The 143,390-nt window shown below is 42.1% G+C and overlaps 4 protein-coding genes, 2 long non-coding RNA genes and 1 other non-coding gene across 17 annotated transcripts; 4 read left to right on the forward strand and 3 right to left on the reverse strand.

Moving 5' to 3' along the window:
* Positions 1-8,692: 8,692 nt before the first annotated feature.
* Positions 8,693-26,928, reverse strand: ZBTB25 (zinc finger and BTB domain containing 25). Of its 4 annotated transcripts, none has more exons than XM_040477379.1 (3): positions 26,523-26,928; positions 13,396-13,575; positions 8,693-10,022 (listed from the first exon to the last, which is right to left on the reverse strand). In XM_040477379.1, the coding sequence occupies exons 2-3, from the start codon at positions 13,566-13,568 to the stop codon at positions 8,888-8,890; spliced, it is 1,308 nt and encodes a 435-aa protein (XP_040333313.1). In that variant the 5' UTR covers positions 13,569-13,575; positions 26,523-26,928; the 3' UTR covers positions 8,693-8,887. The 4 variants fall into 4 exon arrangements, with proteins under 4 accessions (XP_040333313.1, XP_040333314.1, XP_040333316.1 ...); XM_040477380.1 differs by lacking the exon at positions 26,523-26,928 and adding an exon at positions 26,419-26,515; XM_040477382.1 differs by lacking the exon at positions 13,396-13,575.
* A 767-nt stretch (positions 26,929-27,695) lies between these two features.
* On the forward strand, positions 27,696-55,230 carry ZBTB1 (zinc finger and BTB domain containing 1). Of its 5 annotated transcripts, XR_005790954.1 has the most exons (4): positions 27,696-27,809; positions 46,010-47,925; positions 53,400-53,537; positions 55,051-55,230. XR_005790954.1 is itself a non-coding variant. In XM_040477371.1 (3 exons), exons 2-3 carry the CDS (start codon positions 46,028-46,030, stop codon positions 55,085-55,087), a joined length of 1,935 nt encoding a protein of 644 aa, XP_040333305.1. In that variant the 5' UTR covers positions 27,696-27,809; positions 46,010-46,027; the 3' UTR covers positions 55,088-55,230. The 5 variants fall into 5 exon arrangements, 4 of the variants coding, with proteins under 4 accessions (XP_040333305.1, XP_040333303.1, XP_040333301.1 ...); XM_040477371.1 differs by lacking the exon at positions 53,400-53,537; XM_040477369.1 differs by lacking the exon at positions 55,051-55,230 and having other exon boundaries at positions 53,400-54,016.
* Positions 45,746-56,530, reverse strand: LOC121031898 (uncharacterized). The gene is made up of 3 exons (XR_005790955.1): positions 56,423-56,530; positions 55,302-55,305; positions 45,746-45,756 (listed from the first exon to the last, which is right to left on the reverse strand). It is a non-coding gene; the product is annotated as an uncharacterized LOC121031898 (long non-coding RNA).
* A 1,226-nt stretch (positions 56,531-57,756) lies between these two features.
* LOC121032537 (small nucleolar RNA SNORD2) lies at positions 57,757-57,825 on the reverse strand. Its single transcript, XR_005791356.1, has one exon. It is a non-coding gene; the product is annotated as a small nucleolar RNA SNORD2 (small nucleolar RNA).
* Positions 57,826-62,436: 4,611 nt separating this feature from the next.
* Positions 62,437-65,244, forward strand: HSPA2 (heat shock protein family A (Hsp70) member 2). 3 transcript variants are annotated; one of them, XM_040477373.1, is made up of 2 exons: positions 62,437-62,455; positions 62,799-65,244. In XM_040477373.1, exon 2 carries the CDS (start codon positions 62,839-62,841, stop codon positions 64,756-64,758), a length of 1,920 nt encoding a protein of 639 aa, XP_040333307.1. In that variant the 5' UTR covers positions 62,437-62,455; positions 62,799-62,838; the 3' UTR covers positions 64,759-65,244. The 3 variants fall into 3 exon arrangements, with proteins under 3 accessions (XP_040333307.1, XP_040333306.1, XP_040333308.1); XM_040477372.1 differs by lacking the exon at positions 62,437-62,455 and adding an exon at positions 62,540-62,664; XM_040477374.1 differs by lacking the exon at positions 62,437-62,455 and adding an exon at positions 62,606-62,623.
* Positions 65,245-70,639: 5,395 nt separating this feature from the next.
* On the forward strand, positions 70,640-102,453 carry PPP1R36 (protein phosphatase 1 regulatory subunit 36). 2 transcript variants are annotated; one of them, XM_040477385.1, is made up of 11 exons: positions 70,640-70,848; positions 71,686-71,750; positions 81,606-81,692; positions 82,460-82,557; positions 82,673-82,739; positions 85,460-85,558; positions 90,876-91,010; positions 100,867-100,909; positions 101,220-101,398; positions 101,483-101,674; positions 102,198-102,453. In XM_040477385.1, exons 1-11 carry the CDS (start codon positions 70,774-70,776, stop codon positions 102,382-102,384), a joined length of 1,227 nt encoding a protein of 408 aa, XP_040333319.1. In that variant the 5' UTR covers positions 70,640-70,773; the 3' UTR covers positions 102,385-102,453. The 2 variants fall into 2 exon arrangements, with proteins under 2 accessions (XP_040333319.1, XP_040333320.1); XM_040477386.1 differs by lacking the exon at positions 85,460-85,558.
* A 1,267-nt stretch (positions 102,454-103,720) lies between these two features.
* LOC121031900 (uncharacterized) lies at positions 103,721-107,956 on the forward strand. Its single transcript, XR_005790956.1, has 2 exons — positions 103,721-104,475; positions 107,407-107,956. It is a non-coding gene; the product is annotated as an uncharacterized LOC121031900 (long non-coding RNA).
* Positions 107,957-143,390: the final 35,434 nt, after the last annotated feature.

Here is a 143,390-nt window from a genome sequence, read left to right on the forward strand (position 1 = left end):
TTGTCTCTGTAAATTCCAGCTCATAACAGCAATGGTGGTGGTGTTCAGCAGTTTCTGCACATTAGCAAGACAAGATGCACTTTCCCTGTTGACTCATTTTGTGGCTAAACTCAGATAGGACTTTCAGCCTTGATTTTTTTATTGCAGTGCAATTATGGGGCAAGGATTCAGCTTTTCACAGCTCTACTTGTGGCCGTGAAACCCAGACCTTCCACTTCTGCACTCGGGGAGATGGGGAACACAGGGTGACACGAAAAGCAGATGGTGTCATTTGTATACTTGTACTCGAATCCTTTATTCCCAAATCCCTCCTGTGACATCCATACCTTCAGGGCACAGGAAGTTCTAGTCAGTATGCCTACAAGTGGGTCTCCAGGCCACATCTGTGATGATCAGTCAGTCACTACTGCAGCTACAGCCATGCACGCTCAGATCAATCAGCCTTATACACAAATTACAATGCACAGCTTCCATGTGGAACAGCCATTTATGGCATAAAAACGTAGAATATTGACTATTTAAAGACATCATCTAAAACCGTAGTATTTCCATCCTCCTGATCAGAACTAGTTAGAACTTATCCTTGTACTCTGGGTAAGGCTGAGATGTACAGAATGCCAAAACAATAGGTCACCACGCCATTCCAGTGAAAAAAGTCACTAGGCTAAGCTAGGACGTTCGATGGGTTAGGTGTATTAAATGTATTTTATAATCTTCTATCCAGATATGCCACAAACAGCCTTATCGGCAGTTTCACTGATTTCATAGTGAATTTGCTTAGAATTATCGTTTTAGTTTTATGGGTTTCTTCTATACCCTGAATGTCTGGCTGATGTGTTTTTTCTGATCTGCGGAGGTTTAATAGTGAACAGTAATCATTATATACAGCAAAATCCACTCTGTGCACAGTTCTGCAGATTTTGACAAGCATATAGTTGTGTCACCTAGGGGGTCTTTTTTTCTTATTCTGATTCCATTATTTTTTTATACCACATGTGTATTTTATTTTAATTTCCTGACTGCATAAGTGGAAACTGCTACTTGCTGCAGAAACTCAAAATAAGGGCTTCTTAAACCCTATGTTTAAACCAGGAGGGAAAAGCAAGGCTGTCATGGACGGCTGTGCAAACTGCACAGCTCAACTGCAGTCACGGCAGGGAGTGGCGCCCCCTAGCGTCTATTGTTCATGATCATGGCCATACGTGGTGGCTCTGAATATAGCCACCAGTTTGAGAGATCTGCAAAACTGTGATGGTGTTAACAGTGAAACAGGAGATGTTTAAAATAAAAAAAGGAGGCTTCCATTTATATGCCTTTCCTCCCACATTTTAAAAGATTGTGATGGAAAGAGAAGACGAGAACCACTGAGCTCATAGCACCAGACTTTGCACATATGTGTAAGAAGGGCGATGTTGCAAAATGAGAACTAGTCCGGTTAAAAAAAAAACAAAAAACAAAAAACTTGGGAGACTGCTGGATTCTCTGGTCTGCATTTTAAAACCTTTTCTCTTACCTTTTTAAATGTTATGTCCTTCTTCTAAAGAACCACCATAGATTCTTTGGATGTTTCTCCCTACAAGGCACTTAGAACAACAAAAAAATTTCCTTAATTAGATATTTACCTACATATGGTTTGGACTAAGTACCATATGGCTCCCACTACAGAAAAATGTGGCAAAGCTAAACTCACAAGACCTCATTCTTCCAGGGCCTATTTGGTCCGCAGGAATCTAACATGGACCTTCCAGAAATTCAGACAGACCAAACAAGGAGTAACAGCTACAGCTGACAACGGCATCCTTCTTAGGCCCTCTTCCCACACAAGCCCCTCCCACAGTTCCCAGGAGAGCAAGGACCAGTTCAGGTGTGCAGACAACCCTCCCCAAGGTCCTGCTATTCCTTCAGATTTCTGGCATGAAAGGACACCATAGTTTTCTAATAGTTTAGAGGAAGATACTTTATTATTTTGATACAATATCACCAAGTTGTTTCAATGAAAAAAGTTTCAACACCGTCTAAACGATGAAAGATAGTTTATCTGAGAGGAGGGGGGTTCATTCTCCAAATTGGCTACTCAGCTGTAAAATGAATTTAAGAGAAGCATTTAGTGATGAGATGCAAAGTTCTAGGGTAATAATAACAACACTGCAAGCTGAAATGATGGAGGGAAAAAGAGGGCACACTGAATTCACTCAGCATTGGAAGGCAAAAAGAGTTGAAGGCAAAAGAACTCTATTAAAGAAGGTCTCAGTTTACTCAGAAAATGGAACTGGTTGGAAGGAAGGGAGGGAAGAAAGGTAATAAACACCCGCTTAGGGGTGCCTGGCTGGCTCTGTCGGAAGAGATGTGACTTGATCTGGTGGTCATGAGTTCCAGCCTCACGCTGGGTGTAGAGATTACTTAAAATAAACAAAACAAAAAACCCCACCAACTTAGAAAATCAGTTGTTGAACCATAGTTAAAAAGGAAATTCCAGGGGTGCCTGGGTGGTGGCTCAGGCGGTTGAGCGTCTAACTTTGGCTCAGGTCATGATCTCACAGTTCATGGGTTCCAGCCCCAGGTCAGGCTCTGTGCTGACAGCTCAGACCCTGGAGCCTGCTTCCGATTCTGTGTCTCCCTCTCTCTCTGCCCCTCTCCTGCTCACGCTCTGTCTCTCTCTCCCTCTGTCTCAAAAATAAATAAACATAAAAAAATAAAATAAAAAGGAAACTCCAGAAAATTATAGGCCAATCTCACAGGATGTCAATGTAAGGAAACAGGAGGCAAGAAGCAAAGGAATATTTACTCATATGTCCCTGGATTTATCTCTTGACCAGGCAGGACACCAAAAACTGAGTCTGACGTCTGGTTAGAAAAGCAAATGTTGATGGGGACTAAAATGCCAAGGACTTAATGTTAAAGACTTAGAAGAACCCTCAGATGAGCTCAATGTAACAGTCACAGTGTTATATTTAAAAAACCCATCTGTTGCAATATTTACATGTAAATTGGAAGCTTCTTGATTAAAGAGGGATGTCAAAATACAGAGGTACCCAACATATTATAGAATTCTAGGAAAATTCTTATTAGTCATGACTAAATAAGACCCAGCAGTAGCTAACTAAGTACTAAATAGTGAATTAAACAAATAGTGATGCCAGATTTGAGTGTCATATAAAATGGATTTCTAAAAGATACACGGGTGCCACCTTTTGGCCAGATTAAAAATTTACACAAATTATAACCCACGATCACATGTTAATTTCACAAAGAGACCGTGTTAGACATGGTTGTTTAATTCAAACATTATGTGAATAGATTTCAAACTGCCTTGTTGCTTAATACAGCTGATTTTTAATCACATTTTATTTTTTAAGACCTGGGATAGAAGATAATACAAAGAGAGTTTAATTCTGAACTAACGCAACTCATACTCGGTAAGTATTCCTTTAGTTCTTGACAACCATCACAAAACTTACTTTAAGCTTTTAGACCAGGATTAGTTGACTTCAGCACTGTTGATGTTTTGGGCTAGATAATTCTTTATTTGAGGTGGGGGTGGGGGCTGCCTCCTGCATTGTGAGATGTTTAGCAGCATCCTTGGCCTCTACCCACCAGATGCCAGTAGCAACTATCCCCTCCCCAGCCCAACCCAGTTGTGACAACCAAAAACATCTCTACATTGTGAAACGTCCCCAGGGAAAGGGGGATCACCCTGTGTATGGTTAACTGGCAGTGTCAACTGGCCACAGGTGCACAGATATTTGGGCAAACATTATTCTGAGTGTGTCTGTGAAGGTGTCTTTGGATGAAATAAACATTTGAATCCATAGACTGAGTAAAGCAGACTGCGCTCCCTAAAGTGAGTGGCCCTCATCCAGCTGAAGACTGAATGGAACAAAAAGGCTGACCCTTTGAGAGTAAAGGCAACTTCTCCTGCCTATTAATCTGGGACATTGGTCTTTTTCTGCCTTTGTGGATCTCAAGCCTGCTGGCTTTTGGACTGGAATGATACCATCGGCTTTCCTGGGTCTCCAGCTCGCCAACTGTAGATCTTGGAACATCTCAGCCTCCATATTTGTGAGTCCATTCTTTATAATCAACCAACCTCTCTCTCTCAATCTGTACTACACGCTATTGGTTGTTTCTCTGGAGAACCCTGAGTAATACATGCTGGTTGAGAACCACTGTTGTACATTAGGTTACTAGAGAAAATACAGGAAACAGGGAAGAAAGAAAGAAGCAAAGCAGGGAACTACTGGGCAATGGCTAGACGTTACCTTTCTTTCCAGCGATGGCAGGAAAGCATTTGAGTGGGACACCAATCTTCTATTAACACAGGTTATGGTTGATAAGACCTGGGCTCACTGATGCATTTTTGCATTACACATCCAAGATGGTCCCTGGCACAGAGACTTACTTACCCCAGTGCTAGGATGACAACACTTGGCAGACACTGCTGTAAAATAAGAACAGTCTATAAGCCGCACTTAAAAAAGGTTTTGTTTATGATCAAGTCACGTTAATTTATTGGTCGTGATAAAATACATGAAATCCACTGTTTTCATTCCAAATAGAGGATACAAAACTTTCTAAATTAATGTGTCGGAAGCAAACTCACGGTGCGTAAGGTGGGAAGAGTTTAACCATACAATGTACTATTCTCTGCGGTCTCCTGAATTTGCCATGTGTTACTTGTACGTGGAGGATTTCTTCTGTGGGCCGTTCTTCTTGCACAAGTGTTTGAATTCCAAGTTTCTTTGAAACTATTTTAAGTTCATATTTGATCTACGCTGACTAAATGACTTTATTTGGCACAAAATGGAGGAGCCGATGGCAGTTAACGTCAGATGCGTCGCAGCAGTTGTCTACTAAGCAGTCGAGCGTGGCACAGAAACATGCTGCAGCACAACGGGTTCTTCCAGGTCTTGAAGACAAAAATCGCAGTTGGTGATTCCCTGTATTTAAGACATCCAGGCTTGGGGCCGTATAATCTCACCAGTTTTCAAAAAGTCCAACCATACAAACATAGAAGTACAGCAGAGAACAATCATTTACAGATTTCACTCTTAGGAATTTAAAAATTAATTATAATAAAATCCCTTAGAGCTACATTTAACGTAAAACGTACAAAGACACAGATTACATTATGAAAACTCTTCGTGTGGCTTATTTTACCTCACTTACTACTAAAAAATGACACTTATCAAGGATCTGGGTTACAACACTAAGAATTTGCCTGGGCAGATGATCATTAATGGAATTATACCATTTTCCAGACTTTTCCCATGATTAATAGGTATTTCCTTCAGTTTAAAGTGAGGCCTTTCCAATGTTACTTTAATAGAACATAATGAATAACTATGTTATTAGCCCCACTCTATTTCTTGTCCCCATGTACTTTTTAGATGACCTACAGCAAAGAAACGAAAATGATATTTTCTCCATTGCTTTTGTTCTTTTTTTCCATGTGTAAACAATATGTTTGGGGTAACTTTCCATGAAGCTGAAATTGGCAAGGTTTTATTCCCAATAATGCCAATGAACGAATATCCCCCTTCCTAAAGTCTAAAGAGAAATACTGCTGATTAAACTACAAATAGAAATGGAATTCTGGTAATGTTGCCCCTCCTAGAGCATTTCTAAAAAATAAAAGGAAGAACTGTGTCAAAAAGTTATTGAATATTAAGTAGTATATGACTGCTTCTAAGACATTCTAGAGTTTACAGGTTGGAATACTGAAGTTAATAGGTTTAGCTATAGAATACATGCAGTTTTCTTTATATGCTTGGTTTTTATTAAGAATATTAAGAGAACTTAACACAATTCCTCACAACACCCCTGTGAGGAAGGGATTGTTTATGTCCACTTTACAAGTGAGAAATCAGAAAAACAGAGCAAGAAATAATAATCTCAAGATACAGAAATCAAGAAATTTTGGTTTTCTTATAAGGCAAACTGCACTTATGAGTACCAGAGTTCTGACAATATGCTAATAGGGACAAATACTGAAACAAGTCTGTTTTTCTCCAGAAAACAACTATATGTAGGATGTGGAAAGAAGAGAGAATCCTAAGTTGATCCAAGAAGAAAATGTCTGCTTGGTATTTGCCTCATACATTAATTAAGGTGCATCTAGCATTTCCAGTTTTAAGAGCTTGGTAATCATGCAAACCACATTATATGGTTAAGATTACAGCTCATTTTACAGATGATGAGGTCAAAACTAAAGGGTTTAGCTGAAAGAACCTTTTTTTTTTTTTTTTATATATACAAAGTAGATTCTCTTAGTAAGGAATCAAGTCTTAAAAAAATACACTCAGGGCACAATATTAATTATACGTGTAACAGTTATTTTTAAAATATGCCTGTTGAATGAATGAAAAAAATTAAACTGGGGTCAGTTCCCACACCACTATTCACTGATTCTCTGCAACCCACCTTTTGGGACTTTTTTCCTATAAAATGGAGTTAACATTTTCCCACTCCCTAAAATAGAATATTATGAAGACTAAAAGAAAGAACATTTGCTCTGAATTTCTAACATTAAAAGGAACTAAATGAATGAGAACAAAAATACAATTAACCATTATGTTCTTAACATCTAATAAGTATAAATACATTTCAGCTTTAAATTAATGTCTACCGTGGCCAATCAGCCACAAGCAAACACAATTTCTCCAGACTCTGCCCTGAACTGCTACCCTACACCTCAACTCATATGCACCCACAATCCCATCCTTCAGCTACGCACTTCTTGTGTCAAGGACTAATGACTGAGCAAGAAGAAAACAGAGAAGGAAGAAATCAGAAAAACTGTCATCCTAGTGCGAAAAATAAAATTTTACTTGAAGAAGGCCAGGGAGTATATCACGAATAGCCTAAAATACAGGAAATCGATGTTAAGATGTGTGTTCACCCTATGAGATGAAATCTTTGAGGGCAGAAAAGTTTGAATCATTGTTTAAGTGACTTAAGTTTAAGATTCGATGAAGTTCTCACCCCCAAGAGCAACACATTTGTTTTTAGCCACTCCCAATGTAACTGCTACTATAAAAACAGCTAGTTAGATTTTATTCTCAACACATAACAATCTTGACCCCAGGAAGTTTTAGTCATTTGTCTGAGGGAGAAACGCTACTGCCTTAGACAATGCCCAGTAGTTTCTTCATTCAGCCTTCAAGAATAACTTACCACTTCATAAGTCACCTAAACTCAGTGTTTACCCAGAGACAACCTTTGTGCCCTTAGAATGGGCTGGATTACTCTTTCAGCTCCCTTCTGACTCCACTCTGATGCTGTCAGGAGATGTCTTCAGAAGGATGCAGTCAATAAAGGAGCTCAGAGTTTCTGTATACAGTTAAATTGTAAGCCTCACAAGCCAGATTTATTAAAATGTCTGTGAGGCTTTGAATTTAACAGGGCAGCACACACAAAAAAGATGAGGCTGTTTTAAAGCCTCTCTGCTTTGTTATTCTTGACTGATCTTTGAAATTTAAACATTTCAGAAACAATTTAGATCTATCCTTTGTGGTGAAGTTTGACCAGCTATTCCCCAGCTACATAAAGCAGGATAATCTATCATTTAGCCCATCAGTTTTCATTTTTCTGGTGTTTTAGCTTTGTAAGTTTCACTGTTATAAAAGGGAGCTAAGGTTATTCACAAAGGGAAAGCTATCATGGACTTTAGACATAGTTCTAGGACACTGTGTGTACTGTTAGTTTTATGGACCAGAAAAAAATGAAAACTGTGTCACTGAAAAACTACTTCTGCAAGTGATAGAAAATTAACATCAACTTAGGCAGCCTAGAAAATCCTCGGGCGCTGAGGGTAGAAAGACAATTTATATTTTATCAGTTTCCTCTCTAAGCTGATGTAGATCTCTGGTCATAAAAAAAATCTCAAATTGCTCTTAAGATCCCTAAGAAAACGTTCTAGATTAAGGTAACAACATTGGTGTTAGTCAAGGCAGTTCTGTCTGAAGCTCTGTTTATCTAGGTGTATGAACATTTCTGTTTCTCTGCTTAGGATTTTGTTTTACTGTTTGAATCTCCTCCATTTCTCTCTTTTCACTAAAATATTTTTCATTAACAATGAGGTATGCTCAATGTGAAAAAATAAATACAAGCCATGCAAGATGCTGCAGAGCTAATAAGTAAAAAGTGATTTTAAAACTACTCATGATTTATTATAGCTATGCCTTAAAACAAAATTTTTATACATTATATAGTTATGCATTAGAAATAACTTTAACTCCCTATGTGGCAGAAAATATTATTATTGTTTTTTATTATTTTTAAATCTTTAATGTTTATTTATTATTGAGAGACAGAGCGTGAGTGGGGGAGGAGCAGAGAGAGGGAGACAAAGAATCTGAAGCAGGCTCCAGGCTCCGAGCTGTCAGCGCACAGCCCATGTGGGGCTCGAACTCAGAATGGCAAGATCATGACCTGAGCCGAAGTTGGATACTCAACCAACTGAGCCCCCCCAGCGCCCCAGAAAATATTTTTAAATAGTCTTTACGGTGGCTTATTCATGTGAAAAATTAGCCAAAACTGATAGTCTAGAGTATTCTTTAAAAAATTTCATTTACTTCATTTTCAATTTGGTTCTGATTCTACTTAGAAATTCTATAAATATTTACTCTAAAGTTCCATAATTCTTACACTGATTTCTGATTTCGTAATTGTGATTTATGAACGGTTCACGCTCTACTTGAAGGTTACATTTTAATAGCCATGTGTATAACATACCTTACAATAAGACCTAATATATACCACCTTAAAACTATGGATAAATGGCAAAGAAAAAAGTGAACAGACGTTGAGGAGGAAGAGAGTTTATGAATAAAAAAATGCATGTGGATTTTTTTTCAGAATTGATATAAAAATTATGGAGGAGAAACTGCTACTCCACAAGGATAGTGTCCACACTTTCTTGTGTGAGCTCTGACTCTAAGGCACAGGATGAATCTAACTGTTCTTGCGACAAGCAAGAACTTCTCAGGGGGACATCAGACCAGCTGTCACAGTACGGCTGAAATCTCTGGGCTACCGCATTACTGAACCTTTGGCATCGGTTGTATCTCGAAGATTTACCTTTGTGTATATACATGTGTTCCAGCAGTTGGCTTTTTCGGAGAAATTTATGACCACAGATGGAACAGCTGATTTTTCTTTTCCTTGAAAAAGAAAAATTACAGTTTAATTCTACTGGCTCTGAGTCTTTGGAGATCAGAGACACTTGGCTGATCTGCAGAGGCTCAGTGGTACCCTGGTTTGAGTGGTCAGGCTGCTGCTCATTCTCCTTGACAATGAAGGAGCTGACCCTGCGGCATTCAAGAGCCTCACTGTTTTCATTAAGTGGATGCACTTCACCAAGGTCGTTGCTTTCCAGAATGGAAGCAGGGACACCAAACGGGAGGGATCCGGACACGTGGGTATGGAGATGTTGTCTTAGGTTACTACGGGAATCAAAACGTTCCCCACAGTAATGGCATAAGTGTATTTTGATACCGCTTTCGGTGAAAGTGGGGCCTGTCACCTCCGCTGAGGGTGAGGGATGGCTCTGGGAGATCACAGACTCTGGGTCACATCTCTCCTGCTTGATGGACACTGGGGGCTTCTGGTGTTCCTCCAAGGCCTGGGCAGCAGGACGGGCCCTCTGCTGATCGGCAGTGCCATCATCCAGCCCAATAGCGAGAGAGAGCTGCAGCTGGGGGTGGTCGCCCTGCGCAGCAGCCCTGTTGCCACTGTTACTGGAAGGAGCTTCTTTGACCTCCAGCCCCGGTTTGACAGCTGTTTTTTGGGTTGTTGAGATCTGAATGCCATACAGATTGGAGGACTGCACAGTCTCTGGCGAGAACACCTGATTCATTTCAGTCGCAATGTGAGAAAGGTAGTCGGCGTGAAGAAATCGAATCCCTTCCTCCAGACGACTATGATCCACAATCTGTTTTGGCCCTTTCCCCGTATACATAATGTGCAGCAAATAGCTGAATATGTCAGGTTGGATATCAGTTGGTTGTATTTTTATGCATTCACTGTTAAAAACAAAAAACAGAACCGCACAAAATGAAATGACCAGCTGGCCTTTTGGGTAGCAGCATACAGTCTAAGGCTAACGTGATTTCTTCCCAAGAAGTTCAAACTTAGCAATCTGCCTTGATGAAACATATCAACGGAAAATTAAACTTTCACTATACACCAGCTCTGTGGCCCAGCAACAAGTCTTCATGTCTTCAACCTACCGCCTAAAGTTAAGAAACACACACAGATGTTCTGATGAGTTCAACATTTAGGGACTCCTGAGTGATATGCCCTATACGAGCTTCCAGGGAGTAGAAACGTGATGAATAAAACAGGTCCCTTGCTGTTAAGGAACTTACCAGTCTTTTGAATATATAATCAAAAGAACTGAGAATGGGGACCCAAAGGACACCTGCACGCCAGTCTTCACTGCAGCATTATTCACACTAGCCAAAAGGTGGAAGCAATGCGAGTGTCCAGCAACAGGTGCCTGGATAAACAAAATGTGGCCCGTCCGTACAGCAGACTATTACTCAGCCAGAGACAGGAATGAAGCTCTGACACCTGCTACAACATGGATGAACCTGGAAAACGTCTGGTAGGTGAACTAAGCCAGACACAGAAGGACACATTTTGTAGGATGCCACTTATAAAAAATATCTAGAGCAGGCAAATTCATGGAGACGGTAAGTAGATTAGAGGTTACCAGCAGTGTGGGCCGGGAGAGATGGGGAGCTATTGCTTAATGGGCACAGAGTTGCTGTTTTGGGTGATGAAAAGTTTTGAAAATGACAGCGGTGATGGTTGCACAACGCTGCGAATGTACTTAATGCCAGTAATTATATGCTGAAAATGGTTCAAATGGCAAACTGTATGTTATATATATTTTACCAAAATAAAAAATATTAAAAATTTTAAAAGGATCTATTGAAATTGGCAATATTTAGAATTTCAATTACACTAATCCCAGGGGCACCTGGGGGGCTCAGTCGGTTGAGCATCCGACTTCGGCTCAGGTCATGATGTTGTGGCTCGTGGGTTCGAGCCCTGCATCAGGCTCCATGCTGACAGCTCACAGCCTGGAGGCTGCTTAGTTCCTGTGTCTCACTCTCTCTCTGCCCTCCCCTGCTCGCACTCTGTCTCTCTGTCTCTGTCTCTGTCTCTGTCTCTCTCTCATAAATAAATAAATAAATAAATAAATAAATAAATAAATAGCACTAATCTTATTTTGGCTTCCTAACTATATTAACACATCTAGTCTTTACATCACAAATGAATACAGGCATAACTTTGAAAAACTTCAAAATAACCCCAAGCCCAATTTTTAGATATGAATCTAGAATTCAGATAATAGGTGGAAATAATGAGTGAACAAGAAATTGGGAAACACCCTGCAAGATGAGGATAAACAGAACCTGAGGGAAGTGCTGGATGTCAAGGAACAACAGAATCAGTCAACGGACTTACCTTCCCTGAAGCAAAACTTTGTGAATGCTTCACCATGCACTGGGTGTCAGTAAGTATAGCGACAATCCATTTCTTTAGTCCCCGTATCTCGGGATTGCCTCCTGGGTTTCACTCTTAGCTCTCACCCACCCACTTCCAGGGTCTGTGGCAGGGCTTTTTTATATCGGTACAGAGCTCTGTTAACTGAGGATTTTTAGTTGCTCAACAGAGATACCAGACAGCAGGGCTGACACCTTTGCATCTCTTGGATTTAGTTCAGCGTGCATGGTGCCTGGCACACAACAGGCGCTTTGGGAGCTGAACCAACTCACAGCTCTTAGAGGAGACTGATGTGAACGTACTGTTTCTAATCCAGTTTCGACACTGACCCTAACTATGACATGTCCTCCCCTCCAACCTCCTCCCTCCTTGTGCCATGCATTCCAGTCATTCTGACGTACTCTGTTTCCTCAATGTACTAGCCTGGTTCATACCTGCCTATGTTTCCGTGCACTTTTCCCTCTGCCTGCAACGCACCTTCCTGCATTCCTCTACAACATCCAGAAAACTCCTCCTGATCCTTCAAGATACAGGGCCTCAATAAAGCCTATTCCAACCTCCTCAAAATAGAGCTGCTGACACTCCACTCTACCTTCTACAACACTTCTATTATAGACGTATCACGTTAATTATTGATAGCAGTAGCTGACAGTGCAAAGCTCCGTTCCAAGCATTTTAATATTATTAATCCATTTAAATCTCAACACAATGGGGTGAGTTACACATACAATGCCAGTGTCTTACATAGAAGGAAACTGAGGCACAGACAGATCAATTACACTGCGATTGTTTTCTTTACGTGCACTATCTATGAGACTATTAACCCCTTGAGGGCAGGGAGCATAATTAGCCTGTTACTGGGGTCTAGCACAGTGCTGACATTAAGTACCTGATAAATACTTGAATGAATGAATGGGTAAATAAAAATGTGTAATTGAGGCTAGACGCCTAGTATTTCATGCACGGTCCTTTAAAAAAACATAGAGAATTCTATCCCTTTCAATCGAGAATGGATTAAAGCTATTCTTTAAGAGCTCAGAATCTGAATACCACTTTCCTGCCCTCGTCCTACATACCTATCATGTTGGGATAGCCTAAATTCAAAACATCAAAGCACTTTTTGAAAACAGTATTTGAAACAAATGACTTTTGAACTATAGTATGGAATATAAGATGGGTAGAACTATGACATTAAGGCCTTGCTATGAAAGTGCTACAGAACAGGTATCAAAAACTTAGTGGGTTAGAACACAGATCTTTAAAAACACGTATCTGCATTTGAGTGTAACTTATTGGGGGGCTATAATCCTGGATGGACCAATTATTTACTTCAACCTCAGTCTCCTTTTCTCTAAAATAGTGTGGATAAGAGGCACCTGGCTGGCTCAGTCGATTAAGCATCTGCCTCTTGATTTTGGCTCAGGTCATGATCTCACAGTTCATGAGTTCGAGTCCCACATTGGGATCTGTGCTAATGGTCTGGAATCTACTTGGGATTCTGTCTCCCTTGCTCTCTGCCTGCAATCCCCACCCCCACCCCCACACTGTGTTCTGTTTCTTTCTCTCTCAAGAAAAAATAAACAAATAAACTAAAATAAAATAGTGTGCATAACAGTAGAATGTACATTAGGTAAATACTTAGTGCTTGGGTATGGGATAAGCCTCCAATAACTTTTAGCTATTACTGTTTTCATTTTTACCTTCCACCATGGATCCTACACACAGAAATGAATTACTGGATGTGTAAAAAAAAAAATACATAACTTTTTTTTATTTCTTAAGGTGACCCCATGACAAAGAATACCCCAAATGATGTTACAATAAGGTTTAGCTATATCACAGTATTTAAAATTCTTCTGATTTACAAAAGCACATCCTTACCTTGTTTGGTGAATAAATATCATCTTGAAATAGTTAGAAAAAGCAGCAAGCACTGCTCTGTGGGCTTTGAAGTAAACGTCTCCAATAGCAACTGTGCAATCACACAGAAAACCAAATTCTCGCTGCATGTTCAGCTGCTGCAGGAGGACAAGGCTATGGCTACCTGTGTCCATTGTGGCTCTGAGAAAAAGCACAATTTTTGTTTGTTTTTTTTTTTACAAAATTAGCTACAGTTCACACACATCTAGAGTACAAGGACACCTAAATTTAAACGAGATTATTCAATAGTTTTTAATACTGTTAATTTCACCCCAAACCTAGCTAACATGAAATCCCTTCCTTATGAAAATACCAATTCTTCGAAAAAGGTAAAATATGGTCTTTTTTCATTTGGTAAGAAGGTGGCTTGGTATGAGTGACACAGAAGCAAAAGGAAGGCTGTCCTTTTTTAATCCATCTGACCTCAACGTTACCAGTCCTGTTTCCTCACTGGAAAATGGGATTGAGATGCTGACCCATTCCTCAGAGCTAAATGAGTGAGGTTATGTGACAACCACCTCGTGATGGAAACTGCTATTCAAATGTTAACCATAACTGTTAATAACTTAACAGTGTCCTGGCTGGGCTAGAGGTGTTACTGCTCCTTAGGAATCCTCTATGTGGTCAGGGGACACTGGCCTCCTGACTATCATACAATGTTTGGGAAATGTGTCAGTCACAGTACATTCAGGAGCCCTTAAAATAGATACTAAGCCACATCCCCTGATTTACATGGGGCCTGGAACCCTATGGGAAAGAGCGTATACCCTGATATTAACTGGATTCAGACATGCATACAAGTATGGAGGCTCCTGAAGAAACAATACAGAATGGGACCACTGGTCCTGGGAAAAATCACGCATGAGAAAGAACACGCAGAAGAATTCTGCCAGCAAGGGAGAGCAGTGTGAGCAGCAAGGGTACCGAGTGCTGTCGTTACACGTAGGTGGGAGGCCCCGCTTCACCACCTCCTCCCCAACCGTGTAGACAGCTACCAGTGTTTTAAGGAGAAGGCAGCCGGGTACGAAGGTCATCACTGGCAAGCTGGGAAAACCTTCTCTAAAAGAGCAATTTCTGCAAAAGAGAATGAAGTTTCCTCACTAGCCAGAGACCAAAGTCAAAGAGGTCAGCGTTGAAAGTGTGGGGTTAGCTGTCTGGAGATTGGCCGCAGCTTGGGCAGCAAACAGCTGAGTGATCAATTATATAATAGAACCAGCTAACACTTAACGGTGTTTCCTTTCCCTTAGGAACTTTCTACTCATTTAATTCTCAATACAACTCTACAAGAAAAGGGAGTAAGCAATGCACCTTACAGATGAAGAAACTGAATCATTGCAAAATAAACAGACTCAAGTCATATTGCTAGTAAGTGGGAGAGTGGGGATTCAAACCCAGATACTGGGCTCCCGAGCCCAAATGTCCTCCCTTTCCACCTTTCAGAGGGAACATGACCCACAAACTGGAGATGCTTAGGGAATGGTCAGGTTATACATCAAGACACACAGGGAAGCCTTGGGGCGCCTGGGTGGCTCAGTCAGTTAAGCTTCTGACTCTTGGTTTCGGCTCAGGTCATGATCTCACGGTTTGTAAGTTTGAGCCCCGCATCGGGCTGTGCACTGACAGTGTGGAGCCTGCTCAGGATTCTCTCTCTCTCTCTCTCTCTCTCTCTCTCTCTCTCTCTCTCTCCCTCCCTCCCTCCCTCTCTCAAAATAAACTTTAAAAGAAAAAATTATGAAGTATTTCAGATGGACAAATAGGTACAGAGAGCAATGGGACAAACACGCAGCCACCCACCCCTGAGCACATAAGGTAAACGTTACAAACATGGCAGAGACCCCCTGCCATCGCTCCCTCATTTGCACTACCTCCTACCTTGCCTCTGAAGGCCGTCATCATCCTGACTTTGGTGTTTATGACTGTCTTGTAACAGCATTATGTTCTTGCTGCATCTGTACATATCCCTTAAGAAGGGAGAGTACTATTTTGCATGTTTTAAAAGTGTATGTAAATAATAGCGTACTTTAGGAATCCTGCAATTTGCTGCTTTTAGTTCTACATTCATAAATTGCTTTTTAAAATTCTACTTACTCACACATAAGTTTCTCCTAAGCCTCCCCCAATTAAAAAATAAATGAAAACAAAACTCTTACTCCTTGCCATCTCATTTTAAAAGCCTGTAAGCAGTAATGAAATAAGGAAAATAACAGAACCTACAGAGACCCGAGCCTCAATAAAAATCCAAATTGTAAGTATTGTTCCAAAAGGCCATTTGACTAGAAGTCACTACTTATTGTATTTGCTACATTACCCAGATTCCTAAACTCCACCAATTTAGAGAGAGATTTAAACACCAAAATAAAACTGGGTATCCTGAAGATTTCACCATGTGAAAAACATGTGTCTTAGATTCAATGAATGGTTCAAAGCGAAGTAGCTTAAACTAGCCTTACAAATTGTTTAAAGCAAAACAAAACCTCAGATCATAAACATTTTCACCAGATCTATATCTATCTGTCTATATATAGTGCAGTAGTATAATGAGCTATTGAACCACATGGAAATGAGAAAGGGCACACTAAAAAGCCACATATACAAAAATGTTGTGGTTAATCGTCTATGAGTAACAGTTAAATTCTTCACTTACTGAACACATTTTTTTTTGAAGAGAAACTTAACAAAGAAAAAATTATTTGAAAGCACGCATTACACAAGGCCTAGGGATAGAAAAAAAATTACACAGATACTGCAATCAACAAGACTGCAGGCTAATAGGGGAGACAAAACATAAAACATAATAATTATGATATAAAGTAAAAGTGATAAATGTCATTAAGAGCAGTTCAGAGAACATGTTATGGGGGGGCAGGGATCAACAGCAGGTGACTCAATGGAAAATAAGCCATTATTTAGATGGACAGGCAGAGGATGAACATAGCATTCCAGGCAGAAAAAAAATAGGATGAATAGAATTACAGGGAAGAGTATGAATATACAGGTAACTGAAGAATTCAGTCGGGCATAGAAAAAACAAAAGTAAGTGACTAACGAGATGTGGTTAGCTCACACAGGGTACCAATTGTAAAACTGAAAGGTACTCCAGTTGTGTTTGAGATGAACTGTTAAGATGTTTTTGCTGGAGGGAGAACACATAGTAGTTAAAGCTCAGACCCTGGAATTAGACAGCTTGGATTAAAATTTCAATTCTGTCATTTAGCTGTATGATCTTGAGAAGACACTTAACTTTCTGGTCTTTGGTTTTACTTGTAAACTATGGATGGATAATTACAGTATCTATCTATCTCATAGGTTGTTATATAGATTTAATACGATAATGCATATAAGCACTTAAAAGTAGTGGGGCCCATAATACCAAGTATCATCATCATCATCAGGCCTGTTAGTCAAACTGCTCTAGTAACAATACATAAAAAAGATTAGCAAGGGAAAGGTATGGAGAAATAAAGACCAGCAAGGAGTCTGCTGTAATATCCAAATAATGGCAGTGGGAATGAAGGAATAAAAAAAGACGCACCAGACGCAGAACTGACATGACCTGGCAGCAGATTGGAAGTGATAAGCCACAGAGAATATCAAGTCAAAGGGGAGTCTCAGAATTCCAGCTTGGGTCACTGGAAGAATTCGTTCATCCCTTCAGGTCGTATTTGCAGAATAACTGTCAGGTGTCAATACAAAGGCAGGGTCCCAGAATGCTGGGGAAGAGGCATAGAAGCTGTCTTAATAAAAGAGAAGTTTCATTTTGGACATAGTTCAAGGTGTTCACGCTAGGACATCTGAGTAGAACGCTTGGTGATCAATGAGACAACATGAGGACTGGGGCTCTGGAGATCAGGGCTAGACACAGAGAGAAGGGCCTCAGTAATTACACAACCGAAGCCACCAGGAGTGGATGGGACTACTGAGTGAAATAAGAGGGAAAAAAAGCTAAGAATGAATTCTTGAACAACACAGAAAAGACACAAGAAGAAGAAAAGGAGAAATAAGAAAATATATTTTCTTATATAAGGGAATGGTGAAGGAAAGGCAAGAGCCTTGGCTGGGGGAGCCCAACAGCCTCCATTTTCCATGGTGGAAAATGCTGCAGACAAACGTGAGGATGAGGCCTATTACAAATGCCCCAAGCGTGGGGACCAAGAGGTTTCTGGTGACCTTTGACAATGGGAAAGCAGCAAGAGCAAAATATCTCACTGCAAGAGGATGTTAGAAAGCACACGTCATAAAGGGTAGGTACAGATAGGATAGGGCACTGAGAATAGGCAGCTTCAGCTTGGAGAAGACTTCCAGCCTGAAGAGGGGTGGAGTCTCTAGAAGCCAGAAGGAACACTAGCAGAAGTCTTAAGTGTAGTAGTCAGCCACAGAGAAGAGAGGGATTTCTTTCTGATGGTGGCAAGGAGATGATGAGGTGAGGGGAGAATGTGAGAGTAGTCTGTAGATGGCTTTGATTTACATACTATGGAGTTAGTCCATATGCAAAGGGAAGAGCTGAATTTAGGCCTTGAAAGAAACCTAGAGTAATAATCCCTGATGCTAACATATAGTGATGAAGTTTATACAGAACTTTCACATAAAACAATCTCTTTTTCTCTTTTAGGTGTGATACTTTCTATTAACCTGTCTTCAAATTCATGGACTCTTGTCATTTCTGTTAAACTCATTCAGAGAATTTTTAATTTCAGATATATTTCCAGGTCTAAAATTTTCATCTCATTCCTTTTTAGTGTCTGGTTCTCTGCTGAGATTTCCTATTTCTTTGCCCATTACCGCTTTACTTTATGTTCTTGAGCATAGTTATAATAGCTACTTTAAATCTTTTCTGCCAGGGGTGCCTGGGTGGCTCGGTCAGTTAAGTGTTTGGCTCAGGTCATGATCTCACAGTTTGTGAGTTTGAGCCCCGCGTCAGGCTCTGTGCTATTGGTTCAGAGCCTCTGTGCTATTGGTTCAGAGCCTGGAGCCTGCTTCGGATTCCGTGTCTCCCTCTCTCTGCCCCTCCCCTCCCCTGCTTGTGCTCTGTGTCTCTCTCTCAAAAATAAACATTACATCTTCTCTGCCAAATCCAACCTCTGGGTCATCTTGAAATCAATCTTCATTAATTAGGGTGATAGTTTTGTTTCATTTTGGACAATATCCTAGACATTGCGATTACTGCAGTAAACACTCTAGATTCTGTAATATTCTTCCAAAACACATTGATGTTTTTGCTTTGTTGTTATAATTAACTTGGTTGGACTTAAACTCCAAATTCTGCCTGCCCTCTGGTTCAGGTTTTTCAGCAGTAGGTGTGCCGAATGGGGGTTGCTCCACATATATCTAAGTTTAGGGATTGGCAAGAGATTCAAGCTGAGTAATATACAGTATTTGGGGTCCTCCCAGCATCCTTTCTGGAATTTTCCTTTTCTTCCCAGCTGTGTGATCACCCTGAACTCTGTCCTCTTTTCTTCAAGCAAGATTACAGGTTATTAACCTAATTTTAGCCATCTCCTCATGTCACCAACAGGAGTCTTCTCTCAGGATAAAAGCCATAGAAATGGAAATGTGCCCACTGCTGTTCCCTTTGCCCAAGTATAGACCTTATTCCAGTTTCTGCCTGATTTTTGTCACTTTCAAATGCCATCTGGTAGTTTCTAAAGCTTTTTTTCAAGTTCATACAGTTGACCCTTGAACATTGGTTTGAGCTGCACAGGTCCACTTATATGTGGATTTTCTTCCATAAACACAGTACAGTACTGTACATGTATTTTCTCTGACCTATGATTTTTTTTTTTTTTAAGTAAGCTCTAGGCCCAACATGGGGCTTCAACTCAGAACCCCGAGATCAAGAGTCGAACGCTCTACTGACTGAGCTAGCCAAGCGCCCCTTCCTTATGATTTTAATAAGTTTTCTTTTCTCTACCTTATTTAGTATATAATACATATAAAAAATGTTCACTGTTTATGCTATCAGTAAAGCTTCCAGTCAACAATAGGCTCTTAGCAGTTAAGCTGAGGGTAGGGAGTCAAGTTATATGCAGATTTTCAACTGCAGAGGGGTTGGTACCCCTAATCCCCACTCAGTGCAAGGGTCAAATGTAGTTTTTATTTCAGAATTGTCCCAACAAGAACTACTCAGCCATTATCACCCTTCATCAGTTCTAAATAGTCCTGGACTCAAGATCCACTTACACTCTTAAACACTATTAAGGACTGCAAAAGGCTGTTGTTTATGTGGATTATATTTATCAATATTTGCCATATAAAAAATTAAAAGTGAGACTTTTTTTTTGAGAGACATAATGTGCTAGCATGTGAGCGAGGGAGGGACAGAGGGGGGAGGGGGACAGAGGGGAAGTGGGGGGAGAGAGAGAGAGAGAGAGAGAGAGAGAGAGAGAGAGAGAATCCCAAGCAGGCTCCATGCTCAGTGCAGAGTCCAACGCGGGGCTCAATCCTATGACCCTGGGATCATGACCTAAGCCAACATCAAGAGTCAGATGCTCAAGTGATTGAGCCACACAGGTGCCCCAAAAGGGAGACATTTCAAAAATTTTAATTCATTTAAAATAACAGTAAGCCCATTATATATTAACATAAAATATACTTTTTCTAAAAAAAAAAACTACATATATTTTTTAAGTGGAAGGGTAACATTGTTTTATAGTTAACAGTCTTCTGATGCCTGGCTCTAAAAAATACAGCTGGGTTCATTGCTTCTCTGTTCACATAATCTGTTGCCACATTAAAAAAAAATGTTTATTTATTGGGACGCCTGTGTGGCTCAGTTGGTTGATTGTCCGACTTTGGCTCAGGTCATAATCTCAGGATTTGTTGAGTTCAAGCCCTGTGTTGGGCTCTGTGCTGACAGCTCAGAGGCTGGAGCCTGCTTCAGATTCTGTGTTTCTCTCTCTCTCTCTGACCCTCCCCTACTTGCGCCCTGTGTCTTTCAAAAATAAATAAACGTTTAAAAAAAAAGTTTATTTATTTTGAGAGAGAGAGAATCCCAAGCAGGCCGTGTGCTCTGAGGTCAGAGCCCTACTCAGGGCTCAATCTCCTAAACTGTCAGATCATGACCTGAGAAGAAATCGAGTCGGTTGCTTAACCAACTGAGCCACCCAGGTGCCTCTGCCACATGTTGTTTTGATTCAAGCATAGTAAGATATTTCAGCCTTGCAAAAGCAAGATCCTTGTAGATCCTGAAAAGGTTTCCGGAACCTCCGGGGGTCCTTGCACCATAATTTGAGAATCTCTGCCCTATGCTATCTTTTTTTGATCCTATGAGGTAGTAGAGCAGGTACTATATTGGTTCCATTTTATGGTTGAGGAAGCACAGGCTTAGGGAAGGCAGGAAAGGTACCCGACGTCAGGCAATTAGCCATTAACTGACAGTACTTCAGGTCTGACTTTATTTTTATTTTTTTGTTAAAGTTAATTAGTTACTCAAGGACAATTCCTTTTTTTTTTTTAATGTTTATTATTTATTTTTGAGAGCAAGAGAGACAAAGCATGAGCGGGGGAGGGGCAGAGAAAGAGGAAGACACAGAATCTGAAGCAGGCTCCAGCCATGAGCGGTCAGCAGAGCCCAATATAGGGCTCAAACCCATGAACTGGGGGATTATGCCCTGAGCTGAAGTCAGATGCTCAACCAACTGAGCCACACAGGCACCCTTCAAGTCTGACTTTAAACTCATGCCCTTTCTTTACAACCCCCATGTAAAAGTTTTAACATACATACTGATGCAAATTTTACAAATATATTGAATTGAATAAGGGGGAAATTTTTCCAAGTGTATACAATGAAAAAAACTCAGATCTGTTAAAAAAAAACAACAAAAACCACAACTTACATATATAATAGGCTCATTCAAACTTGTTTGCATAATAATAGACCTTTGATGTTTCAAGGCAACACAACCAGATTTTATCTCATGTCAGTATAGCCAATCCACCACAGAGTTATTAAAAACATTTACTAATGCAACCTACTTTGCAAATTATTAGCTAAGCTTTTCATATAGCCTTTGCTCATTATTTCTTTGACCATCAATTCTATTTTCTCTACTATGGGGAACAGCCAAAGCTTTCTATGCATGCAGAAAGATCTTAGAAGTTACATTTAAGAATTTCCGGTGGAGGGACAGCTGGGTGGCTCAGTTGGTTGTGTCCAACTCTTGACTTCGGCTCAAGCCCTGCACAGGGCTCTGTGCTGGGCATGGAGACTGCTTGAGATTCTCTCTCTCCCTCCCTCAATCTGGGAGGGAAAAAAAAAGTTAGGAAAAAACGAATCTGGGGTGGCAATTTTAAGATGTGAGAGAGGTTGCAGAAAAATAATTTTATACATTTTATTAAATTGACAAATACCATAGTCAAAATGAAAGAGTACTTCATCTTAAGATGCTTTATCTATTATCAAAGTGGTATTTATACTGTAATAATAAAATCCGTATTGATATTTAAGAAAAACTACAAAATCTTATTTACTAACTCAATTGCAGTAACTCTGGATTAGCTCAAACTAAGTAAACTAGAACAGCTTTATACCAGTATCTATTTTTGTTTAATAAAAAGCTGACATTTAACATCTTTTAGTTTTTACTTATTTTATATTATTTATTCTCATTTATTTAAAAAATACTTATTGTATTAGACTGGACTCTCAGATCTATGGTAGCCAGACGATAGGCGATATCCTTGAATACACAGCTTTTCATTCTCTCAGGCTGTATGAATCTTTAATAAAAAAGAGACATAGGTATAAGACATCTGTTGCCGTAGAAAATAAACAGTCTTAGATATTTTCTCTGTGGTTCCTACCATTGTGACTTTATTATTAATTATAATTGATAGACAAAGAGAAAAGTTGGCAGAGGAATGTGTACAGCTTTTTTGAGATACTTACTCATGGCTATAAATACAAAGATAAAAGCAGATATATTCAAAGTGCCAAGTGATAACAGACTTTATACAATGGTTTTAATTTTTTAATGGTACTTTCACATGACTGTGGAGGTGTAACAGTTTATAATCTAGAGAAGGAATGTTTGCAGAGATCATTTTATCATGGAACAGCTCTTATCACTGACTGTACTGTAAAACTTAAAATGCAGGGGCTGTACTGATGCCTGCGTTCTACTCCACGCTAACCCAAAGAGAATTGCTGTGAGGCTCAGATCCTTTTTTAAAAAGCTCTTCAGGTAGTTCTAATATGATGCCTCAGTTAAGAACCACTGTATTAGAAGGGAACCAAGCAACCCGAAGAGAATATTTCACTCTATAATTTCAGAGAAAAAGAAGCAATTTTACAAGAAGTTCTCAAAATGTGGGAATTATACCAATTACGTTAAATGAAAAATCAACTATTGTACTTCCAATGTTAAACAAAAAAATTAGCCAGATCCTAAGAAACAAAAGTGCTCCCAAACTAGTAGAATGGGCACTGGGGGCAGAGGAGGAACACATCATTTCCAGACTTCTTCTAAAGAAGTATTTAGGAAAAAGAGGTATGTCCTCTCAGACACCATTATGCCTATTTTCATAATATCTGAAAATGATACGGAAATCACAAATCTGAAAATACTGAGATAAAACGTACAGTAATTCTAGGATCTGCTTATGAAAATCACTAAAACTCTTAGAAAAGAGGGTAAGAAGCAGACGTGGTAGAAGACACAGGAAGAGCAGTTATGCTCTAGAAACTTTTAACGGAACAGGGAAACGTTAGTTTGGGGCCTCCTGCCTGTTGCCAGACCCAGCCAGCCTACTACATCTCTAACCCCCATCTAACCAACATGTGGGATGCCTGATAAAGCCGCAGCACCAGGCAAACATGAATGCTAATACTGGTGAATGCAAACAGCTAGTGGACCTTAAAAAAATCAGAACCCTGTGAAGGAAAATAAACGGTCTTCTTAGTCCACTAAAAAAATAATGACTGCATTTCTGAAAGAAAAAAAAAAGCTACTCAAAGGACAGCAGAAAGCTGGAAAACGACAATGCTAGTACAGATCTAGAATACAGTATAAATAAGAATAATTATTACTTCTGAATATAGGTGAACCAGTACTTCCTTTGCTACAGAACATTCCACAAACATGTTATCCACATGGGTTAATTTTACTTAAAGTGCCTAGAGTTTTTCACAAGGAACCAAAAGTCATTATATGACTGATAAGTACAGGGAAGAAATGAATTAGAAAAATTTCAAAAATAACTAACAATACTATAAACATTTTTTTCTTCAATTAAGATTTAAAAAGGGGTGTGTGGGTGGCTCAGTTGGTCAAGCGTCCAACTTCAGCCCAGGTCATGATCTCACGGGTTCGGGTCGTGAGTTCAAGCCACGCATGGGGCTCTGTGCTGACAGCTGGGAGCCTGGAGCCTGCTTCGAATTGTGTGTGCCACTCTCTTTTACCCTCCCCCACAAGTAAACATGAAAAAAAATTTTTTTTTAAAGATTAAAAAAAAATTCCTGCTGGCAAAGGGAAAGCAGATGTGTGAATAAATTACTAATCCTAAAACTGATGTTTGTTTCAAATACTTTCCTCTTACTCCACTCACCCTAAACAAGTTCAAGTAGCAATATCTTTAGTATCCTAGAAAAAATAATACTGTTCTAGTTAAAGTAGCTACTATTATAATGAGTAAATACTATATGCAAGGCCTTGTGCTAAGTGCTCTATGTACATTCTCCCTTTTAGTCCTCACCTTGACTATGCGTTATTTTTATTTCCGTTTTACAGATGAGGAAAAACCTAGACTTAGTACCCACAACTAGCAGATAGTATAAAGTGGGGATCAAGAGCTAGGTCTGATTCCATAACCTGCGCTGATAACTATCAACTGGAATAGTACTTTTCTTAGCATTCTTCTCTCAAAAGACTGACGTTCGCATGCAATTTGGAATAAATAAGCAAAAACGGAGCACAGGAAGTGGTGTACAAGTACTTTATAATTTATCAAGATAAGAGCACCTGCACTGCTTTTTTAAGACGAGGGGAAAAAAAAAAAAAACCCTGCAATAATCTAAAACCCCAACTCTGTTCTGGCCCTATTATGACCAAAAAAAAAAAAGACAAGTTTTTCTGTAACAAGATGGTCAAGCACCACCTATGGGCCATAGTAAATAAATCACTTTGGTTCAGTGGTGGGGAGGGCATTATGCAACACTTCCCAGCACTGCCTTTGCCAGGATATTTTACGGCCAAGACTCTTGGGCCCCTCCTCCCCAGCTAGACAGCCTGGCTCCTGCCCATTCCCCTCAGGAGATAGGGTGGAAGCACACAGCTCCATTTTCTAAGGCAAAGGGGGCAGCTGAAAGTCCTGCTCAGCCTCTCTGGGCAACCACAGGCGCCAATAAATCAGCCACAGGCGATTCTCTCATCCTTTTCCTGGCTTGAAGTTGTAGCAAGATACAATGCACAAGAGCACTGACTGGACTTGTGAGATAAGTGATCTGGCCTTGAATTCTGCTGTAAATGACAGTATCACAGAAGACAGGTAAATCCTCTAAGTCTGTTTCCTCGCTTGTAACATAGAAACACTACTACCTCCTTTTTTATTAAGTGCTCAAAATTCATCTTTGAAAGTGGCTAGCCACTGCTGGTGCTCAATAAACAGCGAACAACCTGAGGAGAATCCATTTCCACTGCTTCCAAATAAGACATTCAGGGAAGGGCTGGGCAAAAAGGTATAGCAAGTCATGTGAGGCCCCTCCCTGCTTTGTCGCTAACCATCCTTGTGACCTTCCACGGTTTCCCATAACCTCCCAGCTATCAGAACTAATCTATTCCAAACAAACAAACAAACAAAACCAAAATGAATCTATTACACGTGCTATCCCAGTATTCTACGCCCTATTAAGGGACTGTTTTCTGATCATGGATAGTTTACCCTTAACCAAAACACATCCAGACTGCTTGCTAAACAGATCTTTGATGCCTTAACCTAAGGAAGCAACCAATGCTGCAAACATTGGTTATTCTTGCAGATAATACGGCTGAATTTTGGAGACAGGCTTTGAGCCCCAAAGTACATCATAGGGAGTCTATTTCACCTAGAGATAATGCCAACCCCATTCCTTAAAATAACAGAGCCATCACACCATGGCCAAGCCTGGTTTCTCAACAATCTGAATCAAGACAAGTATATCACCTCTGGCAGACAGTCTCTACAGTGAGTGGGTTAAACCGGCACTGTGATCCTGGCGTGGTGGAGAGCCCAATAATCAAGGCCTAGAGCCCTACGGTCCAGTTACTCAAAAGATGTAGAGCTTCGACCAAGCTACACGTTCTTTAGGCCGGGTGTCTTTGATTGTAAAATGAGAGGGATGAACTGGATTTCCGCTAAGGCCCCTTGCAGCTTTAAAATGTCATTCCAATGTATACCTTACACGCTTGACAAAATCCTGTGAGAATCAACAGTTTTGCCAAAAGACCTGAGTCTCAAGAGAACGAATACCAAATATAATTCCCCGGGGGAACCGGGCGTTACTTTAGGAAACACATCAGCTACTATCAAGTTCCAAGTACAGCTCTAGGTGCTGCCTAAGCAGCTTGATTTTTCCAAATAACAAGTGTAGGTAAGCAGTGAATGATGGGGCAAACTTTTAAAAGAAAAACTGGATTTACTCAGAATGAAATCAATATAATCCGAAAAAAGGAAGAAATGAATTATGAAGGGGGGAGGAACTTCCTGCCCTAGAAACGGGGTAATCACAAACAGGGGTGGGGGAGGGAAAGGACAGTGGCCGAAGCGTCTCGCAGTTTGCACCACGAGACCCGCCCACTTGCGAGAAGGGTCCGCGCGGCCGCCCGGGGAACGCCGCAGGCCTGCTGGCGGGGGTTCCCACGCGGGGTCAGGCCCCGACAGCCGCCTTCTGCGGGCAGCGAAAGGTGGTTCTGGGCATCCTCGGCCCAGCGCTCCCTCGCGGTTGCCATTTTCCTCCTGTGCCCTGATTGACATGTCAAACGGACCAGAACACCCCTCTCCCCAGCTACTTGCATCTGTCCCACGACCGGCGCAGCTGCAGGCCGCCGCCCCGGGCGGCTCGCGGCGGGAGGGACTGAGCCCGGAGCAGCCCACAGGGGCCGGGCCGCGTCGCTTACCCAGACGCCGCCGCGGCGGCCAGCCGGCTCCACCGTGCGGGAGGGGCGGCTCCCGCGCCGCGCACGTCACGCGGCGGCGCCGGCTCACGCACCCCACGGTCCGCTCTCGCGCGGCTTCCCGCGCCGGCCGCCCCGCGATGGGCCCACGTGACCGCGCGCCTGGTAGCCGGGGAACGAGGAGAGCGGGGGCAGAAGAGTGCGTGCGTACGTGCGCGCCCGCCCGCCTACTCAAGAGGCTAGGCGGGGGTCGGCCCGCGCTCTGGGCACCTCCGCCACGGTCCTCAGTCGTGACTCTGTAGGCGGAAGCGTGGAGATGAGCTTGAGCGTCACAGGCTCCCCACACACAACCGCGTGACCCGGGGACTTTCCCCAGGGTGTGCAGAAGCACAGCACTACCTCAGTTCGGGGGTGGGGGTGGGGAAGGATGCGCCCGCGTGTTCGCGGGAAGAGGGGTGGGGGCGCGGGGCCAAGGAGGCCGAGCCGCTGGAGCCTGAGGGGGGGTGCGGGGGGAGGCGGGCTGGGCGGGGTGGGGCATGGCGGGGGAAGTGACTCAAGGCCAGAGGCGGACAGGCCCATGGCAGGCGGAGTGGGGGGAGCGCGGGGAATGGGTGACCCCGGACCGACTGGCGGCGCACGGGACAGGGCGAGGGTGCCGGCGCCCCCAGAACGCCGGGGACGAACCGCGAGGGGAGGCCCAGCTGCTGAGCCCTCCGGGGCAGGGGTCTGACATCTGGACGGAGTGGGAAAACAGCATCCTGCCCTTGGGGAGTCGGGAGGAGCCCAGTCCCATCCAGCTGTGCAAACAGGAGGAGGAGGAGGTCCCAAGCCTACCCTTGGGAGAGGGGCTAGAGGGGTGGTAAAGCCGCCGCCGCCGCGCCGGCCCCCGCGGTGCGGGTTGCGCCAGCCTCCCCGGAGCCCGACGCAGAAACTTGTTGCAAACAAACAGGCGACCGCGGGTGCCCCTAGCAGCCAGCGGCGGAGTGGGTGGGCGGGCGAGAGGGAGGGGAAGGCTGGCGGACGCCGCAGCGAACTGGTGGGCAGACCCGGAGTCGCCGCGTAAGCGGGGCCGGCTCAGTGCGGTGCGGCAGGCGCGGCTGTGCGGCAGCGGAAGTCCTTTGTTGCAGCACAGTCCCTGGCAGAGCCAGAGCCTCTCCGCGCAGCCCAGCCCGAACGCCGCGCGCCGCCGCCACTGCAGCTCGCGGCCCCTTCGCCTCCGCCCGCCTTTCCCGTGGCTGATTTGCCTTAAACTCCCTAAAACCTCCGCAGCCCCGGTTCCTGCTGCGGCCGGTGAGTATCTGCCAGTTGTGGGGCTATTTGCGCAACTTTGGCCAGGGCGGGAGGACGCGGGCCGCCGGCCTGGCGGAGTGCGGTGCCGGAGCGGTGCCGACCCGTGCGGGGATCCCGAGCGCGGAGGACGCGCCGCGAGGACCCGGCGACTGGCGGCTGCCGGGCCGCCTGCTCGATCCCGCCGTTCGCCCGCGCGCCTCGTCCGGGACCTGCGGCCTCCCTGGGTCGGAGGCGAAGCCCCGGCGAAGACTAGTTCCCAAATTAGTTACCTTCTTTTCCCTTTCTTTCTCTGCCTTTATTTTTTCTTGGGGGGGGGGGGGAGGGGAGGGGAGGGGAGGTGTAGACGGGAGGCGGGAGGACCCGGTTGATTGACGTGCCCAGAGCCCGCTTCTCTCAACTTACAGCTGCGGCTCCTCGGCGGGTGGGAGGGGAAGTGTCCCGGAGCCCGAGGCCGCAGACTTGGGCGCGCTCCGAGGGAGGAGGCGTAAGAGCCGTGCAAATTCTTGCCACGCTCTTTTCCACCCCCTCTTGCCGGCACACACGCTTTTTGTTCACTAAAAAAGTAGTGGGTCTCGGGTTTGGGAATTTTCAATGGAAAAGCTGTGTTTCCTGGGAAGAAAGTGCTTTCGATTCCAGTGGTGGGCGCTTGCTAGAAGTTCTGTTAGTGTTCGGTAAATGTGTTGGGTGTAGATCGGGAGTCGTTACCACTAAAATATGTAGGCTTGGGTCTGAGCTCAGCCACACTCTCAGCCTCCCTTTTTTTACCTAAGCAACGTGTCCGTATGATCTGGAAGGTTGACATGACCTTTTCCAAATTGGGAGCGTCGGGGAGATGTTGATGAAAGTCCTTGATGTTTTCTGGGGACAGTAGGGCATTTGTATGTGTGTAATAATACTCCTAAATCGAGCTTCAGCATGGTAGGTACGCGCAGATTCTCCATTGGCCTAAGTATATTTCCATACAGCATGTCTCAAGGCAGGAAAACTATTACAGGAACAATTTTCTCCAACCCAAGGACTGGTTCCAGGCTTTTTGAGGCGACTTAGAATCAGTTTCCGAGTTGAAGTTCAAGTCACTTTGGAGCAGAATTGGTGAAGGATGCAGGTCTCATGTTAGCTTCAAAGCAATCACCACCTTCTTAGAAACGAAGAAATTAGATTCTATGAAATTTTATCAGTGCAAGTGGATATGATGGGAGAATTGGGATACAAAAACATGAAGGTTGAATGATAGCTGGCCGTTCCAACCTCAAAACTTTTACTTTTGATTAACTTGCTGGATATCTGATAAAGTCTCAGTAATAACTGAATGGCTTTGGGAGCTAGATAGGGGCTTCCTCATCTCAGAAAACTGAAGCATAGTGGATGTGAAACTATTTTCAAAGATTAATAAAGACAGTCTCATGTAGAGCCTTTACTTAACATCTTATATTCATTTTAGGAGATTTCTCCATTATGACCAAGTTATCACAGTATAGAATAACTCAAGTTGAGTAGCCTTTTCTGAAGCCTTTCTATTCTTCCCACTCCAATGTGATGGCCTATTTTGGGGAAGTAGTGGGGGAGCCCTGGTGCCTCACTGTCAGAGAAAAAGAAACCATATTTAACCAGGACCTCAGCAGGGCATGAACACAGTCTCAGCCACTTGCTCTTGACCTTGTGTTTTGATTTCACATTAACGGCTAGATTTCTGTACTGTTTCCTTATTCTCTTCTTTTGCCAGGCTCTGGGGATGATAAGTTCATGGAGCTTTTTCAGAGTGTCTCTGTGTTCCTTGCAGCAGCATTTCATATCCTAATGTGCAAGAGAAAAGAAGTGCCTGTTTCAGGCCTCTCCTTCTCCAGCCAGGAAAGTGCTAAGACTTTCCTATTAACCTTCTAGGCCAAGGGGGAGGAAACCCTGTGAGATACAAATGTAGAAAAGTGTCCATAGATTTTTATTTTTAAGCTGTAATCTGTTGTCTTCTAAAACAACTGAGGTATGTTTGAAAAACATCTGTTTGAGAGGGCTCTTTGGTCTGTATAGGATGTTTTCTCCTGTTGTTTTTTCTTGTGCTAATGTATTTTGCCCTGAAATATTGGCATTGTTATTCTTTTTTTTTTTTTAATTTTTTTTCAACGTTTTTATTTATTTATGGGACAGACAGAGACAGAGCATGAACGGGGGAGGGGCAGAGAGAGAGGGAGACACAGAATCGGAAACAGGCTCCAGGCTCCGAGCCATCAGCCCAGAGCCCGACGCGGGGCTCGAACTCACGGAGCGCGAGATCGTGACCTGGCTGAAGTCGGACGCTTAACCGACTGCGCCACCCAGGCGCCCGGCATTGTTATTCTTATGTACTTTCATGTGAACCAAATTAAAAGTGATTCGTACCTATTTTTTCCTCAAAATGGAAATACTTATTATAAAATCCATGCTGTTTGTAAAAATTCAGCCAATACTAAAGTACATAAAATACAAAAACAAAAATCATTTTGATTCCCACTCCCCAGAGATAATCACTGTTAACAGTCAATTCCTTGTTTAAAACAAGAGAAGGCAACATTTGATCGTGCTGTTGTGTGTGCTTCAGAACCCTGCCTAAGGATGGCCTGTGATGATTCATGGCCTTATGTTCTCTGTTCACTACTCAGGTTGGTGAGAATTGGCTAGGTGGAGAAAAAGGGAATGTTTCGCTTTGGACTGGTTTAAAATTCTATGATCAAGTAACAGACGTGAGCGTTTAAATATAACAGGGCTGCTATTTTAGGTTTGTCCTTACGAAGTACTTACTGTACTGTGGTAAGCTAGTTCTCACACTTTTTTCATGCTGATGTTGATGTCCAGCTTCTGATGGGTTGATTTCTACTGGCCAAACTCATTAAAAAAATAAAACAAAACCAAAAGCCTCATATTTGTAGAGAGTTTCATAACTTTGTAGTTGGGAAGGAGTGGCTGAATTTGCCATGAAGACCACTGCCAAGATGTTCCTGTGCTGATATGGCGAGAGGGGTTCCTCTTGAATAGTACCTAGAGGCAGCATGCCAAACATCAAGGAAAGAGAATTAGAACAAAGAAGGAGATTCATGACTACAGTTTTTAGATGTGGCATGGAAGGAGATGGTACATATTTAATATAGATTCTAACTTCTGTTTGTGGCTTGTATGGTAACTACAGGAGCTCTTAGTCAAAGCCCAGAGTCATTTATGACTTAGCCTGGCATATTCAAGAAGAATGCATGTGAAGTAGCTGATGATGCTCTGAAAACAAAGCCCCAAAGTAGTACATAAAAGTTTAATCACACCATTGGTTATTTGATAGTGTTGGGGACACTGGTCTTTTTACACCACTTTGAGTGTAAAATCATTTGCAGGGGCACCTGGGTGGCTCAGTTGGTTAAGCATCAGATTCTTGATTTTGGCTCAGGTCATGATTTCACAGTTCATGAGATTGAGCCTTGCCTCAGGCTCTGTGCTAACAGCACAAGCCAACGTGGGATTCTCTCCCTCCCGCTCTCTCTGCCCCTCCCCGACTCCCACTCATGTGTGCACACTTGCGCTCTCAAAATAAATAAATACACATTAAAAAATCGTTTTCCAAGTAAAATTGGGAAATTGAAGCATTAAAGCCCCAACCAGATTTTCCATTTGTTGTCTATGTGAGATACACATAATCCTTTTTATTTTTTTTATTTTATTTATTTTTTTTTTAATTTTTTTTTCAACGTTTATTTATTTTTGGGACAGACAGAGACAGAGCATGAACGGGGGAGGGGCAGAGAGAGAGGGAGACACAGAATCGGAAACAGGCTCCAGGCTCTGAGCCATCAGTCCAGAGCCCGATGCGGGGCTCGAACTCACGGACCGTGAGATCGTGACTTGGCTGAAGTCGGACGCTTAACCGACTGCGCCACCCAGGCGCCCCCACATAATCCTTTTTAGAGCTAACTAAAGAGCTCCATCCCCACTGTATGTCTTTAGTATTGGGGGGGGGGGCTTGCTCTGATGGACGGTGGGAGTCAGCAGATGGAAGAGGAGATGCGGAAGGGGCAGGGCGTTCTGCCTGCAATGTGGGGCTGTGTGAGAGTGGGTGACTGGGAGGCTTAGCATGTTCCAAAGGGGCACTTCAGTTAATAGTCATTGCCATGGAGAGAGTGTTGTCTGGTTTATTTATTTAAAAAAAATTTTTTTTAACGTTTATTTATTATTGAGAGACAGACACAGAATGTGAGCAGGGGAAGGGTAGAGAGAGGGGGAGACATAGAATCTGAAGTAGGCTCCAGGCCCTGAGCTGTCAGCACAGAGCCCAACGCGGGGCTCAAACTCACAAACTGCAAGATCATGAACGGAGCTGAAGTCGGTCGCTCAACCAACAGAGCCACCCAGGCGCCCCGAGTGTGTTGTCTGGTTTATAAAAGCTGAAACTTAGGGCCCTGAAGCAAGACTTCAGAGTTTGAGTCCCACATCCTACTTACAAGGTGAGCACCTGAATATCAACCATTTACATTCAGAAAATGAGGATAATAACAATACCTATCTCAGGATTGTTGTGAGAATCAGTTGTATGATGTATGGGAAATTGCTTTGTAAATTTTTGACCACTATATAAAAGCTGCCATGATTGAAATAATACAAAAAATTGGACACCTGGCTGGTTCAGTTCATGGAGCATGTGACTCTTGATCTCCAGGTCATGAGTTTAAGCCCCATGATTGTAGAAATCACTAACAACAACAACATTGAAGAAATTACTAACAACAACAACCACAAATTGATAGGCAAAATAAAATTTACCTTCTTCAACATATTCAATCAAGACTGATCGAATATTAACTAAATGCCAGGCAATCCTTAGGGCTCGGGATACAGTGATGACGAAGACAATGCCTTGATCTCGAGCTTACAGCAAAACAAAATTATATAATTATAATTGTAATCTCTGCCAAGAGAGTGTGGTGGACACAGCATCCTATAGTTGTAGATAGGGGCTGTTTTAGAACAGAGGGCATCTGCATTTTGCATTACCCTAGGATCAGGAAAAGAATTCCCAAAAGAGTGACTGGACATCAAAAAGGTTCTAAGCAAAGGGAATCACATATATGAAAGCACGAAGGCCTTTGCTGTGGTAGGTCCTTTGGGATGAAGGGGAATCTTAAAGCTTAAATAGATTTAATGCTTAAAAAGGGAGTTAAGCTTCTTAGAATGAACATAGTTTTTATGATACTTTTTTTATTGGTTTCATTTCATGGACTTTTAATTATATAAGAGTGAACTTTTCAGGGTTTTGGTTGGACTTAAACAAGAAAAATGGGGTTATAAGTGGAGAAATTGGAGACAATACAGTTTGAAAAGTCGGGTAGATCTGCGGGGGGCGGGGGGGGGGGAGCCTGGCCAGTACTTCCCATTGTTCTAGAACTGCCTCTCTTGCTGCTCATTCAGCAAGCTAACGGCCTTGTCTTCAGGTTGCTCCTCCTAATCTAGTGGGGAGACCTTCCGACAGACGCACAGATAACTGCGGTAGCCAGTTCTTATTTAGCATTTACTCTGTGACAGCCACTACCTTGTGATAACTCTAAACACTAGGAAGGATTATCATCCCTTCTCAGATGAGAGAATTGAGGTACAGATTGCTTACGGACATGTTCAAGGTCACACACCTAATAAGTGGCAGAGCCGGAATTTGGACCCAGGCGATCTGGTTAGTCTGTGCTTTTTAACACCTACTTTACGTTGCTGTTCTGATGATTAAAACATAGCGTAATAAGTGCAAAATAAGGAGATGATACAGAGTAATATCAAAACCTAAAATAGTGGGAGAGGGAGGTGTTACAGAAGGCTTTCTGGAGGAGGTGATACACTGTTAGATATGTGGGAGGTTCAGGCAGAAGAACCAATCAATCAGCATGAGTAAAAATGGAGGTAAGAAATACATTCAAGAGGAGTGGGGGGACAAGCAGTTTTGTGCTGCTTGAGAATGGAGTTTGAAGCAAGAGGTATCCAAACATAAGACTAGATGGGTGGGCATGGACGGCTCAGTATGCTTTGCTAAGGAGTTTTTACTTTTTAGCCTGAGGATATGTGAAGGGAGGCATAGATGGCACGATTTGTGTTCTTTATGAATCGTTTGTTGTAATAACTCAGGAGTGATGATAGAGACCTCAGGAGGGCAGGGAAGGTAGGGATGGAATAGAGGAGTAGATTTGAGAAACAGAAAATTGGTGAGACTCGACAGTTGACTGTTAAGGGTGGGAGAAGTCCCAGGTGACTGGCAAGTAGCCTGGGTGATTGGTGCATGGCAGTGCCTGCTGAGACAGAGAATACAAGGGGGAGGGGCAGATTTAGGTGGGTCCCCAAAGTCACAGAGGTACAGATATAACTTCTAAAAAATGAACCCTAAAATTACCAAGAATACCAATGCCACGTGCAAAAAAAGTGACTTCCTGGTAAAAGCTGCCTTTTGCTGAGAAGCCTGCTGTTCACACAGTGCCCTCTAGTGGTCGGAAGATGCCATGTTGCCTCTTTAAGATGAACAGATCAAAATGTAGGGATGGCCTAGAGTAAATACTTTTCCTCTTCTACTTCTGGAGGGAGAGAGAAGTATTCCAGAAGCCACTATGTTCCCTTTGCTTTCTGTGTGGACAAATTTATTTCCTAGACCTAGGAACAACTCACTTACTCAGAAGTTAGTTGGTTGGCTACCTCACTATCCAGTGCCCTGGCCAGAATCAAGAGTAATGGCAGTTTGTTGCCTATGAGCGATCAAAATAGATGAAACATCAGGTCATGATCTCACGGTTCATGAGTTCAAACCCCACGTCGGGCTCTGTGCTGACCGCTCAGAGCCTGGAGCCTGCTTCGGATTCTGTGTCTCCCTCTCTCTGCCCCTCACCCACTTGCACTCTATTTCTCTCAAAAATAAATAAAAACATTAAAAAATAAAATAGATGAAACAAAGTGCAGGAACTAAACCCTTATCTTACAGAACATTTCCCTTAGGTCCTCTCAGAAAATTAAATTATGTAGATTCAGTTTCAATGAGTTTTTGTCTAATTTCTTAACCCCTAACGGGTTGCAATGGTGGGCAGCAGGAGATCAGCACCCGTTTTAGAAGTGATAGCTGTTGGCTTGACAAGCAAGACAGAATACTAACCAGCCAGCAAACCACAGCCTCCAAAAGCACAACAGTTTGAGGCCATTTTGTGTAGGTGCAAACAACCCTTGCCAGTTTGAACAGCTGTGTTTTAGCAAAACACAACTGATGCAGAGCATAGGGCAGAGAGGTAGTTGGTGTTGCACTCGGGGTTGCAGAACAGGAGGAAGAGCCCTGGACCAGGATTGAGGAGATGGGGACCTTTGCTGTCAGCCACTACAACTGGAGGTGATCTTGAGTATGTCTCTTAACCTCTTAGGGCCTCACTTTGCTTTCTCATGTGTAAAGCATCAGGTTGAACTTGATCGCTTTGTAAAATTCTATGAAGTATGTTCACAATGATGACATTAATATTTAAGAAAAATTGTATTGTGCTTGACTGAAAAGACAAGAAGAAATTGTCATCTCTGATTTATTTAAAACAAATTTTTTTTAAGTTTATTTTTGAGAGAGGCAGAGCATGAATGGGGGAAGGGCAGAGAGAGAGAGGGAGACACAGAATCTGAAGCAGGCCCCAGCCCCCGAGCTGTCAGCACAGAGCCCAGTGTGGGGCTCGAACTCACGGACCATCAGATCATGACATGAGCCGAAGTCGGTCACTTCACTTGATCGACTGAAGCCATGCAGGCGCCCCTGGTCTCTAATTTGTATGAGAATCCCGTAAGGAGTATGAGTATCCCTGTTCTGTAGATGAGAAAAGCAGGTTTAGAGAGGTAAAGATGTTTCCTCATAGCTAAATAAGTGGTAGAGTTCGTATCCAAACCTATTGGTGCCTGCTTCCTGGGCTCTTACTTAATACTTTCATTTGCCAAGCATGCATTAAGTACCAACTATGTGGGGGACGTGTGTGCTGGGCACAGGGAGCATGAGAGCCTTGAAGTCTCATCCTTAGCCTTTCGGGTTCAGTGTAGTATGCATTGCTGTATGATACCTCTGTTAGTGTAAATGATAAAAGGCATGCTCTGGCACTGTTGGGACTAATGTAAAGCGCCATTAGGGTTTTAAAAGACTTTAGCGTGTGAGCATAGAACTGACTCACCATTTATAGCATTGTTTCTATGGGAATATGTGTTTCAAGTTCCAAAGAACTAACTTAAAAATAAAGTTTTGGAACATAACCCAATTATAATTTCAGAACTTCCTGTGCTAAGTACTGAATTTACAGTCTAATAGCTAGCCAGAATGCCTGTTCTAAAAAGTGAATAAAATTGTCTAAACTTGATCGTGTCTGTCATGTAAGTGCCTTGAAGTGAAACTTTTTACCTTTGCGAGCATCTACAAAACTGGTTCTGCCTGGAAATTTCAAGAAAACCTAAAGAACTTCATTAAGTTTAAATTTAGAGATTGGACTCTATACCCTGGAAAATGGTATTCCAAGAAAGGATTTCACCAGGGTGACCTTATTTTTTACAGGTGGCAAAATCATCGAGGCCAAGAGTCACATTGCCTGTGTTCTCATCTCACCAGGTCCTCTGTGGCCTTACAGAAGTTATATAACGTTGCACGCGCGCACACACACACACACACACTCTCTTAGACTAGAGCCTGACCACCGATAGGAGCGCTTAGCAAGTGTTGGCTATTCCTATCGTTGTTGTGTTACACTTGTCATTCACTCTACCTTCAAAACCTCCATTTACCAGTTTGGTGAAGTGTACCTGTCTTCCATCCCATTACATCTTCATGCTTTCGTGTGTGCTGCTCTGTATCCCTCTCCAATTATTTACATCCACCCTTGTGCAGATGCCTGCAATGCCTCTAATCTTATTCTCTATTTTTCTCTGTTCTACTCACTCATCAGGTCCTCACTCAAAGCTTCCGCCTTTCCTAACGCCCGCTCTTGTAGTACAATCATGCTTTTATTCCCCCCTCCAGCTCTTGCTGAACTTTATTCAGTTTGATTTAGTAATTATTCTCAAATTGTTTCTTGGTTTAAAATTTAACCCCTCATTTGTAATTAGTTCTATGTTGACCCTCCTTTTCACCCTCTACTTCGATGCTTTATGCAATGTTAGGAATGTTGTAGATGTTCAATACACTCTTGATACTCTGCTTTATTAACATGAGAGAGCCCTTTCATTTCATTTCAGGATTTTTAAAAGGATAGTCTATAACCCTCAAAGTAAATCCCTATACATATATCCAATCATAGAAGACACGGAAATAGGTATGAGGAAATGAATGTATATACCTAAATGACCTTTGAGATCCAGAGGTAATTGTTAGTAGTTGAGAGATGGGGGCACTGAATCGAGAGTCTGATGCTAGACTCTGCTGCAGATTCTCACTGAGGCAATGCACACTGTCCCCGGGGAGGCCTCCGTGGCCTATGGCACACATTACAAAAAGATGATTTGCTTTACAGAAGGAGTCACTCCAAAATTACTGTAAGTGACTTTTTCAATCACTTTATTTTAATTAGTTAATTTTGGGGGGAGGCGGAGAGAGAGCAGGAGCAAGCAAGAGTGAGGGAGAGGCAGAGGGAGAGAGAGAATCTTACACAGTCTCCATGCCCAGTGCGGAGCTCAATGTGGGACTCAGTCTCACAAGATTGAGATCATGACCTGAGCCGAAACCAAGAGTTGGACTCTTAACTGACTGAGCCACCCAGGTGCCCCTTCATTCAGTTTATATGCTTATTTATAGGTTCTTCAGTTATCACATGACTAAGGTGGAAGCAAAAGAAACTTTCGGCAAAACTTTTTTCCCAGTTTAAGAGATTTAGTGATGAAGGAAAAGTATTTCTGATACCTTCCTATGTCAGTGAGAAATTTACTGAAATAGCTTGCACAGTATAATTTAGGGGACACGTCTACTGGGTAAGACCAGATGCACGTATACAGATAAAAGAGCATTACAGTTCAGATGTGGGTAGTCACTTGTGCAAGAGTGCCTGGCCAGTAAATCCTGTATGAGGGACTCATGCCCAGTCCTTGCTGAGTGTTCTTTGCAGAAGGGCACTCAGTGCCCTTTACAAGGGGTTCGTACCCCTTTGAGTGGTTGTATGTCCTTGTTCTGTAATCCTAATCCTAGTACCTACTTTACCACGGTTAACTGTCCCCTTGATACACTGTTTAACAGTCAGATCTTTGCTGTTCTATGAAATAAGAATGTTGGATCAGATTAGAAGTCTCTAAACTCTAAAAATCTGTGAATATCTAAATTCATATGCTTACTGTGCTTGGCGGCTGTTTTTGAATTTGAGATGAAACTTTCAAACTAAAAATTTTAAAATCCAGCGTAAAATGTGTCCCATCACCTAACTTCTTTCTTTTCCTGGAGAACTGCATGCACACAGATATCCATCTGGCCTTAGAACTCTTGACTTTGGATCACACTTGAAGTTGTGCTCTCAGTCCCAGCCCTTGACTTCTAGCTGTAATAAATTTGTTTCACTAGTGATATAGCTAGTATATAATATAAGCAATCACAGATTCAGTTATAAAGACAAGAAGAGCTAAACGCTCTTGCACTGTTGATGGGAATGCAAATTGGTGCAGCCACTGTGGAAAACAGATGGAGGTTCCTCAAAATGTTAAAAACTGAACTACCCTATAATCCAGTAATCACATCACTGGATATTTACACACACAAAATAAAAACACTAATTCAAAATGATTAAAGAACCCCCAAGTTTATAGTAGCATTATTGACAATAGCCAAGATATGGGGGCAGCCCAAGTATCCATTGATTGATGAAAGGATGAAGGCGATGTGGTATATATACACAAAGGAATAGTATTCAGCCATAAAGAATGAAATCTTGCCATTTGCAATGATGTGGATGGAGCTAGAGAGTATAATGCTAAGCAAAATAAGTCAGAGAAAGACAAATACCATTTGATTTTACTTATATGTGGCATTTAAGAAACAAAACAAGTGGGAAAAGGGCAGGGGGGGAAAGACACACACAAACCAAGAAACAGACTGTCAATTATAGAGAACAAACGTTACCAGAAGGGAGGTGGATGGGGGGGATGAGTGATAGGTGATGGGGATTAAGGAGTGCACTTGTGATGAGCACTGGGTGATGTATGGAATATTGAGTCACTACATTGTACACCTGAAACTAATATTACACTGTAGGCTAACTATACTGGAATTAAAATTAAAACTTACAAAAATAAAATAAATAAAAATAAGAACAGCTAAGATATAAGCAATCCTTTTATTTAAAACGTTTGCAAGCTTTACTATAATGTAAAGTTAACTAAGTTTTAGTAGCATTATTAATATCAAAAAAACTGAAAGGAGAAAACTTATTTTGGAATTTGAATAAAATTGTTTTTAATTAATTAAATTTACTGTAAATGAATGTAAAAAAATATTTTCAAAAAGGGGGCGCCTGGGTGGCTCATTCAATTGAGGGTCTGACTCTTGGTTTTGGCTCAGGTCATGATCCCAGGGTCATGGGATTGAGTCTCGTGTTGGGCTCCATGCTGAGCATGGAGCCTGCTTGAGATTCTCTCTCTCTCTCTCTCTCTCTCTCTCTCTCTCTCTGCCCCTCTCCCCTGCTCACTTTCTCTCTCTCTCTAAAAAAAAAAAAATCAGGGCACTTGGGTGGCTCAGTTGGTTAAGCATCCAGCTTTGGCTCAGGTCATGATTTGCGGTTTGTGAGTTCAAGCCCCACATGAGGCTCTCTGCTGTCAGCATGGAGCCTGCTTCAGGTCCTCTGTCTCCCTCTCTCTTTGTCCCTCCCCCGCTCTCTCTCCCTCTCTCTCAAAAATGAATAAACATAAGAAAAGATTAAAAGAATAAGTCCATGAGGTTTAAAATTTTTAATGCAAAAAAGTATTCTTAAGAGATAGATCACAAGCTAAAAGTCTCACAAGAATTTAGATCCTTCACCCCAGATTCCATGCCCCACCTCTCTTCTTTTTTTGTTTTTTGGGGTTGTTTTGTTGGTGTTATTAAGCCTTCTCAAAGTTTTTCTGTGTAATAAGTGAGGTGTAATAAGAACAAAATTATTGGTACTAATATGTGAAGGATTGTTATTAAAAGTTACTCTACTGGGGTGCCTGGGTAGCTCAGTTGGTTGAGTGTTCGACTTTGGCTCAGGTCATGATCTCACAGTTCGTGGGTTCGAGCCCCCCGTTGGGCTCTGTGCTGACTGCTCAGAGCCTGGAGCCTGCTTCGGATTCTGGGTCTCCTTCTGTCTCTGCCCCTCCCCCGCTCACGCTTTGTCTCACTCTTTCTCAAAAATAAATAAATGTAAAAAAAAATTAAAAAAAAAAAGTTACTCTACTTTTGGGGTGCCTGGGTGGCTCAGTTGGTTAAGCATCCGACTCTTCGTTTCGGCTCAGGTCATGATCTCATGGTTCGTGGGTTTGAGCCCTCCATCAGGCTCTGTGCTGACAGGGCAGAGCCTGCTCGGGATTCTCTCTCTCTCTCTCTCTCTCTCCCCCTCTCTCTCTACCCCTCACCCCACTCATGCTGTCTCTGTCTCTGTCTCTCTCAAAATAAATAAATAAACTTAAAAATTTTTTTTAAAGTTACTCTACTTTTTAAAGTTAGTTTTACTCAGAATGTGGATATTTGCATAATAATATTGATGAAACTACAATTCTAGGTCAGCCTAGAAACTGTAGTCTTAGCATGAATTTTGTTTGGCCTTGAGCTCTCTGAGGGGAAGGTAGGAATGCAGAGACCTGTGAAGACAGTGGGGTTCATACCCATGCCTTTCTGACCCAGAGTCCTGTGTTCTCTCCACAAGAGCATGATGCTCTCTTCCATAGAGAAGGTACTTTACTGAATAAGTGTTGAAGTCACTAGTGTAGAAAAAGCCAAAATTCTCAACAATGTATCCCTGAGATTGCAGAATACCTGTGCTATTGCCGATTCTCAGTACTTTATATAGTGCCTGGTGCCCCAGAGCACTCAAGGAATATTCGTTGCATTGACAAATGTGTGTTCAAATTCTGTTGGTGCTCTTGTTCTAGTGTAGTGTTTATATTAACACGGATGCATTTTTACTAACTTCACTGAATCTGATTTTCTCTAGAGAGGTGCCTATCATATTGGTCTTGGATGTACTTGCAACAGTTTTGGTTGCTGGCCATAAAACTGCTTTCCATTTAGGGGTGCCTGGGTGGCTCAGTCGGTTGAGCGTCCGACTTTGGCTCAGGTCATGATCTCACTGTTCTTGGGTTCGAGCCCCACATCGGGCTCTGTGCTGCCAGCTCAGAGCCTGGAGCCTGCTTCGGATTCCATGTCTCCCTCTCTGACCCTCACCTGCTCATGGTCTGTCTCTCTCTCTCAAAAATAAATAAACATTTAAAAAAATTTTTAAAAAAAAACCCTGCTTTCCATTTAGATTAGGTCTTGGAACTTTTCAGCTCTTTTTTTTTTTTTTAAGTTTATTTATTTATTTATTTATTTATTTAGAGAAAAAGAGAGCACAAGCAGGGAAGGGGCGGCGGGGGGGGGGCAGGGGGTGCAGAGAGAGAATCCTAAGTAGGCTCCTCGCTCTCAGGGCAGAGCCCAACGCCGAGCTCAACCCCACGAACCATCAGATCCTGACCTGGGCCGAAATCAAGAGTTGGACGCTTAACCGACAGAGCCACCCAGGTGCCCCTAATGTCTTTATGTCATTGTATTAAGCACAGGATATGAAAAACCTGCACATCTTCGCAGATTAACTGCTGGCGTTCCTCCTGCTAGACTACTGTTTGGAAGGAAACCTTTTTATTTTTTATTTGATTTATTTATTTTTTTAACGTTTATTTATTTTTGAGACAGAGAGAGACAGAGCATGAACAGGGGAGGGGCAGAGAGAGAGGGAGACACAGAATCTGAAACAGGCTCCAGGCTCCGAGCTGTCAGCACAGAGCCCGACGCGGGGCTCGAACTCACGGACCGTGAGATCATGACCTGAGCCGAAGTCGGACGCTTAACCGACCGAGCCACCCATGCTCCCCTAATGTCTTTATGTCATTATATTAAGCACAGGATATGAAAAACCTGCACGTCTTCACAGATTAACTGCTGGTGTTCCTCCTACTAGACTGCTGTTTGGAAGGAAACCTTAAGGTTAGCTGACTAGTCAAACTTAGCTCCTGCTGCTTAGAATATGCATGACCACCACCACCACTGCCGTGTTATATGAATCCTTGTATGTGATATGTTATTTGACGTATTATCCCCACTTTGAAAGTTCGGGAAATTTGGGACCAGTGAGGGTAAATAAGTTACCAAAGGCGGCGAAGCTAGATTGGAACTCCGCTCTCTCTGACGCAGAGCCTGTGTTCTTTTCCTTCTATCCTCCCATCCCGTCCTCATCGACATTTCATCCCTCTTCCGTGCAGGGCATTCGTTATCATCCGGAAGAGTTTGTTTCATTTTTTAACAACTCTTATTAGGAGATTTGTTTTGAGATAACATCTATCCTTCTGCCCCTTTCTCTTTATTATTCATTAAAGTTCTCTGTGAATCCTACAAAATGACTATAGACCTAGAAATCTCATCCTATGGTGCTGCCACTCTGGAAAACAGTATGGACTTTCCTCAAAAAAATTAAAAATAGAACTACCCTATGACCCAGCAATTGCACCACTAGGTATTTATCCAAAGGATACAGGAGTGCTGATTCGAAGGGGCACATGCACCCCAATGTTTAGAGCAGCACTATTGACAATAGCCAAAGTATGGAAAGAGCCCAAATGTCCATGGACTGATGAATGGATAAAGAAGATGTGGCATATATATATAATAAATATATAATAAATGTATACATATAGGGTGTGTACACACACACACACACACACAATGGAATATAACTTGGCAATCAAAAAGAATGAAATCTTGTCATTTGCAACAATGCGGATGGAATTAGACTGTATTATACTAAGTGGAATAAGTTAGAGAAGAGAATTATATGATTTCATTCATATGTGGAATTTAAGAAACACAATAGATGAACATGGGGAACACAGGGAAGCAAAAATAAGATAAAAACATAGAGGGAGACAAGCCATAAAAGACCCTTAAATACACAGAACAAACTGAGGGTTGATGGGGGTGTGGAATATGGGTGATGGGCATTGAGGAGGGCACTTGTTGGGATGAGCACTGGGCGTTATATGTAGGTGATGAATCACTAAATTCTCTTCCTGAAATCATTGTTACACTATATGTAACTAACTTGGATTTAAATAAAAAAATAGAGAACAAACTGAAGGTTGGTGGAGGTGTGGTGGGTAGGGGGATGGGCTAAATGGGCAATGAGCATTAAGGAGGGCACTTGTTGGGATGAGCACTGGGTGTTAAGTGTAAATAATGAATCACTAAATTCTACTCCTGAAACCAGTACTACGCTATATGTTAACTAGCTTGACTTTAAATTAAAAAATAATGGGCGCCTGAGTGGCGCAGTTGGTTAAGCGTCGGACTTCAGCACGATCTCGCGGTCTGTGAGTTCGAGCCCCGCGTCAGGCTCTGGGCTGATGGCTCAGAGCCTGGAGCCTGTTTCTGATTCTGTGTCTCCCTCTCTCTCTGCCCCTCCCCCGTTCATGCTCTGTCTCTCTGTCCCAAAAATAAATAAACGTTGAAAAAAAAATTTTTTTTAATAAAAATAAATAAATAAGTCTAAGAAGCTGTGAATTCAATAAAGTTAAAGCTTCTTTACAAAAAAAACTCATCCTACAAAAAATGGGCTTGGGATCAACGTGTGTGTGTGTGTATTTCTCACCCTTTGAAGAAGAGATTGTTGTTTGGATTTGTTTTATATAATTGTTATTGTTACATAATTTCATATCCTTTGTTTATTTACTTGACTTTCCATCCTGGAAACTTACTCATTTTCTTCTGCAGTCTTCGTTCATTAATTTAATTTTTAAAGGCCACACGACAGTGAATTTTAATTTTAGGTAGTAGATTTACCTGGGTTCACTTGCAACTCCCTTATTACCAGACATTTCAAATTATAAATAACATGTTGATGGATATCTTTGTGCATATATTGCTTTTTGTATTTAGGTACATACTAAGCATGCTTCCTCATTGGTTATAGATACCTGACTTATAGAAGGTTGAAATATTGTGCCTATTGACATGCTTGATTTGGCTTACAAAAAGGTACAATGGTTGCAATTTTAAGAAGGCGCTAGTCCTCATGATAAGCCACCGTCTTTTTACTAGACTCACTAGATGCATATCCCTGACTAAGCAACTCTGTGTCATTAGGCAGGAAGAACAGGAAGAAGGAGGAGGGATGGGTCTTTAGGTAGTGGGGAAAAAGGGTGTGTGATCCAGATATGATCTGTGAAGAACAGATAAAAAGCAAGTGGAAATAAACTGTAGATACCTCTTAATTACCATTGCAAGGATTGAAGGGTTTGGGGACTGAAGAGTGAACATTTAATGTCTCTGAACAGCTTGTTAAATGTTCTTTTTGTGCTCAGGTTGTATAGGAACTTGTTTTTAAGTAGAAGATAGTGAAGTTTATGTATACAGATTAAAAACTGAGGCTATGGATTGAGCGTCCGACTCTTGATTTCGGCCCAGGTCATGATCTCACGGTCATGGGATTGAGCCCTCCTGTCAGGCTCTACACTGAGCTTGGAGCCTTCTTAAGTTTCTCTTTCTCTCCCTCTGCCCCGCTCCCCTGCTTGTGTGCACTCTCCCCCTACCCCCAACTCCCCGCCCCCATGAAAAAAAATTGAGGCTAAAATTGGATCCTATTTTAGTTTTATAATATAATGGATAGGGCTTCTAGTGCTTTTAATGTTTTTCTCTCCTTTACCCAAGGTCAACTCACTACATTAATAGTATTTTTAGTGGGGGGTGCCTGGGTGGCTCAGTCAGTTGAGCATCCAACTTCGGCTCAGGTCATGATCTCACTGTCCATGAGTTCAGGCCCCGCGTCAAGCTCTGTGCTGACAGCTCAGAGCCTGGAGCCTGCCTCAGATTCTGTGTCTCCCTCTCTCTCTGACCCTCCCCCATTCATGCTCTGTCTCTGTCTCTCAATAATAAATAAATATTAAAAAAATTTTTTTTTAACCTACAAAAATAAATGGCCAATAAATGGCCAATTTTGTATCACCTATAGCCCCCGCACCCACCTCACTGGATTTTTTTCACGTGTAGTTTAGGGTATATCACGTCATCTATAAATATGTTAGCGTGTTTATCTAAAAGATAGGGACTCTTTTAACACAACCAAAATACATTCAACACACTTAAATATGAGCAGTGATTCCTTAATACCCGTTACCTAAGTTTTTAATACTCTGTAGTTTAGTTTATGAACTTTCAGTTTAAGTTGTTATTTTATTTACTTTCATTGTTTGTATCCGTCAGGTACTTTTAAACTGTTTCCTTTCAAATCTAGTAAATGTTATTCCCAACATAGTTTGAGGAAACCAAAGTGATGGTTTTTGTTTTTGATACCTTAGCTTGGGTTTCTTTTTTTTTTTTTTTAATTTTTTTTTTTCAACATTTATTTATTTTTGGGACAGAGAGAGACAGAGCATGAACGGGGGAGGGGCAGAGAGAGAGGGAGACACAGAATCGGAGCCTGACGATTCTGTCAGCCCAGAGCCTGACGCGGGGCTCGAACTCACGGACCGCGAGATCGTGACCTGGCTGAAGTCGGACGCTTAACCGACGGCGCCACCCAGGCACCCCTTGGGTTTCTTTTTTTAACAAAATATTTATTTTGAGAGAGACAGAGCACGAGCATGTGAGTGGGGAAGGGCCAGAGAGAGAGAGAGAGAGAGAGAGAGAGAGAGAATCCCAAGCAGGCTCCGCGCTGAGGGCTTTGATCCCACGAACCATGAGATAATGACCTGAGCCAAAATCAAGAGTCAGATGCTCATCCGACTGAGCCACCCAGGTGCCCCCATTGTGCTTCTTAAAATCAAAGTGGGAAGCTTGACTAAATGGCTGTCTTCATCTTCAAATTTAAAAAAGCATTCAGGTATATATTATTGAGTTTTACTACACTGGAATGGAAAACTACGTATACCTTTGTTCTAATAGCAAAGTCACACAAGTCACAAAGTGTGATCAAAATTACTCTTCAGGTGCTTTCTGAAGATATCTCGTCTGACTTTACTATTTTTGTTTTACATAGGTCTCTAATTAATAGAAGATGGCAAAGCCCAGCCACAGCAGCTACGTCCTTCAGCAGCTAAACAACCAAAGGGAATGGGGTTTTCTCTGTGACTGTTGTATTGCGATCGATGACATTTACTTCCAAGCACACAAAGCAGTTCTGGCTGCCTGTAGCTCCTATTTTAGAATGTTTTTCATGAACCATCAGCACAGTACTGCGCAACTGAATCTCAGCAACATGAAAATTAGTGCCGAGTGTTTTGATCTCATTCTGCAGTTTATGTATTTAGGAAAAATCATGACTGCTCCCTCTAGCTTTGAGCAGTTTAAAGTGGCAATGAACTATCTACAGCTGTACAATGTTCCTGACTGCTTAGAAGACATACAGGATGCAGATTGTTCCAGTTCCAAGTGTTCATCTTCTGCTTCTAGCAAACAGAACAGCAAAATGATCTTTGGGGTAAGAATGTATGAAGACACAGTGGCTAGAAATGGCAGTGAGGCCAATAGGTGGTGTGCAGAACCCAGTTCAACCGTAAATACACCACATAACAGAGAGCCCGATGAAGAGTCTTTACAACTAGGTAATTTTCCGGAACCACTGTTTGATGTCTGTAAAAAAAGTTCGGTGTCCAAATTATCTACTCCAAAAGAACGCGTGTCACGACGCTTTGGACGGAGTTTTACCTGTGACAGCTGTGGATTTGGCTTTAGCTGTGAAAAGTTATTAGATGAGCATGTGCTAACCTGTACTAACAGACATTCGTACCAAAACACAAGATCCTACCACAGAATAGTGGATCTTAGAGATGGAAAAGACAGTAATATCAAAGCTGAGTTTGGTGAAAAGGATTCTTCTAAAACATTTTCTACGCAGACGGACAAATACAGAGGAGACCCGAGCCAGGCGGCCGAGGATTCGACTTCAACCCCTGGAAGCAGAAAAAGTAGCACCGTGGAGTCTGAGCTAGCCGGCGAAGAAAAAAGCAGAGCTGCCGAAAGGAAAAGAATCATTATCAAGATGGAGCCAGAAGATATTCCTACAGACGAACTGAAAGACTTTAACATCATTAAAGTTACTGATAAAGACTGTAACGAATCCACTGACAACGACGAATTAGAAGATGAACCTGAAGAGCCATTTTATAGATACTATGTTGAAGAAGAGATCGGTATTAAAAAAAGTGGTAGGAAAACTCTAAAACCTCGGATGTCAATAAGTGCTGAAGAAAGAGGAGGTTTAGAAAGTATGAGGCCCCCTAACAACAGCAGTCCGGTTCAAGAGGATACCGAAAATGCGTCTTGTGAGCTGTGCGGACTCACAATCACCGAGGAGGACCTGTCATCCCATTACTTAGCCAAACACATTGAAAATATCTGTGCGTGTGGTAAATGCGGACAGATCCTTGTTAAGGGCAGACAGCTTCAGGAACATGCGCAGAGATGTGGAGAACCCCAAGATCTGACAATGAATGGCTTAGGAAATGCCGAGGAGAAAATGGACATGGAAGAGAATCCTGATGAGCAGTCAGAAATAAGAGATATGTTTGTTGAAATGTTGGATGATTTCAGGGACAATCATTTCCAGATAAACAGTATCCAAAAAAAGCAGTTATTTAAACATTCTGCCTGTCCTTTCCGATGTCCGAATTGTGGCCAGCGTTTTGAAACTGAGAACCTGGTGGTTGAACATATGTCTAGCTGCCTAGACCAAGATGTGTTTAAGAGTGCCATCATGGAAGAAAACGAGAGAGATCACAGACGAAAGCATTTTTGTAATCTGTGTGGAAAAGGATTTTATCAGCGGTGCCACTTGAGAGAACACTACACTGTTCACACCAAGGAGAAACAGTTTGTCTGTCAGACATGTGGAAAGCAGTTTTTAAGAGAGCGTCAGTTGCGACTGCACAATGATATGCACAAAGGCATGGCCAGGTATGTCTGTTCCATTTGTGATCAAGGCAACTTCAGAAAACATGACCATGTACGGCATATGATTTCTCATTTATCTGCTGGTGAGACTATATGCCAGGTCTGCTTTCAGATTTTCCCAAATAATGAACAGTTGGAACAGCACATGGATGTTCATCTGTATACATGTGGAATATGTGGAGCCAAATTTAATTTGAGGAAAGATATGAGATCACATTATAATGCCAAGCATTTGAAAAGAACATAAGTGATTTTCTACTGTACTCACGTTTAGTTGATAGCAGACAAAACACCAAAGCAAAGGATATGAGCTATTTAGAAATTGATTTTATAAGATGAATTGTTGGAGAAAGATCTCAAGGCCCTTTTACCTTTAATATTTTTGTTTAGGATCTTAAGTATCTACATTTTAGATGTTATTAAATGTTTATCATTTTTGTTATTTCTTCATAGAATTCTTTGATTTTAGTTTGTTTTAGCTATGATTAAAATTACTTTTCAATGTAGACTACAAGTGGTTGTTACCCCTTCAATGACTATTAAACTTTAGTTTTTTTATCATAAGGTGATGACTTTACTATTTCTATGTGGGTTTTTTTTTTTTTTTTTTTTTTGTAAGGTTATCCTGTGAAATTTTAAATCCAACATCATTGGCCATTTGTGTTTATTTAAAAAAACTTTTTAAAGTAATTCTTGGAAACTATCTCATTTGCTATTAGCTTTTTTTTTTTTTTTGGTAAGTTGAACAGTGATTTAGCTACTGTTTATTCCCCCCCCCCTTTTTTTTTTATCAATGAAATCCATATTCTTTAATTGACATGCTTGTTAGGCAGGCTAGGTGCATTGACTCTAAACTTGAAGGTTGACATGGGCTCAAACTTGGCCTAAAAAGATTGATGGACCTAAGGAAATTCCTATAAATGAATATTTCCTATAATTGATAAAATATTATCATTTAATAATCACATTTAAAACTTATATTAAGTGTAAAATCCAATGACTTTACCCCACTGGAGAAATTAGTGGGGACATGTCATTTTGTTTTGTGATATTAAATTTAACTATGATAGTTAATTAAAAAGACATATCTTGTATTCATTTAAAATAATTTAAAATATTCTGATTTCTAAAGTGTATTAGTTTATCAATTATTTTTGTTTATAAATAGACTTTAATAGCTCTCTAGGAATATGACATCTAAAGGAAAATGATTTTTCATCTTTAAAATTACATACTTTTGGAACTTAACTTTGAGATTTGAGAAAGCTGCCATGTATATTGATAAATCAAATAAAATAAAGAAATCAATTACAAACCTGGTTGTTCTATAAAAGTAGAGTGTGCAAAAAAATGTCTTGTGTTTTATACTAAGATTTGGAGGAAACGTGTTGTGGCAAATTGCAGTTTATCGCCATGCTTTATTACTATTTTTTTCTGTAAAGGACTACAAAATTTGAGGACTATAAAATAATCACAGAGCATATAAGTAGAAATAGCTTATCATTTTTAGTTAAAGGAGTATCATTGTTAGTTGTTGCTGGCACAGGGTCTACCTTGAATTACATGTGAATTAAAACACTGGCACAGCCGACACACCAATAAACACATCTACCGAATAGAATGCCTTTTAATGTGAATTACTTGCATTGTCATACCCTTCTCATAACGCAAGGGGTTTTAAGTGACGTCTGTATTTAAACATACAATTCTGTAATTATGCACAGTAACTTAACAGCATTGCTCTTTTTGCTTACGTCAGATTTTTAAGGTATGCAAGTCCTATTTTCCTATACAATTTGCATACAAGGAAAAATTGCCAAGAGAATTGAGACACTGACGAACACAGATCTAGCTGAAAGAGAAGGAAGTACTGGAGCACAGTGTGAGCTCGGAGATTTGTGGGGATACAAGTAAGAATAGGATTAAGTAAGAAGAGGGACAGTGCAGGTGGCATGTGGTATTAAGATAATGGGAAATAGAGACGGGGGAAATACACTAATAGATAAACAAGAAGTTAGGAATTTTTTTTTTTTTTTAAGCCACCTAGCAGAAAAAGCAGGAAAAGTGATTCAGCTAAGTCTTGGACACAGTAGTTTATCAAGGAATTAAATCTGGAGTGCCACTTGAAATATGGTGTATATATTACTGATAAGAACCTGGTAAAAGCTCTGTAACAAACCCAGAGACCGTCAGAGGGTTGCGTAACGAGATAAGATAAACTCAACGAATTTCCAAACTATTGATAGAATTATCTCACTGAACATAATTTTTAGGGGGAATCACTTTTTTCCATGATCTTCACCAATATCGATTGCAGTGGCTTCCCACCATTAAAGAATAGGGTGGTTTCTAAATACTACCGTGCTGTAAAAAAGGATTGTCTATTCCATTAGGAAAAGGGAGGGTTAATTTAATGTTTTGACATGGACTGACAGCCAACAATTAGCAAGCAAATATATAAACATTGAACATAATGTCTAACTTTACATAACTGAGAAGTTTATGGTTTCGCGAAGCCCCACCTCACCATGTGTCCTTCCAGTTCCATATTACTCAGAACAACTTTTGTTTTGTTTTGGAACCAGCTATAGGGCAGCACAGTCTCCTGTGGGTATAATGTACAAATTTTCCTCATTAAGGCAGAGAGTACATTTAAAAGCTACTTGCCTCTTACAGTTAAGGGGAATGAAAAATGTCTGACACCTCTCTCCAACCCAGTTTCCTCTGACTTCCTTACTTTCCTGGGGTTACAGAGCTGTACCTCCTTGCTATTGCTTCTTGCCCTCCGTGCTGTGAAGGCAATGAATCGAGGTTGTGGAAGCTACCTTCTCCTCCTGCCTTTTACAACTTATGTAATTAGGCTCCGAATCCAAAAATGAAGGGAAAATCTAGACAGATATCTTGGAATCTTGTGTCTCACAAACAGAGTCTTGCTTAAAGGGCCTTTGTTCTTCAGCAAGAAATCTTAGAGAAATGGAGTCCGTGCCTATCAAAGCTTGTCACCGGTTACGGTGCAACGTGGATGTTTATAATTCTGTAATAAGCACCACTAAGAATCTCAGATTAACGAAGCACAACAGGGTGGCAGTGCAGTAGGACTCAGAAATCTGTCTTAATCTCACCCATATTTTTAAAGTAAAACTATTGAGGCAAATGACTCTCATGCGTGAAATGGTACAAGGCTAGTTTAATGTATGAAGTTCGAATATGGACAAAACTTAGAAGAAAGAACAGGGATTCTAGGGGCTAGTTATAGAACTAAAAGAATTAAGGACAAACTTTGCTAGGGCAGTCAGAGCACCAATCAAAAGGAAAAATAATAGACTGACGTGAAAAATCGTATTTAAGTGCTGTAGTTGAAAACAAAAACACGAACGAGATGTAGGAGTTGAATAAAATATAAACATTTGGGATTGTTTTAGGTGAGAGTAGAGATTGAAGTGCTTTGGTAGGTTAAAATAATACTGATACATTAAAATAATTACAGCTATAAAATGCCTGGTGAAACAATTGCTGTGAACATGCCAAGGATATGCCTAAATGCTTGAGATAATATACTAACTTTTCTATTCTAAAAAAGTAGGAAGAGAGGCTAGTGATGGTTGGCAACTTTCTCCCTGGTTAAACAATACTTGTTCCTCTATACCACAAGTTAAGGAACTTCCATATATAATAGATCTCTGGAAAAATCCCCCCTCATAATCAGTTTAACAGTTAAAGTAAACCTAAAACTTGTCATTGTTAACAACAAGGTGAATTAGTACCAACCAAAAGAAAACCCAAATGTGTATCAGTACACGTTGTTGGGAGTAAAGAAGTGTGGCGTGTTTCTTGATTTTTAATGGGTTTTGTGAGTTAAAATTAATTTGCTTTCCATGAATCTACTTGATCAGTTCCTCATCTTTCCTCACCGGGCCCCGCCTCCTTTGTAACAAATGTTTGTCTGTGATAAATGCCAGCGTTCCTCAGGCAGCATAGCAATACAATGCCTAGGCCACCAGGGTGCCAAAAAGCTGTGTGGGGACATATCCTTGGGGAATGCCCCCCATCTCCTTGATACTTGAGGTGTAGGGAACGGGATGACAGGATGCATGCCAGCCAAGTGAAGCCAGTAGGGTGCTGTTGGGTGTTTAAGAGCACGAAGATGCCGCCCAGATTAGGAAGCCCTTGATCCATGCATCCTAGAGCTCTCCCTTAGTAATCCTGGCGTCCATTTACTTAGCGCTCTTTATGCTCCGCCAAGTGCTTTACACGCACAATTTTAATTAAGCCTCACAGCCTTATGAGGTAAGTATTCTTTCGATTTTCCAGATGGGGCACTGAGGTTCACAGAGACTTGAGTATTTTTCCTAAGATCACACAGAAATTAACCACAAGAGCTAGAATTGAGCCTAGACCTATTTGATTTCTACATGCCTGTACTTAACCACTCAGCCACATACCTCACCTACCAAGAAGTACAAAGGAGGCCCTTTTGAGCCTAGGAACACGTGTGATAAAGCTCCTATGAAACTCTGTGCTCCATGTTGCATCTGTGATCTGCTGTGCCTGGTAAGGTACTTAATGAACGCATTGAATAATGTGGAAACATATCAGTTGGACTCAAAACTTTGTATTTGAATGGGTCACATTCAGAGTGATGTTTTAGAAATAAATCCTGACTATTGACGTGTTTTAATTTTCCTTTATTTAAACTTAAACCTTTAGTGGTATAATCAGCCATTTGGGAAGACCCATTGTAAGTGCCCAATTAAAATTTAATTTGAATTCCACTGCTGTACTTTTACTGTGACTTTTTCCCCTTCTATTTTCCCTATTCCTGGCCTTTATGTTTTCATCTCCAAGCAATCACCATTTTATTGGTTATGAGACTGATGAGTTGAATAATTCCAGCCGTTTGAAAGTATTCCCAAGAAAAGCCAGGACCCCAGAATAACTAGTTTCCTCTTTTTGCCTTAACAGATGATGTGGATAAGAAAATTTTCATGTCTTTGGCTAAAAAACAAAACAAAATTCTTAATTGGCATATTGTGATTGGTTTGATTATAGAGTAATGTAAGTTGGTCTAAAATCAAAAGTTGGTTATTCTCTTTATAGTTCAATTTACCAAAAATATTAGTGTAAACTTATAAACACAGTCTTACTCATAAAAGAAATGAAAGACAGTTTCAGGAAACGACAGCCGTTTATGCACGCTAACCTAGCGGCAAACTTAAAAAAAAAAAAAAGAACAGTTAATGGTTTAAGTGAAACAATCCCCCTCCCAATCTAATCTGATTTTAACTTGATACGTCTATTGCCCGATTTCTAAAAGCTATACAGTAGGTTTTACTACTACGGTATTAAATCTACTACTTTAATGGTCTTTCTACCATCTGCCAAATGTTATTTTTTGAGTGAAAAGAGAATAAGATGGTGAAGACTCATGGATGATGCCTTTATAATTACTCAGGTGGCCCACTTTCATTGCCTTCTAGCAAACTCAAGGACATACTACGTGGTAACATATCAGAAGAGTCTTATACTAAAACCAGATGAAATGTAGCTACTTATAAATTTATATGCTGGCAAGAAGCAAAGATGCAAGGATTTAAAATGCAAGGACTTTTATGTCTGTGAGTATTGGTAAATACAAACTAAATGACAATAGCTTGTAAACATGCTAATTTTGAACCCGTTTATTACCACTTACATATTTATATTCAGGTGCTTAGTTGACTTTATCATTAAGAAGCTTAAATCGTTTCCTTATATCCAGGAGAACCAAATCATTGAGGTCCATTGGTAGTGACAGAATTGTTCATCCTTTCTATCAAAATCGACCACAGATCACTAGGGGGCAGGAAGCCATTAGAATTTCTCATTATCTTACTCATTTGTTGACAAAAAAAGATGGTGTAAACATTGTAGTGCAGTACTTGGCTCTGAATCGAATGTATCCATACACTCATCATCATTGTGACCAAGTAAGACGTCACAGGAAACTCTCAGGCCGGGGGATGACAAATATGTAAAAGACATTTCCTTTCAGAATCAGGAATATTAACAATTTTATGTGAGAAAAATTGCATGACTCTCTATACTTACCTATGTGAGAAAGGAATAGTTTAAAGAGGACAGCCTAGGAAGCCCCCACTTAAGCTTTGTTTCAGAAGTTACTATGTTGTTTTTATTGTACTTAATACCAGTCAGACTCAGCAAAGCTCATTTTTGGATGACAGAAATAGAATTCCATCCAGATTATGAAGGCCGTCTTTTCTTTCAAATGCTTATGCATTCCCTGATGTGGGAGAAAATATTTTAAGAGACAATCTCTTTAAAAAAAAAAAAAAATAGGGTAAAGCATTGTTGCAAAAAATACAATTCTACCCAGAATCACTGAGGCAGTTTAGGAGAGTTGTGAACTGAGGAATTTGAAGGAAAGCTCCTTCTCAGCGTTCATGTGTGTACTTTATTTTTGTTTGCAGAGTGTGCAACATTTAATATTTGAAGAAAACAATGTTAGTGTGATGGCTGAAGGCACTCACTAAAAAGAACATGAACTTTTAAATTTGTTAGATAGATCTTCCAATCAGAGATTTGCCATTAACAAGTTAAAATGCATCGTGTGGCACCTGGCTGGCTCAGTCAGTACAGCATGTGGTGCTTGATGTCGGAGTCGTGAGTTCGAATCCCACCTTGGGTGTAGAGATTACTTACATAAATAAACTTTTAAAAAAAGGTTAAAGCACATTGTAAAATTATTTGATTTGAATGAAGAAAGACCTCTTAACTGCTTCCTTTCTCCCTACTTTCCTCTACCTGGCTGACCTCTTACTCTTCATGTTGTGTGTGTCCTACCCATTCTAGCTTAAATCACAAGAAAAAAGGTGCCCCTAAAGTTGAAGAATTGTATTAGTAGTAAGAACACCTTGTATTTGAAGGGTTCAATGAGTTACATTAAGGAAGAAATTAAATAAATTTAATTCCCAGGAACTATGCTTTTGCTTCCATTCTTTGTTCTAGTAATATTATGCTGGCCTAGTACCCCAAACCATGAAATTCTGACCTAAGAATTATGTTGTATCTTGTAGAGCAGTCAACTTGTAATATTATTTTTCTTGAGTTTTGTCTTTTTCTGTGTGGCAGTGGTGAAATAGGGCCTTCTAAACCTCTGGAGAAGTGAGATCTGAATTTGGAGAGGACATGGGGAAGAATCAATCTTCAACAGATAATCTTTAAGTCCAGACCCAGGAATATCAGATCTGAAGTGACACCATCTTTTCTGTCTTCCTGACAAACCTCATCAATCCCAAAGGTTCCAGTTTCAAGGATCCAAGAAAACTCAGTAAAGATCACTTTGGAATCACTTTGCTGTGACAAAATTGATTCACGGTGACTCTCCTAGTATTTGTGGAAAATCTGCTAAAGAAAAGTAACAGAATATTCATATGGCATCAGTGGTTAAAGCTACACTAAAATGAGACTTTATATGCTAATTATCTTCCATGGTCCCTTCTAAAATAAAAGGGGTTGCTAGGCTACCATAAATATATTATAAAGAGATAATAACGTATCTGTGTAAACACATATAATCCTAAAATTGAAATAATCTCAATCACAGTTTACATATTATGAAATGTAGTTAGACAATTAAAAAAATTACACTCCAAAATCTACAGTTTAGAGTATAAATAAAGAGATGTGGGTACAGAGAAAAAAACAATGAGACCAATTTTTTAACAAGAAAAGATAATCTACTTATTACTCGTTGTAATGTAACATTTGCCCTTCCTCCTTTTTCACTGTATATACTCATCACAAACTTGATTATTAATATTAATGAAGCTCCCTTTAAGCCTGTTAACTCAAATGAAAACCAAAGTGGTTATTACTTCAATAGTAGATTTTCATAAATCACAGACAACAAAAAGAATGTATCTTAAGACACATTATTTTCTTCTGAATTTAGCAATATAACCTAATAAGGTAGAATGAGTTTCTGTTAAATATTTATTAGTATTTATTAGTATTAACATATAATACCATATTTCTCAGCTTTCAAATTTCAAGATAAAATTTAACTAAGTATTGAGTGAAACAATGATTGATGTGTTTAAAAAAAAACCAAACAAAACACCTTTCACCGGGAAATGAAATGTTTGAGGAGATTTTAACCTGGCTTCAAATACTTTGTTTTATATATATATATATATATATATATGCTCATACACACGTTTCTTAACCATATGAATCTTACAGCCATACTATTTCCTTATTGTGAGATACTCATAGTTTTACTTTTGTTTAACTGTCTATCCAATTCATTATTTATTATTATTGTTTCTTATGCAATATCCTGATGTTATATATTTCCAGAAATGCTTATTTTGTTTTTATGCCTATTTCTTCAAATGTTTTAGTAAAGAATTACACAGAGAAATCTAACTTACAGTATATATAATAGTATGTGCAAAAGTTAAGTCATTTAAAATCTCTAGCTATAAAGTGGGATGATAACTTGAATATTCCTTCTAATAATTAGACTAACAAAAACTTAGATAAAGTTAATTAGAATGAAAGTTAATTAGAATGTGGTAGTGGGTATAGGGGCCTGAAGGGATAGGAGAAGTAAAGACTTTGAGTTCATACGAATTCAACTGCTTTAAGAGAAATAAGTTTAGAAAAGTGTTAGATTCTAAAAAACAAAAAATAAAAAAACTATAGCTAATCTCTTGGGAAGCATATGAACCTGCAGACTTATAACAAGTAGGAAACAGACAAGATAAAAGATTACCTGTAATTAAAGGTGCCAGATCAATACAGTAGAGACTCACATAATGACTGTAGAAGTAGATTTAGAAAAGAAATATGGCTTAAATTTTGACTGTACTAAACTATAACTGTAATGAATTACAATAATTATAAGTGATATAAATGCATTCTATAATGTGATTATTTTCTGTATGTTAGTATGAAATGGAGTTACTGAGTTACATGGAAAATTTTTGTTACATATTTTAATCCGTTGCTTTTACCTAATAAAATTTCCTCCTCTATGTTCAGAAGTTAAACTGTCTGTATATTACTTTTATTTATACAGTATTTCTTCAACCTGGCTCTTTTACAGAATTACTTGTCTGAAAAATTATCAACCCCATCCATTCCCTAATACAAAAATAATAAAATATCGGAGACAGCTAATAATTGTGTTCCTGAGCAGCTTAAGAAGTGCACAAAGCAGGGACACTGGGCTGGCTCAGTCTGTAGAGCATGTGACTCTTGAGCTCAAGGTTGTGAGTTAGAGCCCCAGGTTGCAGGTAGAGATTACTTAAAATCTTAAAAAAAAAAAAAAAAGCATGCAAAGCAAAACTACACAAAGTTCTTATTGCCAAATCCTGGATTGTTTTATATAGAATGATTAGAAAAGTACTATCTTATGGCAAACACAGATGGCAAAAAATCAATTAGGTTTCCTCATAATATAAAAAGGAATAATAGGGGCGCCAGGGTGGCTTGGTCGGTTGAGCGTCCAACTCTTGATTTCGGCCCAGGTCATGATCCCATGGTCATGGGATGGAGCTCCATAATATTGGACTCCTCACTGAGCATGGAGCCTGCTTAAAATTCTCTCTTTCTCCCTCTGCCCTTCTCCCCGCTCGTGCTCTCTCTCTCTCTCTAAAATAAAATAAAAAGGAAATAATCATTTATAAAAAAATGCACTGACATAGTATTTAGTTCTTTCAGAGGGTTAATTTTCAAAATGACAATGTATTCAGAGAAATAACTTCCTTACCAATATAATTCATTTTGTCTATGTTCAGCTTAAGAGATGAAAGTTGTACCCATCCCCCAAAGTGATCAGCAAAGTGTATTCTCTTCATTTCAGTCCAGTTCCCAAAGATGATTGCCATAATTGCACAGAATCTAGTTAAGTATTAACAATTACGACAATATTGGGTCAGTCAGACTATTCCACAAGATTCTATCCTCGAAGCTAGCACTGTACAGAACTGAGGTAAGGCCCAGTTAGTGTTGTTGTCACAGATTCACTTCTTTTCTGGAAAAGACTCTCTTCCAGATGCAGGTCTTAGCTTTCCATACCAGAAAGTGTCCTCCTCCAGACCACAGTGTATCTGCAGTTTAATTGTAACTTTTAAAGACTCAGGTTTTTAAGACTAAAAGAGCAAATGGTGAAATTTTTCCTATAGTGACAGGTGATTGGATAAAAATTTGGGGACAGGGTACTTCCAATGAAGTATAAAATGGAAGTATTTATAGAGATTTTGTTTTGTTTTTTAAAGTTTATTTATTCTTGAGAGAGGGAGAGAGACATAGGGCAAGCAGGGGAGGGGCAGAGAGAGAGAGAGACAGAGACAGAGACAGAGAGAGAGAGACAGAATCTGAAGCAGACTCCAGGCTCCAAGCTGTCAGCTCAAACTCACAAACCATGAGGTCATGACGTGAGCTGAAGTCAGACTGAGCCACCCAGGCGCCCCTATAGAGATCTTAAATAACCAGTTCAGCTCCACTTTGCTCGTAGGCCCTCAAATTACAGGCTGCTACTTACTCCACTTTCTCTTCAGGCCAACATTAACTCCTCAAAACAATCCACAACCTTTATGAAAGTTGTGTCTGGGTAGGGATTGAGAGGATTCCAGAAAATCCATAAGTTCCCCCCCGGTAATTCTGGAAAAATTTCTACTTATTCAGTCTCCTTAGGGCAGGCCTGACTACCCAGGTACATAGCTCTAGACTTAATCTTACTCATCTTTGTATCTCTAGTACAAGTATTTTCAGATGTGAATTTGTTTCAATTTTTGGTCCTGGTAGTCTTATTTAGTACAGAAATGTAAGAGAGAGGCAGAGTATCTTCTTCTTATATGGGAAAAAAAATGAAGTTATTATTTCCCAGTTTTTGGTTAAATAATGTGCCTCAGGCCGCTCTTCATAAACACTGAGCTAGTGAATCACTACTGTGTTCCAGGTATTCTTCTGGGTGGTGGGGATTATTAATTAGAGGGTTTGACATATGTTGAAGCTCTTGTTTTTTCCAGACTGTGTAGAATTTCAGCTTTTGGATTTTAAAAATATTTGAAACACCCCAGTATTTATAATCTGCCAAAGAGATTTTTCCCTTGTTGAAAATCAGTAATAATTTCTATGTAAATAGTAAACTACCAAACTTTGTTTCAATTGAATGTTAATAGGCAAGCTTTAAAAATCCTTGTAAAATTACAGGAAAATTTAGAAAAATTATTGACAATCCTACCATCTAGAGGTAATCAATTTTGATTCATTTTCAATATATGTAAGATTATCCTACATACAGAATAGGATACAAAAGTCTTATATCTTATTTTCCCATTTAACTATACCAGGAACATTTTCCTATGTCATTAAAAATTCTTGTACACAATTTTATCGTTACATAATAATTCATCATAGGAATGTATTACGCTTCATGTAATCATTTTCTTATTGTCAGATATTTAAGCCATGTCCTTTTTATTATTGTTGTTATTACAAATAATATACCTGTACGTTCTATTATTTCCTTAAGATTAGCCCTACAAAGAGTAATGCTAAATGAAGGGTATGATCATATTTAAGGTAAAGAAAAAAATCTTGTCACATTGCCCTCCAGAAAGAGTGTACTAATTTATATTCCCACCAGCAGCATTTACCTGTTTGGCTGCACCATTGCTGGCATTGATGAATATTATTTGATTATAAATTTGCAAATTTGATCATTTTTAATGGGCTACATTTTAAGTGAATTATGAGCCACAATCATCAAAGAGAAAAGAACAAATAAAAAAAAATCAATACAAATAAGGAACAATATAAAAATTCCGAGAACAGTCAATATATGACAATGTTCTAGGACTGCAAATGTTTATTTCATATAAAATCAAAATGCAAATACTATGTCTATTTGGGAAAAACTCAGATGCCATTTAAAGTATAAAACATAGGGACATCCAGCTGGTTCAGCTGGTAGAGCATGTGATTTGATCACAGGGACCTGAGTTCAAGCCCCATGTTGGGAGTAGAATTTACTTGAAAAAAAGTATAAAACATCGATATACTAGGTAAGAAGAGCAGAAAAAGTATATATAAATACTGAAAATACAGATAGAATTGCTATTGTAGTTTTGGAAAGCAGTGTTAAAGATGAATATGGAGTTAGACTGCAGGATTTATTTATAATAACTATGCATATAGTACATAGTTACTATACAAAAGAACCTCTCTCTTCCTGAAGCTGCAATTTTAGTGCTTGTAAGAACTAGCATGTTTATTTTTTGCAGCCTTGCTTTGCTTGAAGGAAGTGTATGAGGGCTGTCTGAACACGAGAGATCTGATGAGTTTGTTTCTCACTGTTCTGCTTTCACAGTTGTAGCTGAGATCCTGTCTCTCAATCACACTGTATCATCAGTTCTACAAAGAATTTGTATTGCTTTCCAGCCCCCTAATTCCCCTCTCCCCTTTTAATTACATAAAAGGCAAAAATTTCCAAGAATAAAATCAAGAGGTCTGTACTCACAATTCAAGACAACTTTAATAGAAACTTTTTGGTTTTATTTTGTTTCCCTAATATTTTCTTTAAAAGGTTTCCTAGTCCCAAATCAACTTCTTTCATAGAAAAAGAGATGGGAATTGTGGTTAAAACCAGTGTCCTCTGTAACCCATGAGACTAACAAATAGCAGATGTATTTTTTAAAATTGGAAATGACATACACAAGTAGATAAAAGAAAGGAATATTCATTGACTGATTTTATAGGGTTCTGTCAGCATTGCTTTTTGGTCACAGATAGCTATGTGTGTTTTGTTTTGTTCTGTTTTGGTTTTTTGGCAAAAACTCCTCTCCAGCATTGTCTCACCCAAATCTGAAAGGGGCTATATACTCCCAGCCTCCTTCAAAACCTGGATCCCCCTTCCCATGGCCTCAGGAAAAAAATCATGACAGGTAAAGCTCCTAAATGTATCCTGTCCACCCGAAGAGACTATTTGGTGCTTGTGTTCCTCTCCTTATAGTGACACTAATCTTCTGTCCAGAACTTGTATTTGCCTCAGCATACGCTGCTCATAACTCCGCCCATGCCACAACGCATGGAAAGAAGGCCCTCCCTCCTTTCTTTGCTGGCAAACTTGAGTGCCTGGCTCAGCGGTGCCATCGCTTCCAGGAAGCCCTCACCAACACACCCTGCGCTGTTCGGATGTTCCCCTACTTTGTGTTCCCATAGCACTTCTCTCAAATTACGTTTATCTTTTTATTAGAGCCTTAACTTCATAAAAACAGCCCATTTCGTCTTTTTACTCTCACATAATAGGTATCTGTTAAAGCTCGTTGAATGTCTCCAGCTTTCCCCCCTAATGTGAAGTGTTAACCGCTGTTTTCGTGACAGCAATTTGGTTACTGTCTTCCTTCGAGAGTCCAAATATAGGGGTCTGCTTCTACCTCCTATCAGCTGGTGCCAGATAGTACTTCCAGACCCATTCTCAAATTCCTCTTAAACATAATAGAATGAATTGCATTCCTTTTTCACCTACCTACTCTGAGGGTTTAGGTCTCTAATTGTAACGTCAGCATAGCTAAAGAAAACAATTTCAGTTGAGCTGGGTCATAAACAAAACTCGGTCATAAACACCAGCGCAAGCTCATGCTGGTGATGAGAGAACCTTGGGGGGCGTCAGCCTAAGTTACTTAGTGGTGCTTCAACGTGCAGGTTTTGATTAATTTATAGATTTTTCCGGTGAACTCAAATTGGGGAATAAAGCACTTGAAACGGAAAATAAGGAAAGCAGTGGAGAGAACCCGGAGACGAAATCAGGGAGCTCTAAGAGGCAGGACAAGCAGGAAAAATGGAGAGCGAGGTGGAGAAAGTTTAAACCCTGGGAGGACGACTCGCAGCCGCTTCCCGATCTCCAATTGTGCAGGCCGCCCGCGCGCGGGCAGAAAAACCGTCGGCCTCTCAGGTCGCACCGGCCGGCTACTGCTGTCCCGCCCGCCAGGCGGTTTTTATCGAGCGCTCACACCCACAGAGACGCTGCGAAGCACGCGAAGTAAAATTCCAGGAGGCCGACGTCCCGTCTCAGGAACTTCAAAGTCATTTCTTTTTGTCCCCGCCGGAGGAAGCCGCCCTCACGCCCAGGCCACGCCAACTCCCAGTCCCTTCCGTTTGAAGGGCGCAGGAGGAAAAAAAAAAACAAACCCGGCTCTGGACCTAGTTTCTTAGAGCAACCAACTCCGAAGGAACTGCCCCCACCCCAGCGTGTTAGATCGGTTGGGATACTCGGCTTTGAGACGCATTTACGGTGTTAGGAACTGAGCGAAGCGCTCAGGTGGCTCCGCTCTCCCGACTCCGCTTCCGCGTCTCCTCCTTGCGCCACGCCCCAGCTTTCCCTTCCCCACCCACTTGGGAGTCCGAGCTGCTTATTGGTTACATGCCCTGCCAATCCAGCTGACGTTGACGAATCCCGCCTTAGGAAAGGCAAAGAACGAACTAAAGCGCCTACACCTGGCCGGGGGGCGCGAGCCTAACGCTCGTAAGCTGGTGGCTGCCCGCGTGGAAGGGCGGCTGGAGGCCGCTGGGGAGACACGGTGGGGGGGCTTCATTTGCATAACGGCCGCCCCCGCCTCTGAGCGCCGGCCGGGGTCCCGCCCCTCACCCAACTAGAAATCTGTTGGGCTACGGACGGGTCACTCCGACCCAGGCAAGCCTGTGGCGGGCGGTCCTGGGAGCGGATTGGCTCCGGTAGTTTCCAGAAGGCGGCAGGGAGGCGGCTATAAGAGCAGGGAGCCGAGCAGGGGGAGTGGGAGACGGTGTCTGCGCTCGCGGTTTCTAGTGCGAGGCAACCGTTAGTTGACGCCGCAGGTTTTCTGTCCTAGGTGTTGCCGCCTAACGTCGCTTGCCTATCTTTCAGTCAGGATGTCTGCCCGCGGCCCGGCTATCGGCATCGACCTGGGCACCACCTACTCGTGCGTGGGGGTCTTCCAACATGGCAAGGTGGAGATCATCGCCAACGACCAGGGCAACCGCACCACCCCCAGCTACGTGGCCTTCACCGACACCGAGCGCCTCATCGGCGACGCCGCCAAGAACCAGGTGGCCATGAATCCCACCAACACCATCTTCGACGCCAAGAGGCTGATCGGACGGAAGTTCGAGGACTCCACGGTGCAGTCGGACATGAAACATTGGCCGTTCAGGGTGGTGAGCGAGGGAGGAAAGCCCAAAGTGCAGGTGGAGTACAAGGGAGAGATCAAGACCTTCTTCCCGGAGGAGATCTCCTCCATGGTCCTCACTAAGATGAAGGAGATCGCCGAAGCCTACCTGGGAGGCAAGGTGCAGAGCGCGGTCATCACGGTCCCGGCCTATTTCAATGACTCGCAGCGCCAGGCCACCAAGGACGCGGGCACCATCACGGGCCTCAACGTGCTGCGCATCATTAACGAGCCCACCGCGGCGGCCATTGCCTACGGCCTCGACAAGAAGGGCTGCGCCGGCGGCGAGAAGAACGTGCTCATCTTTGACCTGGGCGGCGGCACCTTCGACGTGTCCATCCTGACCATCGAGGACGGCATCTTCGAAGTGAAGTCCACGGCCGGCGACACCCACCTGGGCGGCGAGGACTTCGACAACCGCATGGTGAGCCACCTGGCGGAGGAGTTCAAGCGCAAGCACAAGAAGGACATTGGGCCCAACAAGCGCGCTGTGCGGCGACTGCGTACCGCCTGCGAGCGCGCCAAGCGCACCTTGAGCTCGTCTACGCAGGCGAGCATTGAGATCGACTCGCTGTACGAGGGCGTGGACTTCTACACGTCCATCACCCGCGCCCGCTTCGAGGAGCTCAACGCTGACCTGTTCCGCGGAACCCTGGAGCCGGTGGAGAAGGCGCTGCGTGACGCCAAGCTAGACAAAGGCCAGATCCAGGAGATCGTGCTGGTGGGCGGCTCCACCCGCATCCCCAAGATCCAGAAGCTGCTGCAGGATTTCTTCAACGGCAAGGAGCTGAACAAGAGCATCAACCCCGACGAGGCGGTGGCCTACGGGGCCGCGGTGCAAGCGGCCATTCTCATCGGGGATAAGTCAGAGAACGTGCAGGACCTCCTGCTGCTCGACGTGACCCCGTTGTCGCTGGGCATTGAGACGGCTGGCGGCGTCATGACCCCGCTCATCAAGAGAAACACCACGATCCCTACCAAGCAGACGCAGACCTTCACCACCTACTCTGACAACCAGAGCAGCGTGCTGGTGCAGGTGTACGAGGGCGAACGGGCCATGACCAAGGACAATAACCTGCTGGGCAAGTTCGACCTGACCGGGATTCCCCCGGCGCCCCGCGGGGTCCCCCAGATCGAGGTAACCTTCGACATCGACGCCAACGGCATCCTCAACGTCACCGCCGCTGATAAGAGCACCGGTAAAGAAAACAAAATCACCATTACCAACGACAAGGGTCGTCTGAGCAAGGACGACATTGACCGGATGGTGCAGGAAGCGGAGCGGTACAAGTCGGAAGATGAGGCCAATCGTGACCGGGTCGCCGCCAAAAATGCGGTAGAGTCCTATACCTACAACATCAAGCAGACGGTGGAAGACGAGAAACTGAGGGGCAAGATTAGCGAGCAGGACAAAAACAAGATCCTCGACAAGTGCCAGGAGGTGATCAACTGGCTCGACCGAAACCAGATGGCGGAGAAAGATGAGTATGAACACAAGCAGAAAGAGCTCGAAAGAGTGTGCAACCCCATCATCAGCAAACTTTACCAAGGCGGTCCTGGCGGCGGCGGCAGCGGCGGCGGTTCTGGAGCCTCCGGGGGACCGACCATCGAGGAAGTGGACTAAGCTTGCACTCGAGTCAGCGTAAACCTCTTTTCCTTTCTCTTTTTTTTTTTCTTCTGTTTTTTCCCCCCCTTTGAAATGCCTTTGTGCCAAGTCTGAGGTCTGTTGCTGGAAGTCTTTAGCCCGTGTATGCATATAAAAGGAAGGGTGCAACAACTTAGTTTAATTATAAAAGGTTAGTTCTACAGTTTGATTTTTAAAACCATTATTTGAGGTTTCTCTTTAACGCATTTTGGGTGTTTGCTGACTTGAGCATTTTTGAGTAGCTTAGTTTGTGCATGGAGATTTATTTGAAATGAGAAACCTGAAGTTTGCACACAAGTTCTGTGGAAGCTTGGTAACAATAAAACATATAGAAGCTTGAATTGTTTATTTTTATGTACTACTTTAAGATTAAAATGAACGTTTAGTAACGTTAAGGACAGGCATACTTTTTGCAAACAAATGCATAAATACAAATTTAAAGTAAAGCTGAAATTGATGTCAAAATTACTGTCTTGGAGTTTTTACTTTTCCCTTCTTACAGTTTTAAACATGTTGGTCTTTAGGAGATTAGTATGAGGTGAAGTGTGTCTAAGTCAGTCTTGTCTAATTCTGAGATGAGATTCCTGCTTTGAATTACCAATAATTTAAGAGGAGAAGATCTGGGTAAACTTTCTCCCTCCTTTTAATAAAGAAACCAGACAGGTCTGGTGTACCCAGTGTACCCAGACTCCTTAGGCTTGGCTTAAGTGTTCAAGTAAAAATCCACCGGACTATTCCAGCAGAATACAAACTATATTCTGGGGTTAAGTATAAAGTAAACACTGGGGCAGGACTTGTCCTCGGACAATAGCCTTAGTATGGAACAAGTTGCTTTTTGTGCATGCAGGTGCCTGAAACAAGAGCCAGCAGAGCAAACTTCAAAGCCACTTAATATTAGAGTCCAATGTAGTCAAACTTGTTTTTAACTTTAATTTTCTAGTGAAACAGCTTAACGTGTGAGCTAATAAGGCTGTGTCTTCAATAGTTACCATTACCTGGGGGATAGAGGGAGATAAAGATTTTTTTTTTTTTTTCTGATTTGAGAATCCTAATGCTTTTGCAATACCTGCCTTAACTCACTAGAATAGAGTTCTTTTCTAAAAGAGAAAAGTGCAAGGTAGTCCTGTGTTTTGTTAATACACAACATACCCATTTTCTCATATATTTGATTTGAGATTGTTACAGATAAGAATATTGTAACCCTTTGGGATCCACTATCCTGGGCTTAAGCTTTAAAATCCACATCCATAGGAGAAGGGGATTCATGTTTGTATTTTTTAGCGGAATGACACTTCTGCTTTGTTCTGATTTATTCTCTTTAAGGGGAACTTGGGAAACATTCAGTAAATCTGATTGGAAAACAGTTAACCTAATGTGTTCATCACATATAGACACTTCGATATCTCTTTTCAAGTGATGTAGATTTGCTCCATGTTGTTCATAAGATAACAGTGAATTATAGAAGCTACGTTTTTAGTAGTGGACCCTTCTGTATCATGTAGAGAGATTAATATTTTAAATAATATAAAAACTAGAGAACAAATTAGCCTAAAAATGTTGAGCTTTATAATAAGCCTGACCTACAAGAGCTGACTCGTATGTACATTGTTTTATTTTTTAATTTTTTAAGCAAAGTCATTTGAGTGGATGGGAGTGAAATAAAAAGGCAATATTGAAATTGTCTCAAAATAAACTTAAAAAATATTTAAGGAAATTGCTCTTTACACTGAAAAGCTGGTAACACAGGTATTTTAATGCTAATGCCACATTGGTGGAAAGTTTTCAGCAAGGAGGCATTAAGAGTGTTTAATTAACTACAGATAGCATCACATAAATATTTGACAAATTACCTTAGTACTAACAGAATCAGGTGAATACTAGCATTAGAGTGATGTTTAACATGAATTTTTTCCAACATAATGCTCATTCTATTAACCTTTTCTTAGTCCTTTATTTGTTGAAAGCACTTATCCCTTGCTCTAACTTCAAAATATAATGGAATCTTTCTGTAAGTGCAAAAGGGCAATTTGGTAATAGTATGTTTCATTTTAGACCTTTCTTTAGAAATTAGTTTCTAAAGTACCAGAAAAAATGACCAATGGTAGTCTCTTTGACTATCCTATGGCGTGGCCTCTGGTAACTTGCCATAACACAAATATTAGTATGCAGATACTGCATTTTCTGTTATTCTGAAAAGTAATATGCAAAACACCCAGCTTTCTTGAGTGTTTTTAATTTTGTCTTCTCGAATTTATCTAGATCTGAATATTACAAAGATAAAGGCACCAAACTAGCCATTCAGTGTTTCCATGGGTCATTTGAAACCGGTAACTGGATAACTCCTGGGAACTCCTTAGCAGATGTTAGATCAGCCATAGTCAAATGACAATGGAAAAAGTACTTGATGTTGAATGAGGCTAAATTACAGTTTAAGGAATAATTAGCATCACTTGAACTTGAAAGTAGTGTTACACTAGGGACTAGTCATGTCTAAGGCTAATGCAGTACATACAGAATGCTAAGGGATTAAAAACATTTCTCAGATGGGCACTTAAATCCTTACCTGAATGTCTGACTAATATAGTTCCTGTTTTGAGGCAGTAAGTCTAAACACCTGTTAAGATAAGACCTAGCAGGTTGTTTACAGGATTTGAGACCCAGAAATTTCAAAACAAGCTTACTCTAAATTTTTTATTGCATTAGTTTGATGTGTATAGTGGTAATTAATGGTTGTTCATGAGGAGATTTTTTTTTTAAGTTTTATTTTTGAGGAGGGGTGGAGGGGCAGAGAGAGAGAATTCCAAGTAGGCTCCATGCTCAGCACAAAGCTTGAGGAGAGGCTGGATCCCACGACCGACCACGAAATCAAAACCCTGAGATCACAACCTGAGCTGAAATCAAGAGTTGGATGCTTAACCAACTGAGCCACCCAGGCACCCTCATGAGGAGGTATTAATGCTGCTCACATCTTTAAACTTAGCATGCATAATAGGATATTTAATGTATCACCTGTATGATCTATCAGGGAGACTTAATGAGAATTTCTTTATCCTATGAATTTAATGTAGTTTATAATGTGCTGTGAGGCATGTTCCCCTTGCTTTTGAACACTGGAATTAAAGTTTTAAAGAATCTCAAGTCCATACATCACAAGACAATTGCTAAGGCAATATGTATGTTTAGGTTAAGGAACAACAACCTAAACAACCTAGTTTAGGTTAGGTTAAGGAATATTCAGTTGCTTCTGTATAATGTCTAAATAGAAATGAGAAAATGGTTTTGAAGGGTTATCCTTAAGCATTAAAATTAGATACAGAAAAGTTGATACATTCCTTAAAAATTATGGATCTTAGAAAAAGAGCCCAATATTTATTCTTGAGATAGCTCTCGGAATACTTCAGGGTATATGCATTTCTGAGATTTAATAGGGTGATGTTTAGTGTTGAAATGTCTTTCCCTTAGAACAAATTAAGAAGCCATAGGTTCTTTTCCTTTTTCAGTTTAGGTTGTTTGTGAATTGAAGATTGAGGAAATAAGCAACCAAAAATGGAGTTGATCTTCAAATACTGGAATTGCTATTTTCTTACATGTTAGTTTTTATTTAATGTTTATTTTTGAGAGCGAGCATGCGAGCACAAGTGGAAGAGGGGCAGAAAGAGAGAGACAGAATCTGAAGCAGTCTCCAGGCTCTGAGCTGTCAGTGCAGAGCCCAAGGCGGAGCTCAAACAAACTGTGAGATCATGACCTCAGCTGAAGCTGGATGCTTAACCAACTGAGCCACCCAGGTGTCCCAAAAATCTTTTTTTTTTTTTTTTTTTTTAGAGGAAGGGAGAGGGGCAGAAGAAGAGAGGGAGAATCCTAAGCAGGCTCCATACTCAGTGCAGAGCCCAAATTGGGGCTTGATCCCATGACCCTAGGATCAAGACCTGAGCTGAAATCAAGAGTCTGTTGTTCAACTGACTGAGCCATCCAGGCACCCCTCACATGTTAGTTTTTAAAGGTAGAATTATAATACTTTGAAAATCTCTCCATTATGACTTTTTCATACATAAGCATACATTATATTCAGTCTTTGGCCTACAATCTGCAATCAGCAATTTAGTTCTATCTTACATGCTCTTAGTTACATGACCTTGGGAAGTTTCTCTTCACTAGGCAAACAAAACAAAACAAAACAAAACAATTTCCCTCACAGGACACTTGAAACTTAAATATTTAGAATACTACCTTTATCCCTACTTTATAACATCATGAATTTTTTTTTAAAGGGAAAACTTTTTGTCATGTTACTTTTATGTAGATCATTGGAGTTCTCAACTCTTATTTTTTACCTTAATTTTGTACATTAGCTTGAAGTTAATCTATAGTGAAGTATAAAAGGTCTTTGGTTTTCCGTTTGCATTTCTTCATTCACTGGGATAAACTGAAGAGGTTGACTGAAGTGTGGTCTTCCTGATAATGGTTGTGAGGTGAATGGATTCTACCAAGAGTCCTTGGTGTTTCTCAGACCTCTGTGGAGCTTCAGCTCATTTCTCCCTGTCCTCCCCACCCCAAGTGATATACATTGTTAGATGAAAAACTCTTGGTGACTCGGATTTTCTTACTCCTATTTCAAGTGAGCCATTCACCATGTATAATAGGCCAGTCCTGAGGCCACAGCCTCAAAGCCCCACTGCCAGTGGATAGGTGGGTTTCCATATAATCTGAACAGCAGTGGACTGGAGTAGAACATGAATCTAGCTGATTACAGTTTTATGCCACCGGAACCAGTGATTATGTGTTATCAAGTAGACTGGGAGAGCGAGGTAAGGGGAAGCAGTGGGATGGCTACTGCCATATGTTTTAAATTTATGGGAGTAAAGTTACCAACTATTTACTGAGGAGCTCTTAACCGTATTAGGCTACGGGGATAAAACAAAGGCAGAATATATTAGGCATTCTCAATAATGTAGTGATATCTAGCATTGCTTACATCAGTGTTGGAAGGGAAAAAAAAATACCAACGTCTGCGTATCTACTCGGTTGCAAGAAGGAATTAGAAGACACATGATTTGAAAAGTGAAAAGCAGACACGTAAAAATGTTATTGAATACTCATGGACACGAAGCAAGTTTTCTTAGAGCAACACTAATTTTGAGTTCGGAAGGGCGGTGCCTTATACACATTCCTCCTTAAAAATCCTAATTTCGGGGCGCCTGGGTGGCGCAGTCGGTTAAGCGTCCGACTTAAGCCAGGTCACGATCTCGCGGTCCGTGAGTTCGAGCCCCGCGTCAGGCTCTGGTCTGATGGCTCAGAGCCTGGAGCCTGCTTCTGATTCTGTGTCTCCCTCTCTCTGCCCCTCCCCCGTTCATGCTCTGTCTCTCTCTCTCTGTCTCAGAAATAAATAAATGTTAAAAAAAAAAAATTAAAAAAAAATCCTAATTCCTGATTCGGGTATCTTCGGACAGAGGTTCAGAGTTGCCTTGCCCTGGGTCAACACATCTAGTTATGCAGTAGAACCAAGTTAAGAAACCTGATTTCCACGCATCCTTCCCTGAACCTCCCCCACACCCCCATCGACTTAATCCCAACCTGGATTTGAAATTTAGTGCTAGTAAATAGGGACAAAGGGATCTTCCCTATGAAACTGGATCTTGGTATTCCAATTACGAACGAAGACAATTCAGTGCTTTGCCTCACAGCTGGAAGGCCAGGTAGAATCGACCCCTGCAGAAATAACCCCTGGGCAGCTACACCACGGATACGCCAAAAAGGCGCCACGGCAAAGGTAGAAAGTAGACGGAGCCCCGCGAGGGCCGGACCGGGCGGAGGCGCCTCCCGCACCGCGTGCGCAGCCTCGCAGCGCCGCGGCCCCTCTGCCCGCCCGCTGCGTCCGCTGAGCCCGCGGCGGAAGCAGGGTCCCCGCCCCCCTCCGCCCTCCGCCCTGCGGCCACGGTTGCCCAGCGCGAGCGCGCAGTTGCCTGGGCGACAGTGAGGGGCTGGCTGGGAGAGGCCATGCATCAGGCGACGGTGCCGGAGCTTTATTCCCGGAGGAAGCGGACAGAGGGACAGGGGGCTTCCTCGCCGGAGGTAAGCGCAGCCTTCCTTGGTCGCCCCCACTCCCGAGGCAGGGGCAGGCCGGCCCTGCCGCCTCCTCCCGGCCCGCAGCTCTCGGGGCGCCCTCCACCCCGACACAGCTCCGGCCGAGCGGCACTCAGAGATGTGGGCAGCTGTGCCTACGAAACCCAAACTATGGAGGTGTACTCGGCCAAAGGGCAGAATTGAATCCTGGCTCCTCACCGGGATATTTAGATGTTTATGAAAGTTCCACCTCACCACCTCTAATTTGTTGGTTGCAAAAGAAATAGCCTTCCTGCGCAGGAAGCTGTCCTGCTCGGTGGGGGGGGCGGGGGGAGGGGGGGGGTGGCGGGGTGTGCGATCCGCGGGAAGAAAAGGCTGGTGGGTTGGAAGCTACCACTACTGAAAAAGTAAGCTGGTTCTTTGCCTACTTCCTCTGGGCGGGGTCGGTTCGAGCAGGCTCCCCTGCCTGTTATGAGTGTCTTAACTCCTCTGTTGAGGCTGCCCTGGGCATCAGTTTATTGTGGTCTGAGTCGCAGTTCATCGGTCAGTTGCTATGATGAGCCTTGAGACAGTAGTGCAGGCTAAGTGAAGTTTCCTTTCTTCCCTTCCTTTTCCTCCTCTTTCCCTTATTTCTCTCTTCCTTCTTTTCTACCGAAACTACATCTGAAAACAAGATGGGTAAAATCCTGGCTTCAAGATAAAAACAAACCAACCCCACAACACTTGAAGATACTACATCTTTATTGAATAAAGAGCGGCTAGTGGGAATTGTTAAAAGCTCATTATGCCATGTGTATTGTAAATTGAGTTTTTAATTATATTTGCTGCAATCATTTCATTTTACAGCAATTGGGATTACGATTAGGAATGTGGTACTGGAAAGATGAAACCAGAACTCTTGAATTCAGAAGGTAAATTTTATTGAAACTTTATTGTAGCTTTTATAAAAATTGCATGTGCCCAGAGTAAAAAAAAAAAAAAAAAATTCAAGCAATACAGAAGAATATAATGAGCAAAATAAATACCTGCTGAAATCCAACCATCTAGAGAAAACCATTTTGGTGAGCAGCCGTCCAGATATCATTTTCTGATAACATTTATCAGCTGCTTCCTATGGACCAGACACTGTGCTAATCAGTTTGCCAACCGTTTCAAAAAGCTGCATGTTCATCCAGTTTTACAGATGAAGAAACTGAAGCCAAAGGGTTAAGCAATTGGAGGAAAACTAAGTGACTTGGCCAAATCACACAGCTCACAGGTGACTAAGATGATTGAAATCTAGGTCTGTTTGGCTCAGGGTACATACTCTTAACTGCTTTATAAAATTGCCTCTTTGAGTTATAGAAATGTAATTGTACATTAATGGGACCGTATTATACTTGCTGCGCAATAGACTGCCAATTCTACAAGGTAAAATTATTAAATTAGAAAAAACTGGTTTTAATCTCCATTGAGAAAATACTGACTCTATTAAGTGCATCACTAAACTAATAATACTAGCCACTGTCTGCCGTGCTGTGTGCCTATTATGTGCCCGACATTTGCATGTTTTCTGATTCTTAAACAGCCATGGAAAGTGAGCATTATTATTATCTCCATTTTAGAGGTGAAGAAATAAGGCTCAGGAGACTGAGCAATTGAACCAAAGTCCTACAGCCAGTAAGTAGCAAAACTGACATTTTGAACCACAGTTTGTCTGATGCCAGAGCCCTTCCCGCCATAGACAGTGTCTCCCTCCTTTAGACTGTAAGCCCCTCAGTGGCAGGAACTGTCTTACTCATCTTTGTGTCCCTTGAAGGAGCTGTCTGTAGAACTTCACAGAGTAGGCCCTCACCAGATGTTTATTGAATATTTCAATACACCAACTAGATTCAAGTAGAGGAAGGCTAGAGGCAGGGGACCAGTTTAAAAGCTAGCTGTGGGAGGTTTACAGATAGCTGCCCAGGTACGAAACCATGAGTTGGCACGAAGTCCACGTTAGGAGGAATAGAGAGAAGGGTACGGGACTAAGAAATACTTAAGAGGTGGAACTGACAGGATTTCGGATAGAATGGATAAGATGTGAAGGGAGAGGGAGAGGAGGTGCTTAGGCTGACTCCCAGTGTCTCTCTCTTGGGTGATGGGGTGGCTGCGATTGCCCTTCTCCTGTATGCAGAATAACAGACAAAACTGTGATGTGCCTGAGGTTACTATGACACGTTCACATGCACATGTCTCTTAGGCTGTTGGACAAATAGGGCTGGAGGTCAGGAGAGGCTAAGCAGATGTAGTTCATAGTTACATCATAGGTAAAATGGCATTTGATGACAATTAAATAATAATTTAAAAAATCAAATTTTACATTTTATAGAATGTTTGTTTCGGTATTGCTGAGTAGTTTGTCATTTCCAAAGTGGTGATCTCAGTTTTTTGTCTGCAATAGTGTCACAAAATTCTGTTGTCTAGCTCCCGAAATATCACACTCAGTGAGTGTAAGATAGACAGTGAGAAGGACAGAAAGAGCTTTGGGATTAGCCCGCCACGATAATGGAGTCAAAATACAAGTTAAATACATGTTACAACACCAGATAATGTGGGTAGAAATTTTAAGTGCCAAAATGTTCTTTTCTCAATCTTCATGTATATTTAAAGGCCAACTCAGTCCTCTCTTTTTTGATGAAGGTGGACCGTACTTTTTACTTACTGACATTCTTTGTAGATGAAATTAATTTGCAGTATATTTCAAACTGATTTTCAGTGTGATTGGTAACTCCGATAACTAAAATCCTTGCAAGTCTGATTTTGCTAGTTTTTTTTTTCTTACAGCGTTATTAAAATTTTTTTAGGTAAGTGTAACATTTGAAACTTTTTGTATGGGAAGAGAGGTGCCTGGGTGGCTCAGTTGGTTAAGCATCTGACTGTTGATTTTGGCTCGGGTTGTCATCTCGTGGTTCATGGGCTTGAGCCCCATGTCACGCTCTGCTCTGACAGTATGGAGACTGCTTGGGATCCTCTCTCTCCCTCTCTCTCTGCCCCTTCCCTGCTTGCTCTCTTTGTCTCTCTCTCAAAATACCTAAATAAACACTAAATTTTTTTTAACTTTTTTTAAATGTTTATTTTTGAAAGAGAGTAGGACAGAGCATGAGTGGGGGCAGGGGGCAGAGAGAGATGGAGACACATGACCCAAGCAGGCTCCAGGCTCTGAGCTGTCAGCACAAAGCACAACGTGGGGCTCAAACTCCAGAGGTGCGAGGTCATGACCTGAGCTGAAGTCCCACGCTCATCCGACTGAGCCACCCAGGTGCCCCCAAAAAACTTTTTGTAATGGAAGATTTCAAGGATATACAAAAGTGGGAGAAGGGTATAATAAACTCCAACATGCCCATGATGCAGCATGAACAGTCACCAAATTAAGATCCACTTCATATCATCCACACCCATCTACTCCACCTCTTGATTATTTATTTAAAAAAAAATTTTTTTTTTTAACGTTTATTTATTTTTGAGACAGAGAGAGACAGAGCATGAATGGGGGAGGGTCACAGAGAGACGGAGACACAGAATCTGAAACAGGCTCCAGGCTGTGAGTGGTCAGCACAGAGCCTGACGCAGGGCTCGAACCCACGGACCGTGAGATCGTGACCTGAGCCGAAGTCGGATGCTTAACCGACCGAGCCACCCAGGCGCCCCACCTCTTGATTATTTTTAAGCAAATTGCAGACATCGTATCATTTCATCTATAAATATCTCAGTCTTTATCTCAAAAAATAAGCACTCTCTTAAAAAATAAACCTTACTATTTATGCATTTACAAATGGAAATGGTAATTTGTTTATATCATCATATATTCAATTTGCATTCAGGTATCTACTCTTCTCAACCTTTCAGTTCCTGGCTTCTTTCCTGAATGAGTGGCACTGGAAATCTTTTTTTTTTTTTAATTAATTAATTAATTTTTAAATTTACATCCAAGTTAGTTAGCATGTAGTACAACAAGGATTTCAGGAGTAGATTCCAGTGATTCATCCCCTAGGTATAGCAGCCAGTGCTCATCCCAACAAGTGTCTTCCTTAATGCTCCTTACCCATTTAGCCTATCCCCCCTCCTACAACCCCTCCAGCAACCCTCTGTTCTCTATATTTAAGAGTCTCTTTTGCCTTGTCCCCCTCTCTGTTTTCATTTTATTTTTGCTTCCCTTCCCTTATGTTCATCTGTTTTGTATCTTAAAGTCCTCATATAGTGAAATCATGTGATATTTGTCTTTGACTGATTTCACGTAGCATAATACCCTCTAGTTCCATCCACATGGTTGCAAATGTCAAGAGTTCATTCTTTTTGATTGCTGAGTAATACTCCATCTCACACACACACACACACACACACACACACACACACACACACACACACCACATCTTCTTTATCCATTCATATACCAATGGACATTTGGGCTCTTTCCATACTTTGGCTATTGTTGATAGTGCTGCCATAAACGTTGGGGTGCATATGTCCCTTCAAAACAGCACACCCGTATCCCTTGGATAAATACCTAGTAGTGCAATTGCTGGGTCGTAAGGTAGTTCTATTTTTAATTTTTTGAGGAACCACCATACTGTTTTCTAGAGTGGCTGCACCAGCTTGCATTCCCACCAGCTGTGCAAAAGAGATCCTCTTTCTCCGTATCCTCACCAACATCTGTTGTTGCCTGAGTTGTTAATGTTAGCCATTCTGACAGGTGTGAAGTGGTATCTCATTGTGGTTTTGATTTGTATTTCCCTGATGATGAGTGATGTTGAGCATTTTTTCATATGTTGGTTGGCCATCTGGATGTCTTTGGAGAAGTGTCTATTCATGTCTTTTGTCCATTTCTTCACTAGATTATTTGTTTTTTGGGTGTTGAGTTTGATAAGTTCTCTATAGATTTTGGATCCTTACCCTTTTTCTGATACGTCCTTTGCAAATATCTTCTCCAATTCCATTGGTTGCCTTTTACTTTTGCTGATTGTTTCCTTCTCTGTGCGGAAGCTTATTTTGATGAGGTCCCAATAGTTCATTTTTCCTTTGGTTTCTCTAGCAACATGGAGATGTGTTGAGTAAGAAGTTGCTGCAGCTGAGGTCAAAGAGGTTTTGCCTGCTTTCTCCTCTAGGATTTTGATGGCTTCCTATCTTACGTTTAGGTCTTTCATCCATTTTGAGTTTATTTTTGTGTATGGTGTAAGAAAGTGGTCCAGGTTCATTTTTCTGCATGTTGCTGTCCAGTTTTCCCAGCATCATTTGGGGAAGAGACTGTCTTTATTCCATTGGATATTCTTTCCTGCTTTGTCAAAGGTTAGTCGGCCATACGTTTGTGGGTCCATTTCTGGGTTCTCTGTTTTGTTCCATTGATCTGAGTGTCTGTTTTTGTGCAAGTACCATCCTGTCTTGAGGATTACAGCTTTGTAATACAGCTTGAAGTCCGGGATTGTGATGCCTCCAGCTTTCGTTTTCTTTTTCAGGATTGCTTTAGCTATTCAGGGTCTTTTGTGGTTCCATACAAATTTAGGATTGTTTGTTCTAGCTCTGTGAAGAATGCTGGTGTTATTTTGATAGGGATTGCATTGAATATGTAGATTGCTTTGGGTAGTATTGACATTTTAACAATATTTGTTCTTCCAATCCAGGAGCATGGAATATTTTTTCTTTCTTTCTTTTTTTTTTTTTTTTTTTTTTGTTTTGTTTTTAATTTTTTAATAAACTTTCCATTGTGGTTTTTTTTTTTTTTTTTTTTGTCCATAGTTTTCAATGTATAGATTTTTCACCTCTTTGGGTAAGTTTGTTCCTAGGTATTTTGTGGTTTTTGGTGCAATTATAAATGGGATTAATTCCTTGATTTCTCTTTCTGTTGCTTCATTATTGGTGTATAGGAATGCAACTGATTTCTGTGTATTGATTTTATATCCTGGGACTTTGCTGAATTCATGGATCAGTTCTAATAGTTTTTGGTGGAATCTTTTGGGTTTTTCCATATAGAGTATCATGTCATCTGTGAAGAGTGAAAGTTTGACTTCCTCCTGTGGCATTGGAAATCTTACCCTTCAGAGAAGACCTTGCTCTCTCTGTCACTGGCAATACCCCGAGAGGGATAACTGTATCAGAATAAAACAGGATATCCATAACCTCCACACAAGAAATGGACGCACAGTAATGGGTAGGGAAAGGATGGTCATTATTTCTTTTTTCTTTTTTTTTTTTTTTTTGAGAGAGAGAGCGCGCAAATGCATGCGTAGGGGTGGGGGTGGTAGAGGGAGAGAGAAGGAAATCTTAAGCAGGACTTGATCCCACAGCTCTGGAATCATGACTTGAGCTGAAATCAAGAGAGGGATGCTCAACTGACTGAGCCACCCAGGTGCCCTAGGCATTATTTCTTAATAGGCAGTTAAGGAAGAGACCTCAAAGAGTGGTTTGCAGGAAGACTTGGGTTCAAATCCTAGCTCTCCCAGTTTCTAGGTGATTATTATTTGTCAGGTTACTTAGCCTCGCTAATTATCGGTTCCGTTGTCTATAAAATGAAATCATAATGCCTTGTGAGGAGTAAATGAGGGTATTGCATAACTCATCAGCATGCATGTCCATTGCTTATTTCTTTTTTTAATTTTTTTTTAATGTTTATTTATTTTTGAGACAGAGAGAGACAGAGCATGAACAGGGGAGGGTCAGAGAGAGGGAGACACAGAATCTGAAACAGGCTCCAGGCTCCGAGCTGTCAGCACAGAGCCCGACGCGGGGCTCGAACTCACGGACTGCAAGATCGTGACCTGAGCCGAAGTCGGCCACTCAACCGACTGAGCCACCCAGGCGCCCCCCTTTGCTTATTTCTTAAAGAGGGAATAACTTTCTTCACAGGCCACCTCTGGGTTGTCCCATGAGGCAGGCTTCTCCCTGACATAGTGTCAGCAGTCCTACCCCTTCTACTCACAGCTGGGAGAGAACCAGCAGCTTGCTTGCATGAGTCTTTGCCAAGGTCATTGACGCCCCTGAGGACATACAGCTGAGGAAACTGTACCTCCAGAAGCCCTGAACTTCTCTCATCTTTCATAATGGCCTGAGAGAAGAGTCTAATAACCAACTGAGGAGCTCTAATTTGTGTGGAAGCCAAGAGTGGTCCAACCCTCTGCATTTTAGTGGTGGGTTCTAGGGGAAAATAAGATTTTTTTTTCCTCACTTATTTCAGGGCAAAGGGAAATGACATGATTATGTTGTAATATTAGAAATGTAACAAAATGTGGTCTGAGAAAGGCGCAGATTCTAACTGGGTTGCCAGGTGGAGACCGCGGGAGGGCACAGAACGAGCTCAGACTGCTGTTTGACAGCCAATCAGAGGTACAATTCAAAGGACAGCTTTTAGTTACTACTAGTGACACTTCCTAGTGATTTCAAATGCACTGTGAGCGTAGGCTGCCTGTAGAGCTACAGCAGGGCCCTCAACAGAGAGAAATCCTTCCCACTAGCTGAGGTAGAGAATGACTTCAGTCAAGGGAAATGCCACTCAGACAAGTGTGAAGTAGGGAAGGCATGTCCGAAGGTCAGAGAATAAGGACTAGAGGTTTAGCAGTACGTGTCAGACTGTTGGCTAAGGACAGGCACTCAGTGTCTTATTTTAAGGTGCTCTCATCTCAAATCATCTCAGGCAAATAGGGCAGGATGCTTTGAATTATAGGGATAAGACTGAGAAAAGGGCAGGAGACAGCAGTTTTATTGGGTATATCTATCTTCTCTTCTAGAGAAGAGAAACCCTGGGAGGGCTGGTGACCTGTGACTTCCTTAGCGTGGCGTAGGAAAGTTAACAGCCAATGGCTTGTAAGTGGCTAAAACCATGTGATGATCCAAGGAAAAATGTGAAAAAACTTTGTGTCCTTGTTTAGGATGGTTATATGAAAGAAGGAGGTACTAATCTGCACAAGGCATCTAGCAAGGAGAAACGGCTTCAAGGAGCCATTAGAAAATGTCAGGATATTTGGGGGATTTGATTATTTTGTTAAAGACTATCTAAATGGTCTGTCAATATAACATATCAACCATATAGTGTTTCTTTATATGTGCCTCTATCAACTTTTTCTTAGTTATGCAGGTAATAAGTCAATATGTTCTTGTTTAAAAACTTAATATGGAAGTATACAGATTGGAAGGTAGATCTCTTCATTACCATTTCACCTCTCTGCCCCATTCTGATCCCCTGTCTCTTTTTGGCAGTAGCCACCATCAACATTTGCTATTCTTCCATTTCTTTTTACCCACCCACGCCCTCAGTAGTTCAGCATACCTTCCCAGCATACCCAATCCTTGGAGACGAGGAGCACCAGAAATAATGAAAACCTTAGAAATCGTCCACTGACCAACTCAGTACCAATTGTCTTTTTTTTTTTTAAGTTTGTTTGTTTATTTATTTACTTATTTATTTTGAGAGAGTCACAGTGTAAGTGGGGGAGGAGCAGAGACGGAGGGAGAGAGAGAATCACAAGCAGACTCCATGCTGCCCGCACAGAGCCTGACATGGGGCTTGAACTCACGAACCTGTGAAATCATGACCTGAGCCAAAACCTAGAGTCTGACGCTTAACCAACTGTGCCACCCAGGTGCCCCTGGTGCCAATTATCTTTAACAAAAAAAAAAAAAGTTGAAAAATGCAAAGAATCATTCCCTTGCAGGGACACGATGTATATGCTTTTAGGAACTAACCTCTTCTACAACCTGAACACTGCTAGGAGGTTGGCAGAAACTCTGGGAAGAAGACAGAGTCAAACAGATTAACTTTATTATTCCCATGGAGAGGTATTTCTGTAAAATAATTACTTTGTGAGTAACATCAATCCCAGAAAATTTTCAGATGAAGTTGTTTTATAACTGTTGCGTCAAAAAACAAAACAAAAACACCCAACTGTTAAAAAACACACACAAAACTGTTGTGTCGACAGGGAGATAAAGAAAATATATATGATTGATATCCATCTTTAGAGAATGAGTAAAGTCTGGGGGAATGTGCTTCCATTACTACACCTACACGTAAGCAGAAAGACAAGAAACTGTGGGCAGAGATTAGGCTTCTGGGTTGTGTTATTGTAGCATTGTTTCAGGCGGAAAAATAAAAATCGTAATGCACGGTGGGTTTCCAAACCAGTGTATTTGGTAGACCCCACAATTCTCTGAGAAAATGCGCGCTCTATAAGGCAGGAACCACATTCTGCTGGTCTACAAAACGTTTTTTCTGGGTGGGGAGGGGGGTGGCACCTGGGTAGCTCAGCCAGTTGAGCATCCGACTTTGGCTCAGGTCATGATCTCGGAGTTTGTGAGTTCGAGCCCGAATTGGGCTCTGTGCTGATAGTTGGGAGCCTGGAGCCTGCTTCGGATTCTGTGTCTGCCTCTCTCTGTGCCCCTCCCCTACTCATGCTCTGTCTCCCTCTCTAATTGAGGGAGCTAATGCTCTGTCTCTAATGCTCTGTCTCCCTCCCTCCTCTGTCTAATTTTTATTTAAAAAAATTTAAATAGGGGTGCCTGGGTGGCGCAGTCGGTTAAGCATCCGACTTCAGCCAGGTCACGATCTTGCGGTCCGTGAGTTCGAGCCCCGCGTTGGGCTCTGGGCTGATGGCTCAGAGCCTGGAGCCTGTTTCCAATTCTGTGTCTCCCTCTCTCTCTGCCCCTCCCCCGTTCATGCTCTGTCTCTCTCTGTCCCAAAAATAAATAAATGTTAAAAAAAAAAAAATTAAGAAAAAAAAATTTAAATAAATTTTTTAAAAAAACATTTATTTTAAAAATACATTTTTAAAAAATGTTTATTTTTGACACAGAGAGCATGAGCAGGCAAGGGGCAGAGAGAGAGGGAGGCACAGAATCTGAAGCAGGCTCCAGGCTCCGAGCTGTCAGCACAGAGCCTGACGCGAGGCTCGAACTCACAGACCACGAGATCATGACCGGAGCTGAAGTCAGACGCTCAACTGACTGAGCCACCCAGGCGCCCCACCATTTTCTTTTCAATGTCAGAGCAATGTGTGACGGAGTGTGGCCTCATAGTATATGTTTGTTGCTCCGTCGTGGTCCCTTGTTAGCCCCATTACTGCTTAGTAAATGTTTGTACAACTATAGAGTTTAAGACACCCTGAGTTAAGTAAACGGTCCCGATACCTCCCAAGAGATAGTCAAGGCCCTTACAAGAGTCCACAGCAGTGACAACTGAGATGCTGCTCGGGAGGCCAGATTGCCTTGTAGGTAAGCACATGGCTCTGAGGCTAGAGATCCTGGGCCCCAATCCAGGCTCTGACACATGCTAAGTGATCTTGGTCAAGCTACTTATCTCTTTCTGAGCTTCAGTTTTTCTCATGTGTAAAAATGGCTGTACGAGTAACATTAGAGTAATCATACTAGTAATCATAGAGTTGCTGTGAGGACTGAGTAAGATTGTGCCTAAAAGCACTTGGTGCACAAGTGCTCAATAAATAAAAACATCTCTCCAAACTTACTGTGAGCTTTCTGTTTCTTGTGAAGTTACTACAATATCTTCAGAATGAAATGTTTCGTGTATGGTGGTATTCTGGAGGCTGCTGATACGTAGAGGCTGAATATAAAGTCTGAAATGTTCATCTTTTTTTCTAGATGGTTGTTCCATATGTAAATACACGAATTGAGGACCTCTGTGCCCGAGATTCTCCTCACACTCCACTCATGACATATGCTAGTCCTGAGATGCCATGAGTTACTGTTGTGATAGCATCAGTCTTCATGGGAAGGTTCGGTTCCTAATTTTCTCATTTCTATTACAGTTTTACACCTGCAGTAGAAGTCAAGGAAAAAGGAAAGAAAGGCAAAGCAATACACTTTGCTGAAATTGATGGTCCGGCTTCAGACAGGTACCTTCACTTCCCAACTGTGGCAGTGCTGCTGATAGCACCTCTTAGCAGAATGACTCAAGTGTTTACAAACTCTAAGAAAATGTCACTCCCATTATCTGAGGTTGAAATGCAGATACCCGTTAAGGAAAGAACATGCGCTATTTGACAATTGTGGGAGGAGTTATACCAGCCCCTGTAAATGTATCCCGGTGATAATTTGGCTCTTAGCAAATTTTCAACATTTTATACTTAAACAAATTTTTTTTTTTTGCTTTATTTTAGAGAAAGAGTGTGCATAGGAGTGAGCAGGGGAGAGGCAGAGGGAGAGAAGGAGAGAATTTCAAACAGGCGTCACGCCCAGTGTGGAGCCCAACACGGGGCTCAGTCCCATGACCCTGGGATCATGACTTGGGCCCCCACCAATAGTCGGACACTCAACTGACTGAGCCACACAGGCGCCCCTATACTTTTTTTTTTTACTCTGAATATGGTAGCTACACCATAAATACATGATCTTAATAGATGATCTAAATGATCTGTTTTGGATGGAATTGGCATTTACATTTTCTATCAGGTAGTGTGCATTTCTCCTAACCTTAGCATGGTAAATATAATGTTTAATAAAATGCATTCCAAAATTCTCCTACATGAAACCAAACCCATTTTTGGGTTTTGACGTTCAGGCTCTCCTTACTTGATAGTAAAAGCCTCATGCATCTCAGGATCAATTACATACAGTTGAAATCTTTCAAGTCACTGCTAGAGGCTGTTCCATTCCAAAACAGGTTGACGGATAAAAAGCTTGCTTCAAGAGACGATAAGTCACTTAAAGCCTTAGAGAAGCGAGGTCAGCAGGGCAACGTGACGCTCCATGATGCTAAATGTGAGTAGCTGGTTCATCATCCACACGTATCGTATGGGGGGTGAACCTCTGAGGCAGCCGTCTGTCCCTGTGTCCCTCTGTCCCTCTTTCAATTGTCCATCTTTGCTCCTTTCAGTTGTTGCTTTGTTTTTACTACAAGATAATGAGATGCAGCGGATCTGTTCCTTTACAACATTTATGAGGTATGTAGTGCTCATGAGATGTTTTATATCTTTTATCCTTAGTTCAAAGTAATTCCGCCTGATAAATGATGAACAAATCTGGTTTTTGGAGAAAGGGCGTGGGACTGGCTCTGTGCAAGCCATCACCTCAGACTGAGACCAAAGCGATAAGGCCGAAGTCACAGCAGCCCAAAATAAAGCGCTAGGGCAAGGAGAATGGATAGCATGTTGTCAAGAGTCCCATAGAGACTACATTATGTTTATATAATAGTAAGAGGGTATACTCGTTTACTAAAGACCCACTTTCTCCGTTTTTGGAACCCCAGCAAGTACTAGGTGTGTGACTCTGGGTGAAGCTTCTTGACCTTTCTAAGCCTGTTTCCTCAGATATGAAATCGGAAGTCGTTGTGTCTCCCTATGCCTGTGGGTGGAGGATGCTTCTCAGGGTGCCGCACTTGAGCGTGCTCAGTGAGAAGTTCCCAACGATTGGCAGCCCTCCCAGGTTCCCTTACGTTTAGTGAAGGCTGTTTGTGGCAAACACCTTAGGCTTTATTCCACAGCAGGGGCACACTCCTCCCGACAATGATGATGACGACAGGGCAAGCTGGGAGCACTAGGGAGTCAGTGTCCCTTCGGTCAGTGCTGTGCGAGGAGGGAGTGTTGGTAGAAAAAGATCCTAACTTTCATCCGTCAAGATAACTCTGAGAAGTTTTCCCCGCTGGAACTGAACTACATTTGTCCACGGGGATAACCAACTTGTTAACCACCCCCTTTGTGGGCTTCCTACCCTTTCCTGTCTCACTTCCCTACCCCACAACTGATGTTTCCTGTGCGCACATCCCACGTCTTTGTCTCAGAGTCTGTTTCTGGGAGAACCCACCCTAGGACAGGGACATATTAATGTGGTGGAAAAAAAATCTGCAGTGCTCACGTTCATCCTGTTGTCAAGGTATAGTTGAAGAAAGAATGTCAGTAAGAATTTCCACTTGCTAGAAAGAAAGTAGCAAAAATCTTGGAAGAGTATTTAGAAAGAAGACAAAGGCTTCTAATTTTTCCTTGTAGGACTGCCTTTGCTGCATGCATCCCACAGTAGTTTTTAAACAAATTAGATTGTGAATCGATGCAACCTTTTGCTCGAGCAAAACCATGAAACTTTAATATGCTCTACACTATGCCCTAGCAGTTTCACTCCGAGGAAGTTACTCAGAAATGTGGCCATCAGGATAATTACTGCAGCAGTATTGATAACATTTCTAAAAGACCTACATATCCATCAATAGAGGACTATTTAAATAAATTGTGAGTTATAGAATATTTTACCCAGCTGTTTAAGAGAATGAGGAAAATCGATCCATAGTATCAAGGAAAGAGGTCCATGCTAAGCAGGTAAGTGACAAAAGCAAGTTGCAAAGACTTGTGTGTACAGCATTATCTTCTTTGTTACCAAAGAAAAATTTAAGGCATATATTCATGCGTATGTATGTATGTATGTATGTATGTATGTAGGTAGGTGTGTTGGTGGGGGAAGACCTATACAATTGTCTCTGCTTTGGAAAGTTTAGAAAGGATTCAAGCCACTCTTAGCAGCGGCTGCCACTTGGAAGTAGGATAGTAGCAAGGGAGGAGAGGACTTTTTACTTTATACATTTGTGTAAAATTTTTAAAGAATGGGAAAATATTATTTGTATAATAAAAACTTATTAAAAATGAAAAGTAATTAATAAACAAAACTATAGTTTAGTGTGTGACCTCCCAAAAAGTTTTGGTTACAAAAATCCAATTTCTTACATCTTCAGTAGTATAGTAGACAGAATTTTTAAGTTTTTTTTTTTGTTTGTTTGTTTTGAGAGAGAAAGAGTGTACTGTGCAACTAGGGGAGGGACAGAGAGAAAGAGGGAGAGAGAGAATCCTAAGCAGGCTCCTTGCTGATCAGATTGGGATCCGATCTCAGGAACCATGAGACCATGACCTGAGCTGAAATCAAGAGTTGGACCCAGGTGCCTCAGTAGATAGAATTTTATTTTATTTATTTATTTATTTATTAAAAAAAAATTTTTTTAATATTTATTTATTTTTGGGGCGCCTGGGTGGCGCAGTTGGTTAAGCGTCCGACTTCAGCCAGGTCACGATCTCGCGGTCCGTGAGTTCGAGCCCCGCGTCGGGCTCTGGGCTGATGGCTCAGAGCCTGGATCCTGTTTCCGATTCTGTGTCTCCCTCTCTCTCTGCCCCTCCCCCGTTCATGCTCTGTCTCTCTCTGTCCCAAAAATAAATAAACGTTGAAAAAAAAAAGTTTAAAAAAAAAAAAGAAAAGAAAAAAATATTTATTTATTTTTGAGACAGAGAGAGACAGAGCATGAATGGGGGAGGGTCAGAGAGAGAGGGAGACACAGAATCCAAAGCAGCCTCCAGGCTCCGAGCTGTCAGCACAGAGCCCGACACGGGGCTCAAACTCCTGGACCATGAGATCGTGACCTGAGCCAAAGTCAGATGCTCAACCGACTGAGCCATCCAGGCGCCCCAGTAGATAGAATTTTAAATGGTAAATTAGTTGTGTAATAGGCATGATAACATGTACTTCTATTTATTCTTATGTCATGTGCCCATGTATTTTTATGAGAAGTTTTATATTTGAAATATGTCAACATTCATTTTTCTTCTTTCTTTCTTTCTCTCTCTCTCTCTCTCTTTCTTTCTTTCTTTCTTTCTTTCTTTCTTTCTTTCCTTTCTTTCTCTCCCCACAGGAATAAGAATCTTGACAATTTCCTCATGGCATTATTGTACTATTTATCTCATTACTTGGAAAAAATAGCCCTGGAAAAGAAACCCAAAAGCTGCATGGTGTAAGTAGGACTTTGCAGTGTGCTGTAAAGTTTTATCATTGCCAGTAATAAAACTGACTTTTTTCTTTCAAGCTTTTATTTAAATTCAAGTTAGTTAACATACAGTGTAGTATTGGTTTCAGGAGCAGAATGTAGTGATTCATTACTTACGTATAACACCCAGTGCTCATCACAGGTGCCCTCCTTAATGCCTATTATCCGTTTGGCCCATCCCCTCACCCACCTCCCTTCCAGCAACCCTCAGATTGTTCTCTTTAGTTAAGAGTCTCTTATGGTTTGCCTCCCTCTCTGTTTTTCTCTTATTTTATTTTTCCTTTCCTCCCCCGTATGTTCATCTGTTTTGTTTCTTAAATTCCACATATGAGTGAAATCTTACAGTATTTGTCTTTGTCTTCTTTCGCTTAGCATAATACACTCTGGCTCCATCCACATCATTGCAAAAGGCAAGATTTCATTCTTTTTGATGGCTGAGTAATAGAGATGATGGAAATTTTTTAATTTTTGGAGTATGCTAAAATATTTACATGGGAGGAGTTCATTAGTTTTTAAAGCTCACTGAATAATTCAAATAGTTATTCTAACAACAAAATATTCCAGATAGTATAGACCAGCACTGCCCAGTAGAAATATAAAGAGAGCCACATATGTAATTTAAAATTTTTTCAGTAGCTAGATTTAAGAAACATAAAAGATAAAGGCGGGGGTGCCTGGCTGGTTCAGTCAGTAGAGCATACAACTCTTGATCTCAGTGTCATGAGTTTGAATCCCATGTTGGACTTAGAGAGTACTTACAAATAAAAAAAATCTTAAAAAAGATAAAGGTGAGATTAAGTTTAATAATGTATTTTATTGGGGCGCCTGGGTGGCGCAGTCGGTTAAGCGTCCGACTTCAGCCAGGTCACGATCTCGCGGTCCGTGAGTTCGAGCCCCGCGTTGGGCTCTGGGCTGATGGCTCAGAGCCTGGAGCCCGTTTCCGATTCTGTGTCTCCCTCTCTCTCTGCCCCTCCCCCATTCATGCTCTGTCTCTCTCTGTCCCAAAAATAAATAAACGTTGAAAAAAAAATTAAAAAAGAAAAAAATAATAATGTATTTTATTTAATGCAGTGACTCAAAAATATCATTGAGACACGTAGTCAGTGTTATTGTATGTTATTGTAATGTATGTTATTGATGACATACTTTGCTTTTTTTTTTTTTTTTGTAGTAAATCTTTGAAATCTGACACTTATTTCCTCAGTTCAGATTAACCACAGTTAGTGCTTAGTAGCCACACGTGGCTCATGGCTACCATGTTGGACAGTGCAGATACAGATATTTGGTTTTATGCTTTTTATGCTTAAAACCTGCTTTATGCTTAAAAGCCCTGCTAGGGCTTTTGTAAGCATCCAATGAAAAAAACTAAGAATTAAGAAAATTAATAGATATGACCAAAATTATATTCCATATTACAGAAGAAAACAAGATTTCTTAGGCTACGTAGGAAGAATTTCACTGCTTTAGGCAGAGGTGGCTCAGAGCTGTATGGGGCAAGAATCTGGGAACTCAGAGTCCAGAGCAGAACAATGCCTCTCAGGCTTGGTGACCTTTTGCAAACCGTGGAACTTTCCAAGTGCCCAGGCTGCCCTCCCCAGTATGTGTGGAATCAACCCAATGATTTAGCTGTTAGAAATGCTGTTAGAGTCATCAATTTGTTGCTGTGGAATGTTTTTAAAATGCAAAATCCTTGTGTACAACCAAGCAGTTTGAAAACCATTTTATGGATAGATAAATATATCTGGATAGCAGTTTTGTAAAAAACCAAATAAATAATTCAGACACTGCTGGTCCAGTAAAGCCATCAAAATATACCACATCCGTGTTATTTCAAGGCTGCTTTCACTGCAGAGTGGCCAGAGCTCACGAAGGGTTTCTGTGGTGGCAAGCAAAAGGGCTTAGCTAGCTGTAGGCTCAGAAGGTTTGAGGGGTCTTATCGTCCCCCCAAAAGAACTTATTAGACTGTGGCAGCACATTCACTTATATTTTATATGGTGTTTTCTAATTCTGAGAGTTATTGCTGCTCTGGCAGAGACCTGTGTTTCATTTCTTCATTTTAGAAATAGATTAACAGAGAAGTAAGGTCTCCTGGGGTTTTTTTAAAATACACTAAAACATATTAGAGTACAGTGGTATAAGGTAGACTTTTTTAGAAGGAATCGGTTACAGAATGACAGAAAAATCCAAGTCTTAAAATGATTGGTTCCATGGGGCGCCTGGGTGGCTCAGTCAGTTAAGTGTCTGACTTCACCTCAGGTCATGATCTCACAGATCTTGAGTTTGAGCCTCGCATCAGGCTCTGTGCTGACGGCTCAGTCTGGAACCTGCTTTGGATTCTGTGTCTTCTCTCTCTGCCTTTCCCCTGCTCTCTCTCTCTCCCTCAAAAATAAATGAACATTAAAAAAAAAAAAAAGATTGCTTCTATGGTGTGATTATGAAATAATTAGAATAACTTTTCACTTTCAGGCCTCCAGTAATTAGTTTACTTACTATAGTAGAAATATGGATTGTATTGAAATATCTGGACTTAAATAACTTTAAGAAAAAAATTGATTTTGGTCAAACTAGTGAGGTATAACAGGGATAATGGTAGTATCCACTTTACAGAGTTATCATCCAGATTACATGAGATATTATCATCCAGATTACATGAGATAATGCATATTATTTTAAACCAGAGGCTGCCACGTGGGGGGAAAGCCTTCAGCCTGTGAGGGGAGAGCTGAAAGGGCTACAGAGACATCCTTTGGAGGGTTTAGACGACTCAAAGTCCCGATTCCAGAGGAAGGAGCCTTTTCCCCATTTTACAGATGAAGAAGCCAAGGCTCAGAGAGGTTAAGCGGCTGGCTGGAGACGACATGCCTCGTTGGTAGTGGAGCTGAGATGGGAGCCCAGATCTAACTCCCAGGCCTGTGCCTAAGCCACTGTGCGGTGTGTCCACACCCCCTACCAGTCAGCTAAGCTCTCTTATGCAGAGTTTATCCATTTACACTTAGGATTTGTGACTTCTGAGCAAAGGCAAAATTATGTTATTTTTGTTTTTCATTTTTTTAAAGTTTATTTATTTGAGAGAGAGCAAGCAGGGGGGAAGGGGCAGAGAGAGAGAGGCAGACAGACAGAGAGAGAGAGAGAGAGAGAGAGAGAGAGAGAGAATCCCAAGTAGGCTCTGCGCTGTTAGCAGGGCTCAAACTCACGAACTGCGAGATCATGACCTGAGCCAAAATCAAGAGTCGGACAATTAACTGACGGAAGCACCCAGGTGCCCCCAAATTACATAGTTTTTAGAACATTGTAAGTATTTTTCAAGTTACTACAATCTTCATAATTATAATTTTTAATGGTGGCATAACTTTCCATCAAGCTAATGTGTGTTATTGACTGATTGACTTACGAGGCAGTATAGCACATATACTGGTTAAAGGTATGGACTTTGGTGCTGCATAAATCCTAGGGGACTCATATGTTAAGTTAATAAATGTCAAGTCCTTAAGTGGCACCTGGCTGTATTACTACAGTCTGCATTATTACTACTTTTTCCCTTCCATTTTATAGATTTTTGGGAGTTGCCAGTTTTCCTAATAGACAAATAGATAATAATTGAATGATTATTGAATATCTTCATGCATTAGATTTCCCCCTTAATTTTGGATATTTTTTAAAGCTTATTTATTTATTTTGAGAGAGAAAGAGCGTGCGTGTGGGAAGGGCAGAGAGAGGGAGAGAGAGAATTCCAAGCAGCCTCTGCACTGCCAGCACAGAGCCTGATGCAGGGTCCGAACTCACAAACCATGAGGTCATGACCTGAGCCAAGATCAAGATTCAGATACTCAACTGACTGAGCCACCCAGGCACCCCTGGATAATTTTTCTAAGAAGGATAAATTTCCCAGAGAGATCATTGGACCCAAGGTTATGATCAATTGTATGGTGTATGAAATTATTATCAATTTTTTCCCGAAGGATTGCACCTGGGCGTGTTTTAAATGCCAGGCTCTACGCAGACCTGCTAAGTCAGGATCTTGGAGAGGGCGTGGCATTAGGAATCCGCACTTTCAGCGAGTATCCCAGGCAATTCTTACATATATTTCAGCTTTGGAACCATTGGCCTAAAAGTTTTCAAGGCATTTTTTTGTTGTTGTTGTTTTGTTTTCAACAGCAAAAGAGGCATGTTAGCTACTGGCAGCTCTGGAAAAGTCGGGGGGTGGGGGGGAAAGGGTTGGGCTGGGAGGCTGCTGAAGGAAGCAGGGAGGTGGGCATAGTCATGGCCATTGAGGTGCAAGCGGGTGTGGGTGTAGGTGTTTGGATTATTTGAAATTGGGGCATTTCAAGTTGGAACTCACTTTATTCCAGAAACTCATTTTATTCCAGTGACTCAAGCCTTCTCATCACATGTGATAACATGTTGTGCTTTGAAATATCTCTATTATCTTTAAACCCCTTCCTCCACAGCATATCCTCATGTGGTCAGTCAGGCTCGTAGTTAACATCAGAAGGGGCAATAATTCGTCCCTGTTGTTTAGGGTGCATTTCATTGGGTTTAAATCTTTCTGAAAATGAAAAGGCAGATAAAAATCCAGTGACACTGCACTTTTCAATAGCAATCGTTGGAATGTGTTGTGAGTAATGTTGTTTCGTACTATACTGTACTGCACAAACTTCTAAAATTAGGCTCCAGACATGCTGTAACAGGTTGTCTTTTGGAATGTTCATTTGCAATTCAATTGGAACTGGGGCAGTGTTTTCACAGGGAAGCGAGGCTGTTATAATTGATGCCAAAGCTCCCAGATTAGTGGTCCACACATGCTTCCTCAGCAAACGCAGAACTCAGAGTAGGGAAGCGTTGAGTGGTTCAAACACTGAGCCTTCACACTTCCTTGTAACATCAGGAACCCAGGGGAAGCTGCCCTGGGAGAGTCTCCAGTAGCTCTTTCAGCAAAACAGCAGGAAAATGTGCTGCCAGCTGCCTCAGAAACCAGTATAGGTAATTTGTTAGTTGGGCTGCTGGGCTATTTGGTATAAATTAGGACTGCCTGTATGTAACGTTAGAAATACATAGCATAAAGAATCTATAAAAAAGTGAAAATTCACCATGAACCTGAGATGCTAATTACAATGGTAACTGTCAAAGCCCTCCCTCTGCCATAGCTCAAATCAGCTAAATGAAAAGGTAAGTGACCTGTGTTGACTCACTTGTTATTTCTTTCAAAACAGTTCACACTTCTGACTGTTCGCTGATTACTGTTGGCATTTGCCAACATTAATCCAAATGACTGTTTTCTTTTTAGGGGCCTTGTGGAGAAGAAGGAGATGGAATTGGTTATAAGGAAGTTAGAAGCAGCGCAGAATTACCTGGCACAGAAGTACTGCGTCCTTCTCCTGGGCTTGGCAATGCCTGATAAGCATCACATGTGCTGCGGGAAGTAAGTGCACACTTAGGATTTCATGAGATCTCCACGTGTGTGCATATCCATATCCTTAAGATCCTTACATTTGACTTCTGGAGCCCTTGCAAAAGTTTCCTTCCCTGTTGTACAGAATAATTGGGCTCAGGTGAGACTCTGCCCCAAACACACGTGATGTCTCGTTTGAGAAAGCCAAGTGAGTATGCGAAGAACCTCAGAATCGACATTGCTTAGGTTTAAAAGACTTTTCTCTCAGCATATACTGGCTCAGTAGAATCTTGCTCTCAACCTGGAAGGCTTCCTGTGGCTGGCCAGGGTCCCCACGGTGATGAGCCAGTGTCCCAGGGGGCCCTGGGTGTGTCCCCTTCCGCTGCTCATTTTGTAGCAATAGTAGTGGGTGCAAGCTAGTAAGGTGGGGGTTATAAGATGATGCTTTTTGTGGGGAGTTGATCTTTGCCTTAGAAGGACAGTTTATATATTACTGTAATTAAAATTTATCTTTTAAAGTTTATATTGAGAGTGTGTGTGTGTGTGTGTGTGTGTGTGTGTGTGTGTGTGTGCATGTGCACATGCACAGGCAGGGGAGGGGCAGAGAGAGAATTCCAAGCAGGCTCCACACTGTCAATGCGGAGCCTGGCTTGGGGCTCCATCTCATGAACCATGTGATAATGACCTGAGCAAATTCAAGAGTCAGAAGCTTAACTGACTGAGACACCCAAGCACCCCTCTGTAATTAAAATTTAAAAGCGTCTTATCACAGGAGAGTTGGGAGGCATTGGAGGGAAAACTCTGATCCTTAAATACCGACCCCCTCCCCCCAAATCTCCTCCTCTGAGCAGTTTCACAACAGGCTCAAGGGCCATACCACGGCCGTGGCCCGAACTCTTATTTTTAACTTCATAGGCAAAGAACACAATTCATGGTTTCTCTCCGCATTCCCCACATTGTCAAGATACAGATATTTCTATATGCTTTGTTCATATTCTGTATTTTCTATGTCCCTTATTCTCTTATTCTGCTTACATAATTTCACCTACATAATTTGTTTTTTTTTTTTTTAATTTTTTTTTGGGGGCGCCTGCGTGGCTCAGTCGGTTGAGCATCCGACTTCGGCTCAGGTCATGATCTCACGGTCCGTGAGTTCGAGCCCCACGTCGGGCTCTGCGCTGACAGCTCAGAGCCTGGGGCCTGCTTCGGAGTCTGTGTTTCCCTCTCTCTCTGCCTCTCTCCTGCTCATGCTCTGTCTGTCTCTGTCTCAAAAATAAATACAAACATTAAAAAAAAAAAAAAAATTTTTTTTAACGTTTATTTTTGAGACAGAGAGAGACAGAGCATGAGGAGGGGCAGAGAGAGAGGGAGACACAGAATCTGAAACAGGCTCCAGGCTCTGAGCTGTCAGCACAGAGCCCGACGCGGGGCTCGAACTCACGGACCGTGAGATCATGACCTGAGCCGAAGTCGGATGCTTAACCGACCGAGCCACCCAGGCACCCCCCACCTACATAATTTGAATAGCCACTATAGTTACTCTACCGTGTAATAAATGCACCAGTTTGTTTCACCATTCCTTCTGTGCATGCTTATTATGTGGTTTCAGTTTTTCTGCTTTGTGATATTTCTGCATTGGATATCTTTACATAAACTACTTTGTCCATTTGGGCTATTTATTTATGGCTTATTGCCCAGAATGTATTTACCTAGAAGGCATGGACAGGTTCTTAGCTCTTGTAACATATTGCCAGATGTTCTCCAAAAAGGGTAAACCATTTTGTATCACCATCAGCAGCAAGCGTACCTAGCTCTATTAGTTTGATTTTTTTGATAGCTTGCAGTTGTATAAAAAGCTTACAGCTATTTGACTTTTGAATATCTTTCATGAGTTTGGAGTCTGTGCTCTTTTTCTGTATAAAATAACTTATTGCCTGATTATTATATTTGTTATTAAAATTAATTATTGCCTCATCTAGTGTTAACCATTTATCAAGTAGAAACTGGGTATTTGTATAATTTATGTTTCATGTAGCAAGGATTTCCTATTTGTTTTTCTAGTTTGTTGCTTTCCTTTTGATGTTTATGTGTTTTGACATTATGAAAATGTTAAGAATTTTTGTTTATTTGAACATTTATACCTTGTTTCTTTTTTTAAATTTCTTTTTAAAAAATTTATTTTTTTAATCTACATCCAAGTTTGTTAGCATATACTGCAACAATGATTTCAGGAGTAGATTCCTTAATGCCCTTAACCCATTTAGCCCATCCCCCCTCCCACAACCCCTTCAGTAACCCTCTGTTTGTTCTCCATATTTAAGAATATCTTATATTTTGTCCCCCTCCCTGTTTTTATATTATTTTTGCTTCCCTTCCCTTGTGTTCATCTGTTCTGTATTTTAAAGTCCTCATATGAGTGAGGCCATGTGATATTTGTCTTTCTCTGACTAGTTTTGCTTAGCATATAATACCCTCCAGTTCCATCCACATAGTTGCAGATGGCAAGATTTCATTCTTTTTGATTGCCGAGTAATACTCCATTGTGTGTGTGTGTGTGTGTGTATATATATATATATATTTGTGTGTGTGTGTGTGTATATATATATATATTTGTGTGTGTGTGTGTATATATATATATATAATATATATATAAATATATCACATCTTCTCTATCCATTCATAAACCAGTGGACGTTTGGGCTCTTTCCATACTTTGACTACTGTTGATAGTGCTGCTGTAAATATTGGGGTGCATGTGCCCCTTTGAAACAGCACACCTGTATCCCTTGGGTAAATACCTAGTAGTGCAATTGCTGGGTCGTAGGGTAGTTCTATTTTTAATTTTTTGAGGAACCTCCAGACTGTTTTCCAGAGTGGCTGCACCAGCTTGCATTTCTAGCAGCAGTGCAAAAGAGATCCTCTTTCTCTGCATCCTCCCCAACATCTGTTGTTGCCTGAGTTGTCAATGTTAGCCATTCTGACAGGTATGAGGTGGTATCTTGTTGTGGTTTTGATTTGTATTTCCCTGATGATCAGTGACGTTGAGCATTTTTTCATGTGTGGGTTAGCCATCTGGATGTCTTTGGAGAAGTGTCTATTCATGTCTTTTTCCATTTCTTCACTGGATTATTTGTTTTTTGGGTGTTGAGTTTGATAAGTTCTCTATAGATTTTGGATACTAACCCTTTATCTGATATGTCCTTTGCAAATATCTTTTCCCTTTCTGTCGGTTGCCTTTTAGTTTTGCTGATTGTTTCCTTCTCTGTGCAGAAGCTTTTTATTTTGATGAGGTCCCAGTAGTTCATTTTTGCTTTTGTTTCCCTTGCCTCTGGAGACGTGTTGAGTAAGAAGTTGCTGTGGCCAAGGTCAAAGAGGTTTTTGCCTGCTTTCTCCTCTAGGATTTTGATGGCTTCCTGTCTTACATTTAGGTCTTTCATCCATTTTGAGTTTATTTTTGTGTGTGGTGTAAGAAAGTGGTCCAGGTTCATTCTTCTGCATGTCGCTGTCCAGTTTTCCCAGCACCATTTGCTGAAGAAACTGTCTTTATTCCATTGGATATTCTTTCCTGCTTTGTCAAAGACTAGTTGGCCATACGTTTGTGGATCCATTTCTGGGTTCTCTATATTGTTCCATTGATCTGATTGTCTGTTTTTGTGATATTTTTTTTTAACAAATGTTTTAAATGTTTATTTTTGAGAGAGAGACAGAGAGAGCAGGGAAGGGGCAGAGAGAGAGGGGGACAGAGGATCTGAAGCGGGCTCTGTGCTGACAGCAGGGAGCCTGATGTGGGGCTTGAACACACAAACCTGAGCTGAAGTCAGACACGTGACCAACTGAGATACCCAGATGCCCTTGTTTCTGATGCTATTCAAAAGTCATATAAGTTCATCATCAGCTTTCCAATTACCTTTTCAATCACTTGTAAAATTTCTTTTTCTCATCATTACTCTAATTTCTTCTGTCTGCAAATTGTCACTTCAAATTGAGAAAACTAGAATTTGTGGTTTGTATTAGTCAGCTCGGCTGCCATAACAAATTACCACAGACTGAATGCCTTAAACATCAGAAATTTTATTTTCTCATAGTTCTGAAGCTTGGAAGTCTGAGATCAGGAGGCCAGCCTTGTCGAGTTCTGGTGAGGGCCCCCTTCTTGGCTTGCAGACAGCTGCCTTCTCACTGGGCCCTTGTTGGTGGAAAGAGAAAGCCCTGGTCTCTCCTTCTTTCCTTTTTTAAATGTTTATTTACTTTTGAGAGAGAGAGCAGGGGAGGGGCAGAGAGAGGGAGATAGGATTGGAAACCAGAAATGGGCCCTATGCTGATAGCAGAGAGCCCAGAGAACCCCATATAGGGCTTGATCTCACAAGGCCTGAGGTGAAGTCAGACACTTAACCAACTGAGTCACCAGGTGCCTCCTTTTTTCTTGACACTAATCCCATCATGGGGATTCTACCCTCATGATGTCATCTGAACCTAATTACTAAGACCCTACCTCTAAATGCTATCACAATGGGGGTTGTTAAGGCTTCAACATATGAATTTGGGGGTGGGGCTGGGAGACACAAACCTTCAGTCCACAACAAAGTTAAAAAAACACCTACTCTAAAAAAATAATTGAATTGCCAATATTTAATGTTTACTCTTTAAAAGCACATGTGCATGCAGTACAGACTAATTTTGAGATTAAAAAACCCAAACTATAAATAATTATATCATAATTAGAGATTTTATCATATCTTTTAGTTCTGTGGATATAGAACCTACACTTCAGTTATTTTTTTTAAGATAAATTCTCTCTTTTTTTTAATGTTTAATTTTGAGAGAGAGAGAGCGAGCAGGGGAGGGGCAGAGAGAGGTGGAGACACGGAATCTGAAGCAGGATCCAGGTTCTGAGCTGTCAGCACAGAGCCCAGTGTGGGGCTCAAAATCACAAACTGCGAGATCATGACCTGAGCCGAAGTCAGATGGTTAACTGACTGAACCATCCAGGCATCCCAAGTTATTATACTTGGAATGGTACATTTTTTTTTTATTTATATATGAAATTTATTGTCAAATTGGTTTCCATACAACACCCAGTGCTCATCCCAAAAGGTGCCCTCCTCAATACCCATCACCCACCCTCTCCTCCCTCCCACCCCCCATCAACCCTCAGTTTGCTCTCAGTTCTCAACAGTCTCTTATGCTTTGGCTCTCTCCCACTCTAACCTCTTTTTTATTTTTTTTCTTCCCCTCCCCCATGGGTTCCTGTTTAGTTTCTTAGGATCCACATAAGAGTGAAAACATATGGTATCTGTCTTTCTCTGTATGGCTTATTTCACTTAGCATCACACTCTCCAGTTCCATCCAAGTTGCTACAAAAGGCCATATTTCATTTTTTCTCATTGCCACGTAGTATTCCATAGTGTATATAAACCACAATTTCTTTATCCATTCATCAGTTGATGGACATTTAGGCTCTTTCCATAATTTGGCTATTGTTGAGAGTGCTGCTATGAACATTGGGGTACAAGTGCCCCTATGCATCAGTACTCCTGTGTCCCTTGGATAATGGAATGGTACATTTTTATTACAATCTAATTTTTATACAAACTTTAAAAGAACTCATTCTGTTTGAAAGATAGTGATTGCCTTAGTTTACTACGAGTTAATCACCAGGAGGTGCTGGTCTTTTTGCAACATCACCTGCTTTTCTCCTGCCTGCCAGATAGCAGTTTGGAGAAGAATCCATTTAGAGCTTACCACCCACCATTCACATAACAGATTCCATGCAGGTCAAAGAGGCAAACAAAGGATATTGAGGAAAACAGATTATAGCATGTTTTTGCCAGTAAAAGTTGTTAATTGGCCATGGGTGTTGATTATATCCTCCAGTGGAGTTTTTATTGTTCTTTGGCTATTTTTTTATTTTTTATTTTTTTAATGTTTATTTATTATTGAGAAACAGAGAGACAGAGCATGAGCAGGGGAGGGGCCGAGAGAGGAGGAGACACAGAATCGGAAGCAGGCTCCAGGCTCTGAGCTCTTAGCGCAGAGCCTGATGCAGGGCTTGAATTCACAAACTGGACATCGTGACCTGAGCCAAAGACGGGCTTAACTGACTGAGCCACCCAGGCGCCCCTTTGGCTGTTTTTATGTAGAAGATGAGGACAGTTTTTGCCAGTTAAGAGTGATTACCTGATTTTAACATATCTTTATTTCACTTCCAATGTGAATAGGTTCATATTCTCATGAGAACATCCTCATGTGTATTTTCTGACTTTTTTTGTCTAATATATGCACACTTAATACTGGACTAGGACATCTTACACTATTTGTCTCGAGTTAAATTAAAGACTTCAGAGGAACCAGCAATTTGGGGGCTGTTAATTTTGTGCTTTCATGTTTCTTGAGAAGTAGGAGGACATGCCTTTCTACTCTAAATACATCTGTAAAATCCTGATATCGAGCAGGCTTTGGCACGATTTTGATGAACATATTCAGTAAAAGATCTCTGTTTTCCAGGATAGATAAGAAAACCTCTCTCTATGTGGCTCCCGCCATAGAATTAGACGTATTCTTTGGTTATGGCCAATTTGGGCTCCACCCCCATCTGTACCCTAGGATTTCCACCTCCCTCCTTTGCAGCTGGCACCTCATGGCTGACCAGAGAGGCTGGTGTGCAGATGAGCATAAGGAGAAAGGGGTTCATTAAGGCTCAGTCTATAAATCATCCTTAAGCCCCATTCCCTATTCCCACCCCTCCCCCCAGTCACATGCAGTAAGGCCTCTTTCCCCTCCCCCCAAATACATTCCTTTTATATTTCTCTTCCTTTGTGCAGACTAACCCTTGACCCTCATTTAAACCCAGTTTCACCCAAAGCAGCACGGGGAATGGGAACATAACATGACATAAGTGGGAATCATAACTTTTCTTCCCTTGGAACTGGAACCCTTTAGGTTTGGCCCTAGGCTTTTTTTTCCAGGAATGACTAAAAATATGATGTATTTCCTTCATTTTGGCTTAGTGCTAAGAGTCTAATGTAGCAAGAAGGATAAGAAAGCATGATAATAGGCCACTGAAAATCTGTGGATTTATCGCCAAGCTGGCTTTCCCCTCTTTCCTTTGGAGCCTGCCCTTGCCGGTGAAATGTGCAGCATTTTTGCTGACTAGCTTGGTAGCAACTAGTCAACTAGCTAGCTAGTTGGTAGCTCAACTAGCAAGGGCTGTTGAGCCCTTGGAATGTAGCTGGTCCATATTTAAAGGTGCCATAAATGTAAAACATACACTGTACAGAAAAGTCTAAAAATGGATGAAATACCTCATTCTAAAATATTGATTACATATTAAAATAATATTTGAGGGTTTGGATACAATAAATGTATTGTTAAAATTAATTACACATGTTTCTTTTTACTGTGGCTACCAGAAATTTTAAAATTACATTTGTGGGCGCACCTGGGTGGCTCAGTCAGTTGAGTGTCTCTTTTTTTTTTTTAATTTTTTTTTTCTCTTAACGTTTATTTATTTTTGAGACAGAGAGAGACAGAGCATGAATGCGGGAGGGTCAGAGAGAGAGGGAGACACAGAATCTGAAACAGGCTCCAGGCTCTGAGCTGTCAACACAGAGCACGACGCGGGGCTCGAACTCACGGACGTGAGATCACGACCTGGGCCGAAGTCGGACGCCCAACCAACTGAGCCACCCAGGCGCCCCGAGTGTCTGACTCTTGATTTCGGCTCAGGTCATGATCCAGGGTCGTGGGATTGAGCCCCGTATTGGGCTTCATGTTGAGTGTGGAGCCTGCTTAAGATTCTCTTTCTCTCTCTCTCTCTCTCTCTCTCTCTCTCTCTCTCTCTCAAAAATAAACATTAAAAAAAATTTTTTTAGACCCTATTTCAATTTGAGGATTTGAAGTGTTTAAATTTGTTATTTATACTCAGTAAAATTTGAAATTTATAATCAATTTATAATTATTATGTACCTAACATAAAAATTATGAAATAAAATTGAAAAGAAAAACGACTCAAAATGCACTAAGAGATGAATTTGCAGATCAAACTAGGAGGTTCCCAAATGTGCTCATTTTCTGCCTCCATTTCCTGGACTCATTTCAGGTTTATATGCGGAGCTAAATCAGAATGCTAAGAAGAAGCCCGTTACATTTTGTACTTGATTTCCACAGTGTAGGCTACATTAGTTTGCTTTAGGCTTTAAGGGAGAAGAAGTCCCAGTTTTATGGCAACTTGAGGGGAAGGAGAAGAGGTTCATGGTACCTTCTCTTCTAACGTTTAAAAAGAGAAGAAGAGAAAGTGTGTTTCCTGTGCAATCTCGGTGTCATTTCAAAATCTCACTAAGATGGTGCTGGTTTGAGTTGTACAAACGCAAGTGCTGCTCTCAGTCTTCTCCCAGAAGGCAAGCTGACTTGGTATTCCAGAAACTGAGTTTGGTTGGTTTGTCTGCAGGGTGTCTGGTTTCAGCTGGCAGAGGCCGTGGAAGGGGGGAAATGCCACATGAGCACTCCTGTCCGATGGGGGCCTCAGGTGGCACAGAAGGACCCTGAGGCTTGTCCCGAAAGCTTGTGCTGGGCTCTGTAGTTTAACGTTTTTATTCTGCAAAATATTCTAAAGGAAAAGCTTTTTTTCTCTAGCATTCTGGTTACAGGGACAGTTGTGGAGCTGTGACAGGCCCAAGTTCTAGTACAGACTCTGTCCCTAATTAAATATGTCTTTGGACTTCAGTCTCCTCAGCTGTAAAGTGAGAATGATAATGCTGACTACACCATAGGGATCTTATGAGGACTAAATATGATCATTTAAATGGTTTAGCATAATGCTTGCCACATAGTCCGTACTTCATACACGCTCACTGTGTTTATTGCCTTAGCTCCTTGTTGAAGACTTGCACGTGAGGAAACCAGTGTGTGAATGAAGATGTTGCAGGAGGGGAGGGGTCCACCCCGGTAAAAGCTGAACCACTTCTTCAGTGTTTCCTTCAAATAGAGGGCTAACGTAGGCTCACACGGATCATGTAGTCCCTGTGAGAAGGCTGGAGGTCCTGAGGGGTTTGGGTCTTCTGCCCCAGACCACCAGAGTTCAGGACGGTTTTTGAAAGTCTGATAACAAGGGCCAATCCTTGGAGTCTCTGGCTCTGAAAGCAAGAAGCAGAAGCGAGACCAGAATCTGCCTTGGAGTGCCTGGGTCTAGCGTCGGCCCCCTTGAGGGATCAAGTGATTGAAGGTGCACGGCCCTTCTCCATCAGTTCACCAGTCCTCCGCCGGCCATGCCTGCTCTCCTCAGGCTGGGAATCAGAACTAGAATGGCCCATCTTAGGGAGGGGGCCAAGCTCAGTAAGCGTGCCCATGTCAGTACAGTATCCTTAACATTGAATTTGTGTTACAAGGACTCCTGAGCAGATGCCTGCCTTTAGGAGACAAGGCTCAGCGTGCATACTGCATCTAGAAGGAAGAGCACACTGCTGTCCCAGTCGACTAGACATTTTTGAAAATATTTTTTATCATTTTCTTTTTGTTTAAGATTTGATTCTTTGTCTTTTTCTCCATTTTAGATTTACCCTCTAGTTCTTTATTTCCCTACCTAGTAACACCCCATGTTACCTCGTTACCACCTTCCCTCTCTCCTTACTCCCCGACGCTCACATCACCAAAAAAAAAACGTTCATTTCCTGCTGTCTTGTTTATCCTGAATTTGCATTGGGTGTTGATCTGGATAACCTAAGAAGTTGAAGAAAAAGATAACTGGGATTCATCAATGCCTTCTGATAGCATTTATGCGGCTAAATAGCCTTGGGGCCATGGGTATTGATCCTTTTGAAGATAGGGGCTTGCCCAGATCACTGAAAGATTGAACTTACCTCTCCACGTATAGTTGTGATTTTTTGCATTGCAGGGAGAAAAGATCAGATACACAGAAAGACTGGAAATTCTTTGAGGTGAGTCAGTTACCTTTTGGGGCTTTTCTCTTTTATATGAAACATGAAGTAGACCAAGAACCAATAGCCATGTGTCAGGCACTTATTTTTAGTGAATATCTTTTCTTCAAAGGATGCTAACAAGCTGTATGCCATCTCTTAAATTTTCCTCCTGCAAAGGTGAGTACATGTGTAATTTGCCACCACTTTTCAGGAATGTGCAGAAATTGGGTTATCTGGGTTCGTGTCTGCTTAGCAATGTTCTATAGACAGGTAAGAGTTCCTACCACCATAGCTGTGCACTGTGATTCTCGTCTGTTTTCTGTTGTAGTCCTTTTACACTTTCTGTACATATGTAGCTTGGATTGTGTTCCGACGTCAACACTTCACAGAGATTGAGGAAGAAATAGGAAGGCTCTTTCGTACCAATATGTTCAACATTCCTCGGAGGAAGCGTGAGGAGGAGGAATCAGGAGGGGAAAAGAAACGCATGACTTTTGTACAATTCAGGTATGACATTTTGACTTTCCAAAGCTCGAGAACATTTCTAGAAAACTGGATGATGTAACCTAAATGTTACCTCTTCCCACCCAGGAGAATGATGGCGAAACGCCCAGCAATTAAAAAAGCCATTAACATGCGCTCTCCAGTCATGTCTACTCTGCTGCCATCTCTCAGAGAAAAAGCTCAGAATATCTTTGAGAAAAAGTATCATCAAGGAGTCGTCAAACTCCCGGCCCCGATGCAAGAGCACATGGAAAGTCTGGACTCTGTGTTCATGCCAAAGTAAGTGGTCCAAGGAGAGAGAAAGGAGAGAGCCCTGGGTTGTGTGCTAGGTTGGGCTGGGAGGGGCAGGAGTTTAGACGCCGTGCCAAGGCCAGAAAGTTGAACGAAGATGAAAGCACCACCTTCCTACTCACCCCCTCCCCTCTGTACCTGCTTCCTTTCCCAGGCAGCTCTTGGTACACCCATCTAGACTAGAAAACATTGCTAGAAAGTTATGCTAGCCTTCAGATGGTTCTCATTTGGAGGAGGGAGTAGCAAACTCCATAAGCTGAGGGTTTTCCATTAGAAGACATATCTCTGGTAAGTGTGAGGAGAACCATTACAAAATCTTACTGTGGGCTGCTTTTGGACCCCTATTTAAAATCACAGTGGTAGTTCATGGAAACGGAAAACTTCTATGTGTGTGTGTAATATGTGCATGTGTGTACGTATGTGTGTAGCTTACACACAAGCACACAACCACAGCTATACACCTCATTCTTTGGCCACACTGCTTCAGCTATACCAATAATTCTTTTCACAGAGTTGGCATCTTGGGGGAGCCTCGATGTCAGTTCAACCCCCATACCCTCCTCCCCCTTGAACCAGAAGAAAACAAAAGAATGTCTGGGATACATTCTTCCCTGGTAGAAAGAAAGAACATGAGGATCCAGGATACACTGGACTTAGTCACGAGAACATTGTCCTCTCAAACAACATTCCCTAAATAACCTGGTACATTCCAGTTCTGTAATTAAGTCCCTGCATTTGAAGTAAACTACTTCAACTTAACCACTTTATATAGGACTAATATTTATTATTATTACGCTTTTTAAATTGTTCAAATTATTTTGTTAAAAGTTCAACAGTGGACTATTAAAAGAAATTTCAGAAAGCTCTTGAAAAGCTCATTTTCCTATATTTACTAGTTTGCTTTGTTATTTAGTTACTTCCTTGGCTTCTATGTGACTATTTAGAGTAACGTATTAGAACGTTTAACCAGTGTTCTAGCAGACTAGTGAAGAGACAGTCTGTTTAGGGGGCGCCTGGGTGGCTCAGTTGGTTGAGCATCTGACTTCAACTCGTGTCGCGATCTTGCAGTTCGTGAGTTCAAGCCCAACGCTGGGCTTGCTGCTGTCAGCGCAGAGCCTGTTTCGGCTCCTCTGTCTCCCTTTCTCTCTGCCACTCCCCTGCTTGTGCTCTCTCAAAAATAAATAAAACACCTAAAAAAATAAAAGAAACATTCTGTTTGTTTGTTTCTAAGTTCATTTTTACTTTATGAGAGTATCTTTGGTACATTTGAAAATGAAATTTTATAAGGGAGATAAAATGTTTTTAAAATTAAATCTCGGGGCGCCTGGGTGGCGCAGTCGGTTAAGCGTCCGACTTCAGCCAGGTCACGATCTCGCGGTCCGTGAGTTCGAGCCCCGCGTCAGGCTCTGGGCTGATGGCTCGGAGCCTGGAGCCTGTTTCCGATTCTGTGTCTCCCTCTCTCTCTGCCCCTCCCCCGTTCATGCTCTGTCTCTCTCTGTCCCAAAAATAAATAATTAAAAAAAAATAAATCAAAATCTATTTGTGGATGCCCCATATCAGTCCATACTTCTTAGAAATGCTTTGTAATGACATCAGCCCTCCTCCCCCTAATGTACACAAGTAAACCTTGTTTGGTGTAAAACAAAAACCCTTAGAAAACACAAAGAAACACAAAACCTTACTAAAGCACAGAGAGGAGGAAAAAAAACGTTATCGCCAATGTTTTGTGAATCCGCTTCCAGTCATCCGTGTGCACATACGCACAGACAAAAACCGGGTCGTGTCGTGTGCTGTTGTCCGCACCCCGCCTTCTTCCCGTGGTAATGCATGGTGCACATTCTCCTACAGCAGCCAATACTCAGCTGAAATATTTTTTTTAAATGTTTATTTCGAGACAGCATGAGCAGGGTAGGGGCAGAGAGAGGGAGAGAAAGAATCCCAAGAAGGCTGCGTGCTCAGTGCAGAGCCTGATGCAGAGTTCAACCCCATGACCATGAGATCATGACCTGAGCGGAAATCAAGAGTTGGACGCTTGACTGACTGAGCCAGCCAGGTGCCCCTGAAATATGATTTTCATTGCCCTGTAGTATTCTGTGGTATGAATCTGTCATTGTATCCTTGCCCAATCCCTTATGTTATTTTATACGTACTTTATCACTCAAACTGATGGTGGTTTTCTCAGGATAAAGCCCAGCAATGATATTGCTGCATCAAAGAGCACACTCATCCTCCAGACCTTATTATTACCCAATCTCCTCCGGGAAGGCTGGTCCCAAAGCACACGACCTCCATCTCTGTGTGAGAATCCTCACTGGGGCATTATCATTTCTTTGAATCATTGCGAATTCTATGGCAGTGAAAGATAGATTTGTATGTTCATTCTAGTTTATACTTCCAAATAAGAGTAGGGGTGAATACCTCTTCACATCGCATCTCCTTTCCTGATTTATCACAGGAATCATAATATAAGAAATGCCTGTTTCTTGGAGTAAATGCATTTCCCAGCCCAAGGTACTATATTAAGGTATTACAGATAATAAAAGTAACAGCGCCTTGTTATAAATTCTGGGTGAAGGCCAATGGTCTCTCGGTGTTTCTTCTTAATTGATAAAATTCAGTTGTCCGTCTTTTAGCTCAGAATCTTAAAATGCTTTCCAGATCCCAGGTAAACTTGTTAAAACACTTTTTAGGTACTTGTTTGTAGGAGTTCTAATCTGCCTCAGCAACTCCTGACCCTCCAGCCTCACCTCCAGTCTGGGAGTGATGAGAGCAAACCAGTCTGAACTCAGGTACCTGGTTATTTACCTAACTCATACACTTTGCTTATTTTTTTATTACTGGACTCTATTTTGATCTTTGTATTATTGAGTTGTCATTCTTTGAAGAAATTGCAAATGGCCCTATGAAGAAACCAGGTTACAGAAAAGCTGAATATAGTGAGATCCCATGTGTCTAAAACACACATATATTTATAGAAAGTCTGGAAGGAAATAACTAAATTATTAACAATTCTGCCTGAGAAGTAGGATTGTGAATGATTTTTCCTTTTTTTTTTTTTTTTAAGTTTATTTATTTATTTTGAGAGAGACAGAGTGCCAGTGAGGGAGGAGAAGAGAGAGAGGGAGGCAGAGAATCCCAGGCAGGGCTCCACACTGTCAGCATGGAGCCCAATGCAGGGCCCGAACCCGTGAAACCATCGAGATCATGACTTGAGCTGAAACCAAGAGTCGGACGCTTAACTGACTGAGCCACCCAGGCACCCCATGAATGATTTTTCTTTAAACATTTTTGCTTACGTGTACTTTCTATTTTTTTACAATAGATTAAAAAATAGCATCCCCAATTTCTTGCATAGTGGTGACATCTAACACCCACCCCCATCGGGCAGCACACAGAGACATCAAAAGACGTCAAAAGATGAGCAAACGATGTGAGTAGGTGATTAGCCACAGAAGGAGAAGCACAAATGGCCAATATGAAGAGGTATTCGTTCTCACTACTCGTTGGATGTCTAGATTAGAACATATGATTCCATTTTCACCTATAGAATTAGCAAAGATTTCAAGAAATGACAATGTCTAATGTTGGCAGGAGGCTGGAGAAGTAGGCATTCTCACACACTGACGGGGAATATACTCTGGAAATCAATTTGGCAGGAGCATATTACTTTTTGAACATGTCTGTGTACTTGTATATGCATTTAGGGCTGATTCAAATGCCAGGTTCCTTCATGTCAATCTGTGGTGATTTGAGACTTAATGAGGGGTGGAGCTATATCATTTCATCCAGCCCTGTGACCAGAGAGATACTTCAGAAGTGCTTTGGAGGGTGATTATGATATTGATAAATAGTTTAGCACCCTGAATGTACAAGCAGTCGTCAGTCATGGACAGAAAGCCTACTCAGCAGTCAGTGCCTTGCTAGATCTATGAGGGATTCAAGAAGAATAAGGTGGGGTTCCTGTTCTCACATCTGAACTCCAGAGTCAGGACAAAGCTCAGTCCAAAATGGGGAAGTGTGCAGGTAAGCTCGATTGTGAAGTAGAAACTTAAGGGCTCAGCAATCCGCCAGCTCATAATCATCCTTGCAGAAATAGCGAGGACCCTGGGGAGGAGGAGCTCCTGTCTCATTTTCCCTGCTCACTCCATCTTCCTCCCGCACTGATGCTTTGGTGAACACTTACCATGCAGCACGGCGGGTGCATCTGAGTTTGCCTTGTTTCCCTGGCAGGCAGTGAACTCTTTCAAGTGTAGCCCAGGGCAACCCAGATAGTTGATGAGGGAAAGTTTCTGTGTTGAAATATTCCAGGTGATAAATGTAGAAGGAATGATAGCGTTAGAATCTTACTATCTTGCAAAACGTCCGTGGAATAGTGGGTCTAGGCACTGATTGCTGGTGGTGGTTAACATTGTGAGGGACATCTAGTCATCAAGGGCCGCCAATGGGAATATGAAACACTACCTATGAAATGTTCTTGCATGGGTGCCTGGGTGGCTCAGTTGGTTAAGCGTCCCACTTCAGCTCAGGTCATGATCTCATGGTTCATGTGTTCGAGCCCCGTATCAGGCTCTGCACTGACAGCACAGAGCCTGGAGCCTGCTTCGGATTCTGTGTCTCCCTCTATCTCTCTCTCTGCCCCACCCCTGATTGTGCTCTCTCTCTCAAAAATAAATGTAAAGAAAGAAAGAAAGAAAGAAAGAAAGAAAGAAAGAAAGAAAGAAAGAAAAATATTCCTGCCAAACCGCTCTCCCCAAACCCCCCCAAAAAAACAAAACCCAAATCAGATTGAGCCTCTAAATCTAACATTTGATTTATGGGAAATTCAGGGGAGGAGCAACATGTTAAATAATACTAGAGGAATTCAATCAGAAGAATCCAAAATGGGGGAACTCTATGGAAAAATGTCCCTTATTCTTCAACAAGTAACAAGGAGGAAGAAAGGAGGGAAGAGGAAACTTTAGGTTAAAACTTTAGGCATATCAGTCAAATGCAGTATGTGGACCTTGCTTGGATCCTGATTTAAACAAACCAATTATTGGGGCGCCTGGGTGGCGCAGTCGGTTGAGCTTCCGACTTCAGCCAGGTCACGATCTCGCGGTCCATGAGTTCGAGCCCCGCGTCAGGCTCTGGGCTGATGGCTCGGAGCCTGGAGCCTGTTTCCGATTCTGTGTCTCCCTCTCTCTCTGCCCCTCCCCCGTTCATGCTCTGTCTCTCTCTGTCCCAAAAAAAATAAATAAATGTTGAAAAAAAAAATTAAAAAAAAAATAAACAAACCAATTATTAAAAATATATATATAATTATTAAATTAAATATTAAATTAAATTAATTATAAATATAATTAATTAATTATAAATTAATATTTATAAATTATAAATAAATTTATTTTAAATTTATAAAAAATAAATTATAAATTATATTAAATTAAATATATTAAATTATTAAATTAAATTAAATATATTAAATTAAATTATTAAATATATATATATATAATCATGGCAATTTACTACTAAGGGGGCTATCTGATATTAAGGAATTAGTGGTGAATCTGTCAGACATAACAATGTTGCTGTGGTTTTGTAAGCCCTCCACCACCCCGCTTTTTAGAGGCATAAACTTAAATATTTACAGATGGAAAAAAGAAGAAAGGCTGGCGATGGAAAGGGAGATGAGAATAAATGAGTAGGTATTAATTCTCCTGAACTACCGGATGTGATTGCAGGTTGACTGGGGAGTGTGACACCCTCTTCCCCGATCCTTTCCCTTTGCCACAAGCTCTGACTAAAGCATGCCTGAGACTGTCAACTGAACAAAATGTGCCCTCGAGAAAAAGAACACACTAGCAAAATGCAGTACTTCCATCACGTGCAGAAAACTGGAATCCGCTTCAGACCGTGCCCGCGGCGGCGGCGGTCAGGCCTCCCGCGGATCCGGCTGATAGCACACTTCCTGCTTCAGGGACTGTGTTCTTTTGTGTGGCTTCTCTGAGCCCACCGCCTGGATAAATCTGCTGCTTTCTACCCAGATGCTGTTGCTTCACTTGGAAACAATTATCTCCTTCTCCACATGCACCCTGTTCCCTTCACCCACATCCCTTATCATGCCATGATAATCACACACTGAAGCAGATGTAAAAGGCACAAATGGAGCATTTGCTTGCCAACTCGAGAGCCTTGTGTCATTGCACACAGAGAAGAAAGTGAGGAGGAGCCCTATCTGCCATCGCAGGACTCACACTGGAACATGTACCCATTAAAGAACAATTGAGTGGATTTTTTAGAGCTAGAATTTTTTTCCCCCATTAGTTCTCGCAGCAAACCAGGAAGAGTGGTAGTTATAGTTGCTGGCTTTTTAAGCCAGGACCCTAAGATACAGAGCTGTTGTTACCAGTCTAGAATTATGTTTGTCTTGTGAAATCGTTTGCGAATCCACAAATAATTACTGCGCACCTGCTGGGCCAGGTTCTGAGAATATTACTCCCATTACGAGGTAGACACGGTCTGTGTTCCACATGGCTGGAGCTTCTCTGGGCAGAGGGTGGAACGAGAGGGAGTTAGCAGGGACTGACTAGACGGTTTGAGCTTTGTAGGTTGCAGGGATTTTGTCTAATTGGATGGGAATCCGGTGGAGGGTTGTAGGCAAAGGAGTGACACGATCCCATTTATGTTTGAAAAGATTATTCTGGCTCCTGTGTGGAAGATGGGCTGAGGTTAGGGTTGGAGGGGTGGAGAATAGAGGCTGGAGGTCAATTAGAGATTACAGAGGTGGCCCAGGAGAGGGAAGGTGGTAAGCTGGACCAGGGATGGATTCTAGATAAGGCAGAGTTGGCAGGATTTGCTGATGGATTGGCTGTTGGGGAAGAGAAGAAAGAGAGCAAGGAAGTCTCTAAAGTTTTTGGCCTGAGCAATTGGGTGTTTGGTATTTCCATAGGGCAGAATGGATGAAAAACAGGTTGAGGGAGAAATCTTCACTTCTGTTTTTGGACTGTTAACTTTGAGACATCAATCAGTCATCCCTGTGGAGTTGAGTTGGCGTTTGGATAGAGAGATCTGGAGTTCTGGGGAGAGACCTGAGGTGGAAATACAGATTTGGGAGTCAATGGCTCTCGGATTGGTTAAGATTACCTAAGGAGAGTGAAGATAGAGAAGACAAAGGACACTCTACATGTAAGGGGGCAGAGGAGGAGCAAACAAAACGCAGCAAATCCCTTACGTGCTCCAGCAGCTCACCCCGCCTTCAGAATGTGCCACAAGCCAGTGAGGTACGAAGAAACACATGATGGAGAGAGTCATGGTAGACAAGAGAAAAGAGCCTGCCATGAAGTAGGGGTGGCAGCTGGGCAGAAATGCTGCAGGACGAACTGGTACGATAATAACAGAAGTGACTGCCAGGGTTGGGAACATAGAGGTCCACTGTGCAGGCTCCAAGTGTGGCGCCCCCTTGATGAGGGCTGAGTAGTGAAAGGCTGGCGAGAAAGTGGAGACCAAGCCTCTGGCCAGTGCAGAGTTTGCCGTGAAGGGAAAGGAAGAAATGGCTCAGGAGCTAGGGGAAGATGTGCTGTCAAGGAGGTGAAGCTTTAGTGTTGGATTGTTTGGATCTTTGGCTTTTAGAGATCCGAGGTTAAAGAACGAGTCTGTGCTGACACAGGGCAAACTGATGATTCAGGAGAGAGAGAAGGGATACTTGTAGGAGGTGAGAACCAAAGGTTGGGAAGCATAGGTTGGGGGTTGCCCTTAGAGAGAAGAGACATCTGTCATCACAGCAGGGAAAGCAGAAGGTGTGACATTCTTTCTCCAAGTCTCTTTGACGCTCAGAGGCCCCTGGTGTGTGCACCACTTGAGCAAGGCCCGCTCTCTGAATTGTCAGTAGAGGAAACCAGAGACCAAAAATTCTCAGCCCAGAGGAGTGCCTATAGCTAATGATGGACTTTCAGACACCACACTGGAAAGACATAGCTGGGCTGTGAAGAGTGTCTTGTTGGTTTCCCTGAAGCCACACTTTTTGGGTGATCATCTATGCCATTTAGGTATAAGACTGGCCATGGAAGTTGCATCATTTTTTCCCATAGGATCCCTTAACCAAGTCATGAGTCCTCAAGCATTAAAAGGAATAGCACCTGAGCCCTGAGCTGGCTTCACCTCTGTAGATCTTCTTATTTTTTTATTAAAAAAAATTTTTTTTATTAGTTTTCTTCATTTTTGAGAGGCAGAGACAGACAGAGCGCATGTGGGGGAGTGGCAGAGAGAGAGGGAGACACAGAATCTGAAGCGGGCTCCAGGCTCTGAGCTGTCAGCACAGAGCCTGATGCGGGGCCCGAACTCACGAACTATGAGATCATGACCTGAGCCGAAGTCGGATGCTCAGCCGACGAAGCCACCCAGGCGCCCCACCTGTAGAATTTATTTTGTGCCCTGGGGTTGTATTTTAAGACTAAGTTCATTGCCCTTTTAGAATTGACTCCCAGGGGAAAGATTGTGTCTCCCCAAAATTTACCATAATTACTTTCATGAGGAAACAAGAATATCTGACCAATCATGGTTTCCTTTTTCTTTTGCTATAAGAACTCTCAGAAATAAATGTAATGCTTGATCACAAGAACTTAGAGTTTTGACCTCTTAGGTTTTTATTTTCTATTTTTATATCTTTTCTTTTGTTTCATTTTTTATTATTTTTTTTACTTTGAAATAATAGCAGATTCACGTGCAGTTTTAAGAAATAATACCAAGGGATCCTGTGGACTCTTTGCCTGGTTTCTCCCAATGGTGACATCTTACAAAACTATAGTACAGTTTCACAACCAGATATTGATACTGATTCAGTCAAGATGCAGAACATTCCATCTCTCCAAGAATGCATGATGCTGCCCTTTTATAGCTACTCTCTTCTGTCCCCACCGTCTCCTTAACCTTTGGTAATTGCTAACTTGTTCTCCATTTCTATAGTTTCGTCATTTCAAGAATGTTATATACATTATGTAACTTTGGGGGATTGGCTTTTTTTCACTCAACATAGTTTTCTGGAAATTCATTCAAGTTGTTGCATGTGTCAGTGATTTGCTGCTTTGTGGATGAGTAGTACTCTGTGACGTGGATGTAACACAGTTTATTTAATTCATCCTTTGAAGGGCATCTGGGTCATTTCCAGTTTGGAGACTATCACCAATAAGGCTGCTACAAACATTCATGTACAGATTTTGGTGTGAATGTGAGTTTTCACTTTTCTGAGCTTCTATCTTTTCTAGTGAATTGTATTAGGTCTTTTTCTGTGAATGAATAGTATATAATCATCAATAAACAAAGGCCATCTACTTTCTTCTTCGTGATTGCTATTAGCATGCTATTACCCTCTATCTTCACAGCTTCCCAGTCTCTGACTCCTCTCATGGGCTGGAAAAAAGCAGATGAAAGTTGGAAGAGTTACGTAGCATGTTTGTGGGTCAAGTGGAGCCTGGGTTCTGGTATATGGTCTCAACTCCTGGCTTTTATATGAAAGCTGCTGCAGTTCTTAAGATACAGTTTATTTTTATTCTTCTCTCCAGGATTCTGGACTCTAGCAACCATGTTGGTTTCAAGTGGCTTGTGTAGAACAGGCTCAGAGATGTGGTTGGGCATTCTTTCATGTATGTAGGCAATCAAAAGTCCTAAAGGAGATGGAAGCACAGTTGACCCCCTAGCCCCACTTCAGGCTGGGTGTAAGATTTGAAATTAAGATAATCACTTCATGGAACCATGGTTTATACCATCTCTGCTGAAAAGAATGCTGGATTCAAAGAAAGAGACAGAATGAATCCACCATGAAACCCAACCCAATATTTTTGTTGAAGCCACATCGGATAGACCATCGATGGAGGAATGAAGGATGGGAAAACACGTGCACCAGTTCATTTTCTAGAACGGTCCAAAGTGACGCATACAGGGGTGCCTGGGTGGCTCAGTCAGTTATGGGTCTGACTCTTGATCTCAGTTCCGGTCTTGATCTTGGGGTCATGAGTTCAAGCCCTGTGTTGCACTCTGCGCTGGGTGCGAAGCCTACTTAATAAATAATAGGTAAATAAATAATAAAGTGACACATACAGCTAGATATGGCCCTCACTCTGCTCTACTAGCATAATATCTAGAAGCCAAATTTTATTTGCCCATTTATTTCACTCAATGCTCTGCTCACTGGGTGCCCGGTTCGGGTGGGGGCTGGAAACTGAGGAATTAAGATGTTCTTCCTAAGTTCAAGGAGCTCACGGTCCAGTGGGAGAGGCAGATAAATGTGTAGATAGTCATGACATGATGCACCAAGTGCTATTCTAAAGTTTGCAAGTAGCAGTGGTGACAGCAGCAGCCTCCAGTGATGAGGGGGTGGCGTCAGCATTGGGTGCAGGAATGTGGCCTTGCCTGTGGTTGTGACTAATCGTCTGCCCTCCCTTTATTCTTGTCTGTTTTCTAAGCTTTCCTGATAATTCTACCCAGTATCTTCCCAGTAAATTATCTGTCTACTTAAATCAACCAGACAGTGTTGATGGAGAGATAGGCCACTGGTCTCAGGTTCTTAGGAAAACTTCCAGAATTGTTTTTTTGTTTTGTTTTTGTTTTTGTTTTTTTTTGCGTGTAAATGCAGGACGAAGACTTACATGGTATAAAATGTTGAAATACTTCCATGTCAGTTGGTAAATAGACACTGGCTCTACCCCCATGGGACCCCAAACTCCCTGGTCCCTCCCTTCATTCCCTGTCCCCTATGATCTGTCATCTCAAGGGGTTACACCAGGCAGAGGTGCTCTGGTGGCATTCTTCCTGATTGACAGGTGCTTCTGGTGAAGCACCTGAATGTATGCAGTATACACATATAGGTGGATGTATGTAAGTATGTGGAAGGTGTATATTCATGACAAATTCATCCCAATGGGGTGAATCCTACTACACACACATACTACTACACATTCTGTATGGCTAATGTGAGATCTTTCCATATCAGCACTTGTAGCCTTTTCAAATGGCTCCTTGGCAATCCATTCCGTGGATTTAACCGTAAATGATTTAATCAGTTTGGGGAGGTTTCAAAAAATAGGGATGCCCTGCCCCCATTTCTTAACACCAACTTCAAGATGAAGATTCAGGAAGTCTAGGAAAGGGTTGACTCTGTGAATTTTCCAAACTTTCCAGGTGGTTCTGATTATCGGCCAGGTCTGGGATTTTTTTGGCAGAAGCAATGCATCAGTTCACCCTACAAATATGGAAAGCCCACAAAAAGCCATGAAGCTTCATTTTTTAAAAGAAGGTCTACCTTCTCCTCTCTGGGGCACAAGATATAAAATAAACAATATAAAAACCTGTGTTTAAAGGCTTCCAATACTTCAGTTCATCATTGCCCTGGCTTGCTACCAGACTGTAAATTTTCTCTGGTTAGCAATAACTAAAAGGAATGCCATTCTGGAAGCAAGATGAGGGGCAGAGACCTCTCAGTAAGTTCCAGATATCGAGGCCAAGCTTTTGCTTCTTCCAAAGAACACTGCTGTCCCTCCTGTATTTAGAATAAATTCAACTTTGATTGTCCTCCAGGAACTGAGCAGTGGCCAAACATCAGTATTTCTTCAGATTTGGAAATGAATTTTGATTGTTTCTTCATAAGTCGGCATAATGCTTAGATAATCAACTGCAGTTCTTGGCAAATATTAAAATGTGAACTCAGTTCACCACTCCCAGACTATCTGGAAACCAGGAAAGTATATTTATGGGAAAAGAGGTTTATATAAATACTTTCTTCAGTGACCCACATGATGGAGTTGAGAATAAATATCTTGCTTTTGGTGGATGATACCAAATTAGGTGGAGCTGGCAACATCCCAACACTGAGAACTAAACTCAATATGACCCTTTTAGATTGGCCTTGACAAAAAAAAAGATTCGCACCATAAATACAAGATGAGAAATGGCTCACAAGCACTATAGTAAAAAATAAAACGTTACAAAGTTTCAAAGTTAACAGCTGGGTCGCAACTCCAAAGTTAGTCAGCAATAGGGAAAATATTGGGAAAACAAAAGAACATAATGCTGGAATGTTAATGTGGAGAAGATAAGCACAATTTCTGAATACTTTCCCACATATGGCCTTCGTAGGGCCTTAGCTAGAGAACACGCCTATCCAGTTAGGGCCTTCATAATTTGGGAAGACTATCTAAAAACAATTCAGTGGGCCCTGAGAACTGTGGGTGGCTGAGATAACCAGGGGTGGGGTGGAGAATCTCTAAGGGACATTTTAAGCTAAATGGAATTAGTAAACATATCAGAAAGAGAACTCAAAAACGGCCTAAAAACTATCTTCTCATATTCATGGCATGATTATAAAGAGAGTGTTGAATATCTTTTTCTCTCTTCCACAGAGGGCACACCTGGAAATCAAGAGGTAAATATTAATAATTCAGATTAAGCTAGGTCTAAGGATGAGTTTGCTTGAAGTAGATTAGTGGGCCGGTGTGTCGTAGCTGGAGAGCACAGAGCATGGACTCTGGAGCCAGACTGCCCGGGTTCACAGCCCGTTCCACCACTTACTCCCTGTGAGGCCTTGGGCAGGCCTTACTTTCCCTCAAGCTACCTCACTTTTCCATGTGAGTAGTGGGGAAGCCAAGAGCGTCAGCCTTATAACATCATGGGAAGGATGGCATGAGATGATTATGCAAAGCCCCAAGAAGTGTGTGGTTATTGGCTGATGACTATGGATAGGAAAACTTCTAGAACAGGCTCCTGGAAGTGATTCTTGAGTCTCTTCCTAGGCATTTGAAAGACTATCTCAAACTAATGGTTAAATCTGTAGTGCTAATTCGAGTCAACTCTGTGAAGGACACATGGTTTAGTCATAATTTCAAAATTGCCTCATTCTATCACATTCTTATCTCACAAAATTATTAACCTTATATACCCAGCGGTGTCTGCCTTGCACACAATATACATAGTCAATCACATATTCAGTCAAGATTACAAGCCTGAATATGTTCGTGAGAACATTTGCTCCTTAATCTTTTGATATTGCAGAAACATTAGCAAATAGTCTTCATAACAAATCATAAAATATGTTCCTCCCTGAATTTTGTCTCAATGAACCAGTTTAATTCAATTTAATTAAATTCCATTCAGTTTAAGTAACCATTATTGAAGACCTGTGTTAGGCCCTTAGACTAGTAATGCTTGTCTCCTGCCTTTAGAGACTGCATAGTCTACCAAGAAAAGGGTGAAAGATGGCACATTTCAGGTGCCAACTGCTATGTAGAAGCATAGAGGCTGACTGATGACTTTTGCCTGGGAATCACCAAAGGCTCACAGAAGCCCAGACATTGAACTGAACTTCGAAGAAAGTGGGGAGGTGAGAGCATTTCTTGAGGTGAAGCTGAGAGGAGATCTAGGAGTGACAGCTTCTGTCAGGTCCATGAACCACACTTGGCACGCAGAGTGAGGAACATGGTGGCATGAGGAAGAGGAGGCATGGTGAGGGGACAGGAGCTGTTGCTCCAGGGGCTGATAGCACTGAGCGACACTTCCTGGCTCTGCTGGCACCCTACCCTGCCTCGGGGTCCATCAATGGCCAATCGTGGGAATGGACGGGGTGGCCTCTCCCAGTTCCTCTCCTGCCCTCTGTGTTGGGAAGAAATTCATGTAACTTGTAGGGACTCCATATCCTGAATAGAAAAAAAAAAAAGTCCACATTTCAACATTGTGGTCTCAGGGAAGTAATGCCCCTCTTTATATATAAGGAAGAGTTGAACAAACATTGGATTTAGAGTCAGGTTCTAGGCTTGGGTTCAAATCCCAGCTCTGGGGACATCAGGTTGGCTCAGTCAGAAGAACATGCAGTTATTGATCTTAGGGTTGTGAATTTGAGCCCCATATTGGGTGTAGAGATTACTTAAAAATAAAATCTTTAAAAAAAAAATCCCAGCTCTGTCATGTAACTGTCTATTCTGGGTAGGCTGTTCATTGGCACTCAAGTTTTTCTGGACAAGGGCTTAATATGTTCAGCTCAGAGGACCCTGATAAGGATGAGATGAGAGAGTGCATATGAAAGCAGCCAGCTTAGAGTAGATGTTCCATTGACATTTGAGTGGTTTTTTGATATTGTTACTGTTTTTATTTTGCCTAAGTATTGTTGGCATAGAGCTATGACATTTCCAAATGATCATGAGCATGAAGCAGTATTAGGGGCAACAAGAACTCTGAGGCTAAGGGTTTAAGCTGCACCTCCTCCACTGAAAACTCAGAGTGAGAATCGTATGTGTGTGTGTGTGTTTATCTGTCTATCATCTATCTATCTATCGTCTATTTTTAACCATTCTTACACATTTGGACCAAATCATTTTCAAAACAGTAAATAGTAAATGCCAGAGTAAGACATTTTATCTGTGATAAATGGAGTAGAAGGAACTTTTTCCTCCAACTCTGTTTTTTTTTTTTTAAGTTTATTTTTGTGTGTGTGTGTGAGAGAGATAGAGTGTGAATGGAGGAGGGGCCGAGAGAGAGAGAGAGAGAGAGAGAGAGAGAGAGAGAGAGAAGGAGACACAGAATCTGAAGCAGGCTCCAGGCTCTGAGCTGTCAGCACAGAGCCCGATGCAGGGCTCAAGCTCACAGACCATGAGATCACAACCTGAGCCAAAGTCGAAAGCTCAACGGACTGAGCCACCTGGGTTGCCCCTCCTCCAACTCTGTTTCTAAGGATTCTGGTAATATCTGCCCAAACCACAGAAGTATGTTAGAAGAAAGCACTCATTCAGTTTATTTCTATGTTTCAAATTGGTGCAAGTATAGAACACTCTATGGTAATGTGGGAAAATTTAAGAAACCCCACCCACGCCCTGGATGTTTTTGTGAAACTTTCCATAATAAGAACAATAAGGAGAAATAGTAGGGGCCCCCGGGTGTCTCAGTTGATTAAGCATCTGACTTTGGCTCAGGTCATGATCTTGTGGTTCATGAGTTCAAGCCCTGCGTTGGGCTCTGCACTGACAGTGCAGAGTCTACTTGGGATTCTCTCTCTCTTCCTCTCTGTGTCCCTCCCCCACTTGCACTCTATTTCTCTCAAAATAATTAATAAATAAATAGATAAATAAATAAACATAAAAAAGAAAAGAGAGCAAGGTGGGTGGTGGTGGAGAACACAGATGTCCTTACAGATCCGGGCTTAGAGTAGGTTAGGGGACCTCTTTTAATCTCCCTTCAGACATTGGGGTTGTTTTCTCACTGATGTTTTCCTAAATAATAAGAAGGCAGTTCTGTTATAAATCAGTTCTTCTTGGGGTTACAAGGAGGGCAGCCGTGGTGCCACTGACCAAGTCAGTCCCCACCCAGCAGGCTCAGGATCCTGAGGAGACAAAGCTGTATACATGTTCCTGAGCACCAGCTTGTCTCTCTGGACATGGCCAATGGCCCCAGCATCATTAACAGGAAGTCTTTATTTTCAGGGCTGGGCAGGAGAGAGGCAGCTGGACAAGGAATGTTCAGTGCTTTGCTATGGTACAAGGTCAAGGCCTTTTTCAAATCAAATGACAAATGACAGATCGTCCTTTGTCCATCCATTGCTGAGTGACACCCGAGGCCCCAGGAGGAATAGTTGGTGCCCGTCATGAGACGCCAGGCCCTCATCACATGCTTGTGTCAGACTCTAAACTAAGAGGCGATGAGCCGGCCTTGCGGTCCTGCTCCTGATGTCTGGCCAATGTCTCTGCTTTCACCCTGTTCTCTTCTTTGGTATCTGGTTTCACAGATGCCAAATACAAACCTCATTGATTCAGCATTTGGGATCACTGGACCTGAACAAACTGAAGTTTTCCCTTGCAACACCTTTAGTGAAGGATTTGATTAAGCAAGCAACATAAAAAGTTGTTAGAGGAAAGGGAGATTTAACCCACTTACAATAATAAATGTATTAAAAACAACTTTAAGTAGGGTTGATATGTTAGCCTTTGGTGGTAGATAGGTTTTCTATTTTGGCCCTTTTCCATTTGGTTGGCATGATATGTCTGAGTTTATTTAAAACAGTGCTGGAGTGCCTGGGTGGCTCAGTTGGTTGAGCCACCAACTTCGGCTTGGGTCATGATCTCACGGTTTGTGAGTTCGAGCCCCGCATCGGGCTCTGTGCTGACAGCTCAGAGCCTGGAGCCTGCTTCCAATTCTGTGTCTCCCTCTCTCTCTCTGCCCCTCCCCCACTCATGCTCTGTCTCTGTCTCAGAAATAAATAAACATTAAAAAAATAAATAAAATAATAAAACAGTGCTGTGGTTGATTAGCAATGTCTGCTCTGGGCTCATGAAGGATATCAGAAGTGGTAGGAAATAGGCCGGGTATTTGCTTCCTTGGTAGCATTCAAACCTCTTTTAGAAACAGCTGTGTGAAGACAACAAATAAAATTAAAGCAAATGACACTAATTAAGCATTTGTTATGTTTTAGACCTATGCTAGCTATCATAATTATTTTTTTCATTTGATTCTCATTGTACTCTAAAAATTAGTAATGATTATTTCAATCTTACAAATGGGGAAGTTGAGTCCTATAGTTGACAAAAGTCACATAGCCAGTTAGTGGAGCCACATTACAGATGAAGGTTTGTTTGACTCCAAAGTCTATGCTCTTTCAGTTAAAATAAAAAGGACCTCTAGTTAAAAATACATTAAGAGACTCAGTATAGGGTGCCTGAGTGGCTCAGTAGGTTAAGCTGACTCAGTTTCAGCTCAGGTCATGATCTTGTGGCTTAATGGGTTCAGGCCCCACATTGGGCTCTGCACTGACAGTGTGGAGTCTGCTTGGGATTCTCTCTCTCTCTCCCTTTCTCTCTACCCTCCCCCACCTGCACTGTCTCTGTCTCTCTCAAAAATAAATAAACTTAAAAAAAAAAAGACTCAGTACATTAAAAGGTTTCAGTATTTATGGCAACACTTTCAATTTAAAAAGTTTAAGTGGAGGGGCGCCTGGGTGGCGCAGTCGGTTAAGCGTCCGACTTCAGCCAGGTCACGATCTCGCGGTCCGTGAGTTCGAGCCCCGCGTCGGGCTCTGGGCTGATGGCTCAGAGCCTGGAGCCTGTTTCCGATTCTGTGTCTCCCTCTCTCTCTGCCCCTCGCCCGTTCATGCTCTGTCTCTCTCTGTCCCCAAAATAAATAAACGTTGAAAAAAAAAATTTAAAAAAAAATAAAAATAAATAAAAATAAAAAAAATAAAAAGTTTAAGTGGAGGGAGCACCTGGCTGGCTCAGTTGGAGGAGCATGTGACTCTGGATCTTGGGGTTGTGAGTTTGAGCCCCGTGTTGGGGGTAGAGCTTACTTAAAAAAAAAAAAAAAGAGAGAATAAATAAATAAATAAATAAATAAATAAATAAATTTAAGTGGAGGTAAAATGGAATAATAAAAAAATACTAAATGAATTCAAAAGAAGACAGGGAAAGAGTAAAAAGAAACAAAGAAAAGATGTGACAAATGGAAAACAACTAGCAAGAAGGTAGATTGAAATCCAACATATCCATAGCTACATTAAATGTAAATAGCCTAAACCACCCCTAATAAAAGGGAGAGATTATCAGGTTGAATAAAAAAGGCTAGACCCAACTAGATGCTGCCTATAAGAAACACACTTGAAATATAAAGACACAAATAAATTAAAAGTAGAAAGATGAAGAAGGATAAATCATGCTAACAGTAAATCACAAGAATGCTGGAGTGGACTTTAAATACAAGGAGTATTACTGGCAACAAAGAAGTCCATTATATAATGGTAAAAGAATAATTTTACCAAGAAGACATAACAATCCTAAATATAAATGTACCTAATAACAGAGCTTCAAAATATCTGAGATAAAAGAAATGATAAAAATGGAAGAAGAAATGGAGAAATTCATAATTATAGTTGAAGATTTCAACACTTTTCCCTCAGGAAGATGGAGTGAGTAGACAAAGCAGATGGTAGAATAGTAAGTTTAGAGAACACTTGAACAGCACTAGTAACCAACTTGACCTAACTGACATTTATAGGACATTCCACCTGACAGTAAATACCCATTCTTTTCAAGTGCACACAAAGTGTGCCCCACTAATAATCTGGACCATAAAACAAACCTTAGCAAATTTAAGAGAATTGAAATCAAAGTATGCTTTCTAACCACAATGGAATCATAAACTAGAAGTCAATAAACTAGAAGGGATATCTGGAAAATCCCTTAATATTTAGAAATGAAACAACACACTTAAATATCCGATGGGTCAAAGAAGAGATCACAAGGGAAATTAGAAAATATTTTGAGTTGAATGAAATAGTCTCAAGTGCTGACATTTTACAAAGTTCACCTGGTCTGAATTAGTGTGATGTGCCTCCAGGTTTTAAGGCGATGTGCCACTGGGACAATTTTATTAAAATACAGGAGCAGGGACACTGCAGTCTCATCAGTCCCTAAAATGAAAAGCAGATGGGTAATATCTATAGAAGGCCTTCCCCTCCTGCTCCCCGTCTTCCTGTATTCCTGGTTCTGCCCTGGTTGCAGATCCCAGGTGAACACATCCCCAACGGAATTTGACTCCAGACCCCATACTAGTGTTGTTTCCTTCTGGGGGAGCATCTTACCTATGATAAGATCACTGTGCAGTGAACCAAGAGGCAGGAGGCTTTCTCCTCAATAAGGAGTCAGCTGTCTTAGTGGCTCTGGGTTTAAATGCCTTTAAATAACAGCACCAAGCATGTGTCCTGCCTCTTGCAACCTTCTGGAGAGAACCAGAGGCCTGTCTGAAATTCATTTCTTCATCATAGGAACTGACGCATGGGACTTAGACAACAAGCAAAATCAACTGAGGTGTGGGGATACGTAGATTCCATGCCACTAACAGTAATCATAACACATAGGTACTGCTTATTCCGGCATTGTCGCTTTGAACCTTACGAAACCCCATGAAGTAGGTCCATTCTGCAGAGGAGAGACTAAGGCCAGTAAGTGGCAGAGCTGGAACATGGAATCCAGACTGTTTGCTCTAGTAGCTGAGGGCTCTAAGAGGCTTCATACTAACGTACACGGTCTCAATGCCCACAAGGAGCCCTGACAGAAGCCTTATCATCAAATGGGAAAAAGGATGCTGGGGGCGTGTCAGTACCCATACAGAGGAACCAACAGAGACCCAGAGAGGTCAAATGACTTACCCATGGTTGTTAGGCTATTGATGGCAGATCTCAAGCTAGGACTCAGCCCTTCTAATCCCCAGACCAGTGCCCTTTGTTCTACACGGGCCGTCTCCCTCACCAGGGTGCCCCAGGAGGATCATTCATTGTTCTTCTATCCTGGTGTATATACTTTCCAAAGCAGCAGTGCGACCAGCTGTAGATGAAGATGTGGATATAGTGAACAGAGCAGAGGTAATATTAGTAGGCACTCTTCTGAGAGCTGCTTGCTGTGGGAGAAGGGGAAAGGACTGGGAATTACTGGGCTATGTGGATCCATATAATATGGATCTGGTCAGAGAGGCTCAGGTCACACATGAGCTCTCTGAGCCTCTATTTCCTTGTCTACAAAATTGGGGTTAATAGTGCTAACAACCTCATGGAGTCACTGTGAATATTAAATACTAGAGCTAATGCACACAAGGCACTCAATCCAGTGTGTGGCGCATAGAAAGTGCCAAGGCGACTTTGGCACACATTTTCCGAGTGTTGCTTCTTCAGTCTGCCTAGGAATTGCTTGAGTGTACCCTCCTATAACTATAACCTCTGGATGGAAAAAAAAAAAAAAGTTGTTTTTCTCTTCCTTTCTTACCATCTTGAGAGTGATGGTTTCTACCTGTGAGTCTTCCTCAGGTGCTCACCTACCTGCCTGGGGCTTTGAGACATTTGCCTGTCAAGTCCTGTCCTAACAGTCCAACTCAGAGCCTCTCTTTTCTTTGAACACACACCACCCAGCTTTTAGGAAGTTCCTCCCTGGATCTAGAGAGGGTGTGTCTAGCAATGCATTCTTTCCAAAGCCCAGAAATGGGAGGATTCTATGAGAATGCTTTGTAGAATCATGTATATATATATTTGACAGGGGAGGATGAGAGTGCCTGAAAAAAAGAGCCTGTTATTTCACTTCTGAGTTTTGTACATTCCACTTCTTCTGGAGGGTTAGGGCTCCACTTGACATTTTGAGAGATAGCATCTCTACAGTTTGCTCTGAGATCTGTAGGGAATTATCTTCAAGGTCTGGACCCCTTCCATTGGAAGAATCCAAAGCTGCCCATTGGGCAGATTGAAATGCTAGAATCTCTTCTCCTGGTACCAAAATGCCCAGAAATGAGCTCTTGATAGTAGGTATTAAGAGTCCTAAATACATTTTTTTCTCTGCTCTGATTCTTTTTATTTTTCCAAACGAAGATACCTTTTTTATTTTTAAATGTTTATTTATTTTTGAGACAGACAGAGACAGAATGTGAGTGGGTTAGGGGCAGAGAGAGAGAGAGAGAGACACAGAATCCGAAGCAGGCTCCAGGCTTCGAGCTGTCAGCACAGAGCCCGACGCTGGGCTCGAACCCACGAGCTGTGAGATCATGACCTGAGCTAAAGTCGGATGCTCAACCGACTGAGCCACCTAGGCACCCCAAGGTAGATTTTTAAAAAATTGACTTTACTTGGAGGTGTGGTTTGGCTATCTCAAAGTGGTAAAATTATAGATGGTTTTGTTCTTTTTTACTACCATTAGAAAGAATTACTTAAGTAATTTGTCCTAAGGAAGTAACCACTTATTCTGACAAAGATGTTTTCACAGCATTATTTATGGAGAAAACTACAACCTACATGTTCACCAATAGGGAATTACTAAACAGAAGTACAATTCCCCTATATAATGATATATAATACATCCACAAAGAGTGACATTTATAAAGAATTTTTAATATCATGGGTAACACTCATGATAGAATGTGAAATTAAAAAAAAAACCAGTCTATGTAAAAAAGGCAAAAACAAAACCCAAAAGCAGTATATGTAATGACACAATCAAATGGCTACAAGTGTTCATGAGCATGTGGAGGGACTGGAACGATCATATCCTACAGGTGGGACTGTAAAACAGTACAAATACTTTGAAGAACGCTTTGACTTTTTTTTTAATTTTTTTTTGACGTTTTATTTATTTTTGAGACAGGGAGAGACAGAGCATGAACAGGGGAGGGTCAGAGAGAGGGAGACACAGAATCTGAAACAGGCTCCAGGCTCTGAGCTGTCAGCACAGAGCCCGATGCGGGGCTCGAACTCACGGACCGCGAGATCATGACCCGAGCCGAAGTCGGCCGCCCAACCGACTGAGCCACCCAGGTGCCCCCGCTTTGACTTTTTAAAATGTATACATTTTAAAGTAAAGTTTTATTCATTTATTTTGAGAGAGAAAGCAGGCAGGGGAGGGCAGAGAGGGAGGGAGAGAGGAAGAATCCCAAGCCAGCTCCGTGCCGTTAGAGCAGAGCCCGACATGGGGCTCCATCCCACGAGCTGTGAGATCATGACCTGAGCCCAAATCAAGAGTCAGATGCCTAACTGACTGAGCCACCCGGGCGCCCCTAAAATGTATAAATTGAATATATAAACTTAAATGATTATTTAAAATAAGACCTTATGATCCAGCAACTTTACTCCTAGATATTTACTCGAGAGAAATGAAGACATATGTCCATACGAAGACCTGTACATAGAAGCTTTGTTCATAGTAGCCCCAAACTGAAAACAATCCAAATATCTATCAACAGGTGAATGTTGATAAACTGTGGTGTATCTGTACAATGGAATAAACAGTGCTACTTAATCAAGAGGAATGAATACTTAGACCTGCAAAAATGTGGATGAACTTCAAAAACACTATGCTGAGTGAAAGAAGGCAACACAAAAGAATACATACCGTATGATTTCATTTATATGAACACTAGAAAAACAAATCTATGATGACAGATAGCTGATGGGTGGTTTCCTGGAGCTGGGGATTGAGGGAACTGACTGGGAAAGGGCCCAGAGAACTTTTTGGGGTAATGGAAATATTTTGTGTCTTGATTGTGGTAGGGGTTCTAGAAGTGCATGAAGAAATATTCATTGCCAGTATTTACAATATGATTAAATAAAAGGTGTGTGTGTGTGTGTGTGTGTGTGTGTGCGCGCGCGTGTGCACACAGATGTATACCAGATATAACATCATAGGATCTCAACTTTTAAAATAAAAAGGGGTGGGGAGCACCTGGGTGGCTCAGTTGGTTAAGAATCCAACTCTTGATTTCGGCTGAGGTCGTGATCTCATGATCGAGATTATGAGATCTCATGGGATTGAGCCCCATGTCAGGCTCTGCACTGGCAGCAAGAAGCCTGCTTGGGATTCTGTTTCTCTCTGCCCCTCCCCTGCTCGCACCAACACTTTCTCTATCTCTCTCAAAATGGATAAACTTAAAAAATAAATCAATAAAGATAAAAGTAGGAAGGAGGGCAGAGAGAATACTGGAAGCATATTTACAGCAAGGTAGTGGTGGCTAACTCTGATTTGCGCAATTGTAAGAGATTAAAAGATTATTTAAAACAATTTTTAGTGTTTATTTATTTTTGAGAGAGAGCGCAAGTGGGGGAGGGGTAGAGACAGAGAGGGAGACACAGAATCTGAAACAGGCTCCAGGCTCTGAGCTGTCAGCACAGAGCCCAGTGCAGGGTTCAAACTCGGGAATAGTGAGATCATGACCTGAGCCGATGTCGGACATTTAACTGACTGAGCCACCCAGGTGCCCCTAAAAGATTATTTTAACCAAAAAGATTATTTAACTGGGTGGCCCAGTTGGTTAAGCATTGGATTTCGGCCTGGGTCATGATCCCAGGGGCATGGGATCAAGTCCCCTATAGGCTCTGTGCTGAGTGTGGAGTCTGCTTGGGATTCTCTCTCTCCCTCTGCCCCTCTCCTCTGCTCTCTTTCTCTCTAAAATTAAAAAAAAAAAGATGAAGAGATTGTTTTAATAATTTTCTGGGGTTTTCTAGATCTTATCCCATGAACAAATATTAATATAAACGTTAGCAAATACATAAAAATAATTGTTGAAATTATTATTTGAATTAATTGCTTAATTTTTTGCATCTTTAAATATATTCAATCAGTTACATCTCAATACAGCTGGGAAAGAAAATTCAAAGACTTTGTGGTGACATATGTCTGTAGAGAACTAAAAAAGAGACAGCAGGCATGTTGTTCTCTAGCTTACTAGCTATCTTTACCAAGTCGGTGAACTGCATGCCAACCATAGCATGTGAGGAAGTAACTCCTATAATGCTGAGTAACACATCTCAGTATGGGCACCTCCTAAAAATTTAAAGGGTTTACACGAGGTAAGCGGATTTTGCACAAATGTCCTATCGAGATCATTGGCACTCACTATGGGCAAGGCTTTATTCCACGATCTTCACGGAGGTGGAGCTAATGAGACCTCCGGTTGGTCCTTTGGAGACCAACCAAGGGGCTCTGTGGCTGGTCCTCATTCCCGGACCTGGGCCACCCAGTCACATGGGTGTAAGGGATGGACACCCTGGAGTGTTACTCCATGGGGTGCATTACCCTGGGAAGGACTCCTTTTTGGAGAGACACTCCAGGGTCAGACTTCTCACAGGGTCAGAAATCCCTGGATGCTTCTGTACAGTTCTAGGAAAAGATTATGAAGTTGGCCACACTGTCCGCTGGCCCAGGTCAGAGAAGGTGCTTCCTCATTCTCTTCCTGCCTGCGAGCACCTTTTCATCCAGGAGATCCATTTTCTCCCAGACTGGTTTCGCCACCAGAACACGTTCCGTGGCTTAGCTTCTGTTCATAAAGAGCTAGCCGTTCTGGTTGAAACCTGGTGCATCTTGCTCAAATGACCTTCACAGTGGCTCCCTATGTGTTTCTAGACCATGCTCTTTGGCCTTATTCTAACTTCTCAACAGAGTAGAGAGCTGAGAAAGCTTGGCATCACTGTGCTTCGTAGACTTGCCACCCACCACAGGAAGTGGCTGTGGCACTGAGAAACCAGGCTGGCCCTGCCCACAACACATAATTACTGGGTTGATCTTTGGATGGTTCGAGCCAGTGCCAAGTCTCTTGTATTTGCAGGAGCCAGGACATAACCCCCCGTCCTTTCTTCCAAAACAAACCCAAGGAGCATTTATTCTCTCTGCTGATTTCCTTTGATGAGGTTTTCCAGTGCCTGATGGATGACTCTGTTCCCTCACCTTGGCCTCTAATTACTACCCACACTTGCTTCCGTCTGTTGTGGTTTCTGAGCTAGGAATGGAAGTGTACTTGGATGTTTTATCATCGCTTTGGAACACACGCCGAGAAAAGCAGTGTTCCCTGTAATTTCCACTCCTCTGGATTTCTCTTCAGCCTTGGTTTTTGCTGAAACAGCACATGAGCCAAAGAACAGACAAGGTATGGGCACCTTCCCAAAGTGCCAGCTACCTCCCTGTCTTATCGAGCGTGAAATCAGATGATGGAGCAAGTTTTCACCTTGAATCAGTCATCGATCAGCAAGGAGGTGTGCCCTTACGCACCCTGTCAGGGAGCCAGAGGGCAAGGGAGGTTCCCAGAGGTAGAGGCACGCCCTCTGCCCCCAAGGAGTTCGCCTCGTAGACCGTGCACTCAAGGGTATTCTCCATGCAGACCCCAGTGGCCAAAACTGAACAGATCCAGTTCTCAACCCAGGAGAAGACGCAGCGGCAACACGTGATTGAATGTGCTGCGTGTGCAGTGACAGCTCTACACATCCACAGCAACTTAAGGTCACTGTGGACTGGAGGGTTCTGGGAAGGTGACTTAGAAGAGGCTCCTGAAACTGAATCTTAAAAATCAAGGAAGCGTTATTCAGGGGGAAAGGGAGGGAAGAAAGTAAAGGGGCTCCACACTGCATAAAAGTAAGGGCAAACCCAGTACGTCCAGGCACCTATGCTGTGACCCCCTCCTTTACTCTGATTTCCTTCCGGGCTTTCTCCTTCAACTGGTTTAATAGAATAAGAGAATCCTCTTAGGCTGCAGCCCTATACCTCCAAATCAAGAGGTGATCTGGACCCTGGAAGGTGAAGAAGCCTCTAAATTCCAGCCTCCCCACGTCCACCCCAAGTAACCCAATGCACGTATATAGAGTCACTGAAGTGAAAATAGCTGGTTACGGAAGCTGCAGGGGTGTGTGGAAGAGGGTGTTAGACCGACGGTGCCCAGGGTTAGTTGGGTGGAAGGTGAGCACGTGCGGGAGACCCAGAAAGGGCTGCTGAAGACCCTGTCGCATTGTGTAAGGAGGTCCGATGGCTTCACAGCTGTGTTTGTCTTGTAGGGTGGATAGAGGGGCAACTGGAAGGAAAGACTCAAGGGTTGGTCTGACTCACCTTCTGGGCTCTGCACGGAGCCTTCATAATCTGAGATTTTCTTTGCGGTGAGAGACGATACTTGCCATCCCTTCCACAGCTACAGGGGATTTCATAGTCAAAAATCTGTGCCTGTAAGGAAGATACCAGGAAAGACGTATGTGGTGAGCCCTGTGACCCTGGGCCCCTGGTCAGTCTCAGCGCCTCTGAAGTATGTCCCTGCAAGTGACCTCCAGTGTCCCAGTTGCCACCAACCCAGAGCCAGCTCTCGCCTCAGCTCCTGGCTTCCCCACCCTGCGCTCCTGGCAGCACTTTCTCCCCCTGATCCCCGTGCCGACAGCAGCCCAGGCGAGACGGCAGCGTCCTGGACCTGCCCAGGCTCTTCCCCTGGGTCAGCACCCGGGAGGAGGGAGGCGGGGGAAGCAGCGGCCCAGGAAGTGGGAACAGCGAACCCAGAGGAGGACACCAGGAGGCCTGTGCCTGACACAGGGGCCCCGGGACTGTTAACCTGCCTGGGAGCTGGCGGTATTTTGGTTTGAGTGTGGGAGTAGTTTTTTGTTGCTATCCGTGTATTTGTTCATCAGGGTTGGAACTCCAAGAGGGCATGTCTGTACTGTTCACCACAGTCTTCTAGCAAGAGGCATCATGATGGTGCTGCCGAGAGGAGGTCCCCACGAAGGTTCTGTCCGTGAGAAGAGAACACGAGCACCTCTAGGAGGTTCTGCTGTTTTGTTTCCTGCTGTATCCTCCCTGCTTGCCACGTAGTAGACACTAAATAAATACTTGTTTATTGAATTAAGTGCTTAAAAGTCACGAGATCAAAGCTGGAAGCTTTAAAAAAAAATGTTTTATTTATTTATTTTGAGAGAGAGAGAGAATCCCAAGCAGGCTCAATGCTGTCAGTACAGGGCTCCACAGGGGCTTGAACTCACCAATCGTGAGATCGTGACCTGAGTGGACGTGAACAGTCCAATGCTTAACGGACTGAGCCACCCAGGTGCCCCAAGGCTGGAGGCCTTTTTCCAAGGTTGTAATCTGGGGAGAGCTGGGGCAGAAATTTTGCAGAGCCTGAATTCAAGATCCATCCATCCATTTATTGAATACCTACTGTGTGCTACACACTGTGATGGATGTTTGAGGTACAAAAATGAATCAGATATGATCTGTCTTCAGGAGGGTCACAGGAGATTTGAAACAAATTAATGGCAAAAAAAAAAAAAAAAATGCTGCTGGAATTAGGTAGAATCAGAGGAAGTCTGTAGAAGGGGATTGAAGCATGGTCCTGGCCTCCAAGAGATGTTTTATAAAGAAGTTTCTCCCAGCCTAAATTTCCTGATCTGTAATGGGGGGATAATAATCTCTTCTGTTTACTCCAGGGGTTGTCGTGAGGAGTAAATGAGCTAATGTGGGAACATCGCTCGGCACAGGGAAAGGCACGCAGGGGCACAGGGTGCAGGGGGTCCCCAAGGAAGAACAACAGGTTTCATGCAGGGAGGAGGTGCTCACAAAAGACTTCTCAGAGGAGGGACTCAAGCTGGGTCTTTCAGAATGAGGGCGTGTCGGCCAGGTGAGCTCAGAAGAGGGCGGTTAGATGGGATGATGGTAAGGATTCTAGCCCAGCCATTCTAGCCCAGCAAATAAAGGGGTCCCAGGAGGCCACGGAAGGGGTGCTTAATACAGGAATCACCCTGACCTCTGACCCCCACCCCTCAACACACAACGCCCATCAACTGGAAGGCTCTGCTCTTTTCCAAGGAGCTCTGTGGTGTCAGCTGTGCATTTAGGGCCTTCTAAGGCATGATTACCAGGATGCGCTTCACCTACATCTGCAGGCACACAGAAGATTTACCCACACAGTTCAGCTGGGGGTGACCTCTTGGAACTGTCAGTCTGCCTGGAGGATGGGCCAAAGACCACCTAACTCTGCTCCGTTCTAAGCACTTTATCTGTACTAACTCATTTAACCCTCAGAAAAACAAGCCAGTTAGGTAGGTGCGATTACTGGCCCCATGCTCTAATTGAGAGTGCAGGGGCACAGAGAGGTTAAGTCATTTGCTTGAGGCCACACAGCTGGGACACGGTGGAAGTAGGCTTCGAACCCAGGCAGTCTGGTCCAGAGTTGGAGCTGTTAGCCACCACTCTAGTTACAAACACAAGGAGGGGTGGAGAATCACAGTCTACTGTTTCTATGGGTGTAAAAACCACTTAAGTTTGTTTCGGCAGGAGTATCAGAGACCTACAGTTCTAGGGTCTAACCCTCAGTTCTAGGGTCCTGGAGACTAAAACTCTGAAGACTACAGACTCTTCCCAGGAAAGCACACGGTTGCGTATGTAATTCTGGGGGTTTGTGGGTCTCCTGAAGCCTCTCCAAACACCCCTTACAAGACTGTGAATTGGGGGTTGACAGGGCCAAGATTTCCTATTTGGCCTGGAGATGGGGGTGGGGCTGGGGGTGGGCGTGGGGTTTGCTGGAGACACCAAGCCCGAGGCAGACTCCGGCCGCCCGGCTTAGTGCTCTGGGGATGAAAGCATTCATTTCAAACTCTGAATCATCCGGTGCCATTTCTTCACACATTTCTGCAAGAAAAGAAGGCTTTATTTGGAATGATTCACCAACATATAAATCAAGAGACATGCAAACCAGACTTAAAGGAGCTACAGAAACTTACAAAGCCTAGAAACTATGAAAACAAACTATTTCCAGTGTTCCCATCGCAAGGCATGTAAACTCAACTCCGGAGAAAAGAACAAATGAAATCAACTCACTTCTCAAGAGGCTGCAATTCTAGCTAATATAATACACAGCTATCTTCTTTGAAAATTGAATCGAGGGAACACATGAATAGGATTAAGAAGTAAAAAAAAAAAAACCAAAACACCCCAAATCGGAAAATCCAGCAATGAAAAGCAACAGCTGTGACTCTTCCCACCTTGAGTCCCAGAGCCTAAAGGTAACTAATTTACCCCCTCTGTTTTTTACTGCTTCTGGGAGTTACCCCTTCTCTCTAAAATGGTATGCTTGAATTCTGTTGTTCTGCTGTCATAGCAACGGTTTAGATTATGTCACCAGCTCTATGACACCCCCTTCCCATTTATGTATATGTAAACTACTACTTCTCCTCTGCTGCATTCATTGGTTAACGTTATAACTCTGGAAAATATATACTTAAATCTCTTGATCTGGCTCGTTCAACTGTTGACAGTCTCTGTTTCCCTGCTTTACAGATGAGGAAATGGGAGGCTTAGACAGATCATCGCTCGCCCAGGGCCACATAGTTGGTTAAGTGGTGGATCTGGTTACAAGCCCCGCTCAGCCCCCGAGCGCTGAGCGCTGCCGTGACTTGCTGTGGTCCCAGAACCACTGTGCTTGGCACCTATCACCGAAGTGGGGCCACCTGCTATTTTTATACCTGTTACTCTGTAAAGAGAGCAGTCTTCCCAAGGATTCAGCTCCACCAGCTAGTAAAAATACCCTGTTGGTCAGCGGAGGGGGGTTGTTTACAGAGTGGATTTCAGAGTGCCGTGATTCGGTCCTGGAGGTTGGGGCCCATCTCAGTTTCCTCATTCTCTTGCTGCAGTGAAGCCGGACTAGAAATGGTTCAGTAGAAGCCAGCTCAGAGGTTCCCCGCTCAGCACTGTGAATCTTCAATAGTGGCAAAAGAGAACACAGATAACTGAGGTCAGTAGCTACTTGTTCAGGGTCCCAACCAAGTCTGGGAACAAAGGGGTGGTCTCACTGGGTATCTCCCTCCTCTGTGGAGCTGTGAAAGACTGGGTTTGTTTTCATCACTTCTCGATGGTTTCAATCCCAAATCAGACCAGGGCACACTTGATAACAGTTGTTTCTCAAGCTTTTTTCGGTTCATCTGCTACTTTATCAGAACAAAGACACCCGTGTCAGCATCTATGCATTAGCAGGCTGGTAAAATCCAGCGGGCACTCCTGGAAGGGGGTGGTGGTGCTGAAGTATTTGCCAGTTTCCAGGGTGTAAATGCTGCCACCATAGTCGATTTCAAGCTACCAGCATGACTTCACTGGACATGAAATAGGCAAGAAATGCACAGTAGCAATTCATTATAGTTATTTCCACCATACAGAGGCAATAGATACAAACAACCTCTAAAGCACAGATAATCAGGTTTTTTTTTTTTAATGTTTATTTATTTTTGAGAGAGAGACAGAGGGTGAGCAGGGTAGGGGCAGAGAGAGAGGGAGACACAGAATCAGAAGCAGGCTCCAGGCTCCCGGCTCCTGGCTCCAGGCTCCCAGCTGTCAGCACAGAGCCCGATGCGGGGCTTGAGCTCACAGACCATGAGATCATGACCTGAGCTAAAGTCGGATGCTCAAACAACTGACCCACACAGGCACCCCAGAAGCACAGGTAATCATAAACTAGAGTGAAACTGATGAAATTTGAAGTGGGGTTCATGAGTGAAAAGCTAAGAAAGAATTCTTGAGACTTGTTTTGGTGCAAAAAGGTGATTTTTATGACAGGACCTGTGGGCAGAAAGAGCGTCATGGGATTGTGAAGAGTGACTGATCATACGCTTTTTAATTAGTGGGGGTTAGGGAATAGCGTAAGTCTCTAAGGAATTTGGAAGCAAGGCTTTCGGGACCTTGACAGGCTAGCAACTGTTAAGGTTAATTTCAGTCTTTAATGAAACAGACACATTAAGGAAGTAAGGCAGCCATGAGTTCCTTGAAGAAAGTCACGCTCTGCATGTTTCAGGCGTCGATCAGTGGGCTACAAGCTGTAAGGAAATTTCATTTAAGCTACTTTCTCTTGCCTTTGTTTCCCTCACCAAAATAATTAGGAAATGTTGATTTTTGAATACAGGCATACCTTAGAGATAGTGTGGGTTTGGTTCCCGACCACTGAAATAAAGCAAGTATCACAATATAGTGAGTCAAATGAATTTTTTGGTTTCCCAGTGCATATAAAAGTTATGCTTACACTATACTGTAGTCTATTAAGTGTGCAACAGCACTATGTATAAAAAATCAATGTACACACCTTAATTTAAAGATATTTTATTGGGCAAAAAACAAATATCCAAAGAAGACATCCAGATGACTAACAGACACATGAAAAAATGCTCAACATCACTCATAATCAGGGAAATACAAATCAAAACCACAATGAGATATCACCTCACACCTGTCAGAATGGCTAACATTAACAACTCAGGCAACAACAGATGTTGGTGAGGATACGGAGAAAGAGGATCTCTTTTGCACAGCTGGTGGGAATGCAAGCTGGTGCAGCCACTCTGGAAAATAGTATGGAAGTTCCTCAGAAAATGAAAAATAGAACTACCCTACAACCTAGCAATTGCACTACTAGGTATTTATCCAACGGATACAGGTGTGCTGTTTCGAACGTTGCACCCCAACGTTTATAGCAGCACTATCAACAATAGCCAAAGTACGGAAAGAGCCCAAATGTCCATCGATGGATGAATGGATAAAGAAGAAGTGGTATATATATACACTGGAGTACTACACGGCAATCAAAAAGAATGAAATCTTGCCATTTGCAGCTATGTGGATGGAACTAGAGGGTATTATGCAGAGCAAAATTAGAGAAAGACAAATATCATATGACTTCACTCCTAGTGTAGAATTTAAGATACAAAACAGATGAACATAAGGGAAGGGAAGCAAAAATAATATAAAAACAGGGAGGAGGACAAAATGTAAGAAACTCTTAAATATGGAGAACAAACTGAGGGTTGCTGGAGGGGTTATGGAAAGGGGGATGGGCTAAATGGGTAAGGGGCATTAAGAAGGACACTTGTTGGGATGAGTACTAGGTATTATATGTAGGGGATGAATCACTAGAATCTACTCCTGAAATCATTATTGCACTATATGCCAACTAACTTGGATGTAGATTAAAAAATAAAAAATAAGAAAAATAGATAAATAGATAAATAAATAAATAAATAAATAAATAAAAATACTTTATTGGGGCACCTGGGTGGCTCAGTCGGTTAAGCATCTGACTTTGGCTCAGGTCATGACCTCAGGGTTCATGAGTTCGAGCCCCACATGACTCTGTGCTGATAATCAGAGCCTGGAGCCTACTTCGGATTCTGTCTCTCTCTCTCTCTCTCTCTCTGCCTCTCCCCTGCTTGTGCTCTCTCTCTCAAAAATAAGTAAATAAACATTTTAAAAATTATAAAAAATACTTTATTGCTAAAAATAAAAATACTTTATTGCTAAAAAATGCTAACCATCATCTGAGCTTTCAGTGACTCATACTGATTACAGGTCACCATAACAAATATGATAATAATGACAAACTTTGAAATCTTGCAAGAATTACTAACATGTGGCACAGAGACAGGAAGTGAACAAATGTAGTTGGAAAAATGCTGCTGATAGACTTGCTCAGTGTAAAGTTGTCACGAACCTTCAATTTGTAACAAAACATAATGTATCTGCCAAGCTATGCTTCTATTTATTACTTGAAAACTCTACAATTTATTTCACTGTGTTTGTAATTTAATTTTTTTATTAAAAAATTTTTAATGTTTATTTTTGAAAGAGAGACCTAAAAACATTTTAAAAAATTAAAAAAAAAAGGGGGGTACCTGGGTGGCTCAGTCGGTTGGGCGTCTGACTTGGGCTCAGGTCATGATCTTACAGCTCATGAGTTCGAGCCCCACGTCGGGCTTTTTGCTGACAGCTCAGAGCCTAGAGCCTGCTTTGGATTCTGTGTCTCCCTCTCTGCCCCTCCCCTGCTCATGCTCTGTCTCTGTCTCAAAAATAAATAAAAAGATTTAAAAAAAAGAAAAAAGAAAGAGAGACAGAACGTGAGTAGGGGAGGGGCAGAGAGAGAGGGAGACACAGACTCCGAAGCAGGCTCCAGGCTCTGAGCTGTCAGTACAGATCCCAACATGGGGCTCAAACCCGTGGACCACAAGATCATGACCTGAGCCAAAGTCAGATGCTCAACCAACTGAGCCACCCAGGAACCCCTGTAATTTAATTTTAAATAATGCCTGTATTTAACAACTGGCTCCTAAGCTTCCTGAAAATTCAAAATCTTGTGAGCTTGCCCAGACCGCTCCAGTGGGTCACTGCCCCCGTACAACTTAGGAAGCTGCTGCCTGGGCCTAAGCCGGGAACAAGGAGGCTGGGATTTAGTATAAGACGATAATATCATAAGTGACCAGACTGGAAAACATAAAATATCCAGGAGGCTGGGCTCTGGTGGCCCAGAAACAGAGGAACAGGAGGCCAAAATCTCTGAGAGATTGAGTGGAGCTGGGTGGAAATCTTAGTATACTCAGATGTACAGAAAAGGGCAACATTCCTTGTGATTGTTCTTACCTTCCTCTACGGACTCTATTTCCTCTGGTGGGTGCAGAGACTTCCACTTGTCTCTTTGAAAGGGAATTCAAAAGACCTCATTTTCTTTTAGTTTAGAATAATCTCTCCAGGCTCTCTCAGCCCCTCTTGGCTATAGATCTAGTCTTTCAGATTTCTCCCCACACACCTTGGGCCTTTAGGAAAGATGGTGTATTAATTTGCTGGCATGGCTGTAACAAAGGACCACAGTCTGAGTAGCTGAAACAATAGAACTTGATCGTCTCTCAGTTCTGGAAGCTGGAGGTCCAAAGTCAAGGTGTTAGTAGGGTTGATTATGTCTCCCAGTTTCCCATTTTATATAAGGGTACAAGTCATGAACTAGGGACTCATCCTATTCAATATGACCTCATCTTAATTATATCTGCACTGATCTGATTTCCAAATAAGGTCACATTGTGAGGTACTAGGGGTGTGATACTGCGATTTCTAGTAAGAAGTTTATATTTGGCCTTTGTCCTATTTCTGACACAGAGCTCCTAAAACTCTGGGTATTTCCCAAGTGATGAGAGCAATAAAGGTGTCCTCTGTTGTGTTAATGAAGTTAACCTTGGACCACACCTAAGGATGGGGCTGGTTGCCAGCGAAGCCAACCTTGTGATTCGAGGGCTGGAACTTTCAGTCTGCTCCCCCCCCCCCCGCCCCCCTCCCGCCCCCATCTTTGGCACTAGGAGCAGGGCTGCAGGGTGACTCAATTGCCAATGGCCAATGATATAATCCATTGTGCCTATGTAAAGAAGCCTGTGTAAAAACCCAAAAGGATGGGGTTCACAGTGTGTTCAGGACGGTGTGATTCAAGGGCAGTGGCATGCTCGGCCAGGGCATGGGAGCCTTGTGCCCTTTGCTCATACCTCACCGTATGCGTGTCTTCCATCAATAAAATGTTTCCCTGAGTTCTGTGAGCCACTGTAGCAAATTAATCAAATCCAAAAGCGGGGGGTGGGGTGGTGTGTGTGGGGGAGGTCACTGGAACCTCCAATAAGAAGCACGGGTGATAACCTGGGCCTACAATTGGCATCTGAAGTATCGGAGGGAGGGCAGTCTAGTAGGACTGAGCCCTTTACCTGTGGAACCTGATGTTATCGCTGGGTAGACAGCGTCAGAATTGAGTTACATTGTGGGACCCCCAGCCAGTGTTGGAGAATTGCTTGGTGGTGTGTGAAAAACCCTTCTCGCCACACTGAGACTGGGTGCAGAAATCTTATTAAAGGGTTAGGAATTCAACATATAAATTTGGTGGGGGACGCAATTCAACCCATAACAAATGATATTTTGTGGCAGGAGTGTCTGAGTGGGAATGGCTATGCACGGGTCCTCATGAGGGTGGTGGGTCTGGGAGCCATCCTCCTGGTCCTTCTTGGTCTTCTCTGTAGGGTGACTGGTTTGATCTGGTTTTTGAATATCCAGTGCCTGCCAAGTGCTCACTCAGGTGGAGCTGGTCTCAGCAGGCTCTTTGGCTCCCGCATCAATTGTCCTTCTGGTCATTTGGTTCGTAACATTCTGTGGCCTCTCACTCTCCCTCAACTTTCTGTGCTCTACTGGTTCCAAGTAAGTACTTACAGAGAACTGCAGAGTTTAGGGCTCCGTGAGACCCTCTTGCAGCCCACCTACTTCTTCACCATTGTCAGCCTTGGCCACCCAGGTTGGATGCGGACTTTCCCTAAGGTGCCCGAGGAAAGAAGGAATAGCCCACTGCTCTGGGAGTCTCCTAGACTGACCCAACAGGGTCCCAAGCCCAAATAGAGAGTGGGACATGTCCCCCTTCCTCACACTATTTGCTTCCCTTCCTCTTCTTTCTCCCACTTTCTCGCACTGGAAATGTGATCTGCTTCTCCCCTAGATGAATGAATATTTAAGTTCTCTCTCCCTATGGCTTGGAGTAAAAGTCAACATATAAAACTCTAAGCAACACTTTTTTTGAATATGTACATATTTGATATATGTGTATACAATACATATGTCTATGATTTTATATATGTGAAACTATACTAATGTATTATGTGTTTTATAAAACATATCCCACAATAGGTATTTTATCTAAAAATTTTAAAAAATTAAGAAAATATTTTTTTAATCTTTATTTATTTTTGAGCGAGAGACAGAGCGTGAGCAGGAGAGGACCAGAGAGAGAAGGAAACACAGAATCCGAAGCAGGCTCCAGGCTCTGAGCTGTCAGCACAGAGCCTGATGGGGGGCTCGAACCCACAAACTGAGAGATCATGACCTGAGCCGAAGTCAGATGCTTAACCGACTGAGCCACCCAGCGCCCCTAAAAAAATTTGTTTTAGTTTTATTCATTTTTTGAGAGAGGGAGAGAGACAGAGCATGACCGGGGGAGGGGAAGAGAGAGAGGAAAGCACAGAATCCAAAGCAGGCTCCAGGAGAGCTGTCAGCACAGAGCCTGATGCCAGGCTCAAACCCACAAACCACAAGATCATGACCTGAGCCGAAGTCAGGTGCTTAACTGACTGAGCCATCCAGGTGCCCCCCACCATAGGCATTCTAAAGGATAAGATAAAAATGAAAATAGAAGTGTTAATATTTTTTCCTTCACCCGATGTGTTGGCACACCCCACTTTTGAGGCCACTGTTCACTACTGTTGTCTTGCAAGGGATTAAAAAAAAAAAAAAAAGAATTTGGCAGGCCAAAGCTGAGCAATGACCTGGTTGTTCTCTTTGGCATCTCCCTTTCCCTGAAGCATGGAAACCTGTTGATTAAATGGGTGGAGAGCCACAGAACACCATGATTTAATCGGAAAGAAAACACACCAGTTTAATATATATTCACAAGTATCATCCCCATTACATGGGAACCATGCCACAGGCTGGCCCTGATCCCCAAGGTCTGAGAACAAAACAGGCTGCCTCTGTGGGGCACACAACATTCCCTTTGTCACCACTGGAAGACCGATGGGTTCATGCCTGTTGTCCCCTGTGCTCTCTGGAGCATGTGTGTATATGTGTGTGCGTGCGTGTGTGCGTGTGTGTGTGTGTGTGTGTATACACACACGGGGTGGGAGCTGCCAGGAGGTGGATGTGGAGGAAGGCAAGGAATGGAAAGTTCTATGTGCTGGGAATTCAAAAGGACACAGAATCTGAGTCAGGGCTTAGCAGTGCTGCTCACACATCCCAGAGGCTAACCAGATCTCCCTTTTGAGTAGTACGTTGCATTGTGCAGAAGCCGCTAAGAACGAATACTGGTCCTGATCTAGTGAGAGGAAGGTAAAATCCTTCTCAGTATAGCATCTGAAAATCCAGGAGGTCAGGAGAATGCTTCACAGGTTTCCTCTGCTCTCTGAAACCTCTTGGAGGCAGAAGTGGCCTAAAGTGAAGAAATGGTTGCCATTAACCAGGCGCCCCAGAGTGGCCTTTTCTAAAAACAAAATTTATATGGAAAAAATTTTGAGCATTTCTGGACCCAAAAAATAACCTTTGCTAGGCCTTTCTGATACCGTAGGACACATCTTGCTGACGGGTGCACAAAATAAATCGACATAAAGCCCAGATGCTCACAGACCCAGTTCAAAGTTCTGGCAGCTTGATGCTGAGATGTGGAGGGGGGGATGGGAGGGGGGGGCTGTTGCTGCAAAACAAATGCTGAATGTTATTTGTGCTTTTTGTCACAAAAGCAAAAATCATCTTTGGATTTCTTTCAGTTAGTGAAAACAGGTACTAATGTCAGTCTTTTGTAAATGCGAAGTAGAAGAACACAGATTTTTCAAAAGCAGGAGATACCTGTGTGAGACTTCTGTCCTTTTATTTAAATAAAGACTTGCGACTGATATTATGGGAACTTTGGAGACTTCCAGTAGCTGGTCACCTCCCCCTGATTTGTGATGTTGGCATAACCGTGTTGTGGTCAGGTAGAAGGGGCAGCGAAGTCTGGATCTGGACTTGCATTCTGGTTTGAATCCTGGCTAGTGCTTATGAGTTTAGGGACGGTGGGCAAGTAAACTTTGTGAAACCACGGTTTCCTGTTGATAAAACAGCCCAATACTAAACAACATGACGTATACAAAGTGTCTGTTGCCCACACAGCACATAGGGGGCCTTTAACAAACCGAATAAAAGTTAGCTGATATTAGGTAAAGGCTAGACTTATTAAAAGTTTTCCTCCCAGATTTCCTAGCCTGCCTCAGGCTTGTCCCTCCAACCAAAACCTCTGAGGTGTTAAAGTGGCCTGTTTTAATGTCTTATTTTTTATTTTTGAAAGAGAGAGTGCACAGGAGAGAAGCAGAGAGAGAAGGAAACAGAGGATCTGAAGCAGGCTCTACACTGAGAACAGAGAGCCCAACACGCGGCTCGAACTCACGAACTGTGAGATCATGACCTGAGCTAAAGTTGGACACTTACCCAACTGAGCCACCCAGATGCCCCAGAGTGGCCTTTTCTAAAAACAATATTTCTAGAAATATTTAGCTTTATTAAAAAAAAATATATATGTGTGTGTGTGTGTGTGTGTATGTATATATACATATATTGGCACACTCCACCCCCCAACATGGGGCTCAAAATCTATGAGCCCAAAATCAAGAGTCACAGGCTCTACCAACCCAGCTGGCCAGGCACCCCAATATTCAGCTCTCTGATTAACTTTTCAATGAACATACTTTGCACAGTATTTTACAAATGTCTTACATTATCAGTAGGAAACACCAGAGAGTTTCTTCACGTGTGCATGTATACAGTCCCATCCATTCCCCTGAAGCAGAACCTCTCCCCTTCTGTAGTGTTTATACCCCAGTTTGATGCCCCCCCCCCCCCCGCACTTTACGCGTAGTAGGAAGCTCTGGAAAACCTGACCATTCTCAAAATCAAAAGAGGTGGATTTCCAACACGGAGACTTCAGGCTGTGTGACAGATGGTAAAAGGAAATATTTATATGAAGGCTGTGGGCGGGAGAGGAGACACTTGTTACTGTTGAACTTGTAGTAGCTGCCAGCTGGACAAGCAACACAAACCCTCCGTCAGCCCTGAAATGTCTTCCTCACGGCCAACAGCCGCCTCCTGTAGTCGCTTCCTCGGGCACTAGTTTTTCTGACGGTATCCTTCAGGGTCCCCCCTTGGAAGTGTGCCTGCTTCTCCCAGGAGAGTGGCAGCTGAGAGTGACCGAGGTGCTTGCAGAGCTGGCCCGCCTGTTTCGCAGCGCAGGTCGTCATGGAGATGGGGCAACACGCGGGGGGTGGAGGGGGGCAGGTGGGGGAAGTGGACGATTGGAAATAATACCCCCACGGGTGTTTCTGGAAGGACAGATCCCTGGGGAGCACCACAGTGAGGAGAAAGGGAGGCACATCCTCTTACTTCTACCATGTTCACGAAAGCCTGCGTTGCGTATTTTTACTAAAATGTTGCAAACATAAACTGTAGGAAAAGGCAATCCAAAAAAAAAAAAAAAAAAAAAAAAAGGATGACACAGGCAGGTGGAATGGTTTTTCTGACCCCACAAATTTGTCTGCAGGCCCCTTGCCAGGCTCTCAGTGCAGACCCCGGCGGGCTCCGCCACTGTGGAAAACACTGCCACCTGCTGGGCCTTTTGAGAATGTCAGCTGACCCTGTCTGTCAAAACTAGTCCCAGGCTTTCCGGGTGCCCTGGGTGTCCGCCCGTGACCCACCATCCTGGTTCTCCTGAAAAACAAAACAAACACCCTTAACACGCATGCACACCCGGAATTCTGGCTAGAATGTGCCCAGAAGAACTACAGTCGACATGGTGGAGGAGAAAGGCTACAGGATTTTTTTTCTTGGACCCCCAGAGGCCACTTTGTCTTGGGCACTTCTAGCCCCTGCTTCTGGCCTTTGAAGTTTAATTTGAACTACTGATCGAGGTTCAGATGGGATTTACCAGCTTATGGGGGGGAAAAAAACCTTAGAAATATACTGAGGGGCACCTGGGTGGCTCAGTTGGTTGAGTGACTTCACCTCGGGTCATGATCTTGTTTCACCTCAGGTTCATGAGTTCCAGCTCCACATGGGGCTCTGTGCTGACAGTGCAGAACCTGCTTGGGATTCTCTCTTCCTCTCTCTCTGCCCCTCCCTGCTCACTCTCTCTCTTCGTCTCAAAATAAATAAATAAAAACATAAAAAAAAAAAAAAGGAATATGTTGAAACAAAACAGAAAATGGAAAGGCTGTCTAGAGAAAAGCCCTTGTGCCAAGGGACTGGGGTGAGAGTGGAGCAGGGGCCATGAGAGGTGTAGAGAGCCTCTGTTAGGAAACTCTCAGCCAAACATCTGCCAAGGAGCCAGGGAGAGAAGAGCAGAGGAGGGGAGACAGTGAGAATAAAGTTCCGTGGAGCTGGGAAATGACCTCTTGAACCGTTCTTCCTTCCACAAATGCTTTCTTTGTGCTAGACTTGGGGTGAAACGGGAAGCAATAGCCAGATGCGACTTCCTTGGAAGGGTTACCCAGAGCCAGGGACTGCTCCTCGGAGGTTCAAAGTCTTGCAGGATTGTATCTGAGCCCCAGACCTTCATAGGCTTCAGCAAACATCCTCCTGGCATGTGTGACAAAGGGCAGCACCCCATTCCCGCTCAAGTTTCTCCAGTGGTCACAGTAGTGTAATCTGCACAAAACATGTGCATGCTGTTTAGGGGGAGACAAGAGTTTTGGAGCATTCTGGCTTCAGAATCCATTAACCTAAACATTGTCAGAGGTGTATGCAGAACAAATGGAATTGTGTTATGGGTAAAATATAAAACAAGAGCATATCTGATCACCACAAAAGCAGTTAACTGTATCTTACATTCATTGCGCACAGCCTCAAGACCCGCCCCCCCCCCCCCAAATTTAACCAATCAGGACTCAGCCATGCCCAGCACCAGCCATCAGAGTTCAGTGACTGAATCACGGGCTTAGCCACTGCCATTTTATAAGCAAATTGAATTAATTGAGAAAGCAAATCATTTGTGTCTGGTAATGGCAATTAAGCAAAGCATGAGTTCACAACATTATGAGAGTGAAAATTTTGAACCAGATCATTCAAAGATGAAGCAACTTGCTGACTTCAGCCTTGGGTAGCTATAATAAAAATGAGGCATGGGGTAGGGCATATTGTCTGCAAGTTCCTTAGGAGGTAGGTAGTGTGTGCTTTATTTCTATGCCAATCTAAAATCATAGAAACATTAGCATAGTTAGGATAATCTTTATGTACACTGTGGGGCAGGATTCCACCATGCAATTTCAAGGCAATATTTTATATGTGTTTTATGATCACTTTGGGGCCATGTGATTATCCAAAGTAACAGACTGTAACTATTAATGCAGTCTTTTTTCCAACTAGAGCATGCTGAAAGATGTCTTAAGTTATAAATTAGCTAAACACTGTCTTATGATGGAGAACTTCAGAGTTCCTTGAAGCATAGTGAGGTGGCAGGGTAAATCCATGAATGTTAAAATCTCAATGTAGTATAATGGAAGAGTTTGCTGTGTTCCCTAAAAATTCTTTTTTTTTTTAATTTTTTTTTTTTTACTGTTTATTTTTTATTTTTGAGACAGAGACAGAGCATGAACAGGGGAGGGGCAGAGAGAGAGAGGAGACACAGAATCTGAAACGGGCTCCAGGCTCTGAGCTGTCAGAACAGAGCCCGACGTGGGGCTCGAACCCATGAACTGTGAGATCATGACCTGAGCTGAAGTCGGATGCTTAACCGACTGAACCACCCAGGCGCCCCCCTAAAAATTCTTTAGTTTTCACCCTGGGCACTTCCTTGCATTTAGGTGTGGCCATATGACTGAGTTCTGGCCAATAAACTGTAAGTGAGAGAGGCCAAAATAGTTAAGGTCAACATCACTGAATAGAGTCAGTATACAAAAGTCAGCTTCATTTCGTTATACTAGCAACAAACAATTTGAAAGTGAAATTTCAAAAAACAGTTCCATTATCAATAATACCAAAAAAAATCACCTGGGAATAAATGTAACAAAAGATGTGCAAAACCTGTGTACAGAAAACTATAAAACATTACCAAAAGAAATTAAGGGATAAAATAAAGGAGTTATATACCATGTTCATGGATTGAAAAAAAATTTGTGCAGCTGTTAACTCTCCTCAATGTTATACATAGAGCCAATTAAATTCCTGACAAAATCCCCACAGACTTAAATGTGTGCATGTAAAACTAATAAGGAAATTCTGAAATGCCAAGTGCCAAGAATAGCAAAGATAATCTTGAGTAAGAATGAAGATGCAAATTACTGATTTTTAAGCTACCATAATCAAAACTATGCAGTATCATGAAAGGATAGAAAATTGACCAAAATAATAAAATAGAGTTCCCCAATGATCCCCACATATATAATAACCCGACCTGCAACAAACGTACATTGCAGTACAGCAGGGAAAGGGTGGTCTTTTTCAGTAAATGGTGCTGATTCAAGGGGTATTCAAATGGGAACCCCTACATCATACCAAACACAAAAGTAAATCATGGCTAAATTGGGGACCTAAATGTGAAAGGTAAAACAATAAAGCTTCGAAAAGATAACAAAGGAGCATAGAAGAATATCTTCATGACGTTGGGATAGGCAAGATTACTTTACCATTAAAGAAAAGAACGATACTCCACATTTCATTAAAATTTAAAACTTGTATTTATTAAAAAAACACAAGGCAACAAAACTGCAAGCCACAGAGTGTGAGAATATAATTGCAATTCATAAAATGACCAAAAAAAAAAAAAATCATATCCTGAATAATAAAAAGGACTACCGAGAAGAAAAATAAGCCAAAGACTTGAATGGAAAATTCTCAAAAGAGAATCTTGAAGTGGCCAATGAGCCTTTTAAAAGGTGCTCAATAACATTAGTCATTAGAAACATGCAAATTAAGACTACAAGGAGAAAAATCAATCAACCAATCAATCCACAAGGAGAAACCACTACACTCAATCCAGAGTGGCTAAATGAGACAGATGGACAATACCAAATGTTTGCAGGGATACGGAACCACGGGATGTCTCCTGCAATGGTGGTGGACATGTACATTTGCATAGACACTTTGGAAAAGTATTTGGCAAC

This window comes from Herpailurus yagouaroundi, unplaced genomic scaffold (assembly GCF_014898765.1).
Source record: "Herpailurus yagouaroundi ecotype Mexico unplaced genomic scaffold, PumYag 141, whole genome shotgun sequence".
NCBI lineage: Eukaryota > Metazoa > Chordata > Mammalia > Carnivora > Felidae > Herpailurus > Herpailurus yagouaroundi.

What these genes read in the sequence shown, in the direction of transcription:
- PPP1R36 (XM_040477385.1), top strand. Translation starts at nt 70,774, where the DNA reads ATGCATCAGGCGACGGTGCCGGAGCTTTATTCCCGGAGGAAGCGGACA. An exon ending in AGAACTCTTGAATTCAGAAG is followed by an intron (nt 71,751 to 81,605) that starts GTAAATTTTATT and finishes TTTCTATTACAG; the next exon opens with TTTTACACCTGCAGTAGAAG. An exon ending in TCCTTTACAACATTTATGAG is followed by an intron (nt 82,740 to 85,459) that starts GTATGTAGTGCT and finishes CTCTCCCCACAG; the next exon opens with GAATAAGAATCTTGACAATT.
- HSPA2 (XM_040477373.1), top strand. Translation starts at nt 62,839, where the DNA reads ATGTCTGCCCGCGGCCCGGCTATCGGCATCGACCTGGGCACCACCTAC.
- ZBTB25 (XM_040477379.1), bottom strand. Translation starts at nt 13,568, where the DNA reads ATGGACACAGGTAGCCATAGCCTTGTCCTCCTGCAGCAGCTGAACATG. An exon ending in ATATTTATTCACCAAACAAG is followed by an intron (nt 10,023 to 13,395) that starts GTAAGGATGTGC and finishes TGTTTTTAACAG; the next exon opens with TGAATGCATAAAAATACAAC.
- ZBTB1 (XM_040477367.1), top strand. Translation starts at nt 46,028, where the DNA reads ATGGCAAAGCCCAGCCACAGCAGCTACGTCCTTCAGCAGCTAAACAAC.